The 101,721-nt window shown below is 38.5% G+C and overlaps 2 protein-coding genes across 3 annotated transcripts; one reads left to right on the forward strand and one right to left on the reverse strand.

Moving 5' to 3' along the window:
* Positions 1 to 10,954: 10,954 nt before the first annotated feature.
* LOC127662136 (phosphatidate phosphatase LPIN1-like) lies at positions 10,955 to 42,906 on the forward strand. The gene is made up of 21 exons (XM_052153173.1): positions 10,955 to 11,088; positions 12,780 to 12,980; positions 13,925 to 14,020; positions 21,486 to 21,787; positions 25,828 to 25,923; positions 26,138 to 26,236; positions 29,376 to 29,505; positions 29,957 to 30,248; positions 30,884 to 30,977; positions 31,147 to 31,328; positions 31,426 to 31,519; positions 32,909 to 32,978; positions 33,870 to 33,962; positions 34,135 to 34,196; positions 34,310 to 34,448; positions 36,329 to 36,477; positions 36,747 to 36,833; positions 36,933 to 37,085; positions 38,956 to 39,070; positions 39,151 to 39,254; positions 39,821 to 42,906. Exons 2-21 carry the CDS (start codon positions 12,789 to 12,791, stop codon positions 39,978 to 39,980), a joined length of 2,709 nt encoding a protein of 902 aa, XP_052009133.1. The 5' UTR covers positions 10,955 to 11,088; positions 12,780 to 12,788; the 3' UTR covers positions 39,981 to 42,906.
* Positions 42,907 to 45,707: 2,801 nt separating this feature from the next.
* LOC127662135 (intersectin-2-like) lies at positions 45,708 to 99,960 on the reverse strand. Of its 2 annotated transcripts, XM_052153171.1 has the most exons (39): positions 99,772 to 99,960; positions 81,712 to 81,787; positions 80,877 to 80,969; positions 80,506 to 80,569; positions 80,212 to 80,405; positions 76,031 to 76,225; positions 75,006 to 75,102; positions 74,750 to 74,892; positions 73,657 to 73,720; positions 73,058 to 73,195; positions 72,800 to 72,900; positions 71,386 to 71,648; positions 70,757 to 70,906; positions 70,249 to 70,389; positions 69,958 to 70,045; positions 69,615 to 69,754; positions 67,920 to 68,056; positions 66,722 to 67,545; positions 66,466 to 66,590; positions 63,547 to 63,704; positions 62,792 to 62,888; positions 62,504 to 62,700; positions 61,961 to 62,007; positions 61,142 to 61,308; positions 60,990 to 61,035; positions 60,728 to 60,849; positions 59,476 to 59,572; positions 59,198 to 59,392; positions 56,587 to 56,708; positions 55,297 to 55,403; positions 55,007 to 55,184; positions 54,114 to 54,212; positions 53,856 to 54,023; positions 53,384 to 53,596; positions 53,138 to 53,259; positions 52,808 to 52,887; positions 52,535 to 52,618; positions 52,280 to 52,453; positions 45,708 to 48,823 (listed from the first exon to the last, which is right to left on the reverse strand). In XM_052153171.1, exons 2-39 carry the CDS (start codon positions 81,716 to 81,718, stop codon positions 48,666 to 48,668), a joined length of 5,595 nt encoding a protein of 1,864 aa, XP_052009131.1. In that variant the 5' UTR covers positions 81,719 to 81,787; positions 99,772 to 99,960; the 3' UTR covers positions 45,708 to 48,665. The 2 variants fall into 2 exon arrangements, with proteins under 2 accessions (XP_052009131.1, XP_052009132.1); XM_052153172.1 differs by lacking the exons at positions 62,504 to 62,700; positions 62,792 to 62,888 and having other exon boundaries at positions 80,239 to 80,405.
* Positions 99,961 to 101,721: the final 1,761 nt, after the last annotated feature.

Here is a 101,721-nt window from a genome sequence, read left to right on the forward strand (position 1 = left end):
TTTACCAAATATCAGCCATTACTTAAAAGTAAAAGCTTTTGGCCTTTCATATAATGTAGATATAATTATAATGTGTAAATGTGACAAAAATTATTTGTCAAATGGCCAAAAGAGGGCAGTAAATGTCATAATCACAGCCTAGTGTGAGTAAACCTAGTGTGAGTTAAGTGTTTATTAGCGTTATTGTTAATATAATAAATATCACAAGTTCACAAACATCTGTTTTTATTTATTTTTTATTTTTTATTAATTCCTTCAAAGCATTAATAGAAACAGTAAAATTCAGAGACACGTTTTAATGGCAATACAACTGGCGAGTTCAACATGATGGGTGTTTTAGGTACCTGCTAGGCCAGGGGTTCTCAACAGGGTGTTCATAGGGTGCCAGGTGGCGCTGAGAGCAAATTAATAGAGAAGGGGGCATTAGGTTACAAATGGGGGCATTTAGCAGTCATAATCATCAAATCTATCCTCAAGTTCCTCTTTGCATTAAAACTTTTATCCAGACCATATATCAGTTGGTTCTTAATTATACAGGTTGGTAAACATTTGTACCGCGGTTCATCTGATTTTGAAATCTAGCGAAGCATCTGAAGTATCTGGTTTAGCAGCGTCAAATGCAGAGGCACAACCTTGGCTTTTGCACCTGTATGTCTCTGTAGATGGATGCGCCTCAATGGACAGAGCAGCGCAAGCGCAAAGAAGGTGCATTTTTACTCGCAGACCAGTCTCAAGATCCTAAATGTGCAGCTCAAAGAAAATCATTGAGAAACAAGGCACGAGAAGCGAAACCATTTAATTTTGGCACATAATTCTACATCACCACCCTTGAATTTACTATAGTAACACTAACTGTACTTTAGGCAGAAATAGATTGATAATAAATATGATCATATTACACTTCAGCTCTATTACATTTGTCATAGGCTACATTAGGGGAGAAAGGGAATATATTACATTTTTGTTGCAACTAATAAATATTTATATTTTGTATCTATTTTTTTTTTACATGTGTTTAGAGTAGGTCTACTGTTTATAATAACAAAAATGCCATAGTTTGTTTTATAGGGCAGCTGGGGTAAGGGAATGAAGTAGGGGGGCATTCATGAAAAAAAAGATTGAGAACATCAGTTAAGAACTTGTTTACCATTTATTATTCTACTATTCTACTAATGACGGGCATCAAAATGTTTACAGTATCACAGCATGTGGCATGATTATATAGATCCTGGTGTAAGGATCACCCACAAACACGACTGCAGCCTCAAGCAATTCAGTTCAAAACTATGTCCACGTCACTTTCACCCACACATATCTTTCAATAGTAGCCTACATCTGAACTGAAGGATCATTCAAAATACTTTTATTCAGGTATATGACCAAATTTCAGACGGGCCAATCGCATTTTAAAAAAAGCAACAAAGTATGCAAATATTGGATAGTCACAGTTAGAGAGTCACAGCAACAGTGGAATAAGGCCACTCCTGAAATCTCATTTGACATGATCTGGCTGGTCCCTGGAAAGCTAATATGTATATGTAAATGTATTCTATTAAAAGACTCACAGTTGTTGCAAATTAATGTGATTTAATCTCTTTTACTTCACAGTAAAATAAATATTTCACCCCAAAATTTCAAATTCCCTCATCACATACTATACCAAGCCATCCCAGATGTGTATTTAATTTCATCTGTAGAACACAAACAAAGATTTTTATAAGAATATCTCAACTCTGTAGGTTCATGCAATGCAAGTGAATGGTGACCAAAACTTGGCAAGGCAGCATAAAAGTGATGCATATGTAGACCTTTCTTTTTATAAATTCTCCTCCCTGCCCAGTAGGTGGCGCTATGCACAAAGAATGGAAATCACAAAAAACAAGAAGAAGAATGTGGAAGTGGAAGTAAAAGCAGAGCTTTATAGTAAGAAAAAAAAAAGGACTTAAATATTGATGTTTCTCACCCACCCCTGTCAAATCGCTTCTGAAAAAACATGGATTTGACCACTGTAGTCATAAGGATTACTTTATGCTACATTTATGTGATTTTGAACAAGTTTTGTTCACCATTCAATTGCACTGAATATACCAACAGAGCTGAGTTATTCTTCTAAAAATCATAATTTGTGTTCAGCAGAAGAAATTATACACATCTGATACAGCATGAGGGTCAGAAAATGATGAGAGAACAGCTATTACAGTTTTAATTCTATGCCTTGTTACATTTTAGTCATTCATGTTTTGTTTCTCTATGTAATTGCTTTGGCAATACACAATTATTTTGGCAATTTGAATCGAATTTAATTAAATTCAGTTTTAATTAAAAACAACTGGTGAACTACTCCTTTGAAGTCTTCTTACATATTGTGACTTTCTGCTGTATATTGCATACTGTAAAAAGATTTTTAGATTAAAATGTTTTTTTTTTCAGTACATGCTGACAGAGACAGAGGGGCTACAGGTTAATAGTGGAAATACCAGAATGCAAGGATGCATTCACTGAGTTAACCCTTGTGCTTGTTTTAGGTCAGAAATGACCGGCCCACTCAGATTGTTTTATAAATCTCTCAGATTGCACATATTAAGATATTGCATTAGATCTTTTTACCGACTTCTCTCGTTTTTTTTTTTTTTTAGTAATATGTCAGGTTGTGTACTCCTTTTTTTTTACGTGTTTAAAAAAGATATTTTTGTATTGATAAAAGGATTCATTGATAATAACTACGTAATAAACGAATAACCACTTGCTTGATATGAACATAATAGTTGTTGTTTTAAAGCCTGGACTTTACAATGCATATAGCAGATCCTACCAATTCTTAAATAATGCTTTTAATTTGTTGACAAATTAGAACCGTTTCATTCTCATCATTTTCAAATTTGTTATCACAACAATTACATTCAGATTTGGTAAAACCATAATGTGGTATCTATCGTTGGAAAGTCGCAATAAGCAAATTTGTCTCACTCAGAGGCCAAATTGAAATATTAGTGTATGCAATTCCCACAAACACATAAATATCATAAACAGAATTAACTTTTTGTCATGTTTTGCTTATTACTTCCCGAAACATACATATAACATAGACAATGACATACCGTAATTTACAGCAGACTATCCCGATTCAAACAAGCCCAAACGCAACATGATATGATAAGTAGATCTTGAAATATTCCTCAAAGATTGTACATGGAAAGAAGTGGTTTACGAGAACTTTTTTTAGGTTACAAACTGGTAATTACAAGGGTATTAATTCTATAAATGTGGTTTATGAGGACATTTCTAATGTTTTCATAATTCAAATCACTTAAGAAACATACTAAACAATGTTTTATTGAAAATGTAAAAATGCAGAAAGTTTTTGGTGAGTGTTAGGTTTAGGGGTTGGGTTAGGGGATAGAATCTATAGTTTGTACAGTATAAAAAAATAATTATGTTTATGGAGAGTCCTCATAATGATGTACCAACTGGTTTGTGTGTGTGTGTGTGTGTGTGTGTGTGTGTGTTGTGTGTGTGTGTGTGTGTGTGTGTGTGTGAGCATGTATTTATCACTTTGTGGGGACCAAATGTCCCCATAAGGATAGTAAAACCCAAAATTTTTGACCTTGTGGGGACATTTTGTCGGTCCCCATGAGGAAAACAGCTTATAAATCATACTAAATTATGTTTTTTGAAAATGTAAAAATGCAGAAAGTTTTCTGTGAGGGTTAGGTTTAGGGGTTGTGTTAGGTTTAGGGGATAGAATATAAAGTTTGTACAGTATAAAAACCATTATGTCTATGGAAAGTCCCCATAAAACATGGAAACACAACATGTGTGTGTGTGTGTGTGTGTGTGTGTGTGTGTGTGTGTGTGTGTGTGTGTGTGTGTGTGTGTGTCCGAGGATGTGCAAAGATACATCAAAATATGTGCTCATATAAAGGTTTGGGATGCTCCGAAACACTTAATATTTCTGTATTTTGTAGTCTAATCCATTAATTTCCAATGACTGGTCATGTTTGACCAAACACAAGAAAATGTAAAGAAAATGATTTTGTGCATTTTCAGATACTATATGTGAACAAAGTCGAGGAATATTAATCCAATTGGATTAAGTGGAAAAAAAAAATGCAAATGTAAAAGCCACCCGGATCAACATAACCGGAATACAGCATAAGGGTTAAGATAGAAACTGCAGGTTAACTTTATGGTTGAAATTTGTAGGAACTATATGTAGTGAATTACAGAGCAAACAAATTATATATACATTGTGTCAAAACATGCATTTGCTGGAATTTGAACCTGAGACCTTGGCAATGCTAGCACCATGTTCTACTACTGTAGATGTGCTACCAGAACACCAAGCTTGCTGTTAGTGTTTTGCACTTGCCTGCAACACTGAAATAAATCAATTTCTCATTAACATCACTTAATTTGGTTGGTTGTCCATGTGCATGAGGGAAGGGCTGGTTTAGAGATTGAGGCGTCATGTGTGTTTCTGTGTAGATGTTTTTTTTTGTACATATATTTGCTAACTGACAGAAAGCTGCAGTCAAATCAAGTGTGGCTCTCGGTGAGGGCTTGGGCCTGGCTGATTGAAGTTTGTCAAGCCAGTCCCTCTCAAGTTTCGTATGTGGACACCATTCCAAGAACACACTTTTAAAATTAGTATGAAAATACCTTTGAGCCCAGTTTATAGTAGTTTTAGATCACATTAATGAGCATTCAGCTCCTGATGGATAATGCAACCATGAGAGCTGAGGATCAAGTGGAAGGATACAATGAAAGATTCAGCCCAAATGAGACAAGTTGGACATGGGTAATGCACCATAATTTGTCATAATAAACATCCATTTGAGACTTAATGGTCAAATGGGTAGGACTACAACTTGCCGTACCAGTTGAACATTTATTATATGATGACATGTATTAATTAGTCTGCAAAAAATTAGTTGGCTTTAGTGCCTGATGTACAGAGTGTCACATGTCCATGTGATGTATGAGTCACTGGCATGACTAGGTGAGAGTCATTTGGCAGGGACATAATAGGCGTGTGTCTTAGCTGCTTCTAGAGCCTGTGCTCTGTGACCTAGAACAAAAGAGCATTGAGTGTGTCTTTGTATCAGGTTTCATGGGCATTTCCAAATAGACCAACTAAACTTATGGTAAACCCTTGAGCTGTCATTCCTAAAGATGGTATCTGTACAATGTTATTACATCCAGATAGAGTTGATTGATGTCATGAGTTTGGATAGTCAGAAGATCATTAAACCAGAGTATTTTTGATGAAAGTTAAGGCCATGTATTTAAAGGTCAGACATAAAACAGTCATAGGTGTGCAATAGGAGTCAATTAATTGTGTGTGCTCGAAGTTGTTATATTATAAATGCTGCAGCCTTAGAACAGCCCATTATTGCTTCAGAAGTAATTAGCATTTAAAGTGAGTCATATTTTAAGAACACACCTCTCTTCCCAAAGCTGCATGATTTCAGGTATAATTTATGTCTATAGCACAGGATGAGATGGGCACCAAAGCTTGGAAAATCCATAAATTTAATCAGACTAATCTCATCTGAAATTGCCGACAGGATGACAAAAAATATTCGGCTAAAATCGTTGGTGCAGTCCAAATTTCCGAACTGGTCCCCAGTGGCTGAAGTTGGAAGTACATTTGATCAGTGGAACTACAGTTAATTGGCACAATGCACTGCACATGACATAAGAAAACATTATCTGAATTAAACATTTGAAAATGAATTACCGGTACATGAATATATTCCATCCTAACCCTAAATTAGACCAAACCATAACAGTTCATAGACAAAAACTGTGCTCTTTCACTTCTTTAAAGTTGTCACAGCGCAGCCGATTTTTGGGGCATGAACATTCAGCGCATAGCCTAGTGGTGCTTGTCCGAGTCTGAATTTGGGTGGAAAACAATTCAGAACTAACTCGCTGATTTCCGGCAAAATCATGTTGCCTTAATAATAACCACTAATTATGACTTATAATTACAGTCTGATTACTTAGAACTCAAAAGAAGTTCAATTGACTGTAAAGATGCAACACAACATATGCAGGTTTAGAACAATATTATGGATATTTGCAAAATAAGGCAGTAAACAAGCCTAAACAATAATCTATGCACTATACTGCTTAGAAATTTCCTTCAATCGAACCCATTTTTGGGATCTGCATGGTCAGCATTACTAAGTCACGAAAGAAAGACTGATGTTATACTGATGCTAATGCATATAATGCTGCCCCATTGCTGCAGAGTCCTTCTGTGCTGAGATGAGGAAAACAGTTCTGCTGTTTTATTTAAAAAAAAAAAAAAAAAAGGGTCTTTAGCTTGATTGACTGTAAACAGTCATCAGCATGATCTTCCAGCCAAGCCTGTTCTTCCATTTTCAGAGCACTGGTGTTCTCTGTGTGGTGTGAGTAGTTTAAGAGAGAATTACTGGTCAGTAAAATCAAATATGTATTCCTCATTTTTAAACAGTGTTTTTATTTTTCAATTGTCATGGTGGCGTAAAAGCTGTGGTTGGCGGGTGATCAACAGGTAGGTTGAATTATGAATAAGATCTGAAAGTGTCACAGAATTCAGGGAAAAAACAATGCTTAATACAAATAAGAAGCATATGATTGTGCATAGTTAGGATAGCAAAATTAACAGGCTCATCAGCAATTACAAAGAAGCACAAACACTTTCAATATCATTTGTTGTTGATGTTAAAGGCAACGCATCCAATCTCTATGGTATTTTAGGTGCAAATTTATCTGCCACTTGTAAGAAACTAGGCAAATGAGGCATATGCCAACATGAACAGGTTTTGTGGCATGTCCTTATACTTAAAAACCATGAAATATCTTTGCAAGGTAAAAGAAAATACAACCCAGACTACATTAAATATGGATTCAATGAGGATAAATTGTTTGTGTGGACCACAATGTGCTTTGTGCGGTAAATCATTAGCTAACAAGAGCATTAAACTGTCTAATTTCAAGAAACAACATTTTATGCATTTACAACATTGTCAAATTTACTATCCAGCCTATGTCATGTTGATATTTGTTCAAATATTGGCATGTCATGTTAAAATGTTACCTTTTTTGGGGGGCATACAAAGTTCAATTCCAATGTTTGATAAGGAGAATTTTTGTTCACTTTTGTATGATAAACCATTTTGGTATATTGGGTTACATCTTGTCCTATGTAAAATCTGGTTCCTAGGGCAAAACCAGTTGACAACCACTGGTTTAATGAATTTGACACAACATGTTCACGCACTCTGATATACAATATTGTTAGATAATAGAATACTTTCAAACACACTTCCTAAACATGCTTACAGCCCAATCCCTCACACTAACTGAACAGGATCTCATTATTGCCTAAGGTACATGCTGTACTGTTCTGAGATGTCAAAAATACAATGGAGTAATCCAGAAAAACAGAGGCCCCACTGCACTGAAGAGTCCAAGTGTCACTCTTCCCTCCTACAATAGTAAGGTCAGCAATTTAGACAACACATGAGCTCACATGTCTTCTGCCACTGCCCCCTCTTGCCTCTGATTGGTGGAGAAAGCCAATCCCTGGTGACTCCCCCTTCCTCCACGTAAATATGTGCGTTTTCTTGGGAATGTATTTCCAGGAGTCACATGATTTGCTTACTGACTGATATGTAAAGAGCTACAGTATATTCGAGTCACATGCTTAGATTACTGACTGGAATGCAGCAGCCATACGGACATGTATGCTTTATGGTAGATAAAATAATATTTACAGATAAATAACGCATTGACATATTTTAGCTATTCTTTGCCAAAGCAGATTTTTAGAGAAATCAAGATATCATGGTGTGTTTCATACAAACACAACTGCCATGATTACTTACTTTCTTGTTCAACGTGTTAGTAAAGTTGATTAAATGTCTTTATATTATTTTATGCATTGTAACGGTAACCACACAGAATAGAAAAAGATTCACTCAGACCCCCGACCCACTAAATCACAATCTCTGATTCCTGGAAACCCCACCAGTGTTTCTGGAATGTACTCAAGTGTGCTGGTGTATCCTGTGGAGAAATCAACAAATCATGATGAAATGAGAGTATGATGTGCAATCAGAAAGCTGGGCAGTCCTTGCAAAGTTTAATTTGGGGCAAATTTTCTTAGGTTGTTCAATTCCCCAGTAGTCCGTTTTCAACATATAAACCCTCTCGCCCGTCCACCAACACAAGCATATAAGACACAAACACACACACACACACACACACGTCAGTGTGGCTATCCTTATGAGGACTCTCCACAGACATAATTATTTTTATACTGTATGAACAATAGATTATATCCCCTAACTCTAAACCTCACAAAAAACTTTATGAATTTTTACATTAAAAAAACCAACATTGTTTAGTATGTTTTTAAGCATTTTGCCACATTTAGAGCATAATACCCTTGTAATTACCAGTTTGTAACCTAAAGAAATGTCCTTGTAAACCACCCAAACCTGTACACATGCACACACTAAACAAACACAAGGTCTGAAATTCATCTTTAAGGACACAAGGGTTACCAAAGTACAGTGCACTACAATAACTGATATGTCAGAATATGAGGAATGTTTGCTTTTACTAGCATTTACAAATTCTATCTAATTTACATCATCCAGATATACACCGATCAGCCACAACATTAAAATCACCTGCCAAATATTGTGTAGTTCCCCCTCCTGCCACCAAAACAGCACCAACCGGCATCTCAGAATAGCATTGAGATGATATTCTTCTCACCCCAATTGTACAGAGTGGTTATCTGAGTTACTATAGACTTTGTCAGTTCGAACCATTCTAGCCATTCTCTGTTGATTTTTCATCAACAAGGCATTTCCATCCACATAACTGTTTATTGATCTTGCTGGACATCCTCCAAGTAATGCATTACAATAATCTAGTCTTGAGGTCATGAACGCATTAATTCATTTTTCGGCATCAGCAACAGAGAGCATGTGCTGTAATTTAGCAATATTTCTTAGGTGGAAGAATGCTGTTCTACAAACAATGCAGTTTAAGTCTAGACTAAAGACTCATCTATTTAGCCAGGCATACACCTAATTTATCCTCAAACCCACAATTAGGTTGCTTTAGTTAAATCTGCCAGAACCAGAAACATTGATCATGATTTATAACTCTGCAATAAACTGAATGGCATCTATGCTTTTATTATTTTATTTGTCTCAACCTCGGGACTCCTATCCTGAGGTCACCAGAACCGGCTGGATCCAGCTCCATTCCTGCTTCGTGTTGGACTCCACTGCTACGTGTCGCTAAATGATGATTCAGCCAAACATTACTTCAGTCTATTATGATGGACTTCAGTGGATGCACTGATGCCAACTCCAACCATAAGACATGAGATACTTCATATGCCATTGTAAGAACCTTGGATTTATGATGGACCACACCGAACCTCACCGAAATTACCGGCTGATCTCTACCTGCATCACCTCGGTCTATTGATGGACTACACTCTTGAAATGGAATACATAGACTATCAATTTCCAACAAAAGCCTTCATCAGCCAACTAACAAGGACAATTGCATCTATGTGAAGTTCTGCAATTAATCCAGGATGGATAATCTTACAGTTCAAACAAAATCGATGTTTAAACACTGACCCTTAACACTTACTTAGTTTAATCATTTTAAACCATGACTTTAACTATACTTAAGTAATATTTACATTATATTCATGATGTTAGCCAGAGGGGAACTGGCCCTCACAGTGAGTCTGATTTCTCCCAAGGTTATTTTTCTCCATTAATCAACATCTTATGGAGTTTTTTGTTCCTTTCCAGAGTCGCTTTCAGCTTGCTCACTGGGGTTATTAATACAATTATTATGTAATTACTTACTTTTAAACATGATTAACAATCTTATTTTATCTAATTACACAATGATGATTCACATCATTCTTTTGGGTGATGCACAGGCTTTGTTAGGCAGGCGTTAAAACATACCTTGACATTTTTAAAGCATGTGATGTTAGTATAATAAAGACCAAATGTAGGACACCAAATGTCCCCATAAGGATAGTAAAATCCAAAATGTTTGACATTGTGGGGACAATTTGACCATCCCCATGAGGAAAACAGTTTATAAATCATACTAAATTGTGTTTTTTGACAATGTAAAAATGCAGATTTTTAGTTTTTTTGTGAGGGTTAGGTTAGGGGATATAATATAAAGTTTGTACAGTATAACGCGCGTGCACGCTTGTGTGTGTGTGTGTGTGTGATCTAATTAGCATTACAAGGCATAGTTATTATTATTATTTAGACCAGTGGTTTAGTGGTTTAAACTCACTTCAATCACTGAACCACTGTAATTTCACAATCAGGAAGTAGGCTAATAATATATTATATATATATTTTTTTTTTTTCATTAAGTAGCCTACCTGTATGTTAATAAATGTAGTCTGCAACCGATTTTGGCTTGAGGTCTAGATAGCTAATATTAGCTTTGTAGTTTGTACAAACTTTGTAGTTAGTCACACAACTAAATGTTTTATTGGTCGACGGGATGCCGTCAGGGTTTCATACGCAACACTGAAGGCGTCTTTCGTTTGAAGTGTACAAATGTCCATTCACACCGAATGCGTATTTCTAACCCCTTGCACTATTTCTTTCTTTTTTATGTAAATATGCGCTAGAAGGCAGTCTTTAACCATTGCGCCGTGTCCCGCTGTCATTTTCAACGTCACGTTCACGAGCGCCACTTTTTTCGAGAAACCTGCGTTCAGTTCTCTTCATGGTGGCCCTGCTTCTATCTTTTTCAGCGCAATAACACGTTCGGTCTGAACGGCCCCCAAGCTTGTAAAGGGTTAATTGTGATGTCAGCTGCAGAGGCAGGACTGCTGCTCTCTGCAAGCAGTTTCCACCCTGCTTTATATACAGTAGCAACACAGTCGCCTGAACTGACAGAGTAAACGGGAGATGCTAAATTACTAGAGACAAGACCAGCCAACATCAATTCAGCAGCACATATATGAGGATCGACAAATGCTCTTCAATGAGATGACACGCTAACGGGTCTGCCACATCCCATGTATGTATTACGTTAAATTCCATCGCTCTCTGGACTCACATTTGCATCCTGTTTATTTGCATGCATCAAAATGCATTAGTATGGGTTAGTAAATTTTACATGCACAGTGCCGGGCTCTTTTTTATCGTGCAGTGGAAGATTATTTACAACTTAATTCGCTGGGTCTCACTACCAAAATAACTGACAGAAATGATCTGTGATCTATGTTTTCAGTAGCAATCCTAGACATTGTAGCAGAACTGGATTTGATCTCACCCAGCGTCATTACCAAAACTGGAGAGACCGCTGTTTATCTATTCTGTTTGCATATTTATGTATTAAAAGCTGATGTGAAATCTATTTGAATTATTAAACAATTATATGTACAGTCATTTACATATTACAGTAATTACCTATTAATTATTACTGATTCAGTATAAAAATCTGTAAACTGCTTATTCACATCATTATGCATTATTAAGTGTAAAAATATATTTCCTTTATGATTGATTGTCACACTTTCACTGAAAACATTGTTTTCCATGACCCTATCTGTTTTAGCATTTGATGAATGGGCGAATTATGCATTAAATGTCCTTCTATTGATAAATGACTTGCCATGCTGTACTCTAGATGCTGCACCACTGTACATTTGGATGCTTGCACTATTATTGGCATCAGTATAACAGCAGAACCATCAGTCATCTAAGTTCCATGTGACTATGTATGACCATGTAAATTTAATACATAAGTTTATAATTAAGGCCCTTTTGTCATTAACTTTATATAAAACACAATAGGAAGTCATGTTTTTTTAAGATGCTGTTGATTTGAGTCCAGGTTACAACCCAGGCCACAGTGGTCACCTTAAAGGGCAACAATTATGCCCTTTAATACTACTATATTATCACAAGATGTAATTTAAACCTTTGGTATCCCCAGAATGTGTCTGTGAAGTTTCAACTCAAAATACCCTACAGGTAATTTATTACACCATGTAGAAAATGCCAATTTTTGGGTGGGAATAAAAACAGATTAAAAATCTGTTTTTGTGTCTTTAAACGCAAATGAGCTGGTGCTCCCCGCCCGGTATCCAGAATAGGGCGGAGTTTTGACATCTCTGCTTCAGATAACTAGACATCATAACAATATGACTGACAGCGAAAATAGTGGTGTTCAGCCCTACTGTATATGTTTGAGCTGGAGTCAGACACTGATGAGGGAGAGACTTCCGCCAGAAGTAACAACTTTGAGAATGATCCAGGAAGTTTACGAATGGTTATTTGGTGCATTAATTTATTTGTTGTAGAGTTTTTTCAGCAGTTTTGCAATGATAGATGAGCAACACACACACACACACACAAATAATGTTACAACGTTCGCTATGTGCTATAACGAAACAACACACACAAACAAACATGTTGAACATGTTGTGTAATGTTCACTTATTAATTGGTGTACAGGTGCGGCAGTGTCCGCCAACAGTCATGGGCAGGGCCTTTTGTACAGAATCTGCGAACGGCTTGTTCTGAGACAATTAATCTTGTGATTAATGGGGATTAAAAAAAAGGACTGGTGGATTTTTATCATTATAGGGTGGTTGTGCACACACACTACCAACACACATTTATGTTCAAACACCATGTAAAAGTGAATTTTGCAAAATAGGTCCCCTTTAAAACTGAAATAAAGCTGATATCTTTTTATTTCAGAGTCAGACCATGAACTATGTGGGTCAGCTGGCCGGTCAGGTGTTCGTGCAGGTGAAGGAGCTGTACAGAGGCCTGAACCCTGCTACCCTGTCTGGCTGTATTGATGTTATTGTGGTGCGTCAGCCCAATGGCACACTGCAGTGCTCACCTTTTCACGTCCGCTTTGGCAAGATGGGAGTGCTGCGCTCCCGGGAGAAAGTGGTAAGTGCTAGTGTAGGTATGTTTTTTGGGGGTGGCAAAGTATTGCATGCATTTTGCATAATTTTGCAGCTTACCAATTCACTGGACTTGTTGTAAGTGTTCTCCAATCCCAACTTAATGTGGATAGACAACTATAAAGTAAGCCATTCGTAGGTTGATACTGTGACTATGTGGAGCTATCAGAACATTGTGATGTTTGCTTGAGCATCCCAACCAGCCCGACACAGTAACACTGGCTCAACCAATGTCATGATTTTGGTGTGGGTTTATCTGTTTTTAAGACCAGTGGCAGTTGTTTGGGAAACCTATTTAAAGCCATTCATTATTTTTGCAATTATGTTTGGTGACACTTGTGGTGCAGAAATTACACACTTCACCTTTATGGAAATGGCAAATCATATTCAACACTGGAAACAAGTGATGAGAAAATTAAGCTTTCTGATGAATCAAGGCTTTCAATGCAAATGCATTGAAATTGGGTTCATTACTCAAGCTTCTGTACACGGTTCAATTTACTGCCAAAAAAGAGAAATGCACCTAGTAAGCCACTGTGGCTGACAACGTTTGAAGCAATAAAATGTGGTATCAATGCTATTATGTAGTTTTCGTGTTTTATTCACTAAAGGAAGTGTTTTTAAATGAATATGTAATAACCAAGTGAAGGCTCAAGCCCTGTTATTTTATGTTATGTAATGTGTTAAAAAATATAGAAGAAAATATGAGTAAATAATTAATTGATTATTAATGTGTAGATTGGAAAGGAGAAATGCTTGTAGACTGGGGAGTTACATTTTATTAAGAGGAGAGTGAAAAGTGCTAATATTTGCGTCAAACTTGAACTGGGATTTGAACTTTTTTTTTAACTAGATACCGAAGCAGTCATATGGTTTTCAGCCGATAACCATATGACAACAGACAACATTCCTTCTTCCCTCTCTCTTCAGGTTGACATTGAGATAAATGGGGAGCAGGTCAGTTTACACATGAAACTGGGTGAAAATGGAGAGGCGTTCTTTGTAAAAGAAACAGAAAATGATGAGGTGAGTAGTGGCATCCTGTAACAAACTATAAATAAATTAAATAAATTAAAATAAATTTAGCAACTGAAGTTAATTGTTCACTGAGGAACGTAAGACGAGGTATGGAAGTCTCCTTATAAGTACCATAGCTTGAAATATGAACTTGTTTACTGAAAACAATCACACTGTACACAATCTGTGACAGAAAAAAATAAAAATTTAAAGGGCAAAGTAAGGCCGGTTGAGGAGAAAGCCCTTAAATACAGCCCGGCTGCTGAGATAAGAAAAGCACTACCCTCATAATCCTGGCTAAGTTTACAAACCTTCCTCATTACGTTCAGACCGCAGACCGCATGCTTATCAGGGCCGTGAATGCCTGAGATTAGGATCTTCTGGGGTACATTGCATTTGGTAATTGCTAGAATCGTTGCCCTGGTTAGCACTCACGTGGAATGTTCTGGCACTTGAAGGATTGTGACAGTGGCTGACAAGTGTGTGACCCTTGCCCTGAACTCCCTCTCACAGAACAGAAAGTAACTGTCCTGCTATTGTCATAGATGCATTAGTGAAGTCCTCACAAAATTCAATTACATGTAACCCTTGAAATAATGTTGCATTCTTTAAAAAACCTTTTAAAAGGAAAACTCTGATAATTGTGCATTGTCAACTTAAGTACTTAAGATGTAAGACACAGCCTTATCATGAACCTTAAAGAATATTTTCATTGTGTTTAAAATGACATAAAACTACAGCAGAGGTGCAGCTACCCATTTAAGGGGGATGTATGCAATTGTTGATTTGGCACCCAGCATGTTATGTATGTTAAGTTGCATATGTTGCATTCCCTGTTTTTGCGCCACTGAACTATACTTTATAACAATATTATGAGCTTTCCTAATTATGTAATTCGCCATGCGTCAGTTCAGCGTCAGTTTGCGCAAACCTGCTTAGACGTTTTTGCCTCATTTGAATAAATAAAGCCAGTAGCAAGCAGAGACCTTTCACTACCTTACAAGAACAGGAAAATGTCATTGCTACACTCTAGCATAAAGTAATTTATATATAAGTTATTCGTTGATGAATGCAAGTCTTACAGTTCTGGAGAAAGACACTTAAGGGCTTAACATTTAGGTTGACCTGCTGGCCCATGGCAAGTGTGAGAGAGTTTTGGGCCAGTTGATGAAACTGTTACTTGCTCACTCTAGCCAGTGCTATGTTAAATTAGTTGTATATATGTTGTTATGTCTTGCAAATGTACACATTTGGTTTTCTGTTATGTATAGTTGTTGTTGAAATTCTTCTGAATTAAAATGGTTACCAAGATAGCGTTTTCTAGCTGGCAGATGAGGTTTTATCGAAATTGTGAGAATGACTTCGAAGTCTTTTGGAATTTCTATTGGAAATTATTTGGAAAATAAAACATTGAAATGGAAAATATAAATATTTCTGGCACATTTAATATATTCTTAAAAATAAACTGTATCGTGTTTTTGTGGTGGGCCAGTGAAATGTTGGCAAGACATCTCAAAATCTAAACTAAAATGGAAAAATCTTTACTGTTGAGCCCTGCATTAAAGGCATAAGATGTTTTAGGATATGTTGCTCCTGAGATGTAAGATCACTTGATTAATTTGTGACAGTTTTTGAATATTTCTTTTTAATATCCTAATTAATTGATTTGTTTCTAACCCTGTGTGTTTTTTATGTTTGGAGCTACCGGAATGTACTTACACATTTACTTACAAAACTAGTACTTTGTACAAATTTGTACTTTTTGAACAAATTTGATTTCCTTGTCATGTCACAGAGCACTAAAAAACCCATTTAATTATAGTGTATTTCTTATAGCATCTTTTTTTTTGTAAAATGCATTGATCTTGGAATTGCTTACTGCCAGTACAAGAAATTAAACCAATCATTTTAGCCACACATAAAATGTCTCTACTATCTGGCAGATACAGCTCTAAGCTCTGTAATCGTCAATCTAAACATGGCCCATGTTTGTAAGCCAATCTGAAAGCTGTGTGTGTTGTGGAGAGTGAGCTTTCTGTTACCCTCAACCAATTGTGTTAGTTTAGGGGGATTCTACCTGTTGGAATGGCAATGGAAGACAGGGAGTTTTTCGGAAACCTGTTTGAAAACATTCATTATTTTTGCAATTCCATTTGGTACTGCTAGTGGCGCAAAAATATGTTTAAATGGCCGTTGACAGCAAATGCATTTCTGCCTCTGTCTTTGCTGTTTTTTTTTGTAATAGTTTTTCTATGTAAACAAGTGCCAGATCGACATCTTTAACCTTGCTGTTATTTCAGCGTGAGTGAGCAGCATAAGTGCTGTGTTTGACGGCATGTAAATTTAAAGAAACTTCACCTTTTAAAAATGCGTCTCGACGGCATTGTTCTATTCGTTGCAAGGTGTTTTTTTTACCAAAAAATGTGCTTGGCCATCAATTTTGTAGAACATCTGGATTTAAATGCATTCTGTAGAATTCTGGAGATTTTCCAAAAAGTGCAGAAAATGTCAGAAATGTCGGCAGATTCTGTTTGGCCTGGTCTAAACTTAAACATCATCTTTTTGTCTTTTCTTTTTTTTTTTAGATGAATTTAATCCTGACATAACTTTTGCTCTATTACCTCTAATAAGAAGTTACAGTGTGTTCATGTAAAAGGGCTGTAGTTCCTGTATTAATTTTTGTTATTATCTTTTTACTGTAGTCATGTGTTGTGATTGTTTCTGCTGTGAACATTTATTTTTGTTTTGGTGATGATGCTTAGCAGAGTTTGTGTTGATAATTGTCTGTCTGCTGGCATGGGAGAGATAAATGTCTCATGTGCTGGCAGTCTGGTTCTCAAAGGCACAGTGGTGATGTGGCCGAGCAACATCTGTGGAGAGCAAGGCCGAGAGAGGAAGAATGGTAAGGATTGACACCTGTGGTAAATTATCTCTAACAGCTGTTTGTGTTTGCAGTGAGAGCTGGGAGGGATGAAAGGGCAGTCCGAACCACCAGAGGAGAGAAAGACGCACGCAGCAGCCCAGTGTCTGTGTGTGTGTTTATTAGTGTGCTGAAAAGCAATTAATTGTGCGTTACAAAAAGTGTGTAAAATAAAGATTTACATGGAGTTTTTATCTGGCCCCCACTTCCTCCTTCAAGACTAAGCAAGAAACCTCGTCACAGTGGAATTTGGAGGTAGAACCGCCGTCGTGGAGTCCTCGTTGCTGGCTGAAGTAATCAAGACCTACGCCGGCATCCAGCAAGCCCAACATCAGGCTCTGCTTGAGCTATGTGTGGAACAGTAGCAACGGTTACAGGCACTGTTCCAGGCTCAAGCAGAGGACCGGCAGGTGCTACGGAGCTTGGTACACCAGGAGGGGTCTTCAGCGTGACCCCCCCCCCCCCATGTTCGTGCCCGTCACGCTGACCAAGATGGGACCACAGGACAACCTTGATATTTTTATCGAGCTTTTAACGGCCGAAGTTTGGAAGTGGCCGAGCACCCAGTGGGCAGTCTGCCTACTGCCGCTGTTGTCCGTGGCTCAACAACTTCCTGCGGTCAACCTCCTGGTGTACGAGGACTTGAGGATGGCCATGCTGCAACGGGTCGGCTGCAGCCCAGAACAACATCGGCAACACTACCGCTCAAGGACTCTTGGCAAGCATGGCCGCCCATTTGCATTCGCCCAACAGTTCTGTGACATCTGCCGAATGTGGTTGCAGGCTGAAGAATGCAGCGCTGAGGAAGTGTTCAATCTGGTGGTACTGGAACAGTTCATCGCCCAGCTACCGAAAGGAATGGCAGAGTGGGTCCAGTGCCACAGCCCGGCGTCGCTGGATGAGGCAGTCTAGCTGGCTGAGGACCATATGTCGACATATTTGGGGGCCAGTGAGCCCTCTTCCTCACTCTCTCTCTATCTCTCTCTCCTCCCTCCCTCTCTCCTTCCCCTCATCCTGTTTCCTGGAAACTGGGAATTCCTACACCAAAACTGGTTCACTGGTCCCGTAGGCCATCTCGCTCTGCCCCACAGGCTGGTGAATCCACTGCCGTGGGTGTGGGTGTGACACTTGGGCCAGTCTGCTGGAGCTGCGTGGAGCCTGGGCATTTCCAGGACTGATGGCCCATGATAGAGATGGAGACATTTGTCCAGGTCCCCAATGCGCCACAGGCCACCCCTGATCAAGTAGGAGCCTTAGTGGATTCAGGTTGTAATTAAACTGAAAGCTTGGTTCAATCCGAGGCTTTGGATAGAAGCCAGTGGGTGAAGGTAAGGTGTGTGCATGGGGATATCCAAAATTACCCTTTAGTGACAGTCTCCATTCAATTTCTGGAAAAAAAATATATTATTTCGAGGCTGCCCACCTCACCCATCCACCAATCTTGGGAAAAATTGGCCGGCATTTACTACCTTATAAAGGGGAATGTGTGTGGATGGGTTCTGCAACAAAGCATACTGGTGTATGCTGTATGACTCGCTGGCTGGGGAGGTGGAGCCAGAGCTGTCTACACCAGCTCCACGTCAGGAGGACATAAGTGAGGGGGAAGTCTCAGCTTCCCCAACCCTTAGAGGATTCCCTGCTGGGGATTTCCCTTTGGAGCAGATGCGAGACCAAGTGAAAGTGATTGATGGTCAACACTTCCAGCCAGATATTGCACTCGCATATCCGTACTTTTAAATTATTAAGGATCTGTTGTATCGAGTGAAGCAGGATGCTCAGACAACTGAGGATACAACCAATTGTTAGTACCAAAAAGCCGTCAGGAAATGTTATTCCAGATGTCTCATTATAATCTGATAGCAGGCCACTTAGGGCAGGAAAAAAAAGTAAACCGTCTGATAGTCCATTTCTATTGGCCGGGCATTCACTGGGATGTTCGCAGGTGTTGTGTGGCATGCCATGATTGTCAGTTGGTGAATCCCATGGCCACCCAAAAGTGTCATTGCTCCCCCTTCCATTGATCGAGGTCCACTTCGAAAGAATTGGCATGGACCTTGTTGGGCCATTAGAGCGTACGGCACACAGGCATCACTTTGTGTTGGTTCTGGTGGACTACACAATGCGATATCTGGAAGCAGTACCTCTGCACAACATCTCAGCACGTAGTGTTAGGGAGGCACTCTTCAGAATAATCTCCTGAGTGGGGATTCCGAAAGAAATCCTCAATGATAAGGGCACGATGTTTATGTCACGTAGACTACGTGAACTGTACGAATGATTGGGGATTAAATGAATTCTGACCAGCGTTTAACACCCCCAAATGGACAGCTTGGTCAAACAACTTATTCAGACACTTAATCAAAGAATATGATTAGCAAATTTGGGCACAAAGACGCTTGAAATTGGGAGAAGTGGCTTGAGCCCCTATTATTTGCAGTACGTGAGGTCCCTCAAGACTCCACAGGGTTTTCCCCATTTGAATTGTTGCATGGGCGTTGATCTTGCAGCGTGCTTGACATCCTATGGGAAAATTGGGAGGATGGACCATCAAACAGCAAAAAAGAAATTCAAACTTTCTTGACCTGAGCGCAAAACTCCACACATTGGGGCAATTAACACAGTAGAATTTGCTCCAGGCACAAGAACATCAAAGCCGGCTGTATAATAGGGGTACTCAGATATGGGAATACACCGGGAGATAAAGTCCTTGTATTACGCACCACATTGAGCTCTAAATTACTCACCAAGTGGCAAGGGCCATTTGAGGTCACACGTCGAGTCAGGGAAATCGATTATGAGGTTAAACAAACAGCTAGAGGTGGAGCACATCAGATTTACTAACTCAATCTCCTAAAACCGTGGAGAGAGGCAACCCTGAGACTTTGGCGATGGTGGTTCTGGAGAGGGAGGATCTCGGACCGGAGGTGAATTAAAAGCCACCGATCAAGTCACCCCGGTCACTTGTTGAGACCACCTCTCACCGCCACAAGTTACAGAGGTTACCAGGTTGCAAAGAGAATTCTCTGACGTGCACTCACCTCTTCCTGATCGTACAAATCTCATAGAGCACTGTGTCGAAACGACTCTAGGGGTAGTGGTACGCAGTCGTCCTTACCGATTACCCAAACACAAAAAAAAGTGGTTCGGGAACAATTAAAGGCCATACTAGATATAGGGGTAATAGAAGAATCACACAGTGTCTGGGCCAGCGCGGTGGTGTTGGTTCTGAAGAGTGACGGCTCGGTACAGTTCATTATGTTTATTATAGGAAAATCAATACGGTTTCTAAATTTTATGCATACCCAATGGATTTATTAACTGTTTTATCGGTTAGGCACGGCTCACTTTTATTCAACACTGGATTTAATGAAAAGATGGCATTTTCCAAGCTGTTCCTTTACACCAATTCGAGACTTGCTTAACGAGTAGTTACCGAAAAATATGTTACATTTTTTTTTAAATATTTAAAAATACAATCACGTGTAATTAACAGTAAACATTTATATTATGTTTAACAAGGGAGTACATGTACTTTTTATGGTAAATTATTGTTAAAATTACAGTAAAAAAACTGGGTTTTCCCAGTTGGGTGTTCCCAGGATCCCCTTCGTGACCCATTACATTTTAATATCAGTTATGCACTTTGGGGTGTTATATTTGATATAGTTTAGTTTATGTTTATTGCATAATTTTAATTTCATGTGTTATCCTGATGGTGTAAAGTGTTTGTGTGCGTGACACTGAGCACTGTCTCTACATGTTTATTGGTAAATTTCTCCTGGAAGTGCCACTATTGATGAACTTCATGTCATCATGTGCCCTTCTGTAATTACTTCGGCGATTAACAATAAAGTGAAAAGCAGATTTTTACAGTTTCAGAAGGTTAATATATTAAGTTTATCATTTAATAATATAAAAGATGGTACTGCACCATAAAATATACTGTAAAAACAACAGTTTTAAACTAACATTTTCAGGTTGTTTACATTTTTACTGTATTTTTTACATAATTATTCTGGCAAAAACAACAGGATTTTTTTTACAGTGCAACAGACGAGTGATGTAAACAACTGAACATTCTGTGTCATTTGATATATATTTGCTTCTCTGTCTTTTGCCAACAGCCATGCACTCTTATTAAGCCATGGATCGAGGACAATTGAGTGCTGTTGTGCACGTGCATGTGTTTAGTTGTAATGCAGAGATCTGTCACATGGCATCAAGGTCACAGTGTTGTGCAGCCAAGCAGACACAGTGAAAACAAATCTATGGCTACAGTCTGCAGCTGTGTTTTTATGAATTTGTTTTGCATTGTTTGCTTACTACACACGCTATTATTATGAGATCTAGAAATATTGAGGATCTGATATAAGATCAAGAACTCAATTAGAGAATTTAATGGAATTGTTCACCCAAAAATAAAAAATCTGTCATCATTGTCATCAAAGGGCTGAATTATCCCTTTAATATTTTTGCATGTTTTTTTCTTCAAAGTCACATTCATTCTCCAAAAACTCTCTAAAGCATATATAATTATTACTGCTCTCTCTACAGGAGATGGTGCCATCCCACCTGGCTACATCGCCCATCATTTCAGAAGGTTCAGCTCTAATGGAGGCCCTGATGGGAAAAGGCATGTCCCATCTGTCTGAGTCTGGAACCGGAACCGCCATTCAAACCCTGGGCCCCACACAGGTCTCTGGAGACAGTTCAATAATGAAGAAGAGGAGAAAGAGGAGGAGAAAATCTAAAGTGGACAGCATGAAACAAGAGGATATTGGAGACTTCTCTGAAGATGAGGACATGTTTCCCATCGATATGAGTTCTGATGAAGAAACACAGGCTACAAGCATTAGGTCAGAAACAAACAGTAGAATAATTTACCTTTTCCGCAAAACAGATTTATAATCTGATTATGGCTGCACAATTAATAAACAAGATTACATTGTGCATTCCATTTACAGTAGGTCTACTCCTGGTATGTGAAACATGTTTTTTGCGGGGGTTGAGCATTGTAACCAATCACACTGTCATTAAGATGCATTTTATAGCCGAATAGTATCAGTATATTCATAAACTGGATTGCATTTACACCTTGTAATCTCCATTGTGCTGACTGGACAGATATCCAATCATCGCACTTATTGGTGCAAAATGGAAAATTACATGTACATATTGCAAACTGTATGAAAAAAATGCATTAGCATTTACAACATCATCGAATGTGGTCAAAATCTGTCCTTAACCACCTCCAAATGTGGTCCAATCAATATCCGAATTCAGTGTGTCTGAATTTAATCAGCTTTCAATCAGTATGTTTACACTGTAAAACACTGTAAAAGTTCAATTTCAGTCAGACTAAAGCAATAATTTGTATTTTTAAAATGTCATGTAAACGCTTTATTCTGATTTTTGCAAAAATGGACCAAGAGTCTTTCAGAATGCAATTGTAGCTTGGCTTTGTCCAGCATGTGTACACCTTAATCAGATCACAACTAGGCTTAGCTTTTTTTACATGACATGTATTTAACACTTCCTCAGCTGACATCCTTCCATCAAATATTGGATTAAGCATTGTGTCATGTATTCATGAACAAACAGAGGAAGACTGTAGCTTGACTATGCAAAAACCCACTGTAGCTCAATTATAACTGCACATGTAAATGCACTGTATGTAGTCGTGTTTTCAAATTCTGATCCAAGCATCGAAAAACACGTTAATACTAGATGTAAAGAGGGACAAATAGCTCAACTAAATTCAACTACAGTAAACTACAGTATGATTCCTCACTGTTGATCATGATTTCTTATACTAAATATATAGCATATGTAAACAGATTTAGGGTAAATGAGGGCAGTGGAATTGCCAAATCCCACTGTGAGTTTGGCTTGGCTGGATATACAGAGTAGAGGTCGATCGATTAATCGGCCGGCCGATTAATCGGCCGATTTGTTTTTGCATTTTTTTACATAATCGGCATCGGCCAATATCCACGCATATCAAGCCGATTATTAGGCAGGCGCATCTGTGGGCAGCCTAGTGTTGTTGTGGAACATGTGTTCGACGCACGCTGCCCCTAGAGTCATTTTCCAGCAGAGTGAACAGACCTCATCCAGTGCCTAAGGAAGGAGCTAAGTTCCTTGGAGAAAACAGTAAGGGTTAAATTTGTATAACTTCTTTAGATTTAATTAAAAACTTTTGATACGTTACTGCCAACTTAAAGAAAAAACGTGACCTTCGGCTACTTTGGATATTGATAGCGTAGTTGAAGTTGCATTATCACCGCAGAAGGGTTGCTATCATTACATGTCACAATAAGCAAGCAAGAATTTTGCAATTACAGACAGTGAATCTGAGACTTTTATTTGTTCTGTTTGTGTGTCTTATATTTGAGAGGGTTGTCACTCAATGCAGATAAATAAGTAATAAAAATATACCAACGCACTATAGGCTATTGAAGGACTGGCTTTGGTAAGCACGGACGTTATCGGTTCTGCTGTCGGTACTGGAGAAATTACGAAAATACATTTATTATTGCTATAAAGAGAAAGTTATTTTATCTCGCCAGCCATTTCTATGTATAATAATATGAAACCATTTGTCTGTGATGCAATTTAGCTATTCGCAGTCAGAGAGAGAGAGAGAGAGAGAGATCTCGCTCACGCGGTGCCACAGCGAGCACAAAATGAGCCCAACACGAGCCCAGCATAATGAGTGACAAAACTAAACATTCAAACATAGCCTGGTTTAGATCTGTGATTATTAGTCTGATTTTATTTTAGATTTCGCCTTCCAAAGATTATAAAAATAATATTTATACATAAGCCGCATTCTGTCTAGCACAACTTCCTTCCCTTCACAGCGGTGCACTGACATTTCTCCCTAAAACTCAAACTTAACGTCAGTATCAGCACGATCGGTGATTGTTGTAAAATGCAGTCTAGCTACTGTTGCTAAATTGCGGAACGCGTTTAATAATAAAAAGAGCGCAAGAGATACCGTTCCCAAGGCGGCGCGCGCGCTCCGAAACACACCGCAAAGAGACAAGCAAACTATAGGCTACTTTGGGTTTCATGCGTCTAAACGATCAACTATACACAAAAATATGTCAAAACGACCGGCTTGGAGATTCACTTAAACACAGTTTATGTCTTAAATGGACGTAGTTATGGAAATAGTTGGGGAGAAAATATGCTGCATCAGGAGCTTATTAGATCTGAACTCGGTCTTAAAGGGGAAGCTGTCTATTAAACATGTGACGGTTGAGGCATTACTGCGAATCAAACAACAAAAGGCAAAGAGAAAATCACTTACAGCTCTTGAATGAATAACTTCTGCATTAATAAGCATTAATCTATCTATGATAAACTATGCAGTGTTATTTTACAATTGATTACTTTATTAGATTTCTTTTTAGACCACACCTGAACAGTAATGTTAGTAGACCTTCCTGAAATAAAATTTTATATATATATATATATATATATATATATATATATATATATATATAACAAAAAATAACCGTTAAGAATACAGTTGAAGTACCGGATCGATAAGCAGTATCGGTGAGATAGTAATACCATTAAAAGCTTAACGATACCCACCCCTAGTTATGCCTGTGCTTCTCTTGGATGCTCTGAATATTGGATTACGTGTCTGGATTGCCCCTTAATTAAAGCTGCATTTGGATCTCAACCTTCGTGTCTTGGAGCAGTTCGTAACACCTGCTTTGTTTATTTAATATATTTGTTATACATTATTTATACAATATGTTTTTACATTATACATTTTTAATTTAAGTGTACAAGTGCAGATTGGTCAAGTGTTCAATAAATGTATTTGTTGAGAAATGTTGTCTATCTTAAGTAATTATGTGTGTTACATTTTATCTTTCAAATAAAAGGTTCAAATAAGAGGTTAAAAACAAGCACATATTGGCCAAATATCGGCCAAAATAAATCGGCAGCATTAATCGGCCATCGGCCTACCCGGATTTCAAAAGATCGGCATCGGCCTGAAAAAACCAATATCGGTCGACCTCTAATACAGAGCTCAACTTATTTCCTGTTGGACTGAAGCAAACACTGTGGGATAGGGGCCATCACATGCAACATTTAAGACAAAAACAGATTGCTCTTGTAATGCAGAAAGATACCCTCCTTCTCTTTACTTCTCTGAAAATGCATTCAATGCATTATATAAAAGTGATTGCAGTGGCATACTTTGTTTCCAGTTTGCTGGAATGATTCCAGTTGCAGCAGCCTTGTGATGTGGGCTTGTTGTTCACTCATTGAATAAGTTCTGCAATGGAGAGAGAGAGAGGCGGAGTGGAGAAAAAGAGATCTGCACAGCCCCTCTAATGTTTTTCCACGAAATCCTTGAATCTGTGCCAAGTTTTGCTCCAGCTCCAGGGGAATCCTTTGTAATGCTGGGCAATCTAGTATGATCCCCACATATCCAAGAAAATTAATGATTTGCAATATAAACCACTTTACCAACAAAAATATCCTTTTCCCTACTTTCGATCTGGATAAGCAAGTTAAAAGGTCACTCTTGCAGTGCACTGCATGTTTTGCATTTCCAAGAATCTGTTTCCCAGGTACCAGTAATACATTTAAAAAGTGACTGTAAAGGCCAATGGGAAAACTGTCCAAAAAGATTTAACTGGAATGTGAGTTCTAGAATGTGTTTTTCTGTAAAACTACAGTTGGAAAAGAATCTTTAAGAAACCCCCAGAATGTGCTCTGTTTTCCTGGAAGAATGAGCTTGTTAAAGACGAGATTATCCTTGGTTATATCGATGCTTCTGGAATATATAGTTTACTTAAAATGCATAGTCTTTCATAATCTTCTGTATTGCATGTACATATGGTTATATTTGTGAATATGTTTACAGAGCCATGTCGCATGAGTTGTTTGCTGAGCAGGTGAAAGGAAGCTCCACAACCACCACATACACACAGTCTGAAAGAAATTGGACCTGTGTTAAGAGGTATGCAACCATTGTTTGACAGAAAGTTGAAAGTTGTCATAATTATGTTTTTTTTTTTTGTTTTGTTTTTTTACCAGAAATAACAGGAAGACCTTTTTAAAAAGTAACTTATTTCTTCCAAATACTGCCCCCCTATTCCACTAAAAAAGATAGGTTCTGTTTGAGACTAAAATAATGGACATTTGAATCTAAAGCTTTGTTTAATGACCCATAGCACTGGGTTGGCGAAGACATGCTCCTTACCCATTCCCACCAGTGCAGGATTATCCATCTCCTGTCCCCATCAGATAACCATGTTCCAGTCAACACACAGGTAATTACTGCATTCATCATTGCTACACCTATGCTCTTCAAAACCTTTTCTTGAAATATTACAAGCTATGTGTATTTTTTTTAAAAATGTAATTTAATTTGTAGCAAAAGTACAAGGCTTAATTTAAGATTTTAAAAAGCCTTACATCCCAGATAGCAAGTTGACGTTGATTCAATGTTGATTTTTCATCCGAATCATCAGTTTTGTTGAGATCGAAATTTCAGTGTTAAAAGTTTGTTGGATCAATAATTACATTTTGATGAAAGCCAACAGCATAAGTTGGTGGCAGTTAGAACTAATATACATTTCTAATTGATGACTATGAGGTCCTGTATGCTTCTCAATAACCTAATGTTTCCGAAATCACGTTCTGTCACAGTATGTACTATATTTGATGAAGGATGCACTTCTCAGCCAGTAAAATAGTATGTTCTTTAGGTATGCATGTGAGTTGCATGAATAGATTCCGGACATACATTATCTGAAGACGTGGGGATTGACCCGTGACCTGAATAGATAATATAAGAACAACGACCGTGAATCTGCTCTGATTTTGTTAAACAAGCACCATTTCAGCACAAAGAACAAGGGTCTGGGGGTCCGGCTCCCATTTAATTTGGGCGGTACAATCCCCGTTCTGCTCCTGGACATGCGAGGCCACCAGTGTGTACACACGAAGATATAGAAGCCCACATCCCAAGAAGAGATAGAGATATATACAGTATATATCACTTACAGTTGAGAAGAGCTATCTGACTCACAGTTCACCATTCTTTTAAATCCGAGGGATTATAAAATCGTAAATTGTCCAGTGGGTGCACGCTTCAGAATCTTCAGAACAGTAAGACATCCAGGTATTTCACCCCTACAATTTTAAGAATACTGAGGATTCGGACATACTACTCCATTGGCATACTATGTTTGGCATACTATAGTGTGTAGTAGGGAAGTATGGGATACTTGGATGCAGCATAAATGATGCTTTCGCGTTAGTGAGAAAACTTAGGTGCATCCTACAAAGAAGTCTTGTTTGTTGAAACACCTAACACACTTACATGAATTCTCAAGCAACAACTGTGGTGTTATTATTTCTCTGTCCCACTGTTTTGCTGGCTTGTTTTTATTTTCTGTTACTAACAGTAATTAAGTATATTAATTTAAAAAGTGCTAAAAGTCTTTGAAGAAACATTTTCACTCTCTTGAAATGTGCATCTTGTTTAATAAAGATCAGTTAATAATTATGGCAGATACCTTAAAGCACAGTGGTAGTATTCTGTGCATTACTGATTGATAGCACTTAGAAGTGACACTTGAGTAAGCAAGGATGCTATTTTATACATCAAGTGCTTTGATTTAATTCTTTGATTCTGCACTTGCAGAGCATCCTTGTTTTCATTCCTTGCATCGTCAGAGGGAGTTACGAAAAGAAAAAAAAAATATATATATATATATATAGAGAGAGAGAGAGAGAGAAAAGAAAAGACAAAGACAAAGAAAAAAAAAGGATGCACAATTAAAGAAATGAGAAGCACCCCATGATGGAGTGACATTGAATACACATTGATCTGTAGTCGACCATATGATCATCTGGGATATAGAAAGGACCAACCAGGACATCACATCCTTGCAGTTTTATCAGGTAAGGAAAGGATTAAAAGTGTATTACAATTTATTTATTTTTACATTTGTTTATGCCCAGCACTGTGTGAATTAATGTTAAATACCAGAATTATGTGGTGGCTTGGTGTTGCTAGGTGAGCAAGCCAACTTTAAGAGAATTCCAGCATTCCTTTTCTCATTATTTTCTACCAAAAGAACTTCATGCTGGGCTGCAACTAACGATTATTTTGTTAATCGACTAATCTAGTAATTAATATAATTAATAATCAACTATTGAGTGATTAATGCAACTTTTAATCAACAGCTCTTACAAAAAACTCTTACTATTACAAGACAAACTGAACAACATGTACTGCATGTAACAATCAAATGTTTAAAACGAATTAATAGAATGAGGCTGAAAATAAATTACTAATAACAGTTGTAGCCTCGTCGTATTGGTCTGTTCCCACAAAATGCGCATTATGGATTTTTTATTTTATTTTGACAAACCCAGTTCAGATCATGGTGTCTCTACTAACGAGTTAACTCAAGTGTTTGATAAGGGAGAAATCCAAAATGTGCAGACTAGACTAGATTACATGATCATTTTTTCAAAACATGAAACTGCAGGACTGTACAAACAAATTTTCCACAATTAAGATTATTATTCTGTTCCATTGGTTTATACTGTTTTTGATCTGTTCTGTTTTAGATGCAAGTGAGAGTGGGACCAGTTCCTCCGGTGCCTCCAGCTACAACCCCTTTTTTTAAATTATAATCTTTTACTATTATTACTTTTGTGAAGATAAATAAACTCTAGAAACTATATGAAAGTTGTTTTTATTTATATAATAGTTTTTCAGCAAATTTCTTGAATCTTTTTTACATTTTTTAACATTGTTTCAATAAAAATAATGTAGTATTAACATCAGATTCTAACATGGATTAAATTACGTTTATTATTAGTTATTTATTTATATGTTATTTAAACAAAAGTGATATAGAATCAACATCAGATTATAACATGGATTAAATTACGTTTATTATTAGTTATTTATTTCAATGTTATTTAGACAAAAGTGATGTAGAATCAACATCACATTTGAACAGTGATTCAATTATGTAAATACTGATTATTTGTAGGAATTTCAATGTTGTTTTAATATTAACGCAGGGTGCAAAAGTGATGTGGAATCAACATCAGAATGCAACGTTGATTCAACAAGGTTAACATTGAATTTTTGTTGAAATTGTATAGTTGTTTCAACAAATATGATGTTGAGTAAACACCAGATAACATCTAACATTGATTCAATGCCAACATTCTTACAATCCTTGTTTGCTATCTGGGATCTCAAAGAACTAACCAATTTTCAAATATTTTCCAATTTAATGACAAGCTATTTACCAAGACGGATAAGGAATGAAAAGTTGAAAAATACATTAATAAATTTTATTTTTTAACAGCCACATACATCCTATCCTAATATTAATTCAAATATTTCTCAATTTCTCCTTCTCTCTTTCCTCCCTAAAGCAGTCCAAATGACTCCTTGCCCTCAACACCTAAGAGTGACTCGGAGCTACTGGCCGGTCAGAGGGCTGAAGGGAAATCAGACAACCCTAAGATGCTATGGACATGGGGAGAGCTGCCTCATGCTGCCAAGGTACAGTAATCACCAGCCAGGTCAGAAAAGCACCATGCTCAGTGTATCGCATAAAAAGGGGATTTTTTTTTTTACGTATAAAAAAAGCTAGACAATGTGCAACAGAATGGAACATATTGCAGATGTGTTTTTACAAGTTTTTAATTTGTCTCTGCTCCTCAAAAACATGGCACTAATGGCATGAGATGCTGAAAAGTGCGGGACACATGGCTCCTGTCAAAGAAGTTAGTTTAATAGGTTTAAATAGAAAAACAATAAAACAAAAACAATCCAGTGCAGTCAGATACAAGAACGTGTCATATGTGAATGGCCCCTAACAAATCTGAAATAGTTCAATCTATTACAAAAGAAAGAGAGCTGTCTTGATTTGTAATGAAAAATCCATGAGTTATAAGCCAAGAACCCAATTATTTTTATAGAAATATCACCCCAGGTCTTTTTCATTCCTCAGCCTTCATTCCTGCAACCCATGTCAGAGCCCATGCTGGTAACTCCAGGGTCAATCCCACCATCTGCCAGCACACACTTTAGAGCCATCACTAGAGGTGGGATGGTGGAGTGTCAGGACAGTGATCTCCATTTTTATGTGCCAGATCTCAGGGCTGGAGAGAGGGCATCTGCACCTGCTGTAGAAGTGGAGGCTATCAGTGCAGCCGCTCATATAATCCCAGAACTAGAGGAGGGCTGCCACGGTCCTGGAGCTCATGCCATTAGCAACACTGACTCTCCATCCAAGAGGAAAGGTAGAGAGTAATGGTTTTGTTGCTTTTAATGTAAACAAGGTTGTCATTTAAACAGAAAGAAAGTTTAGAAAATTTAATGCTACCGTGTCACACAATATAACACAAAAATTATAAGTAACACTTTACAATAAGGTTCCATTTGTTAACATTAGTTAATGCATTAGGCACGATGAACAATGAAAATTATATTTTTTACAGCATGTATTAATCTTAGTTCATGTTAGTGAATACAAATACAATTGTTAATTGTTAGTTCATGTTACTGTAGTTTATTGTGCATTATCTAATGTTAACAAATATAGCTTTTGATTTTAAAACATGTATTATTATATGTCAAAATTAATATTATCCAAGATTACTACATTTTGTTAACCAAAACCATCTCCTGCATTATGCATGGACTGAATTTATAGTGTTGCTTAAACATATTTCATGTATATTTAACATTTGTATATTTAAAACTTCAGAATTAGAACATACAATATAATGCACAGTCGAACTTCATGTTAAAATGTTTCATGCTAATTGTTATTGTTATGTTTATAGATTAACAATATATAGTATACATGTATTTTTTTAAATGTTCACTACTTTTTTGTACTACATTTTGAGTATTAATAAAAATTAATTCCAAGACAAAAGGAGCCAGCATCTTGGATCAGATGGGATATACCTGGATGACATCATAGAGTTGGAACCTGAGGTGGCAGCCCTGTACTTTCCAAAGAGGTAAATTGCACTGCTTAAAAGTTTAACTTTTCGTGAACAACACTCTGAACAACATCTTTCTTTCTTGCTCATAAAATTTAATTTTAGTCCTCTAGCCATTCACTTAATTCATTTTTTTACCAAGCTGTAGTGATTGTAGTTTAAAATGTAGTTTTTTCAATTTGTTCAGTGAGGAAGCAACTGCATTGAGCAGCGGGATAGATCCGAGGAGTGCCAATCAATCCCCTCAGTCAGTGGGCAGCAGTGGAATAGACAGCGGAGTGGACAGCTTTTCAGATCAGTTAGGAGACTTGCCTAATATTGCCATCTCTCTGTGCGGAGGACTGTCAGAAAACAGGGAGATCACTAGAGGTAAAATAGTATGTGATGTATTGTTTATTTTGTTGTATTATTGTTACGTTTTTTGTGACTTTAAGTCATTAAAGTCTTAACAATATTTATTTCACAGAGGAATTTGAGGAACGAGCAATATCCTATCAGGAGTTTGCAGATAATCCATCTATTATTGATGATCCCAACCTGGTTGTAAAGATTGGACCCAAGTATGTGATGAACGTCCCATAATACAAATGGCATATTATTCACTAAATCATTTTCAAAGAAGCCCAAGTTTAGAATTTTAATATTTAGAAATAATGTAATTCTTAAAGGGATAGTTCACACAAAAATGAAAATTCTCTCATCATTTACACACATTCATGTCATCCCAGATATTTAGAAGAATATCTCTGCTCTGAAGGTCAATACAATGCAAGTAAATGATGGCCAGGCCTTTGAAGCTCCAAAAAGGAAATACAGTAAGCATTAGGGTAATCCATAAACCTCCAGTGGTTAAATCAATGTCTTCTGGACTGTTCCTGTTGGGTTTGGGTGAGAACAGACCAAAATAGAACTCCTGTTTCACTGTATATCTTGCCATTGCATACTCTAGAAACAATCACGATTTCAAGCTCGACTACACTTCTCAGCGCTTGACGCATGCGAAGAGTGTTAAATTAGCGCAAGATGTACAGTGAAAAAGGAGTTATATTTTGGTCTGTTCTCACCCAAAAACAACTGGAGCACTTCAGAAGACCTTGATATAACCATTGGAGTTTGATGGCTTAAGTTAATGCTGGCCATCAGGAGAACCGGGACTTTTCCCGAAGGTCCGGTTGTGAAACAGGGCCGAATGGGCCGTGAGAAGCTGAAAATGGCCACAAAATGGCAATATGATGAAGGTTTTGGCCCAGTTTCCATGTACAATCCCAGGCCGATTTCTCTTCCCAGTTTGTCCCTGGTTGACTTGATCTGATTTTTGGAGCCTCAAAATCCTGGCCACCATTCATTTGCACTGAATGGACCAACAGAACTGAGATATTCTTCTAAAAATCTTCATTTGTGTTCTGCAGAAGAACAAAAGTCATGCACATCTTAGATGGCATGAGGGTGAGTAAATGATGAGTACATTTTCACTTTTGGGGAACTAACCCTTTAAGCCATCTTTACACCGCAAAGGTAGCTCAGAATCTGCATCTGAAGTGGCATTTAGTTGTATTTATATAGACTGTTTAATGCTGCTTAGAGAAGGCATAAATGCCTTTACTACATGAATGCATGAATCAAAATATGATGTTACTTTTAAATATGGAAATACATTTAGAAATATATGCTCTGTTATGACAACAACAAAGTTCAAGGCTGCTCTGATGCTGCATTTCATTACATAGAACCAAAGCAGCATCAGAACTGCCTTTGATACGAGGGTCTGAGGTGGGTCAGTGCAGGCTTAATTTAGTCTGGCTTTTGCATCTTTACACAGAATTTTGAGCAGGCTTAACTTGGCTGTGTAAAGACACCTTTACAAATGGTAATTAATACATATGATTAGGTAAATAATGTGTTATTAATAAAGATGGTTGGTGTTGGTGCTTCACATTTTTTCCATCAAGGTATTATAACTGGACCACAGCTGCTCCTATTGTACTGGCAATGCAGGTTTTCCAGAAGCCCTTGCCAAAGGTAAGGACTTTTTAAACAACAAAAATACATATAGGTCTTAAGTTATTAAACCATCATTGATATTGTGACATCATAAATATTAAAAAGCATATACATTGGTTGCTCAGTGATGTATCTAATAAACCAATGTAAAAAAAAAAAAACATAAATACAAAGATTTGTGAATTTAAGACTTTTCCATGAGGTGACTTCTGTGGTTCTGTCAGTAAACAGCATTTTGTACTGTGCAATGTTATCATGCGTATCAATCATGTGACCCCTGCTGGTGGGTTAAAACACAGCACATTTTCACCTTGAAACAGCATTGTCCAACATGATCAAATTAATAAAAATCACTATTGCACATAAACTGTTCTTCAAATCATGCATAAGCCACATCCCCAGTATTTACACTGTATCATCCAATGAATGTGTCTCTATGTTGGACACTGTATTGTTATTACCATATTAAAATAATAGTTTTAGGTAAATTATGAAATACATCTAAGTGGTAGAAGATGCTGTTTTGTTTCTGCATCATTTGTCTTCTACCAGCGAGTGTTTCATGGCTTTTACAGTCCTTTTGTGTACTGCACCCCAGCTCTCATGACACTCTGGGGAATTTAAATTTTTCTCTTCCCTCCCGTTTTCTCTTCTTGTTTTTTTAATTGCTCTCCCCTCATCCCATCCCATTGTGCGCCATTGCGCTAAGTATTCCTTTCTGAGTTACGTCTACTCTGCTCTTGGTTTCTTCACATACTGTTTTCCTAGCATGTTCGGCTCTAGTCCTGTACGTCTTTGTGTTTTTCTCTTGATTTATCAGCTGCATGACTCTGCATGCGTTCAGTCACAGTCATCCTATCATTTAGTTTTAGAGTTTTGAGTATCAGGGGCTCTGTGCGTTTGCTCCAGGCCACGGTGGAGAACATTATGAAGGAGAAGATGGCCAAGAAAGGAGGACGCTGGTGGTTTTCATGGAGGGGCAGGAATAGCAGCTCCAAGTCGGTATGTTTGCTTTGTTACATTGTGAATCCTTGTGAATTTATTTATAGATAACATTTTTGATTTAGCCACAGACTCTGTTTGCTTACAGCGTATTTATATGCAAACATTTACAATAGTGCTTTATGTACATAAGCATGCAAATCAAGTTGCTGAGTTAGTTTTACTGCAACAGGAATCAGCATCAGACCAGATTGAGAGTGGAGAGCAGGTTATAAGAACAGACTCTATTGGCAGGTAAAAAAAATCAAACCCAGTGTAACAGATTTTCATTGTTCTTGTAAAGAATGTAGATGTACGAGTATCCAGTATTTTGTTTAAATGTGGATTGGCTGGTGGTATTTTAACAGTTTCAAGAATGAATCATCATCCAGTGAAGATGACTGTGGAGCTTCTAAGCAGAATCCTGTGAGCAACCAGCCTGAAGCTCTTCTCAGCTCTGGTGGCCACTACTACAGGAAGACTCTACGTTTGTCATCAGAACAGCTAGTGAGAATCTCAGTTTTCCATACAACCAGTGGTCGATTTGTAAAACAATATCAAGAGGAATGGTTGGGTTACATAAAAGGTGTAATACTTCAGCTTCGAAAGTTCACTACTGTTTTATATTAGAAATGTTACTGCATTATGAATGTTTATTTCAGAACGGTGCACATTTAGAGAAATATTCATGGGTTCACTTTTTCTTATCCCCTTTTCTCTCAATATGGAATGCCCAATTATTTCCACTACTTAGTAGGTCCTCGTGGTGACACGTTACTCACCTCAATCCGGGTGGCGGAGGACAAGTCTCAGTTGCCTCCGAATCTGAGACAGTCAATCCGCACATCTTATCACGTGGCTCTTTGTGCATGACACCGTGGAGACTCCCAGCATGTGGAGGCTCATGCGCCCACGCGCCGCACGCACGCGAGCGAGAACCACTAAGTGCGACCACGAGGAGGTTACCCCATGTGACTCTACCCTCCCAAGCAAATAGACCAATTTGGTTGCTTAGGAGACTTGGCTGGAGTCCTATTCTCATTTGATTATTTTTTGGGGGAACCAATTCCTAACATTCTAGGAATATCTTTTTAGATCAATTATTTTTATAATGATAAACATACGTTCCCATAATGTTGCAGGGAGGTTTTAGTGTGTCAACCTAAAAATAACTTATACAGAACGTTGTCTAGTGGTTGTTTTCAGATTTTAAATTTATATAAAATAAACTAAACTTCCCATCCCATATCTTAAACAATAGTCACAGCAATATCTTACCTTCAGTTTTCTTCTTTTTTTTAAGAATGTCATACTGTTCTGAACTGTTCTCTTGGCCATTTTTTGAAGGTGTGTTTTGAAAACTTCAGCGCCTTTTCACAGTGACGAGGGAGCTTGCATGCTCATGGTTGCTAGATTGTGCAAATTAAGCATAACATTGGCAGAATATCCATCTCAAACATTTATTTTTTTTAATCCCCTTTTTAAATTGATTTAATACACAATAATTCATACAGCTCGTGTCGAGTATGTGATATGAACGTAGTGCCCTGATCAGTGAGGATTTCTTTCGGAATCCCCACTCAGGAGATTATTATGAATAGTGCCTCCGCAACACTAGGTCCTCGTGGTGGCACAGTTATTCACCTCAATTAGGGTGGCAGAGGATAAGTCCCAGTTGCCTCTCTTTCTGAGACAGTCAATCCGCACATCTTATCCGATATATAATGGCTTGCTGTGCATGATACCGCAGAGACTCACAGCATGTGGAGGCTCATGCTACTCTCCGTGATCCATGCACATCTTACCACGCACCCCACTGAGAGCGAGAACCACAAGTCACGACCACGAGGAGATTACCCCATGTGACACTATCCTCCCTAGCAACTGGGCCAATTTGGTTGCTTAGGAGACCTGGCTGAATTCACTCAGCACAACCTGGATTCGAACTCGCAACTCCATGAGTGGTAGTCAGCGTCAATACTCACTGAGCTACCCATGCCCCCCATCTCGAACATGCCTGAATCTACACAGCTCTTGGGAATATTCAATTCTGATCGGCTAATCACCCAAGTCTGTTATTTATAATACATAGAGAATTAAAATATTGTATTTGCATGATTCTAAATGATACATGACACAATTGTTTCAAAGGGGATGTATGGGTGGATGGTGGATTTACAAGGGGGATACTTTTTTAGTTTCTTTAAACAAGAGGGATGGAGCCCTGCATACAACCCAAACTACAGATCAGTGTTTATGATCACTATGCTAAAGATAATTACTTTCAAAGGTTGAAATGTTTGTTTTAAACACTGTTTTGTAACAAGCTTGATTAGTCAATCTATCAATGAGAATCACATGCTAGAACCATGTTATTCTATTCTCAGGCCAGTCTGAATCTAAAAGATGGCCCTAATGATGTGGTCTTCAGTGTCACCACCCAGTATCAGGGCACCTGCCGCTGTGAGGGCACCATTTATTTGTGGAGCTGGGATGACAAGATAGTGATTTCCGACATTGATGGCACCATCACAAGGTGAGACTACACTACAAGAGGCCATTCAGTCTGAACGTGTTCTTACGTTTACAAAAGCTAGACGAGGCATGAGGAATATAACTAAACACAGTTGTCGAGATGCAAGTATAAAAGTAATTTTTAACTTGACAAGCTGTCAAAATAAATTTGAGGCTACTGCCGCGACACAACTGTCAAATATGTTGAAAAAACTTAAAAAAGATATTGAATGAAGTTACGTTGAAAGCACACAGCTAGGAAGTCTAAATCGTTACTTCTATCTCTGTCAGATCTGACACCCTGGGACACATTTTGCCAACTCTGGGCAAAGACTGGACTCATCAGGGCATTGCCCGACTCTACCACAGAGTCAGCCAGTAAGTCACATACAACACACAGAACAAATCATATTTGTTAAATGCAAGCATTTTTTAGACCATTTTAAAATACCTAATATTTAATTTATTGTCCAACAGGAATGGCTACAAGTTTATGTACTGTTCAGCACGGGCAATAGGGATGGCTGATATGACAAGGGGTTATTTGCACTGGGTTAATGAAAGAGGCACCATGCTACCTATGGGACCTGTACTGCTAAGTCCCAGCAGTCTGTTCTCTGCATTTCACAGGTTTGAACACACTCATGTCCAAAGAGGTTTACAATACAGATGTCCAAAAAGACTTACATAAAACACAATACAGGTTTCCCACAGTCACGGAAAATGTCTCGGTTATGTAAAGTTACCTCGGTTCCCTGAGACAAATGGAACAAGACATGCGTGCTAACGCATATGGGGAGTTGTCCTTTCACATGACCTAGTTGAAATCTCTCTTCAGTAACGTTAGTATTGTAATATTGGCTATGGTGTCTGAGCCCTGTCTGTTTAGGGGCAATGCTGTCCACTATAAAAGCAGGTGCACAAATACCATTCCTCTGAATTTTCTGACTGAGGGACAAGGAGCACGTCGCACGCACCTCAGAAGAACTCGAGTCTTGTAGGGTGGCCAGCATTCGCAATGTCTCGTTCCCTTCGTCTCAGGGAAACAAGGTTACATACATAACCGAGACATTCGCATTGTGTGCTAACGCATATGGGGAACAGACTCTCATCACACCGCACTACACAACATAACCTTCCAGAGAGGAAACATGACACACAATCCCACGGTAGGACGACCGACATGAGTATGCCACAAGTGAGTGACCCTCATGTTGGGAGCAATCAGAATAAATATATGAACTATAGTCATATAGTATGAAATAACCCCTTCACAAACCCAATCGGGGACTTTATTTATAATGAAAGTGCTTGTGACTTTATGGTAAATTACAACGGCCTGAATGCAGTCGGTTGTGTAAACTGATGGGGAGCCCGTACTTAAGGGGAGGGGCTTAAGTATATATTTGGCAAACAAAATAGCAAGCGAGAGGATGTTACATCTAGGTTGTAAAACCTTGCGAATGTGTTTTGAGAAGACCATCCTGGTGTAAAGACACGCCGTTTGTCCATGCCCATGAGGAGGCCATGCCTTTGGTTGAGTGTGCTTTAACACATAAATTGAGCCCCTCAATCTCCATGCAATGTGTCTATGCCAAGCTCTGGCCCTCCACAGGAACGCACGGCCTTGTCTCGTTTGGCGGTTCTGACGACGATGTCATGTCTCTCGCTGCATCAGGCGGGGAGGGGGTGGTAGCATCATCCACTGACCACAAACTTTGAAATTCATCCTGCTCAACCTTATATATATATATATATATATATATATATATATATATATATATATACATACATACACACACACACACACACACACACACACACATTTATTTACATTTCACACAATATACAATTGCTTTGTAAGGATGTTTGTGCACCTTCTATTATAGCAGACAGCTTTGCGCCTATAAGGGCAGGGCTCAAACACCATAGCCAATATTAGAATAATGGCATTATTTTAGAGAGGTTTCAACTAGGTTGTGTGGAAGGACACTCCCCATATGCATTAGCATGCAATGTCAAGTGTACTGAGTCATAAAGGAACCTGGAAATATCAAGGAATTTTAACTTTGTGTTTTAGAAAATACATAGAAATTATTTAAATCCTGTTGATTTTAATTTGTATTTCTTCTTCTTTTTTTTTTTTTTTGTCAAAGTTTTATTTCTTTTGTGAATATATATTTTTTTAGTTATGCTCCCTAAAATCTTTCATTGGATAGATAATGCTGTTGAGTAGAATAGTAGTGATTAGTGATGAGTGAATAGTTCTATGAAATTAATTTAGCTTGATTTAAATCAGTCTGAATCAAAATCAATTAAAAAAATATATCCTTATCCAGGGGAATGGGATTTTGCAGAGATTATAATAAAATAAATAAAAACATTTAATTAATTAAAAAGTATGGAAACCCTGACAATAGTCCTAAAAGTAATGTTACATACTTTCAAATAAATAGTGTAAATGCCATGTGGTGAGTGTTTTTTTCCTATACAACTTCAGGGAGGTCATTGAGAAGAAGCCAGAGAAGTTTAAAATCGAATGTCTGACGGACATTAAAAACTTGTTCCATCCAAACACAGAGCCCTTCTATGCTGCTTTTGGAAACAGGGCAACAGTAAGTACTAGCAGCAATAATTGCTAATATTATCTTTTTCCAATACATGCATATCTCTAATGAACCGTTTTCTTCTTCAGGATGTTTATTCATATAAAGAGGTGGGAGTGCCTTTGAACAGAATATTTACTGTAAATCCTAAGGGAGAGCTCATTCAAGAACATGCGAGGACCAACATATCATCGTAAGTGATCGCAATATGAAACAGCATTCGCAACCCATTTTACTGCCTATATGTAACAGATGTAATGTTTGAGTGCAACAGGATATTTAACAGGAAAAAAGCGAAGGGCGGGACATGATTATATGTTGATAATTGCTTGATTGATGACGGCAACGGAAAATACGTTTATGAACGAAGCCATTATTACATTTTGATAAAAGATTAGAAACTTTTTTCTTCTTTGGGATAATGTGCACTGATAAATCGTACACAATAAGACCAGGAATGTGTATTAAGAAAGTAAAGAGTGTCAACTTTCAGTTCATGTTTACTTTAAAAGTTGAAAAGTTTTCATTTGCTTGCCAAGACAAGCAATTTACTGCACATTAGGTAGGTTGGGGCAGGTCCCCTGGAACAATATGGGATTATGTGTACTATGTTGATCTTTCCAGCTCAAACATGTGTCCTATGTCCAACTTGCCTAAAGCAACCTTTGTTACCTGCCCAAAATGTGGAAACTCCCTGATTTGGTGTTTGAACAATTTGACAGTAATTAAGTGGTCTGAACATTCTGTTATGTTTGACAGGTATGGTCGCCTGTGTGAGGTTGTGGACCATGTCTTCCCTCCTTTGATCAGAGGAAACACCACCGACTTACCCTGTTCAGACACTTTCAGTCAGTTTACTTTCTGGAGAGAGAAGTTACCGGAAGTTGACAAGCAGGATCAACAAACTAAAAGCAGCTGAAAGACATATTCACAAAAGCTAACATGTCTAGGTATTCCTCACCTACAATCTCAGCTCAAATGCTGCACTGCCATAAGGGATTCCTTTACGCACAAGCAACATAGCACTTTACAGACTGCATGCTGCCCTTCACCTGTTCCTACATTATCATTTTAGTGTGCTAATGTTTTGTTTTACTGACAAAAGCCTGAATTTATTAGCATATAATATGCAGCTCATTTTAGGGATTTGTTTTATTTTTATGACTACAATTATTTTAAAGTGTCAAATGCATTATTCATTACCAAGACAATTACATTATGCTGTCATATAATATTGTGTTCTTCAGCAGTTATCACGAAGCAAGAAATTTGAAAGCTTCAAAACGTTAATTTAAAAATATATACAAATTAAAAAAATAATACTTCAAAAACAACTCAGATGTAGGTATAAAGCCAACACTAGCATTTCTCAGGTGTTACAGACTTGTAGTCAGATAGTCTTTTGAAACTTAAAGTGACCTTTCATAACATCAAAGTTTTAACTGTCAGTTTAAATGTTTCTTTGACATCTAAATTACTTTACTAGTCTTTCCATTTCCTTAAGAACAAAACACAACTAAGGTGAGTGGATATTACTTAATTGTGAAATATCTTTGACAACTTTTTTACCATGTAGACAGCACTTTACATTTTGCCCAATGCTTATTTGATTAATGCTTATTATTATTACATGGAAACTTTGCATTCCTTAGTTTATTTGTGTGCATTTTATGTAAGATACAAAACACTGACCAGCATAATTTACATTTATTCATTTGGAAGATGCTTTTATCCGAAGCGACTTACAAAAGAGGAAAACAGAACTGTGCAACAAGAATTCTTATTTTTTAGTGACTGGTTAAGTGCTCGTGGAAAAGATGTGTTTTAAGTCGGGGTTTTTTTAAGACAGAGAGTGAGTCAGCTTCACGGATGGAGTTGTCGGAAGGTCATATACTATTAATCATGCAAAAACTGATTTTGTCATACATCATAGTCAGCCATACAGCATGTTCAAGACAAACAAAAACATAACAAAATAGCAATGCAAAGAACACTCAGGTCATGAAGTATTCACTACCTGTATTATTTCCTTCATATTCATATCATATTTATCATAAAAATCATTTTTATAAAAACACATCATACAATATTTTCTATACATTGTATTATAATCTGAAATAAGCATTATTAGACAAAGTCCTCAAGTGAATGTTATGTTAAGCAGAAGGATGTTCATTTCAAGAAATAATCTCTCTTTTTCCAACACAACACATCTCCCCAATAGTGCGTATTGATTCAATTGTGTCTGATTAAAGGGTGAAATGGATAGTGTTTTAAAGCACTGTATATTGGAATATATTAATGTATGTCTTTAGTGAATGAATAAGTGTTTTGTGTGATATGAATAGAAATTGAAAACATGCTCTCGCTATGTGTTGCTCCTATGACTTTATTTAACAAACTAAGTGACACTTAGTATATTCTACTGTGGTTTTCCATGGTTAACAAGGAGCACATTAAACAAGCACTGATGTGGATGCCTAAATGATGAAGGGCCTTGTTGTTAAGGCAGTCCTCTCTAGGGACTAGCCGATTTCAAAAGAACTGTGTATTTTAGCATAAATCGTGTCATTTTTCTGCAAAGAAAATATAGTGTATGTGGTATAGATGTGTGCAATGTGAAAATGCAATTTGTACTGATCTCTGATTTGTTTGGTGGTTAGTGATACAGATCTCTTTTCACATTATAATGACAGAGGACTGCTTCAAACTTACAACACTGTGAATGATCAGATCAAACGTTCTAGCTATTGTCTTACACTATTAGCCTCTTATCCAGTTCATTAAAATGTCTTATTCTATGAAAGCTAATACAAGAATGTGGTACTCATCCTAAGGGATCTCAACAGGTTTCCAGCTAAAATGTTCAGTTACAAAAACGTTTGTTTTGTTTGCAGTCTATATGGAGTTTCTATATTCTTTCTGTGAAAGATTTTGTTGCCTAAGTTGACTTTGGCAGTTGAGTTTGTGTTTCATTATGTTCATTGCAGAGATGTAAAAACTACTCTTGTGTGTATATTTAAAAATGCCAAATATCTGTAAAATGACAATCATTTTCTGCCTGTGTCACTAAGGGTTCACATGTCCACACTAAAGTGCGCATTCCCACATATCAATACTGTCCAAACAGTGCCAAATACCTCCCCAGTTCAGGCTGGACGTCCCAAAAATATAGATCGTGTGCCTTTTGTCATGTATGCACCACTACACACAAGCACTGTTCCCACAGTTATAAACACTTCCCCAGTAAAAACGGGAAATACTATAAATGTAGCGTGCGTGCCTGCTGTACTGCACGCACCCCTACACACAAACACTGTATGCATAGCCAAGAAATCCCCACCGCGAGCGGAAGATTTTATGGAAGTGGTGCGCGTGCCTACTACAGTATATGCACCCCCACCCATAAGCGCTGCCCATACAGTTCCAAACAGCTCTCTATCTCATGCCGCAAGCATCACAGATGCAATGCGCGAGCCAAGAAACTCCCCGCTAAATGCGGGAAGCTTTATGAATGTGGCGCGCGTGCCTATTACAATATATGCACCCCCACCACAAAACTCTGTTCATACAGTTTCAAGCATCTCTCCGACTCATGCTGCGAGCATCTCGGAGATAGCGCGCGTGCCTGTACTCTCACACGCACCCCTGCACTCGGCACTCAACAATCCCGAGGATTGGTTTCTATCAGTGGATTTGAAAGACGCTTACTTTCACATTCCGATAGCGCCTCATCACAGGCCTTTTCTGAGATTCGCCTTCGAGGGACAGTCATACCAGTACACAGTACTACCATTCGGCCTATCATTGGCCCCCCGTACATTCACGAAATGTATGGACGCCGCACTTTCCCCTGAGACAGCGGGGAGTGCGAATACTGAATTACCTCGACGATTGGCTAATCATAGCACAATCAGAGGATCAGTTAACGACACACAGATCTTGGATTATCAGCCATCTAGAATGCCTGGGTCTGAGAATCAATTTTGCAAAGAGCGTGCTATCCCCAGCCAGAATATCTCTTTTCTGGGAATAGTGCTAGACTCAGTGCAGATGACAGCGCCTCTCATCAGAGCGTGCGCTCTCTATTCGACGCCTTGCAACATCATTCAGAACGGCGCCGACGCCCGGCCAAACGATTTCAAAGAATGCTCGGTCTCATGGCCTCGGCATCAGCTGTACTCCAGCTAGGATTGTTGCACATGCGTCCTCTCCAGCGCTGGCTCAAGAGCCGTGGTCCCCACTCACGCCGTGGCGCTCGGGCCACTTTTTGATCAGAGCGAATCATGGCTGTATAAAAGCCCTGACGCCCTGGAAAGCCATCAACTGGTATCAAACTGGCGTGAGTTTGGGCGTGAATACACGGAGAAAAATTATCACGACAGATGCCTCCAAAATAGGATGGGGGGCCCTTTACGAGGGCAGGCCTGTCTCCGGCTTTTGGTCAAACCCGGAAAAGCGCCTACACATAAACTGTCTGGAAATGAAAGCGGTCGCCTTGGCTCTCAGAGCCCTGCTTCCGTACCTAAAAAACGAACACGTCCTGGTCCGAACAGACAACATGACGGTAGTTTCGTATATAAATCGCCAGGGTGGACTCAGGTCGAGCTCCCTGCACTCTATAGCCAGGGAGCTCATCCTATGGTCACAGCACCACCTGCGCTCGCTAAGAGCAGCGCATGTGCCAGGGGGCGGACATGCTGTCCAGAGACAAGGTTCTCCCAGGGGAATGGTCTCTCCACCCCCTGACGGTTCAGTGGTTATGGCAAACCCTTGGCGAGGCAGAGGTCGACCTCTTCGCCTCCAGGGAAAATGCGCACTGCCCCCTTTTCTTTTCAAAAAGGCCCAGGTCTGGCCGAGCCGCCCCTTGTATGCTTTTCCCCCGATCGCGATGCTACCTCAGGTCATCAGTCGGATCAGGGAAGTGAAATGTGCAGTGCTCCTGGTAGCCCCACTCTGGAAAAACCAGACGTGGTTTCCAGAACTGATGCAGATGATGCAATCTGCCCCATGGCCGATTCCGTTGAGGCTAGACCTCCTCAGGCAGGCCAACGGGATGATTTTTCATCCCCGCCCCGATCTGTGGGCCCTCCATGCATGGCCCCTCAACGGGTTCCCGAGAACCTCCCCAGTGGAGTTTTGAGAACCATCACTGAGGCGCGAGCGCCTCTACGAGGTGCTTATATGCCCAAAAGTGGAAAGTGTTCAGCGACTGGTGTGATACCAAGAGCTTGAACCCCAAATCGTGCGAGATACCAAGTGTACTCGCCTTTTTGCAGGAGCTGCTGTAGGCGGGCCGCACACCCTCCACGCTCAAAGTCTATGTGGCTGCCATAGCGGCGTCACACAATCCTGATAAAGGACATTCATTAGGGAAAAACGATCTAATCATTCGTTTCCTAAGAGGCGCTAGGAGGATGAACCCTCCTCGCCCCCCCTCGGTGCCGATCTGGGACCTGGCCACGGTCCTGGACACACTCAAGGGTGCCCCGTTCGAACCTATCCGAACCGTGCACTTTAAACAGCTCTCGCTCAAAACCGCGCTCTTGCTGGCACTCGCTTCAGTCAAGAGAGTGGGCGACCTGCACGCGCTGTCATCGAGCGCTGCTTGCCTGGAATTTGGACCTAACGACTGCAGAGTTGTCCTTGGGCCAAAGCACGGGTATATTCCTAAAGTGCTCTCTACACCCTTCAGAGTACAGGTGATATCTCTGGCAGCGCTATCGTCCCCAGCAGACAAAAGCGACGCTAATTTACTCTGCCCGGTCAGGGCCCTCAGAGTATATTTTTGGAACGTTCTGCCCTGTTCAGACAGACGTAACAATTATTCGTATGCTTTGGCAGCCGCACTAAAGGTCTTGCAGTTTCAAAGCAAAGAATATCGCGCTGGATAGTGGATGCTATAGCGCTGGCTTATGAAGCCAAGGGCCTTCAATGCCCCTTAGGCGTCAGAGCTCACTCTACGAGGAGCATGGCCTCCTCGTGGGCGTGGTCGAGTGGGATACCCATTGAAGATATTTGTGCGGCGGCAGGCTGGGCCTCGCCTTCGACATTTATCAGGATTTATAACCTACAGGTCCCCTCATTACATTCCAACATTCAGCCTGACTATAGAATGGAATAGAGTATGTATATGCTGGGCATTGTCTCATCCCTTATAAGGTCCGTCTCTGACCGACTTAGAGGATTTTTTATGCGTACCAGTACATAGAAAACTCAGTACATAAGACATGTGCTTGTGTTTGTACAATGAGCGCCCCACCTTGGGGCAAAGGCCCTCTGTGTTATCACATTATATAGCTCGCCGTTGGCCGGCTCGTGGAATAATCACTTTGCTTTAAGGCTCAGGCATCTGCCTCTGGCTTTATAGAGCGAAGTCAGCACGCACGGCGTTTTGCAGGGTGTTTCCATAGCGTAAGCTACTTACGCAATAGGAGAGAGCTCTCGATAGGGAACGACTCGGTTACTAACGTAACCTCGGTTCCCTGAGAGGAGGGAACGAGTATTGCGTAAGCTGCCGTGCTTGTGCTTGGTCAGTTCGCTTCAGTCGATTGAACCTAAAGAAACTCGCATGACGGGGTGCCCATTATATAGCCTGGCTATGCTAATTTCGGCGGGCTCTGAGTGCGCTGAACGCCGATGGTCGCGCGTTCAGAGTCGCCCCGTCATTGGTTCGAGCAGTTGCCGCAGCACAGCCAATGACCGAGCTGCCTCGCTCATTACTGTCTGCTGTGCAGCTGCAATGCGTTTTACATAAAGACTTCAATATTTCTCGAGAAACTGAGTTTTCCCATAGCGTAAGCTACTTACGCAATACTCGTTCCCTCCTCTCAGGGAACCGAGGTTACGTTAGTAACCGAGTCGACTTTTGTTTTAGGTTCTAAATTACACAAGTTTGCACAAAAGTCGATGCAGGAACAATTTGTTTTACTTTTGTCAGATTTGATATGAACTAGAGTTAGCATTAAAAGCATAGAACAATATTTAGCTTTCTTGTATTTTAACTGCTGATGAAAAACAATCTCACATCATCCAATGTGAACTGATAGTTCTTGCAAATTTGTAAACCTTGTTTAAGAAATTGACATTTAATTTGAGTTTTATAGTAGGCCTACAAGTACATTCAAAGTACATTATTTGAGCAATGTTTCTTTTTATTTAACAACATTTAAACAATACATTTAATAAGGGATTTATTTATTTTTTTACTATCAATACAATGTATAACGTTGGTGTTTTACTGAACGCGTGTCGCTTTATTTTAGGGACATTATGCTAACAGCCCACAAGATGGCGGTATTGAGTTGCTTTTCATTCAAGGACCAGTGAAATTATTTTGTCACCGGAATATGGCTTTTCTTCAAAAGAATCTGTGAAACCAAAGATACATTTTTTTTTTTTTTTAATTTTTTAGACGAGTCTAGAATATTGAATGGTCAAATAATGCATTGCTTGCTTGTAACAAAGTGAACACAATGAAAATAATACAGTTTCAGGGAACATCTTACAAAATATACAATTGATATTTATGTATATTTACATTACTATTCCAACCAATTGATGTTTCCACAGAATCAAAAGAGAGCACACTGATATCCAACACTAATTCAAAGCAGCTTGTGAGTTCCAGAAGGAATTCTGAGCTGGATATTTTAAGTATAATTAGGTTATAATATTAAACATTTAATTGTTAAAACATAAATTAGATCAATGTCAACAGGATTCATTTCCTATGATGGTGATTTGTACAATTAACAGTAAAAACCAAAATAAAAACCTTTCAAACCATACAAGTAATCTATAAATTATTGACTGAATTATGTCCCATCCCATGTGACTTGTCTAGCACATGAGGGGATTTTTGTGTTTTGCTGCTGCTGAGAAAGCTTCCAGTTTCTTGTTCATAGTGCCACGCCGGTGTTTTAAAATTGTTCTTTCTTCATAGTTGTAAAACAGCACCTTCATCACGTGACCACATATTCATGATGTATGCAGAATAACTCTATGACACAGGAAGTGGGATGACACTTTGGTCTAACAATTCATGAATGGCACGTTTTTATAGGTGTTTAGGTCACCATTATATGTTCAAATAAAGCTTGTTACAGGCCAAAATATGGAGGCCTGTACATGTAATCGCATGTTCAGACGCTTACACACCTTACGCCTAAAAACAATAGAAAGGTGCAATCATATTTTTGAGCCCAAAGGGACACCACAGTAAAAAGGTATGAGCAACCAGTACAACATCAGCTGAACACATTCACAAGCGCTCACATTTGAAGTGTGCAGCTCATGCAAACCATCAAGTTATTCCATAAAATCACAGCCTTTGCCATTTAATAATAATTTGTACATCAGATGGTATTGGTTTTTGGTATCTGAACATTTTTACAAGTACTTCAGCACAGTATCAGACCTGATTTCTGTACCAGTATCGGTATCAGGACATCCCTAATTTGCATCTGAAACCTAATTTTCATCTATTTTTTTTTTTTACAATCCAATATTAGAAGCATTTGAAGAACATTAAATGCATTACTACATTTATATTTAAAACAAAAACAAATACAACCTAAAAACAAACTCAGCGACTCATTCTCTTGTGTAAATGTCTATTCTTCACCAGCTCTGCAAAAAAGATACAATATTAAGACTTTATCTGAATGCTTCATGGCAATCCAGATATACTGGGCAGCGTAAAATGTGCAGATAGTCCAAGTTACATAAATTAACATAAATAACACACAGTCAAGCACACAAAATCAACAGTGATGACAATTTTAACAAATCACTCCTGGTGAATCACCTCATTTGTACCTTTGTAAATAAAACTAGCAGTAAGCTCTGCAGAAATAAGATAATTTGTGTTACACAGACTAAAAGAACTTCAAAAGATATTTAATTTAATTCTGCAAAGGTGAAGTTAATGGAAGAATTGGCAGGTAAGGCAGACGGGATAATTTATAAAAAACTGTCAAAGATCTTCAAGTTCAAAGGAGTTTATCAACTTCATCCCTAGGCAAGTTCTGATTAAAGGGATAATTCACCCAAAAATGACAATTCTGTGATCTGAACTCATGTTGTTCTAAACCCAACCGATATTCTTCTGACAAACACAAAAGGAGAGATTAGGCAGCATGTTAGACTCAATCACTATTTATGATATTAAATCTTGTGAATGGCGACAGATCATGTCATTCTGTCAATTATCTTTTGATTTCCACAGAAGGAAGTCATAAGGGTTTGGAACAACATGAGGTCAAATAAATGATGACAAAAGTTGAATTCTTGGAAAAATTATCCCTTTAACAAAAATCGCTTTCAGCACAGCGATAAAATACAGTATAGTTGAACGAAAAGAAAAAGTCCAGAGACATCTGTATATCCAGTGGTAAATTATTTAGGCAAGAAAACCTCAAATTCCCCCAAATTCTCCCTTTTCCGCCCAATGTCATGTAATCAAAAAGCAAAACGTGTCATAAATGTGAATGCTATCTCATCTTTCGAACTGTCACACATTCATTAGTATGTTCCACAGTTGCTGGGAGCATTTTAAGGCTAGGGCAAGTATGGAAGAACTTGAGAGTTAGTGGTTAAGTTCTCATTTGTGGCCTTTGTGGTCAAACAGCTGCAGGTCAAGCTGAACCCAAACTTCCCCGGTGGGAACTTCATGAAGCAGCAGCCTCCTGGTTGACGGACCTTTATTTTCAATCTCTTTCTTAATGGTGGCCACAGGAACTTCCGTGCGACCCAAGAAGCCTATAAAGGGAAAGAGAGAGAGTCGATTTTATCCATGTACTTTGTACAATGTACATTTATTGCTTTGTTTAATACTATTAACTTTAATTTTCGAGTTCTCCATGTCTCTCAGATGGTATAAAATTAATTAAAAACAAAATCTTTTTTACACATTTGGCCATCAAGTTTATTCAAGAAATATGCAAGAATGAATAACGTTCTGCAAGAACGAATAAGATTTTAAATGTATAGTTCACCCAAAAATGAAAATTCTCTCATTATTTACTCTCATTATTTACCCTCAAAAATCGAATAGAAAAATATCTTCGCTCAGAAGGTCCTTAAAATGCAAGTGAATGGAGATTTCTCTTTTGAAGCTCCAAAAATCACAGACAGTTAGCATAAACGTCATCCATACGACACCTGCTGTTAAATTAATGTCTTCTAAAGTGATACACTTTTGGTGCGACAAATATTTAGGTACTTTTTAACAATAATCAAATGCTGGTAAGCTTCACGAGAGGGTGGAGTCCAAGCAGTGTCTCGTGTAATGTATTCACGCTGCAATGATACAGACGTAATCTCACTTTCTCCACTCGATTGAGACATCAAGGATAAGCACACAAACGTACCATTGTGAGTAAAGAAACAGATAAATACAGATCAAAACCAACCAAGCTACTGTACAGTGTTCCTCCTACTCACTGGTAAACAGCGCTGCTCTTCCGCTGTGACACACATACCTCAATTCTCACGTGTTTCAAATGTCAAAGCGATTATGTCACACGTGCGTAAAGCTGCAAAATGGAAGCGTGATTTAGAGTTTAAAAAAGTACATAAATATTTCTCTTTCACACCAAAAGTGATCGTGTCGCTTTAGAAGACATTCATTTAACAGCTGATGTTGTATGGATGACGTTAATGCTGACTTGCACTTTCATGTCCTACTGAGCGGAGATATTTTTCTTCAAATTTGTTCTGGTGAAAAAAAAAGTCATACACACCTGGTATATCATGAGAGTGCGTAAACGATAAGAGCATTTTCACGTTGGTGTAAACCATCCCTTTAATGACATGTCAGCTAACTATTTGAATTGGGTTCTGTATACTGTACAGTTGATCAAAGCACATTTACATGCACGTTCATACACAGATTATGCTTAAGCTGAGAACTTGGTCATAAACAGCATAACAACAAACCCATCGACAGGGGTAGATTTTTGCCCATTACGCCAATTTCCCTTTGCATGTAAACACTTTAGCCAGCGTTCTTACCGGCTTGTCCAATGTGTGCCCGTGTTGTGCACATGTCTCCTCGTGGTTTTATGTCAAAAGCTGAGAATAACATGATTATTTCAAATGTCATGTATACACAAATTTCTTGTCTGATCTTTTAAATAATCTGATTTTTGTGAGTAATCGACGCATTGGTGTGCATATAAATGGCCTCAGTGATTTGATACGAGAGTGTATGATGAAATGACTGAAATGGAAGTAATTATTCAGAGTAATTTAATTCCTTCAGAAGACTTGGAATATGACATGTCGCAAGGGCTTCTGTTAAGGCACTGTTGGGTTTTCAGGCTTTAAAGTGAGATTCTATCAACTGCTATTGTATGGCAATCAGCACTAGCGTCAATCTTTAAAAAATATTTTATGTTCCGCAGAAGAAAGGAAGTTCTATGGATTTGGAATCACATGAGAGTGAGTAAATAATAGCAGATTTTCATTTTTGGGTGAACTACTCTTAAGGGAGTTTTACGCACTCTTTTTTTTTGTTTAATACCTAAAACATTTCTTACCTGTGGTAAAATCACTGTAACGCACAGACTCTCATAGCTTATTGCATTTACAGTTGAAGTCAGAAGTTTACATACACGTTAGCCAAATATATTTAAACTCAGTTTTTCACGATTCCTGACAGAAAACATTGTAGAAAACATTCCCTGTCTTTGGTCAGTTAAGATCACTACTTTATTTTAAGAATGTGAAATGTCCGAATAATAGTAGAGAATGATTTATTTAATGCTTTTATTTCCTTCATCATATTCCCAGTGGGTCAGACATTTCCATAAACTTTGTTAGTATTTGGTAGCATTGCCTTTAAAATATTTAACTTGGGTCAAACATTTTGGGTAGCCATTCACAAGCTTTTCACAATAAGTTGCTGGAATGTTGGTCCATTCCTCCAGACAGAACCGGTGAAACCGAGTTAGGTTTGTAGGTCTCTGTAGTCACATGTTTTTTCAGTTCTGCCCACAAATTTTCTATCAGAAAATGAGGACAAGGCTTTGTGATGGCCACTCCAATAACTGGACTTTATTGTTCTTAAGCCATTTTGCTAAAACTTTGAAGGTATGCTTGGAGTCATTTGGAAGACCCATTTGTGACAGAGCTTTAAATTCCTGGCTGATATCTTGAGATGTTGCTTCAATATATATATACATAACTTTCTTTCCGCATGATGCCATCTATTTTGTGAAGTGCACCAGTCCTTCCTGCAGCAAAGCATCCCCACAGCATGATGCTGCCACCCTCATGCTTCACAGTTGGGATGGTGTTCTTTGGCTTGCAAACCTCACCCTTTTTCCTCCAAACATAACGATGCTCATTATGGCCAAACAGTTTGATTTTTGTTTCATCAAACCAGAGGAAATTTCACCAAAAAGCTGTTACAAACTGTAGTCTGGCTTTTTTATGGCAGTTTTGGAGCAGTGGCTTCTTCCTTGCTGAGCAGCCTTTCAGATAATGTCAATATAGGGCTTGTTTTACTGTGTATATTAATAATTGTCTACCTGTTTCCTCCAGCATCTTCACAAGGTCCTTTGCTGTGGTTCTGGTTAAATTGCACTTTTCACATCAAATTACATTCATCTCTAGGTGACAGAATGCATCTCCCGAGTGGTATGATGGCTGCGTGGTCCCATGGTGTTAACACTTGTGTACTATTGTTTGTACAGATGAACATGATACCTTCAGGCATTTGGAAATTGCTCCCAAGGATGAACCAGATTTGTGGAGGTCCACAATTTTTTTTCTGAGGTCTTGGCCGATTTGTTTTGATTTTCCCATGATGTCAAGCAAAGACGCACTGAATTTGAAGGTCGGCCTTAAAATGCATTCACAGGAACACCTCTAATTCAGTACACAGAATCAGAATCTAATTGCTAATTGTCTAAAGGCTTGACATCAATTTCTGGATTTTTCCAAGCTGCTTAAAGGCACAGTTATCTTAGTGTATGTAAACTTCTGACCCAATGGCATTGTGATTTAGTCAATTAAAAGTGAAACAATCTGTCTGCAGACAATTATTGGAAAAATTACTTGTGTCATGCACAAAGTAGATGTCCAAAACTATATTTTGCCAATATTAAATGTGGAGTGGTTAAAAACTTAGTTTTAATGACTTCAACTTAAGTGTATGTAAACTTCTGACTTCAACTGTATATACTCCCAAAATGTTATTGGTATACTGACCATCGGGGAAAAATTGCTCCCGCTCACAAATGGTAATGCAGAGGATATCTTGATACACGTCCTTTATGTGGAACTGACAATTAAAGTTCCATTTGGGGTTGATTGTGTCATTGATGGTTCGAGAGGTGTAGCACTGAGAGCCCATGGTCACTTCACAGTATGGATTACACTTTCCTAAAGAAAGTATACATTTTAATCATACTAGAAACATGAATGGAATATTTTTATGTATTTATTTTTATCAAAATCACTCACCATTTGGTTTGGAGGACTTTAGCTCTGTTGCCTCCAAGATGGTGACAAGCAGACGACCAGTAGAATTTGCCTTCAATGAACGAGCTACACAATGGAGCAGAAAAGACAAATTAGACAAACAGTTACAATATTTGTACATAAATGTTTTTAAACAGCATGTCAAGACACTGTACAAAGTACTTTTCAGGAGTCTAAATCAAGTCCATTTATAAGAAATTAATTAGAATTACATAGGGAAGGTGTCAGTAATATTTAGTGGCAGAAAGGAATTACATAGATAATTTCTGTCCCCCTTCTTCTCCTTCAGTAAGAATTCTTCTGATGCTGCTTTGATCTTCTGAACCCATGCAGTCCTAGCAGGACATCAGACACACGTTAAACATTTTGTTACAGAATGAAACCTGTATTTGTAAAAGTATAGAACATTTAAATATGATGCAATTCCACTTGCAGTGGTATTTCAGCAGCATGAAAAGCTACTGTTGTGTCCCTTACATTACAATGTGGTGAAAACATTCCATTAACGGTTCAGATAACATCCAGTGTGTCTAGTAAACAGTCCCCTACTGATAAAGTTGATAAAGAATGACAGCTGAAACTGACCTCTCGTTAATGTTCAGAGTTTTGAGGGTGTAGACACGATCTATGTGGGAAATGTGGAAGACGGGCTCATCACTGGACGGGTCGGACGGAAGCTTCACCAGAACTTCATTAAGAAACACAGGCTGGAAACAAAACAAATGCATCATTATACAATTTCCTATACTGAGAATTTGGTAGTTATAGCAAAGGTTTAACATAACCAGAATTAATACTCTATATGCTGAATAGAGAGGTGTGGAACTCTACCGTCTTGTACATCTTGTATTGAGTATTGGACTTGGGGCTGAAGAGCTTGTCTGTTCCAGAGGAGGTGAACTGCCTGATAGCTTGGGTGAACAGCAAAAAGTCATTGAACAGAAAAGTGTACAACTCCTTATTGCTCTTGGTCTTTAACAGCTTCCCACTGTGTAGCAGTTTACGAGGACCCATGCAGTTGGTCATAGAGTTGAAGACCAGATTCTAGACAAGTGAAAAAGAGTAATTAGCCTATTTTTACCTTTACAGTATTACTGATATGTGAAGGTAAATGCCACTGATGACAAACATCAGACAATCATTCAAGTACAAAATGATTTTTTTTAATAAAAGAAACCAATCAGCCATCTCTGAATCTAATGTTTTATATACTGATGAAAGCATATGATTGAACCCGTGAAGCATATTTTGAACAGTGAATTTCATGAGTGTCACATAACTCCAGAGACAAGTAATTTCTTACATCAGAGATGCCTTCACACTGCACATGGGATTGGATCCACTCCAGTCGGTCGGAGTTCTCCTTCTCCCTGACACCCTCATTCACCTGAGAGCACAGCAGCTCTGCCTTCTCCAAAGCCTCTTTCAGCTGAACATGATCCACATGACTCTCTGGAGTACTTTCCAGGATCTGGACACAAACAGGTTAACCGCTCACTGGTAAATGCAAACTTGTAATTCAGAAAGTAAGTCAATCATCCAGTTTTTTTACAACACTCACATTTTTAATATGAAGAGGGTAGCGGGTGATCCTTTGCATAGGCTTAAGTAAAAAGCTGGACAAAGGCATTCCTTTACAGCGGTAGTCTGTGGCAATTTTCTGAAAAGATGTTCAGTAGACAGATACATTTTTTTTATAAAGCATAACATTTCGATCATAAATTGAAAAGAATGAATTCTGGAAGCAAAATGTCAGAGGATATGCCAAAGTTATCTAAATTAAGCAAAATGTTCAGGACAGAGTTCATTTTAAAGGTGCACTTCATTTATTTATTTTCCATATTAAAAAGTGTTACCCCTTGATAAAATTAACAGTACAGTGTTTACATTTAAAAATCAAGTACACTCACATGTGTGAGTGATGATATTTTGCATGGAAATGGGCTGCCTAATGGGGGCCGACATGTTAAAATGAATTTACCAGCGGAATACGAACGGTTAGGGCTCCAGGATTATGACAAATATAATAACTGTCAATTATTTCCCTTGACATTGTAATTGCGATTAAATTCGATTAACAATTTACATTAAAATACTTATTTTGCCTGGGGCACCTGCATGCCATATTCTTTAGGCTACACATCTAAAACAAGATGAGAACCATTTCTGAATTACATAATTACTATTATTATGCATTCGTAAATCAAGACAATGCCTAAGCAGTCTACTTCCCATTGGCCCCCTTGACCAAATGAGTAAAAAATTGAATGGCCATGTCTGCTGCAAAAAACATGCATCTTTTCTCGGTGACCTGCTGTTATTGTTCTTTTTTTATTCACAGAATAAATTAATCATGACTGAATGTGCATTTCCACTGCCATATTGGACAGGGCATGATGAACAAATTCTGAGTGCACCTTTAATTTTTTTGTTACTGGGTGTATGTGCTGCTACCTTAAGAAAGGTTTTGAAGTCTGGCTCCTGATCGGTTCTTTGCTGCAACAGTGCGGCGGCATTCAGCTGGCAGCTACAGAATTCGACGTAGGCCAGCATGTGTGAGAGCTCAGAGGCCAGGATGTCCCCAATCATGTGAACAGGCATTTTCTCTCCCTTCTTTCTTGCCTTCAGGGCTCTGAGAACACACGCATCATCCATGAGTTTGTTGCAGTTACACGTGTGTGAGCATTCTTAATTAGCTGTGCCCACTGGAAAATATAAATATTTTCAATATAAACTTAATGTACTTCAGCATCTTGGCATTGCACTGGATAAGATCCCTCCAGTTGGCAAATATCATATTCATTTCAGCGTCAGTGAGACGACCTGACTCAGACATGGGCTTTTGAAAGACCTTAAAGGAGACAACAATAAAGTAAATCAGAACAATTTATTATTTTTATCAAATATGGTCAAAAACAGTTGAACGTGATGAGCTTCAATATCTACTGTTCTCCAAATAGTTTGTTGTTGTTGTTTTGAAATCAATGTTAAGGTAATATAAATGACCTCATTATAACTGAGTGACTCACACACGTTGAAAAGGTGTACAATTGTTGAAAAGCATCAAATAGTGACCAGCACCTAAAGCATACACTTATAATAAATATACATGCATTACCTTTTAACTTACATTTACGTTTTTTCATTTGGCAGACGCTTTTATCCAAAGCGACTTACAAAAGAGGAAAACATAAGCGAATCATCTTAAGGAGTCAGTAGTACGAAAAGTGCCATACTACAAAGTTTCTCTATCATCAGAATAGTATACAAAACAGATTTAAGTGCAACAAGAATTGGAAATAATATATATATATATATTTTTTTTAAGTGACCGGTTAAGTGCGTTTGGAAAATATGTTTTTAGCCGTTTTTTGAAGATAGAGAGTGAGTTAGCTTCCCGGATTGAGTTGGGAAGGTCATTCCACCACCGTGGTATAATGAAACTGAAAGTCCAGGAAAGTGTTTTTGTGCCTCTTTGTTTTGGTGTGACAAGGCGACGTTCCTTAGCCAACCGCAGGCTTCTGGTGGGAACGTAGCTCTGCATAAATGTTTTTAGGTATGCAGGACTTAACTTAAAAACTTAATGAAAATAAATAAATAAAAAAATACAAATTTACATGGACATTACACATGGATCCCACACTTTTCATGTCAAGTCATTTGAAATACTGTATAAGGATTTAAAAAATCATTTTAGAGATTGCACTCATGAGGAGCAATTACTAGCCAATCAAATATTTTAGAGTTGAGCATAACTACAGTATAAAAATGTATATTCACAATAGGAACTCCCATGACTTTAAGATTAAACAAATTTCCATGACTTTTCCAGGAATGGAAATTTCTATTTAAAAAGTCCCTGATATATCCAGGTTTTCCATGACAGTGGGAAAACTAATAATAATTGTCAATTACCAATTAAACTATATATGCATATTTTACAAATACTTGCTTGTTTTTGCTCCTTTGTAAGTTGCTTTGGATAAAAGCATCTGCTAAATGGATAAATGTATATGGGAACTGTGCTTGTGTACCTCCAGGACCAGCTGTAGATCATCCATGTATTTCTCCTCTGTCTCAATGAGCTCATGGATGTAACCTTGCCGTTTTCTCTCCTGAGGGATCATTGTATCCAGAGTGTTTAAATCAGCACACCCTACAAGAAGATGGTACAGGTGATCTCACTCATCCACATGAAGCTCATAAACACAAAAAACCCACTTTAAACAAACAGCTTCATGGCTCAATGTGATCCCTCATTTTCACACCTGCACTTCTGTCCATCAACAATCTTACTCCAAACACACTCAAGCACATTCAAAACCAAGCAGGGCAATGTCAGTCACAGTGTGTTGACGGCACTCCAAAAACGCTACACGTGAAGCCTTACCTGCTGATGGCCTGCCCGTTTGACCATCCTGGGATCCAGAGTCTTTCGTGGTGTCTTCTATGTCCAGATCCCATAGCCGTAAAAATAGCAGTTTACCCCCAGAATGATTGCTCATTTTCGAGTTGTGCCTCGAAAACTGTGTCCGCTCATTTACTTTGATGTGCACTGCAAGTGTGCTAGCAGGTATTCAATCTGTTATCATCCATAACACGGCAACAGGATAACAGTAACTAGATGACAGTAGATTAGCTAGAATAGACATTTTATATATGGGACACTACAGCACAACAAATGTTCTACCTTAACTTAAGTTGTGCAATCATAACAACTATAATTACTTTAACAATAATGATCACAGTTTTACAAATCACTATTTTATTGTATCTTATAAAATGTGGACTTTTTTGCGCAGTGGGTTTTGTAATTATATATCTGAAACTATGTTTTTATATTGTGTTTTAACATTGGCACAGTTGCATTAAAAAATTCAAAACTGAGCTGAAGTTTATTTCAAAAGACTTTAATGTCTCAGTTTCTTCCAACAAATATATAATGAAGGTACAAGATTCAAAGTATTTGAGATAATTTAAGGATTATTAACAACATCCAACAAAATTATATTAAAGCAAACATTCATCCAAAACTTCAACAACTATTTGCATAGTTTCCAATATAATATTAACAAATCTGTTAATACAGAAGCAAGTCATGCAAAAACATGGCATAAAACACAGTCAATATGTAACAATACCACCTACGGCAAAAGATTTGAGTTTAAAATAGCACCACTTCAGCTTAAGAAAGTCATAAACTATATTTCTACATACACCACTGGTAAAACAAGTGGTCTGTACTTTTCTTGTTGATGTTACATTTTTATTCAAATTGAAACTACTGAACAAAGAAGCTGAATACAATCAAATATAAATGGTGGCAAAAACACCAGAATTAGAGTGCAATTAAAAACCATCAAAGATTTGGGGTGAAACTGCCTCAATCTAAATTAAAATCATTTGCTCTTTAAAAAGGTCAAAAGTGCTTTTAACAGCCACTTACTTTTAAGTTGCATTATGGTCTTCATGTCTGTAAAGAGAATCAACTTTCTAATTGTGATGGCCTACACTACCTTTCTGAAGCAGTTTCACACTTAGTAAGCACAGATTAGCACATCCTTTTAAATGACATAAATGAGGGACAACTGTTTTACTGAAGTCTCAACTTCCCAAAATGACCATATCAAAGATGTTATCCTTAATTAAGCATCTTTCAGCAAGTGAAACTCTAAGACAGGGCCCAAATGGAACACCGCAGAAAGACTCACATTCCCCCTGCAATAATTAGTCAAAGAAGGGAAGTTAACCTGAAAATGAAATCATGACTTACTACAGTGGAATACAAAATGATTTGTTAGGCACAATGTTACAATTCACTTTTAAAAAAGATGCAACGAAAGTAAATGGTGACTGAGGCCAACATTCTGGCTAACATCAGAAAGCAAGTCATGTGGGTTTGAAACAACTTGAGACGAAGTGATGACAGAATTCATTTTTGGGTGAACTATCTCATATATCTAGATTACCAGTCAACTAAAGTAAAAAGTTGTTGTAGTTTAAAACAAATGGAAAAAAAGCATTAATTGGTAAGGTGCGTTTGAGGAAGGGGATTGGGTAAATAAATGCTAGTTTCAGCTGTACTTCCCCCTGTGAGAGGGGGATAGTGGGTCTCTCATGGGTTGAAGGGAAGAGAAACAAAAATGAGAGAACGAGAGCAGAAGGGAAGATGTGAAAGTAAAGAATGTGTGGCTAAACATGGAGGAAGTCTAAAATTCTACTGAAAAAAAGATGTAAAATTTCCTTTACATTAAAACCCCCAAAATATAAAAAAGGGCACCATAAACCAATAATTAATATTGATAATTACACTTAAATATTTAAAACTGGATATAAAACATTCCTTTAATAATGAAATTGTAATGCACTAGGTCATAAATACATAAACCCTTGTCAAATACTACAGTAAATTGACAACAAAAGAATACATGCCCATAAACACCTTGTTAAGTACTGTTAAATGTAACAAATGATTTCTAGAATAATGTGTAACTATGTTAACTTTCATAATAAACTTTTTCTTTGTTAGAAGCCAAACAAAGACTCTCATATGGCAAACTGTACTGTTGCAAAGGCAAATCAAAAACTTGGACAGAAAATAGCAGGAATAGATACATGTAGGTCTGTTCGTGGGGCTTTACTTACACTGTTGACTGGGGTCAGAATCTGAGGTGGTCATTTTCACATAGTTGGTCGGGATTAATCCCGTGACCCCATTGAATTCTCCTTTCCACCAATCAGGATTACTTTTGTCCAGCACATTGATAATTTGACTCTTGGAGAAGCTCAGCTCATCCTCATTCGCTGCGGTGTAGTCGTATATAGCGATGACTTGGCAGACTAGGGTGAGGAAGGACGGAGAAACCAATGAGGATAGATTAACAGAAAAACAATAAACCCTAGGTGTGTGTTCGGTATCTTACTGGCCACAGGTGCAGGTGTGGATTTGCCACTGTTTGAGCCTAAGAGCTTGACGTGTGATGCAGGGAACCAGCCCTTCTGACGCTTCTTCCCCCTCGCCTGAAGAAATACAAAATTAAAAAAAAACTTTGGAACTAATTGTAAGTAATTTTTCAGTGAAAAGACGCATTTTCAGTGAACCAATCACATGTGGTCAGCTGAGACACATTCCTGTTTCCACCTGGTATTACCACGTGTCTCCTGTGACCACTTGTGTTTGGATTTCGAGGGTAGGTTCTATGATTTCATGATGACATACAACAATCACAAAGTCAATGTGTTAATGCATAATAATAAACCCCAAAAATTCATAGAAGAACAGGCACACTGGTTCTCCCAGATGCAACATTTCAAACAAATTCTCATTTATTTTTGTATTAACCTGAGCTTTGTGTACGTGTCCTCTGTGCATAATCTCTGCATGTTGACATCAGACACACCGAAGACATTCCGTTCTTGTATATCCATTTTCAGGACATCTCATGGTCAATTTGCAATATCATATAGAGGACCGTCTCTTTGGAACTGTTTGGTTCTGTACTTAAAGAATTTCACCCTTTGTTAAAAAATATAAATGCTCAAAATGTTTCTTGTTTTGCAATAACTATCAATATCAAAGCTAAATTCTTTGTTTGATTTGTATGATTTCTTTTTATTTCTTTCCTTGTTCCCTTTAACCTTTCTTTAATCTTTTTGTCTTTTATTTTCCTTAATGTTTTTATAAATAAATACAGAATTTAACTGATTTCATTCAAACTTGTGTCAAAAGTACTTTGTAAAAGCCCTTTTGGTCTTTTATTTTTTTACTTTCCCAGCACTAATATTGTTTTAGTTTTGTATTTTCTTTAAATCTGCTTCTATTTCATTTTGTTGTAAACAAAAAAAAAAAAGAAAAAAGAAAAAAAGAATTCAATTCACTTTCCGATCAAACGGTCATTTCCCTTTAAAGCCACACAATACATGGCAATGTTTGTACTGAGAGAAGTTCATTAACAAAAACCATGCAAGTTCTTATGTGAACATGAATCGCATGGATAATTACAGTACATTTTGGAGTCTTTTTTAAGCTTTAAAATGAGTCTATCCCTATCAACTGGTATTGTATTGAAAAAACAGACTGGAATATTCATTCAAATGTTTCCTTTTGTGCTCAGCATAAGAATGAAAGTCATATGGGTTTGGAATGACATGAGGGTCTTTTAACTGCACACGTACCTGAAGTTCACCAAGCCACCAGCCGGAGGGGTTCTTGTTGAGGATGAGGATGAGTTGGCCTGGAGCCAGATTCAACTGCTCTGTGCCTGCAGCTGTGTACGCAGTGCTCACCTGGGCAACTTCTACAAATCAGATAGCATGCGTATAATATGAAACTTGACATAAGGGTTGAGATATTAGTAATGAAATGCATGCAAACTGAATTGATGTATTTTTAAAATTATTTAATTATGTCACAAAGCTTCATGACACTTTTCCTTACCTGGCTTCTTCCCAGGCGTTCCAGGTTTGCCAGAGAGACTTGAAGTCTAATGAGAAAAAAATAAAATCTCACAAATGGAAACAACAAAGACAATATATACACGTGTCTGTATCCATTAATTTAATATATTTATGAATTTGTATATTTATTACATCAGTCTCCTTTGACTTGACATAATTGGAGGGGAAGACTCCTGATCTGTCTCCTATGCTGCCTCTCCACCACTCCCCCCCTCTCTCAGTCACCAGGATGGTGTCTCCCTCAGTGAAGGTCAGGTCTCCAGGCTCTGGGCTCTCATAAGTGTAGAGTGCCACATACTCTAGTGAACGACACACATTACAGAGGTATTAACTGAAGGACGATTCTGATGTCCAGATATTATTCTGTGAGTTACATCACTAACAAACAGTTGATTTCCCAAAGATACTGGAAAATAATCTTTGGTTAGCCACGAGGAAGACAATTTTAAATGCACACTTTAAAACTTAAGTACATAATTTCAGTAATTCCAAAAGGAACTGCAAAAATAAAGTTTTCAAAGTAGCTTTCCAAATACACCCCTTGTCTGCTGTTGTCTGAACTGCCAGATAGTCCAACCCCCAACTCACGCCATTGGTTGAGTAACTTGGTTGGGGCAGGTCTAAATGGGTCACTCTAAACAAACCCATGAATTTTAAAGTGAAACCCCAGAGACAAAGCGTAACCAGTTTTTGAGAATATTAACCTCTGAATGACATACTAGTAATTGTTTCTGCATATTAATCTGGGATAGAAGGACGTATTTTAACACTGAAAAAGTTACATACTTCAGCTTTAAGCAATTATATAAAGGACACAAAAGTCTCTCAAATGTTGTACAGATGCAGTATTACACCAAAGATATAATTTCTTAAATGCAAAGGGAATTTTTGTTTAAATTTTATTCAAGTTTCCTAGTAAAAAAAAAAAAAAGAGAATCAATTTTCTCTTACCTTCATAGTTGGATCCATCTGTTGCTGAATCCGATCCATCAGCAGAACTATGGGGGGGGGGGGGAAATAAGCATGTCAAGCATCAAAACAAGATGACTGAATAATGTAATGTTTCCAACAAAAAATATTGTAGCAAGTTTACAGCCAGTGCAACAATGGCTTCAAAATAAGAAAACAGCAGTTAAAAAGACAACAAATAAAGCAGTTGTGCCAAATTATAATGAAAATCCTGAACAGAGAAGGTAAAGCAACATCTGAATTAGTAATAACGATAATAATACATTTATTTTATATAGACCATTTCTTCAATCTCAAGGTCGCTTTACAGGAGACAGATGTCTTTTGGGGAATGCTGGCACCTTCACGTTTTAGAATGCAAAGAATCGCTTTTTAGTTTGAAAATACCATTTCACATTACTTTCCACAGACAAAGTGCATGTAACACACACAGCTCCAAACTATAATTATTAGGTCACAGCAAAAAAAAGGTTATCTCAGCCACTTATTGTGTTTTTTTCTCTACTGCATGGAGTGTGCATTTACTATGTTTTTGTGTCACTGCTACTCAGCGCTGTGACATAGGATTTGGGGAACCACCCCTGAACCCCATTGAGTTCTCCCAGCCACCAGTTCTCCTGCTGCTCCACAACTGTGATGACATCATCTTTGGAGAAGTTGAGATGATTGTCTGTCTTTGCAGTCCAAGAGCACAAAGCTTGTGCTTGCACATTCCCCACCACCTGAGACACAACATACAGTAACATTGTTGCATTTGAATAAAAGGAATAACTTGGTTATTAAAAGCCCAAGCTCTTTAGGATTCTTGCATACCTGACTATGGTTGGAAGAGGTGGAGCTTGTGGCATGAGTGGGGGTGAAGGCAGAGCTCAGTCGTGATCCACTTGGCAGAGAGGCGTCACTCAGTTTGCTGGTGAAGAAGGGTTTTTAGAATATTCCACATATTCTACTGTCACGCAGGACAAAGATCTTAAAATGATACAATGCATCTCTATGAACTTTTTTACCTGTTCACTCAAAGTCTGGAATATCGCAATATTCTTTTTGTTTTATCATCACTATCCAATCTATATTCTAGTGTACTCCTAACAGAGGACAAAATAAACCTTCAGCTGATACATACAGTAGTTTTAAAATATCTCTTCCAAAAAAACTAAACAGACCAAACATGATATCATTAATTGTTCAGCTGGTGAAAAATACATTGTCATACGAACAACATCAGATTTAGTATAAATAAGTTTTATGTAAAAACTGTTTGCGAGTATTTTGTACTTTAGTGTTGTTTAGTTTTATTAGACTTTGTGTGAACAGAGCTTTCACAAAGAACATGTCATTTATTTCCTACGAAAGAAAACCTTTGTAGCCTATGAATACATTAGGTGATAATTGTAGGTGCAGTGTTCTGAGTTTGACAGGACACAGGCAGTCTGTAGCTGTGAATGTTCTCATTGAGGGTTCTGTAACCACATGCACTTTGTCTGTGAGTGTTCATTAAGGAAATGTGTGTAAAATTGATTGTGAAACAGGCATGAATTAAAAATTTGAATTCAGTTTGGAGACTGCACCTGGTGGAAATGGAAACCTGTGGCTTTAGGGCTTGTTTGGCTGTAGGCACAACCTCAGATTTGGCCTGCTTCTCTACATAGCTCTCGGGTAACCAGCCCATCTTCCCCTGCCGACAGCCGTACAGCCAGCCCTGCTCTCTCTCTATGCTCTCATCCACCTAAACAAACACACATCCAGCTGAGCAAACTACAAAAAGTACAGTGTGAAAAATGGAGCCATATCACAACATATTCATAATGGACCCACACAAGCATGTTACATTCCCACTGATGTAGACAGGGCAGGAAAGTTTGGCTGATAAATTAATGCTATAACTAATATATATATATATATATATATATATATATATATATATATATATATATATATATATATATATTATTATTATTATTTTACTTTTAAAGTTCTGATTGTCATTAAATAATGCCAAAATGAGAACAATCTTATTAAATGGTACTTAATATTGGAATCAGTAAGGACTTAGCTGGCTCTTACTCATCCCATCAGTCCCAGAAGTCCTTGTAGTGTTGGACTCTATACTGACACTAGTTGTCCTGGATACTGGAAGTTTGTTTACGAAGTGCTGCCACTTTACACCAAAATTATTTGTTTATCTTCTGTTTTGTTACTTTCAGTCAGTGTTTTTCTCTGTCTCATACTACATATAGTACATCCCTATTATGGGCATTCTTTTTTCCTTTTCTTTTTTCTCCTCAATTTGGAATGCCCAATTCTCAATGCGCTCCAAGTCCTTATGGTGACGTAGTGACATGCCTCAAGCCGGGTGGCAGAGGACGAATCTCAGTTGCCTCCGTGTCGGAGACGATCAATCTGCGCATCTTATCACGTGGCTTGTTGAGCGCGTTACCGCGGAGACGTAGCGCGTGTGGAGGCTTCACGCTATTCTCCACGCCATCCACGCACAACTCAACATGCGCCCCACCGAGAGTGAGAACAACACATTACAGTGACCACGAGGAGGTTACCCCATGTGACTCTACCCTCCCTAGCAACCGGACCAATTTAGTTGCTTAAGAGTCCTGGCTGAAGTCACTCAGCACACCCTGGATTCGAACTCACGACTCAAGGGGTGGTGGTCAGCACCAATACTCGCTGAGCTACCCAGGCCCCTATTATGGGCATTTTTGGATTTAATCCAAACAGTTTTCCACATTTTTCTACACTGGACTGTGACCGGGCAGCGGACAGCGACTTGCACGCTCTCTCGGCTGAACACAACCGTATGCTTGCGCTTGTGTCGCACTGCATCCATGACCCGTGAGAGCTGCAATTAGTAGCGGTTTATTTCTTCACTCCAAAAGGGACCTCTTGTTTGGACATTTTATCTTTACACTTGCACTAATTCTGTTTAGACTGTCTGGAGAATCAGACCCCTGCTAAAGAAAATCATCACCACCTCTGGACTGTACTCTTAACTTGTGCTCGGTTTTCATTTAATGGAAGAATATTGTGTTTGTTGTTTTATTGTTTAGTTTGCTTGTTTACCCTCATGCGACCCCACGTCCACCTGCTTGAACGTTGTATTTTGGCTTAGCTATATGCAACACAATTTAAACTGACTGAATATGGTTCACAAGACTAAACCAGGGGTGGGGAATCATTTTGGTGCAGGGGCTATATCGGACTTTAAGTAATACATTGTATTACAACACTGTAGATACAACATTTGAGATATAAAGTTCTCAAATAGTTGTGTACTCAATTTTCTGAAGTGTATATGTGATGGATGGGACTATTCTGCATTTGCCTAAAGTATTGTATTGCTCTACAAAAGGTATTTAGAAAAATAATAATAAAGGCTGAGATTAATTAGAAATGATACATTTTACCTTCTTTACTTCCCTGGTAATTTATTTCACAATCTAACACTCTCTACATCAGGGGTCTGTTTTACAAATTTTTTTTATAATAATAATAAAAAAAACTTAATAGAAAATTGTAGTACTTTTAATGTTTGTCACAAAGTAGGCCAGTTTAAACATTAAAAACATTAACCCGTTTACACACTAAAAGGGTCATGATGCAGGTCTCGTCAATGGTTTGGCTTTCCATTCAGCACACAACTAAATAAAACAGGCTTCAGGAGTATGATAAATTATTACTGCAAGCGTTAGATTAACATACAGGTGTGAGAGGACTTATATGTAAAAAAAAAAATACATATTTGTCCATCGCTCACACGTCAGTGATTACCCCTCCGTGTGTCAATGATGCGGAGATCTTTGTTTATATTTTATGAAAGTTCATTACTGAGAAGGTTTGCTCACAAACTTAGTAGCACCAAACAGCACAAGCAGCCTCGAGAATGGACATGGAGAGTCGCTAAGTTTGTTCAAAGGGGAATGCGAGAGCTAGAAAGAGCGCACTTGCTTGCACTGATTCCTGATTGCACAAAATAAGTATAACATTAGGTGTAATATTCCAAACTTGCTTTTATTAAGATTTAAAGTATAAATCTATAACAGGGGGGATTTTAATCTCTTATCAGGCAACAATGAGCATGTTAAACGCTTGAGGAGGTGCGTTAGGTTAAGATAACCGAAATATCCAATGAAAAAAATGCTTTTAGGATCAATGAGCTGCAGGCCAGATTAAACCATGTGGAGGGCCGTATCCGGCCCACGGGCCGTAAATTGCCCATGTGTGCTCTAGACTGTCATTTAAGAGTAAAACTTCTGAGACACCGAGTCACATGACACAACAGCATGGCATCGACTTCCGTGAAGTGCTGCTAGTTAACAAGAGCGCATCTGGTCAGAAACCTCTAAAAAAAATTTCACTGAAACCTGTTTGGGTGTAAAGAGTAGTGTCAATCATTTCATTTGGGGTTAAAAATGACCTCGACATGCTATTGACAGGGTTTTTTTTTTTTTTTGATCCACCAAAAGAAAACTGACCTCAATCAAGTCATCAGCTTCAAAGGAGAGCTCATCTTCGTTTCTGGCTGTGAATGTATAGAGGGCTTTAAATGTGGTAAGTGCTGCTGATCTTCTGTGCTTTGTGCCAAGTGGCTGCCTGTTTCCTGAAATCACAAGCACAATCAGGTAAACAGCAAGAAAATTCCAATCATGTCAGAGATGACTGGACAAGCCATGCCAGCTCATTTAAAAAAAAAAAAAAAAAAAAATCTTGGCAAACTTTTTCTTTCTTTACCTTTCCTCTCCTCCAGGCCACGCAGAAGAGCAGCAACAATTTCTGATTTAACAGTGTTCTTCTTGTTCTGTTGATCATCTTTGAGCCTCGCGGCTGCAGCCTCCACCTCCAGCTGTTTCCTCTTCCTCTCCTCATCCTGTTTCCTTAGCTCCTCCACTCGACGCCTTCTTTCCTCCTCTTCCTGCCTTTTCCTCTCCTCCTCCTCCTTTCTCCTTCTCTCCTCCTCTAGTCTCTTTGTCTCTTCAGCGTCTCTCTTGGCTGCCTCCTGGGCACGTTGTCGCCTAATTTCCTCCTCCTCCCGCTCCCTTCTCCTGTCCTCTTCTCGTCTATCCTCCTCTTTCCTCTTCCGCTCCTCCTCTGCTCTTCTCCGCTCCTCCTCTGCTCTTCTCCGCTCCTCACGCTTTCTCTCCTCCTCTAATCTCATCTCCTCCTGTCGCCTTCTCTCCTCCTCCAGTTTCCTCCTTTCCTCCTCCAGTTTCCTCCTCTCTTCTTCCAATTTCCTCCTTTCTTCATCTCGTCGTCTGCGTTCCTCCTCCTCCTCCTGCCTTCTTTTCTCCTCAAGTCTCCTTCTCTCTTGCTCTCTCTTTTCTTCATCATCTCGCCTTCTCTGCTCCTCCTCCTCTCTGCGTTTCCTCTCCTCCTCCTCTCGGGCTTTGCGCTCTCGCTCCACTTGTTCTTTAGCAGCCTGTAAACGGTCTTGTCTCTCCCTCTCCTCCTCTTCATGAAGTTTGGCCTCTCTCTCCTCTTGTATTTTCCTCTGTTTCTCCTCTTCATCTCGCCGCAATTTCTCCTGCCACTGCCGTTCTTTCTCCAGTTTGATGCGCCTGAATTGGGAAGCAATCAGTAATGAAAACTTGTCCAAAGAGACTTTAGCGCATGGAATTCAACAGAAGTAGCTTTTACAGGAACATTATCTCCCAATCCCCACTGCTAATATACTGTACACTCAATGCTCTTTTCCATTTGTAAATATGCTTATACCGCCCCCAGATTCATTTAAATGGTCTATTTTTTTAAAACTGACATTGATTCGATGAGCAGCATGCCAAAAGTTTAACTATTTGTATCTAAATATCGCGACTTAAAAATGCAATGCTCAGGTCTTAATGCTGAAAAACAGCAAACTGGCCAAAGGCATCCTGCATACTTTTGAAGTACTGCACTGGATTTGAGTATCTTGTAAATAACAACTTCTTACTTCTGCTCTTCCTCTTCTCTCCTCTTCTTTTCGAGTTCTTCCTGCTTGCGTTTCTTAAGCTCTCGAATTTTGTCTTCCTTAATGGTGCAGAGTTTTTCCAAAGCAGACTGTTGCATCCTCTGGCTCTCTCTGAGATCCTGATAAACAAACCACAAGATTATGATCAAAAAATTGAACTCAGGATATCCTAAATTTAAACACAATGTTCTGTAACTCATGCAAATGAGACCCAAAAAGACCTTCAAGGAATATTCAAAGTCGCTTTGCTGTTGTTTACCAGACATTCAATTTCAACTCATCCCTCAATTTGTAGATATGATTGTTAAATCAATTTTACAATGGAAGTCGAGCAGCAGGCAAGCGTGCAGCACTGCGAATAACTGTTCAAACTATCATTTGTAAGTATAACTGAAAATATCAAACTATCATTTGTAAGCATGCAATATAAATGAGAAGAGACGCTGGCACACTGCTAAATGTTCCAATTTAATGACAGCGTTTTGACAAAATTTGGGTCTTCGTCAGGTCAAACACACAGATTATCTAAATATAATCAGTTAAAAAATATTATAAAAAAAAAATAATCAGTGTGTTTCACCTGACGAAAATCTAATTTGGGTCGAAACTTTGTCAGTCAATTGGAACATTTACAGTGTGCCAGCATATCTTCTCATTATTATGAACTTCAACTTGTAGCTGTGCATCTGCATTCTTTTTAGATGTGTGCATACTACCTCTAAACTAAGTATCCCATAACACTTGTTAGAATTAAACTGTTGTGTTTTATTCACCTAACAACCATGCCTGTGAAAAGTTATAAAAGTTATATCTCAATGAAAGAAACATGGAAAGGATTGTCTGTAAAGCAATGCCGACATGCAGCAAACTCAGTCACATTGAATTGCGTCAGTTAAGCATAACCAGAAGTTATTTACCAAGAAATATATTCACACTGCTAAAAAGATCATTTAAAATAATTCATGCAAAGGCAATCACAAAAATATAGACTTCACATTTCTGCTTTTAAACTGCCCAACCCACCTGCTAGGCTTCCATTGTAAATGTATTGCTGTAAACACATTTCCTTACTGTTCTTACAAACTGAGGGATGAGATCAACAACTTGCCACAGATGTGGTACATAAGGCTCAAAATAACTTGAAATATTCTTAAAATCCACACTTCATTAATTGTGCAGTAAAGAACCTTTAGTAGTGATATGAGAGTAAAGCTGAGAGAGTGAGAATGAACAAGGAGTAGGGAAAAACAGATATGCAACCTTCAGAAGGTAGAAGAGATTGCTGAGGCAACTCAGTAAAGAAAGCAGGCCTTTAAGCATGCAGTCATCCATTTCCTCAAACTGCAGCGAAAGCCAGGGAGAGACAGACAAGTAGACAGACAGACAGAAAAGCTCTACAGCTAGTGATGAAGACACAGGGACAAAAGCATAGGGGTTATTCGCATTAGTGTTATCAGTAACAATCTATATGCAGTTAGCACTAATTGGATAAGACAAAGATTTGCTACAAAAGAAATGCGGTGAAATTATTTAAAATGCTTTATTTTCATAGTTCAAATATCTTGTGGTTAAATATGCATCTTGCAAAGATTAACTAGTCTAGCTGAACCTCAGTGTCATTTTTTTATTGGTGTGCATGAATTTATTAGTGATGGTTGAATTATATGAATGCTTTACCTGGATTTCTTTCTTATATTGGTCCATATCTGCTAGTTTCGCTGCAGTCTCTGTCTCTAAAGCATTTAGCTGTTCTTTAAGCATTCGACAGGCAAGATTCTTCTCTTCCATATTCCTCTGTAAAGTGGTTATGGTCACAGCTACCCCAGGAAAAAACAGCAAAAACATCCCCTTGCTCATGCATTCATAATAAGGAGTATGATGTTTATTTTTTCACAATACATCCAAAGCACATCGTGCATGCATCCACAAATTCAGATGCTTAATTATCACAAATAAATAAATCTTTAGCAAAGCAATGCATGAACAGGCACTAAGGGCAAATAAACGATTGATATCTTACAAGGGAGGTTGTTCAGACTCAGATTGCTGAGTCTCTCATTGAGTTTGGCCTGCTCTGTGGTTGACTGTCCCAACTTTCTCTTAAACTCCTGCAAAAGCCAAATACATAAAAATATTTTTTTTGTAGCTGGATACAGTTATCACATCTATGCTCTTGTTAGGAAGGGCTTGCTAAATGTAAAATTGAGTTTTACTCCTCAAGGCTAAATAGAACATTACTTGCTTAAATTTTCAGTCTCTAATTTTTTCTTTGTGAAGTATGTGCATGTAGTTATGGGTATGATGGTCAGACCTCTAACTGCTTCTGCAGTGAGTTGATTTCTGTGATGCAGGTGTCTCTTTTCTGGTTGATCATTTCCAGGTCATTTTTATGGATTCTCTTTTTGCCTTGAGCATCTCGGAGCTTGTCAGAGATTTGTTTCTGCTTGTTCCCCTAAAAGACAGAGAGAAAAAACAGCTATCAATCATTCTGTCCATAAAATAGTGAGAGTTGTTTCTTTAGTTGTATGGTACATAGAAAATATATTTTCAGTAGTTAAATTGTTACACTGTAACATTTTGTACTATATTTCGTACTACATGTGTTGAAAATGGCTAATCAATTCAAATTAAGTAGAATATTATTATTTTACAATGGATATTATGAAGAAAAACTCTTGCACAGTTAAATCTGTAAACGTGCGTAACATTGCAATTTTGTGAACAAAATATTTTCAATTCCAAATGAACTGGAATATGTGATGAGTCTATATGGCAATCTAATGGTTAAAAATATTATGCCATCTTCACTAAAGCCTCACCACAGCTTCCAATTCCATCTCCAGACTTCTCTTCTTAGCTCGGAGCTTGATGATCTCCTCCTGCTCATCACTCTTCTGGTTCTGAAGCTCATGTTTTCTCCTCCTCTCCCATTCAAGCTGTTGCTGGCGCTCCAGCTCCTTCTTGGCTGTCTGAGGAGCATCATAGCACTCAATGGTTAGTACAGTTAGCAATGGTAAGCCTTCATGCTTTTTTTTCAACACAACATGTTTTTTTCATAAATTTTTTAGCTGCAATTAACAATTTCGAGATTGTGAATTGCAGAATTGTAGGTCTCAAAAGTTGTGGTCAAACACAAAAGGGTTTTTTAATGGCCAATGCAGATACCCTCAAAGCAGTGTGGTCGACTGCTAATGTAATGGTAATACGTTTAATACAATTTCTAAAATATAAAATTCTTGACTTTTAAGCAGGCACAGTTATCAGGTAAGAAACAGTTATCACTGTTAAAAAAAGGTAATATTTTGGCCAATTACTCAACCTGTCAAAAATAAACCACCTTACCGCCAGTTTTAAGATCACAGCAAAACATTTGGGGAAGTATGACATTTTGGCTGGAATGTTACAAATGATCAGTGTCAACCTCATCTACGTTTGTTGACATCCTCACCTCTTTTCTCTCCAGCTCTCGGAGTCTCTCCTCCTCTCTTTGTCTCTCCAGCTCTCTCTGTCGCTCTAGTCTCTGCTCCTCCTCACGCTTTCTCTTTAGCTCCAGCTCTTGTGCCTCCCTCTCTCTCCTCTCCTGCTCCTCTCTGGCCTTCTGTGATCTCCTCTCCTCCTCCCTACGCTGCTGCTCCTGCAGGGCTTGTCGACGCTTCTCCAGCTCAGCATTTCCCAGCTCCATATTCTGTTTAAACCTATCCTCAAAAGTTACTGGATAGACAGACACATATTCAAAGCAAAAATGTTAGAGATGCACAACCAATCAAAAGTTTCGATACACAACACATTATTATTACTAACTTGCACATTTTAGAATAACAGTAAAGTCATAAAAACTATGAAATAACATAAATGAAAATATGGGAATTACTTAGTGAAGAGAAATCAAAAACTCACTACTATTCATTAAAGTAGACACTCTTTGCCTAGATTACAACAGTGTTCTCCCAACTAAGGTACATGAGGTACTAACCTGGAATGCTTTTTAAACAATATAATAGGTGTGGGTGAGAAACAAAACAATATTTAAGCCCTTTTTTACTCTAAATCTCCACTTTAACTTTCACTTTCAGATGAAAAATTGAAAGTGGAGATTCAGAGTAAAAAAAGGTCTTAAATTCTGTTTCTCACCCACACCTATTATATCACTTCTGAAGATATAGATTTAAGGACTGGAATCTTATGGATTACTTTTATGTTTCCTTTGTGATTTTTGGAGCTACAAAATGTCTGATCATCATTCACTTTCATTGTATGGACCAATATAGCAGAGATATTCTTCTAAAAATCTTTGTTTGTGTTCTGCTGAAGAAAGAAAATCATACACATCTGGGATGGCATGAGGGTGAGTAAATGATGAGAATTTTCATTTTTGGGTGAACTATATTTTGAAGGATAAAAAAAACATACTGTTTGATTCCCATTTGATGGTCACTTGCTGGTTGAACTTCCCAAATTTAGTTTTGTAAATAAATTCATATTGTGCCAAAAAACTACTTCAAGCATTTAGCCCTTAGATTAAAAGTTTTTTAAGATTAAGAGAAACAAAAATTCAGTCAGGTGTGTCCAACGAGTAATGCATATGGTATTTAAAACTTCCAAACAATGCCATTACAGTTAATAAAGATGAACACTTGTAAGAGCAAAACTATGTGATGACACATCTTAATGGTGAATAATGTCTCGACAATATGTCAGTGTGTGTTTGTATTAATTGTAAACATTATACTAGCTCAGTGGCCCTAAATAGTATGCAGCCATGGTCTGGTTGATGAGCTGTGTTGGGGTGGGACACATTTTTGTAAAAAAAGTGAGTCACAGATGTTTGTACTGTGCATGACAGGTATGGTGTAAAGCCGTACAATTGTTCCTTGATTTCTGCGGAGGCTCAGCTTCATAGAGATCCTCAGCCAGGCCTGCATAGATAGGAGTGGTTCCATTTAAAGAATCACCCATCTTCCCCCTAAAGATTCATAAATGGAAAAAAGGGCATTCGTAAACTAACTTTTAAGTAATTCAGAAAACTTTTTTTCATGACATCACTACAAAAAACAACCAATGTTTTGTATTTGATTTGAAGTTTTCAAGCAGAGACCAGGTTATATACCAGTCAATGGTACCTTAGTGTTGGGGGCACCAAATCTGAAGGGAGCACCAGAGGCAGCGGCTGTCCCATTTTAGCCATGTCTACGAGGTGCATGGCAAGAATAAACTCATCAGCACTCAGTTTGCCATCCTTATTCACATCAGCCAGATTCCTGACAAAAGCATACAAAACAGCTCACAGTAGCACTACTGGTTGTGCTATAAGTAATAAATTTTTTACAATTTGATATAGAGTGGGGTCCAAATGTCTGAGACCACATAAATAAATAAATGTAAACATGGATTTTCTTGCTTCTATTGATGCACACAAGATGTTCTTGATAACATTCACAAATCATGCTGTGAGAACATGGATCATCAGGTTTTGCACAATTCAATTAATGTGCATTGTTCACTCAAACTGTCATGCAAAAAAAGTTATTTCTAAAAAAAGAAAAACCTTGTCTTTTGAACCCCAAAGTGATTTCTTGATAATTTTAGGCCTGTCATAACTTAGTAAATCATATGCATACATTCTTTAAAAACAATCAGCAAATCTGATACAAACTGAAAACTCCTGGAGTATGATATTTGTTTCTAAATATGCTTCATGCAAATATTCAGGGACACCTACCAGATGGTAGCAAGCTGGGTCTGAGTAAGCAATGTTGTAGCCATTGCATTTCTCACTTGAAGGCCTAGAGAAGTAAAATAAAAATTAAAAGAAATATATGGATCCTGAAGACCAGATTCATAAGCACATACAGTATCTCCCTACAGTGTTCTTAAATTCAAAAATCCTTTTCTATGTGCAGCATTAACCAGCTTGGTGATACTTTTTCTGTACTAACACAACTGGTTTGGCTGGAACTGGTCTGTACTCACAATGTCAGTGCCAATTATAGAATTTGCAGACACTAGAAAAATGTCAACACATTACGACACTTTGAAACCACTCGCAAAGAAGAACAAACAACAGTCTCATATTAATGGTGAACAAACAGCTGTACAGACTTTCACAAAATAATCTAAACCTGTAAACTCCATGCCACAATATCTCTTTACCCACTTCCTCATTCTGTAGTAGATGTGTCTTTGTCATGATGCAAGTGATATCAGTCAAGTTCTATGCAGAATCATTCCTTTAGGGATGAGCCTAATGGGCGTGGACTACCATCTTGCTGCACTACTAGCCTTCAGCTAAAGATCCAAAATAAACTCGAAGCTTATGACTTAAAAGGAGGATCACAGTTATCATGGTGTCATTTTGAAAATGTTGTCCTCAGGCAGAGATACCAAATCATTTTATTAATAGTTTCTATCCACAACAGGCAACTATCCATTTACCAGCCAAGCACACTGACTACAATTCATTGCCCTGTGCACACCATAGAACCCAGTTGCGCGCACTACACAACAAAGGGGCATCAAATACAAGATCAATCTCCTCCTCTGAAGCAACGATCCCGAAAGTCTCACACAAACTCACGCACATAACAACGCAAGAGTTGATTCTTGAGATGTCAACAAACAGTTGAAACAATAAATTCACACACACCTCCACAAAAACTCTTTGTAACAGCCTTGCAACATTGTAAAACTTATTAGATTAGTGTCTGACAAATCATCGACTTAAAACATCAAAGGAGACAAGCTTGAGTCTTACAGTGTGTGTTTGGCTTATTTGCCTGTTAATGGTTTAAATCCACAACAATTGTTTTAAGTACCTGTTAGATAACTACTCATCTGCTTGTCTAGGATGTTAAATTGCTGCCTGTATTTGAGTCGTGATGCCTGTGGCACTGCCCAATCAGAGGGGCCAGCCTTAGGAGAGTTGCTGGCCAAAGAGAGGGTGGGGGAGGAGCTTGAACTGAAGACAAGACAAGCACATTGGTCAGTCACTTTTATGTGTGGCATTTACATTCAACTGATTTATTACATACATTAAACTGTATATGTGGAGGTATAGCAGAGGTTTCTGACCTGCTCGAGCCCAGGTCCAGTAGGGATGGGGTCTTGTTGATGGGAGTGGCAGAGAGGCCAAGTGGAGAAGAGGAAAATGAACTTGACAGCGGGAGAGCTGCAGAAAAACACAAACAAACACAACTGAAAAAATAATAAGTGTAGAAAGTGACACACTTTGAAGACTTCCAGAACAGAGTGTACAGCATATTTTGTGAACAAACCCATTATAAGCAGCAGTGGCAACTGTTTTGGATCACCGGTCCTACTCTTGAGATAGTTTTTACAAAAAGATCTGCTCATTATAACGACATACAGCTCACTCCTAAAAGTACAAGCTGAGCTAGTCCTGACACAAGAAGCAGCAGAGGCAGGAAGAACTAACGAGATCAGTATAATTTCACCTCATGCACTGTGCACTCACAGGAGGCTCTTGGCTTTTCACCACATGCAGAACTACACAACATATTTGTGCATCTATACAATTACACTATGTAGCATTCTCTGGAATCTAGGACACCAGAATTCATTCTGAAAATGTATTTCATTGAATCTGTGAGAAGTCACATCATCAAAAAAAACAGATGCTATTTAAAGTTTAAGTTGTCATTCACACAGGATGCATTTTTTGCAACCACTGTCGATTTTCAAATTTGTTTTTGTGTAAGCATGTGCTAGAAGGATGCATTTGACCATTGCATCATGTCTCGCTGGTTTTTTTTTTTTTTTTCAGGGTTTTGCACATGAGCACCTTACTTTTAAGATGATGAAATCAAACTACAAATGGCTTACTTACGGCTGTCATCTAAGCTGGGATAAGAGAAAATATTTTAACATTGAAAAAAATAAACAAAAAAACAATACATTAGCTTTAAATCATCTAAATCATTAAACTAAAATTTGAAGGAAGGTTACATCTGTAATGTCTTTCTACTGTATATACAATAAATACACTTCAGCACTAAAATGAAAAGGAAATGAGAATGGTGAGACAAATAAATTAGTGAAGCTTCATTGGCATTTGTGGATGTGTTGGCATCTCTTACTTGAGGTGAAAGAGATGGGGTTCGGCTGTAGGATGGCAATAGGTCCATTAGGCAGAGCTGGAGTACTGATGGTGGGCATCACTGACAGCCCAGACATCCCTGTGCCCATCATGGGTGTCAGGCCCGGCATGGTGCTCATGTGGGTAAGAATGGGCACATTGGGCATCATGGGTACATTTGGCATTGTTACCATTCCTGCAAAGGCACAAAGACAACTTTAATGGACATTTGTGGATAATTTGACAACAGAGCCTCTGAGAATATAAAAATTGAGTGCTGGAGAGGTTTTACAAATATTGAATTCAGGGGCAACTTACTAATAGGGATATTTCACACAAAAATTACGATTAATCGTTTACCCTCATGTTGTTCTAAACCTGTCTGACATAATTTATTTTGTGGAACACAAGGGTGGTGAGTAGATGATGACAGAACTTTAAATCTTTAGTTATCTTATCAATTCCTCACCCTCAAACCATACCAGATAAGTATGACTTTCTTTCTTCTGCAGAACACAAATGATGATTTTTAGAAGAATATTTCTGCTCTTTAGGTACATACAATGCAAGTGAATGATTACCAAAGATTGAATATCCAAATTTAACATAAAGACAGCATAAAAGTAATACATACAACTCCAGTGGTTAAATCTATATCTTCAGAAGCAATATGATAGATGTGGGTGATAATGTAATTTCTGCGACTAGCGCAGAAAAAATAAACATTGTTTTTAAAACAGCTTTCTGAATATGCCCATTGCCTGCAGTTGTTCAAACAGTCAGATAGCCCCACCCCCAACTCATGCCATTAAGTGCACAGGCAGAGAAAGCAGAGGTAGGCAGGTACATAGCTAGACAGGCAGGTAAGGTCATCAATCATTGCATTTGGGCCAAATGATTGGATGGGCTTTTTACAGACCTGTGACTGCCACAGACAATGGATTGTTTTTTTTTTTGTATCAGAGCACCTAATTTATTGATTTCTGTCAGGATGCAAAGAGTCTTTCAACCAGTATAACAAAAATGCTTCTGGAATAAATTGCATACTCTAGCTTTAAGTCCTTTTTTTCTATAAATCTTCACCTTTGACCAGCACCAACTAGTAGGTGGCAATAAGCACAAAGAAAGCAATAGCCAAAAACAAAAGAGGAAGAATGTGGAAGTGAAAGTGAAGATTTATAGTAATAAAATGACTTAAATATTGACCTGTTTCACACCCACACTATATATTGCTTCAGAAGACATACAGTTGAAGTCAAAGGTTTATATACACTTAGGTCGAAGTCATTAAAACTATTTTAAACATGTCAAAGATTTCATATTAGCAAACTATAGTTTTGGCAAGTCGTTTAGGACATCTACTTTGTGCATGACACAAGCAATTATTTACAGACAGATTGTTTCACTTTTAATTGACTATATCACAATTCCAGTGGGTCAGAAGTTCAAATACACTAGTTAACTGTGCCTTTAAGCAGCTTGGAAAATTCCAGAAAATTATGTTAAACATTTAGGCAATTAGCATCTGATAGGAGGTGTACTGAACTGGAGGTGTACCTGTGGAAGTATTTTAAGGCCTACCTTCAAACTCAGTGCCAAAGAAATCAGCCTCAGAAAAAAAACCTCTCATGAAATTCTTGACCTCCAAAAGTATGGTTCATACTTGGGAGCAATTTTCAAATGCCTGAAGGTACCACATTCATCCGTACAAACAATAGTATGCAAGTATAAACACAATGGGACCACACAGCCATCATACCGCTCAGGTAGGAGACAAATTCAGTCTTCTAGAGTTATGCAATTTGGTGTGAAAAGTGCAAATCAATCCCAGAACAACAGAAAAGGACCTTGTGAGATTCTGGAGGAAACAGGTAGACAATTATTAATATACACAGTAAAACAAGCCCTATATTGACATTATCTGAAAGGCTGCTCAGCAAGGAAGAAGCCACTGCTTCAAAAACACCATAAAAAGCCAGACTACAGTTTTACAAGTTCACATGGTGACAAATATCTTACTTTTTGGTAAAATGTCCTCTGGTCTGATGAAATAAATATGTAACTGTTTGGCCATAATGATCATTGTTATGTTTGGAGGAAAAAGGTGAGGCTTGCAAGCCAAAGAACACCATCCCAACAGCGAAAAATGGGAGTGGTACTTCACAAAATAGATGGCATCATAAAGAAGGAAAATTATGTGGATATATTGAAGCAACATCTTAAGACATCAGCCAGGAAGTCAAAGCTCATCACAGGGCCTGGGTAGCTCAGCGAGAGAAGACGCTGTCTGCCACTCCTGGAGTCGCAAGTTTGAATCCAGGGCATGCGGAGTGACTCCAGCCAGGTTTCCTATGCAACCAAATTGGCCCGGTTGCTAGGGAGGTTAGAGTCACATAGGGTAACCTCTTCGGTCACTATAATGTGGCTCCTGCTCTTGATGGGGCACGTGGGGAGTTGTGTGTGGATGCCATGGGGAATAGCGTGAAGCTTCCACACGCGCTATGTCAGATGCACTGATTGACTGTCTCAGACGTGGAGGCAACTAAGATTCGTCCTCCGCCATCTGGATTGAGGCAAGTCACTACGCACCATGAGGACTTACAGCGCATTGGGATTTAGGTATTCCAAATTGGGGAGAAGATTAGAAAAAAGGAAAACAAATTCAAGGTATTGGCGTGGCCATCACAAAGCCCTGACCTCAATCTGATAGAACATTTGTGGGCAGAACTGAAAAAGCATGTGTAAGCAAGGAGGCCTACAAACCTGACTCCGTTTCATCAGTTCTGTCTGGAGGAATGGACCAAAATTCCAGCAACTTATTGTGAGAAGCTTGTGGAAGGCTCCCCAAAATGTTTGACCCAAGAATTTTAAGGCAATGTTACCAAATACTAACAAAGTTAGTCTGACCCACTGGGAATATGATGAAAAAAAGCTGAAATAAATAATTCTCTCTACTATTATTCTGACATTTCACATTCTTAAAATAAATTAGTGATCTTAACTGACCTAAGACAGGGAATGTTTTTTACAATTAAATGTCAGGAATTGTGAAAAACTGAGTTTAAATGTATTTGGCTAAGGTGTAAGCAAACTTTTGACTTAAAATGTAGATTTAACCACTGGAGTTGCATTAATTACTTTTATGCTGTCTTTATGTGAATTTTGGAGATTCAAACTTCTGGTTACCATCCACTTGCATTGTATGGACCAATAGAGCTGAGATATTCTTCTAAAAATCTGCTTAAGAAGAAAGTCATACACATCTGGGATGGCATGAGAGTGAGTAAATGATGAGAGAATTTTCATTTTTGGTTGAACTATCCCTTTAATAAGACCTTTCTCTGTTGCACACATTAAAGGTCATGGTTATTGCCATCTGTTCCACATTAAAATTAAACTGCAGCGCGTGGCAGTCAAGCTGTGCACCTGCTGCCAACCTACATAACCAGGGTGTGGCTCAATGTGTATTGAGGTTTTCCCAGCAAATGAGGAAGTATCTTAAAGGGCAACATTCTACACTTTTGAAGCATTTGTTTTTCCCTAAAGCACACATTTGAATGTTAGCCAGGTTTCTTCATAATTCAGTTTTACATTATACATTTTCTACCCTCTCTGACCTGTAGCATAGAACATGTTGGTTTTGCTACTGTACTTTTAAGACATAAACTAACTTCTACATATATGACCTCTGTTATGATTGGCTACCCTCCACCTTACAATGCAGCACACTCTCATGCAACAGAACAGGCCAAGTTGCTGAACAATGAATATTGATGCGTGAAAAGCATTGACATGACTGTGGGAAGTCATCTGTTCATGTGCTTATGGTTCAAAAATCAATACAGTGGTGGTTTTTAAATGACACATTTTTGCAGCAGAGTTTCTAGAAATGGTCTAAGAGGACTGTAGTGGTAGCTTTACGTTGTGAACATTAATGTGTACTACATAGTAGATCAATATCTTATTTCAAAAGAGCAAGTTAAATCCTGTTTTTCATGATCATGTCCCCTTTAACATAGCAAAATATGCATTCCATTTTGTGATACTAGTGATCATCAGTAAAAAGTAAATTATCACATTTGTTCACCCTACATAATTCACCTGTAAATACAATTAGATAGAAATTAACATTTTGTCACAATGCAAAAGCAACCCTGTGTGATAATACCCAAAGTTTTTTACTTGTTACTGTGCAGGCTGGCTGTATACCGAGAGGTGCTGCTGGCATAGTGGGAGCTGGCACAGGTGGCTGCTTCATAATGATGGGCAGAGATGTAGGAAGAATCTGTCCCTGCAGTTTCATCTTGATCAGCTTCATGGCTATAGAAAACTCCAGCCGGTCCATCTTACCATCTTTATTCATATCAGCCAGAGCCCTACCCCACATACAAACAAACAAACAAGCCATTAGAGCAAGACTTCTCCATCTAGATATCAGTTTTATGTTTTACAGTTTGTGCATCATCTGGTTCTCACCAGATCGCAGCTAGCACCGGCCGGGGGAGCCCAGACTGCATGAAGAAGTTTCGTGCATTCTCTCCTATCCAAAGAATAAGAGAGAGAATGAAACTTGGACATTAAAGAGTGAATTGGACATTAAAAAGCACTCAGTCCTCAGAGTGAAATTTATTCCCCCACAAAAGTGCTAATTTATGTACACACATTACTGTAAACATCACAAAACATTAACGCCTATGAAAGAGGCAATTATAGTGTTCTCTATTTGTTTGGTCATGTTTTTACACAAAAGGGAAATTGAATAGGTGAGGAATGATGAAAAGGTCTTAAGACAAGATCCATTTTACCTACAAGCATTTGTCTACAAGCAAGTGTTCCCTAGTACATACCTGTAACAAAACCCTGCACTGGGGAGAGGGTGTCAAACTTCTGATCATGTTTGTCCCTCTCCTCTGGGGTTATAGCCCAAATACTCAAACCACCTTAAAAAGGAAAGGGGGGCAGAAAGAGAACAAGGGATTAGAAAGAGAAAAGGGAATTACAATAATGAGGCAAATCAGAACCGCCTTGATGTAAATAACAGATTCAGCTTTTCACTTTAGATTATGCACACTTGTATCATCCCATTCATTAATCAAAACTATTAATCTAGACTGCTCAAAGCAACACTGGGCAGAATATACTTCCAGGTTCAATGCATAAATTGACTGCAATGCCAGTAGTTTAGAAGAGTATAATAATTAACAATCAATCAAACTTTAAAACAACTATTTAAAAATTCAGAACACGTAAAGTCCCTTAAACCAATTATAGCTTGGTTTCCACCCACCATTCAACTGTAAGCATATAAACACTGAGAAATGCAATGCAAAATATCTATCGAATTAAAGTCAGTTATGGTCAACTAAATCAATAAAGAGTGACATGTCGGTGTGACAAATTAGCTGCTGACAGCCAGAAATCAAGAGCAGACGGCACAGCCATTGGTGTGTGAACATGCTGCAGTGTGTGAGAGAGCAGTTTAGCTCCAGCTATACCAATGCACACTCGGAGATGATAAATAGGAAAAATGTTCTACTGCCATTATGAGGCTAAAGGTCCTCTATGTATGCACACACAAGTCTTTCGGTTTGGACACGTGTGCGTACACACACACACACACACACACACACACACACACACACACACACACACACACACACAAATATAAAGCAGAGCTCTTACCATTCATGGCTGCAGGTGGCAGGGATATGAGGAGAGCGGTCTTGATCCCCTCGTCTCAGCTGGCTTGATCAGTCATCTGCACCACACACACACACAAAAGGAGAAATGTCCACCCATTAATAATGCAGGCAGGGAAGTGCAGGGCTGCAGCTATCTCATCCTGCATTCTCACAGCAAAAGAGAGAGAGAGGAAGGAGCGAGGGAAATCCAAATTCCCCATACAAATGTTTTCAATGGAATAATCCTCTATGTACAATATCTTCTATAAACAAATAAGCTTTTATTACAAAGTTATGACTGATTGCATCTCTTTCCTTCTCCTAATGACATTAGAAACTGATTTCAAAGCATTCACTAAGACCTCAGCTTTGAAAAAAAATAAAAATCCAAACTAGAGCCAGAGAGGCTGTACAAATCTTATTAAACCATATAAATCATAATTTATAATTTCTCATAGAGGGGCCACTGTTTCTTATATAGGGGATTTCTCAGGCTACATCCACATTAATCTGTAATGAGTTTTCAAAAGTCATTGTTTCCCAAAGAAATGTGGTAATCGAGAACAATTTAAAAATGTAGCAATATCAATGCATTTTCAAAATAAACCTGATTAATGTGGACATGGCATGAGAGACGAATAATCAAGAAATCACAAGAATTATTCAGGTTATAGCAAAGAAACTCAAGGAAAGGATTACTGAATACATGCTGTAAAATGTAATTTGTAACGTATTCCGTTAGATTACTCAAGGTCAGTAACGTATTCTAAATAACTGGATTACATTTTCAGCACTGGTAGATTTTTTCACTAGTTTTGACTATAAAAACTCTGCCAGTACAGTAGACAAACTACACATGTTAAAAATGCATTCTCTGAAAACCCTAAAAATCTTATGCAGTGTTGTTTCTAAAACAAGATCAAATTTATCTTGTTTTAAGGATTTTTAGATATTTTTTACAAGAATACGAAATTTGCCCTAATATCAAAAGGTCTTACTAGAAAAAAGAAATTATTATCTAACGTGAATTTTCTTGATAAAAAAATATGATCTTGCGTAAAATGGATAGAAATAGCATTTTAGCTTAGCGTAAAGCTGACAATTTTCACAAGGTTTATTTCTATTTCTTCTGGTCAAAACTTCTCTGTCTGCTCGTATGAATGTAACACATCATAAGAAAGTATTTCACCACTGTTCAAAAGCACTTTGGATTGCATAATTTACATATATAAATGTTTTCCATCTGAAAGGACTAAATATTAAATAAAACAAATGACAATAAAATGCAAAGTAATCTCTTCAGTAATCAAAATACTTTTTGAATGTAACTGTATTCTAATTTCCAATGATTTAAATTGTAACTGTAGTGGAATACAGTTATTTATATTTAGTATTTTAAATATGTAATCCTGTTACATGTATTTTGTTACTCCCCTACCCTGGCTATATGCGGTGCATAAAGGTGACAGTTCAAAACAATATATCTAATCACCATACAGACAAGTTACATACAGGAGGTTTTTGCACGAACTTTGCACAAGTTCGTTTGTACATATTGAACATATTTTTTTGAAAAGATTCAACTCAATATGTTGCCAAAGTCCGCCATGACAGTTGTTGATTGAAAATCAGCTCTAGCACCCCTTGCGGCAATGCTGAGAATACAGTGCGTACTTGCGTTGTGTTATGAATTGAGCGCTGACACATTTTAAAATGCAACGACGCGTGAGAAACTCTGGGCTCCAGGCTTAAACAGCTCGCTGTGCAGCTGGATCCTGGACTTCTTGTCAGGCAGACACCAGGTGGTAAGAATGGACAGCAACATCTCATCACAGACCCTCAACACTGGAGCCACACAGGGCTGTGTTCTCAGCCCACTCCTGTATTCATTGTACACACATGACTGTGTGGCGACACATAGCTCCAAAGCCATCATTACGTTTTCGGATGACACGACTGTGGTAGATCTGATCACTGACAATGATGAAACGCTGGTGTCAGGAGCACAACCTCTCCCTCAATGTCAGTACGACCAAGGAGCTTGCAGTGTCCACATCACTGAGGAACTCACATGGTCCGCCCACACTGAGGCCATTGTGAAGAAGGCTCACCAGTGAATCTTCTTCCTGAGATGGCGGAGGAAGTTTGGAATGAACTACCACATCCTCACATGGTTCTATACCAGCACTGTAGAGAGCATCCTGACTGGCTGCATCTCTGCCTGGTACGGCAACAGCATTGCCATCAACCACAAAGCCCTGCAAAGGGTGGTGTGAACTGCCAGACACATCATCAGGGGTAAGCTTCCCTCCCTCCAGGACATCTATACCAGGCGGTGTGTGAAAAAAGCTTGGAGGATCTTCAGAGACTCCAGCCACCCGAGCCATGGGCTGCTCTCACTGCTACCATCAGGTAGGCAACATCGCAGCATCAGGACACGCAGCAGCCGACTTCATGACAGCTTCTTCCCCCAAGTAATCAGACTTTTGAACTCTCGATCGATCACAATACATATATCTGCACCGCATTTTATTAGCCTAAGACTGGACTCACATTTTATACTTCTTTTAATAACACACTGGCAACTGACTATCAACCAAAATTGTTGTATACTGTCTTCTTATTTTGTATATTATAATTGTTTTTGTATACAGTCTTCTTATTTTGTGTATACTGTATATTATTAGGTGTATACTGTGTTATGTGTAAATCAGATGTTTATTGTAATTGTCATACTGCTAGTTTGCTTGGAACCGCACCAAAGACTTTCACCCACTGTTGCACTTGTGTATATGGTTGAGTAACTATAAAAGGAATTTGATTTAAAAAGTAATTTACTGCTATTAATGAGTGATGTCACCAAAATCACCCATGATGCAATGCATAATATTACAGTTAAATATTGTTCCCTTTACAAAAGGCTTCACTTTGATGTTGCGCTGCTAAGCGCTATGGGGAACAGCTTTCGCTGTGAGCCGAGCTGAAATAATGTGTGGAACACGTCAATGAACATTGACCGGAACTTATAGCCTCGGTTGATGTAATCATTAGATACACCTGAGGCCAGGCTATAAATGTATACGTCACCAGGTGTCGTCAGAAACTCTTTTTTCTGTGTGTTTCACACACCCTGTCAAAACTTTCTTTCCTCTGTTAGGAGATAGAATCAGTTAGGCAGTGTGCAGTGAATGTTGTTCTATTTTTCTCTTCTGTTTAGAAAATATTATATATATATTTAAAAAAAAAAAAAGAGAGAATGACTGAAAGCAAACGGTGCGTGTTCCTCTCTTCTCGCTCTATAGCTGAAGACTGCACACATCAGTTTTTGCTGTTTGTTTGGGAGCACGCTGCTCTCGCGTTGCAGCAGGGCGGGTGCGAGCACTGCGATTTGCTTTAACAGGCAGTGTGCGTCGTGCTCGCCTCGCTTGCTTCCGGGAGTCAGCACTCACGAAAAGATCGTTCGTGGGGCTCGTGCATGGATTTGGCTGAGGAGCAAGAGACGGGTTGATCCCTTTCTCACTCTCTCCCCAAACCCAGCTGGTCCTTCACATGATCTCGGCTGCGTCCGACGCTTCTTCGGATCATGAGGTGGATCGCAATTCTCTTCCCACCTCCGAGCTTTCGTCCGCGATAAAAAAATATACGGAGGAATTGCTCGATGTTGTTACTCGTGCGGTTGCCAGATTGGACTGGCCACGCAAAAAGAGACACCAAACGCTCCAAATTAGGGGATAGATTTTATCTTCCAGTCTAAGAAAGGGAACGCCTCATGGGTCCCTTCCTTTCTTTGATAACCTCCATGAAGAGCTTTTCTCTCATGGAGAACCCCTAAAAAAAAAAAAAATAAATAAATAAATAAATAAATAAATATATATATATATATATATATATATATATATATATATATATATATATATATATATATATATATATATATATATATATATATATTTTCTTCCCGTGTTCACATACCCTCGACGCCATTATATTCGACTATCGTGGGTGCTGAGGCACGGGGTATTCAGTGATGCCGCCGGTCGAAGAGACGCTTGAGGGCTATCTCTCGCCGGCTCGGCATCGCCACTTAAGAAGCCCTCTCTCGCTCAAAGCCTTGTAGGACAACCTCCACTTTAGTGGGAAGGGCTTATCAAGCAGCAGGTCAGGCTGGTGCTGCTCTGCACACTATGCTGTTTTTCAGGCGTACCAGGCTGACCTCCTGGACGACCTGAGTGTGGGTTCTGCGCTTGACAAGCAAGCCTCAGACCCACCTCGGTCCTGACTGAAGGGAGGCTCAAAAGCAAAGCGTGGCGAGTCGTGCTCCTCCTCCCAGGGATTGGGGACAGTCTCGCCGCCTCGCCAGCCTCAAGCAAGACCTCAGGACTATAAATTCTAGTAAGAGAAAACCCTGATGGTCTTGCGCCTAGATTAGGGGTAGCTCCCTCGGGACGGGCGCTGCTTCACTTCACCCCTCCCAGTACCCCTCGAGCCCCTCCATTCCCGCCACCTCTTGGTGTTTCGGGTTGCAGAGGCTTCGTCAAAATCGGGTGTTTTCGCTGTTCCTGCATTTTATTCAGGACGTGAAACACCGACAACCCCTCAACAGGAAGTGTTAAAATATAATACCCATCTCAGAGATCCTGGCAGCGTGGAAACTTCTGCCGGATATATTCTTTTCTGTGGGTCTTATAAGGGCGCCAGGATTTAATTCTCTCGCGCTTTTCCGTGTTTCAACGGCGTGTTCTCACTACCAGTAACCGGATTTCTTTTTGTAAAAACAAAAAAAACTCAATCTCCTGGTTAAAAGGGGCCATGGTATGTGTTCCCCTTCCAGAGAGAGAGAGTTAGGTTATTACACTAAATACTTCCCGCTTCCCATGGAGGGTGAGGGGTGGCGTCTGGCTTAGATCTTAAAGCTTGAACTACCCGTGGGTGTTCAAGTCCAAGATGATGCCTGTCAAGACGGTCGTGTCTCAAGCCCTACAACTCGCTTGGCTGGTCACCATCGATCTTATGACGCACTTCTATACTTCATTTAGAAGTTCTGCCACAACATGGAAAGTTCCTGAGGTTCACTTCGGGGCTAAGTCTTCCAGGGTCAGGTTCTTTCACTCAGCCTAGCCCTTTTACCCGGCCATTCACAATGCATGATGTAGCGCTGGCTCCTTGCGACTCGGGGCATCTGCATTCTGAATTACGTAGATCGACTGGCTGAACCTAGCGCAGTTCCAGGAACTGGCAGTTCAGCACAGGGACATCGCCTTAGCTCATCTGTTTCTCTGGGATTGAGGCTCAACGCCAAGAAAAGCGCCCTCTCTCCCACTCAGAACACTGTCTATCGGGCATCGTATGGAGTTCAATCTCAACGCGGGCACAACTGTCTCCCGCTAGGATTGAGTCCATTCAGATCACCCTGAGCAAAGTCAGGCTAGGTCAAGGTTGCACTGTTATCAGTACCAACGATTTCCAGGTCTCAGGGCTTAACGCGCCCACGGTGATCCCTCTGGACCTTCTGCTCATGAGACCGCTTTTGTTGTGGCCAAAAGCCAGGGATTTCTTCCAAGGGCCAAAACCCCTGGGCTAAATAGGGTTACGCGCCTCAGGCTTCGCTCCCTTCCTATGTGGTTCAGACCCCGGTTTTCTGCCTTGGGTCCCACTCTAGGTGCGCCTTGTTGTCGCAGACTGCTAATCGACAGACGCCTCCCTGATGGGCGGGGTAGCGGCCTTAAGTGGTCGCCCAGCTTAAGGGGATAGGAGGGTCATCAGCTCGGTTGTCACAGTCTCTGTCTCGGGTTGATGGCTGTATTTCTGGCCCTGAAATACCTCCTCCTGAGGCTGCCATGTCTTGGTGCGGGTGGACAATACAGCGGTAGCCTCTTACATAAATCTTCAAGGAGACCCACGTTCTTGTCAGCTGTATTTCTGACACGCCGGATTCTCCTTAGGGCCCAGGGTAAGTTCCTGTCACTCAGGTCAGTTATATCCCTGGATGCCCGTGATACTGGAGCAGATTTACGGTCCAGACAGGAAATACCAACGGGGAGTTAAGAACTCCACCCTAAGGTAGTAGTTGCCCAGAGTTCGCCAGCAAGGGTTTTTGCCTCTTACTGATAGCACCGGCTGGCCAAACAGGGCTTGGTTCTCGGAGCTAATCTCTTCCTCGACGGCTCAGCCTTGGGCGATTCGAACAGGAAGGATCTTCTATCTCAGGCACAGGGCAATATTTCATCCCTGCCCCAAATTGTGGAGTCTTTCATGTTTGGCCCCTAAGGGTACCAACTGAGGGACACAGGGCTCTCTCCTGAGGTTATCGAGACCTTTTTAAATGCCGGGCTTTTTCCACTTGGAACAAGTTTGGGTGAGATCTTAGGGCAGAAGAGGACCTCTTCGCCTCTATGAATAGCGCAATGTCTCCTCTACTTCTCCCTGAAATCACCCAGCCCCCTTGGGTCTGGACGTTAAGACACATACATGACCCAGAATGCGTCTGTATGTGTTTCTCTCCCGGTTTCTCTGCTCCCGGAGTCTTGGCAATGTTCACCAGCAAGGGTCTTGCCTCCTAATAATGAGCTGCGCTGGCCGAACAGGATATGTTTCTCGGAGTTAATTCCTCTCCTCGACGGCTCGCCTTGGGCGATTCCAAACAGGGAGGACCTTCTCATCCTTGAGGTCACAGAGAGCATTTCAAGTGCTAGGGCTCCCTCCACTTGGAACTGATCTGGGTAGATTTTACAGGGCAGAAGAGGACCTCTTCGCCTCTGTTGATAGCGCAATGTCTCCTCTACTTCTCCCCGAGTCGCCCAGTCCCCCCCCTCCCCCTCGGGAGGGGCTGAACGTAGAAACGCAAATGCGCCTGCATGCGTTTCCTTCTGCTAAAGTTCTTATTACAGAACCAGCTAACTGCCAGTTTGCTTCAGTTCTGGATTTTCTGTAGAAAGAACTGTCAGCGGGCACTTGCCTCGCCACTGCCAGGCTGTATTTGGCCACTGCGGTTTGCCACGGCTTGGTGGGCGGGTGCCCTCAAAGAGGCATCCTCATTATTGCCCGGCCTCACGAGGCGCGCAGTCAAGCTTCGCCAGTAGGTTTCAGGGTGCACTCTACCAGAGGGCACTCCTCCTCTAAAACCTTGGCTAGAGGTCTCCCTCTGCAGCAAGTTTGTGATGCGCAGGTTGTCCTCTCCGCACACATTCATTAGATTTTTATAGTTTGGATGTTTTGCCACTCGGGCTCTTATGCCCTTGAGCTCGACATCTCAAGCTCATGTCTGGACAAGTTTGTGATGCGGCAGGCTGATCCTCTCCGCCACATTCATCAGTTTTCATGACAAGTTTGTGTTGCGATAGGGTTCTCTTCGCACACATTCATCGAACTTTATGGGCTAGATGCTTTGCTACTCCGGACTCTTATGTCCTTGAGTCGACATCTCAGCCCATGCCTAAACAAGTTTGTGATGCGCAGGTTGTCCTCGCCGCACACATTCATTGGACTTTTTAGTTTGGATGTTCTGCACTCCGGGCCCTCATGCCCTTGAGTCGACATCTCAGCTCATGCCTGAACAAGTTTGTGATGCGGCAGGCTGGTCCTCTCCACACACATTCATCAAAATTGAATGGTTTAGATGTTTATGCTACTCTGGGCTCTTATGCCCTTGAGTCGACATCTCAAGCTCATGTCTGAGACCTCTCGCGTTTTTGTGAGTACACTGCACAACCGTAGGGGTCCGGACAGCCCCAAGTGCGGCGGCGTGGGTATTGCGTTCCCCGTAGCGCTTAGCAGCCCAACATCAAAGTGAAGCCTTTTGTAAAGGGAACGTCTCGGGTTACATGTGTAACCCTTGTTCCCTGAAAAAGGCGTAATGAGGCACTGGGACGTCCCAGGACTGCTCTTCAAAAAGAAGTATCTGACGACACCTGGTGATGTATACATTTATAGCCTGGCCTCAGGTGCATCTAATGATTACATCAACCGAGGCTATAAATTCCGGTCAATGTTCATTGACGTGTTCCACACATTATTTCAGCTCGGCTCACAGCGAAAGCTGTTCCCCGTAGCGCTTAGCAGCGCAACATCTCGTTCCGCCTTTTTCAGGGAACAAGGGTTACCCGAGACGTATTATTATATTATAGAAATTTACTGGTCATTTTACACTTATTTACCCTATAAATTACAATAAGGGTTAACCGGGTAAAGACTGTTGTGTTTGAAAATCCCAGGAGATACGTGTCAGGAGCTACAGTTAATGTTCACATCAACCATCAGAATGGGGAACAAATGGGATCTCAGTGAATTGGACAGTGGCATGATAGTTGAAGCCAGATGGGCTGGTTTGAGAATTTCTGTAATTGCTGATCTCCTGGGATTTTCCACGCACAACTGTCTCTAGAATTTACTCAGAATGGTACCAAAAACAAAAAACATTCAGTGAGCGGAAGTTCTGAAGATGGAAACGCCTTGTTGATGAGAGAGGACAGAGAATGTCAGCAGGACAAAGTCTACGGTCACTTGGATAACCACTCTGTACCATTGTGGTGAGAAGAATAGATGAAGGTTGGCACTGTTTTGGAAGCACGAGTGGGACCTACACAATATTCGTTTTAATGGTTTTGGCTGATCGGTGTATCTTGTATCAAAGAATCAAATATTTGGAGTCTGTCTGTATTGTGTTGAGAACATTCTGGTTCATGCATGAAAACAATTAGCCTGCTATTATTTCGAGAAAAAAAAAAGATTTGTTGTCCATGTACTAAGCACCTCTGGCTGGCTGAAATAATCTTACAAAAGACATAACAGACACTCATAATAACAACACTAATTTATTACAGCTGTCAGATCTGATCTTCAGAACCTATTGCTGATAGCAGTAAAGAAAACACTGAGAAAGTTGTTGACAGAAAGTGATGTGTAGCAGTAAAGTTGCAGGCCTATGAGAGCAGTTCTTTACAGAAAGAGAATGCTGTCAGACAAGACAACCTTCCAAAAGACTGCCTGAATGTGGGATGCCTGTCATCTGTGTCATATAAATCTCTTCTCTCTAACCTGCTGGCAGTGATTCAGTGATTCTTTTTTTGTATTTATTTTCACAAGACACATTTTTGCGGTTATAATAAAGACAAACAAGAAAGTTTTCAATTTGACTATTTCATAACACAGATTTCAGTGATATCGATGTAAATTATATAAATTAATGTGTTTATGTATTCAAATAACTCTCATCTAAATTTCACACTCCTAGTTGAATTTTACTCAACTTTATTTCAATTAGAAACTAGTAAAATATTTCTCATTTACTGTACATATATTTTTCTCAGATACACAAGTACAAATAGGCCACCCAAACCACTCAAATCCACGACCGTATTCCTGAGAGCTTCAAAACACCAATGGTATTTTATTGTTGCTTTGCATGACATGCAGCTGGGTAAAATATTGCTTCGAATGGCCTGTGGTGAATGGCCAACACCCAGCTAGATCAAAATAGAGCAGTGTATCAACTCCACATAAATCGAGACACAAAAATCTCTCCATCATACATTTTTATTCACATGTCTGTGAACAATTTTATTAACTGGTGCTGCAGGTCTGATGAAATACTGAAGCGAAGACCAAGCACAGACCTAGCACAATCAAACACCATAGTTCTGTGGTTCTACCTTCACCCACTTCATATTAATGAGGTGTGTGACACAAAAGTTGCAAAGATAGACAGTGAGGTCATAACTGGGCTGTCCCGCCACCACCTGCCTCCACCCTGTGTGATTTAACAACCACAAAAGGAATGAAGGGAGTGAGAGGAAAGTAAAAATGAAACAGGACGTAGAGCGGACATAAACAAAATTGTATGAATGCTTTGGAGCCGTGACCGTGTGGTCAGAGAGGACGTTAAGCCACATTAAGACCAACAAACCCTTTCTGTGTGTCAGACCTTTCACTTTTGTGTTTGCCACTGAATTCTCAATTAATGAAAGCACTGATTGTAGAGGAGAGCGCAGTGCCTTTTAGGGCTGCTCCGATACCAACATTTTGACTTTGGAACGATACCAGCACTGGTTCCTTGGCATCGATACTAAAATCAACAACTAAAAAGCCTCAGATTTTGTATGAAATTACACAGAAAATTACTTGATTAAATGAACTGCATAAAGTCTCACAGGTTATAATTATGCGTGTTTTTTGGATTCCGTGTTAAATGTTTTAGTTATATGTTATGATCATATGGTGTTGAATCAAATTGATACATACAGCTTTACTCAAATAAAAATATAATAATTGTATTATTTATTTTATACAAACAATTTCAATTTTATTTTTGCCAAAATTAAAACAATGGGGAAAAAAAAAAATATTACCTGTGGCACAAGGCTGCTATGGCTACATCACAACATGCGGATAATACACTTTTCAAGCGTTTGTGATATTTCTTACAGATAATAATAATTAATATTATTATACAACCATTTAATATTATATAATTTTTATTAAGAGTATTATTGCATTTTTTTACTATTACATTTTATACAGTAGATATATTTCTCAGTCTTCAATTTTGCGTATCCAGTTGAATATAGCTTTTATTTTTGACAGATTAGTTATATAAAGTTTCCCATTAATGCTGGGATACATCTGTCAAGACTCAGGAGCTGAAATCTCCATGCTGTACCGGAGGAATTCATTGAAGTGTTAATAGCAGTTTATACTATAAACCCTGCATGAAAATTAAGCACCAGTAATGCGTCTTTTGTAGGAGCATGCGTGCACGCATGTGTGAGTGTAAAGCAGATGACAGAGCGGCAACTCTTGTTCATTCTGTAGTGTGCACCACATGTGACTGTATATTATTTGATTAAATTACATCCATCTCCTGTTTAATGATCACACTCGTCCATATCCAGAGGTTTCTTTGTATTTTTTATTCAAACGGTCATTGATTTCATCACAAAACTGTCACATCTCATATCATTTTGATTATGACAGCATACTGTAATATGGTACCAAAATTAGCCAAAAAAAGATGATACCATACTGTTAAACATTTTTTGGTATCACTGTGCAACACTAGTGCCTTGATCATGAAATAAAATTAATAAAAAACATTTCTGCCAATCCTACAGGAGATGATGATTGCTACAGATTTAATTCCCCTAAACACGCCATTCATATACAGGCTATACATTTCCTATTAATTTATTATGTTTTAGAAAACATGATTATGTGTATACTTTGAACTAGGGATGCACAGATCCGATACTGACGGTTTTAGATGGATCGGGTATCAGTACAAGTCCGATCAAAATCAAAATCTGTGTGTTAGTCATGTTCGTTACTGTCAAGCTCCAAAAATGACATAAAAGAACCATAAAACACCATTGAAGTAGTTCATATGACTCGTGCATTAGATTCAAAGCCACTCGAAGATGTGCAATAGCTCTGTGAATCACAAAAGGCTGTGTTTTACAAGTAAATATATAGTATGCATCTGCAGCGCGTTATTGAATGGTGCTGCTCTGTTGACAACATTTGAGCGCTACTCACAAACTACATCTCAGATTTAGATGCTCAATAGTTCGGTTCACTTATAATATGCATTTAACCAGAATTTGAATAAGAAGCGAATTAAACTACTGTGCTAACATACAGACACAATTATAGGACTTCCTGTAGAGTTTACAATTTCAAAATAAAAGCCAGAGGGTTTTAAAGTTAAAGGTGCACGATTTAAATATATTACAATAGTAATATATTTAAATCTAAAGTCAACAACAACAACGTTTAATAATGTATTATTATTATAATTTTTTTTTACAAATTATAACAATATATGTTTATTGGGTTCCAAAAAATAACTGAGTCAAAAGTGAACTGATATCTTACAACTAAATCGAAAAGAAAAAAAAAAAGAGAGAATTCTGGACCCTTTCAAGTCTAGATACAAGTTGAAACTACTACTGAACACTTAGACTGGAATTACTGTTAATTTTGCTGCAGCCTTATCCAGTAGACTAGTTAACAATAAAGTTTTTTTTTAATAGTTTGGGCATTTCTATTGAATAATGTGTAGTTAAAGGTTTGTGTTTCTTTACATTTAATTAGCATCACTCAGTGAGGTATAGATATTCTAAACTGATTTAAAAAAAACAACACTGGTATTGGATCGGTATCACCCAACACTGAGATTTCAGATATCGGAACTGGATCGGAAGAGAAAAAGTGGTATCGGTGCATCCCTAATGTGAACCATTTAGTTATATTAGATAAGATTTAGGTGACTCATCTATAGATAAGCAACTTAATATTTACCACCAAAATATGTTGTCCATGTAACTGAACGACATCCACATTTTGAGATTTCTTTGAATAACTAGCCAGAGCTTTTCTACATTGAGACCTGTCTCCCTGAAGAAGAAAAAAAAAACTTTGAGGCTGTATCTCTAGGCAGCCATGCAGGTCACGTCAGTGAAGCCTGAACAAACATTAAGACAGCTGTCAAGACAGTATACACACTCTACAAAAACATCAGCTAAAACATCAATGTACCCCCTTAAATATATCACACATCTCCAGATGCATCTTTTCCACTTGGAATAGTTCACTAAAAAAAATGTAAAAAAATCTCTTATTTACTCACCCTCATGCCAACCCAGATATGGACTTTCTTTCTTCGGCAGAACTCAAACAAAACAATTTTGAAGAATATCTCAGATCTGTAGGTCCATACAATGCAAGTGAATGTTGACCAGAACTTTGAAGCTCCAAAACTCCCATTAAGGCAGAATAAAAGTAATCCAAAAGGAATCTAGTGGTTAAATACAAGTCTATAAAAGTGATATTACATGTGTTGGTGAGAAACAAATGAGTATTTATGTCCTTTTCTACTATAAATCTCCACTTTCTTCTTCACTCCCACATTCTTCTTTAGTTTTTTGGGCAATTTGCATTCTTTTTGCATATTAGGGCTGACAAATGGGCAGAGAAAATAAATCTGAAGTAAAAAAATAAATATTTTTCAACGTTGAAAACAAATGTTTATATATGCTTAAATATGTGGGCCCCACAGCTTATAAAAGGCCCCCTCAACAGGGCCCTGTGAATATGAGGGCCCCCAGAACACTTATAGGGCCCTTTTGCCTTCCTATTTAATTCAATTTGTGTATTATAATTTATACATGACTTTCTAAAGCCTTTACATCATCATCACAATGTGTAGGAGATGTCTACTTTTTCCTGGTGAAAGTTTTCATGCTAAACTGGAAGTAGAAGATCTTGTTATATAATTTTCCAAAATAGCTAGTAGCTACCATCATGTTTTGATGCACTCATCTTTTTTATGTGAAATCTTTGTTGATTTTGATAAAGTAAAATTAACAAAAACAATTATTTTGTTACCGATATTTCAAAATGAGTATTGATTGAATTCAAGCAACATGTGCTTAAAATGTCATTATTTTGTATAAAAATAAGTTTCAACAGGCTTTAAAAAAATAAAAACATTTTCATATGGTTAAACATTATTTTATTCAAAAACGTTTATTATACTATTCATTGCTATAACTGCATGTTTGCCCTACATTACAAAAAATGACTGGGCTTAGCTGGTTGGGAAAAATAAAATATTGATATTTTTCTGTGTTGTTCAAAAGTACTGATTAAACTAGATATGTAAAGATAGTCTAGACAAACTTGTGAACATTTTAAATAGTTTTAAATGCTTGAAGTTAGACAATTTTACAGGTTTAACAGTAAAAAAGAAAAGAAAGAAAGAAGAGAGCATCTTAAAGCAGATTAAAGTGCTTGTGTGTAAGTTTGTAAAGCTGAAGTTTGAATCAGGAACGTTCCAAAACAGACTCGTTGCTCATATAAATATTCTGTCAGTGTTATGTAATCTAGGGAATTTTTGGACACATTGAAAAGGCTTAAATGATGCATTAGCAGGGCTTTTTGATTGAAGTAGTATAATGGTAGCAAAGCTGTAGGGTCGTTCCAAACTGAATTTCTCAAAAAATTAACTAAATGACCACTATTTTTGAGCCCCGCACCTTTCAGCCCTTCAAAGCTCTCATAATTGATGGTAAAGTCTTTGAATAAAATAGGGTGTAGGGATGATCACTGAATGAAATGCACCCCATCATTCAGATGAGTTGAAATGATATAACAATACAAGCCAGAACTGCCTGAACTTTTTGCCTAATTTCACCAGACCCTTGCATGGATACTGTAGGAGCCTTCTGTATTTGTTAAATTCATCAATATTTAAAGTGTTTGATGAAGTTTAAATATTTCATAATTAATATGACCCCTGTAAATATATGCATTTTGTATGCATAATTTGTAGTATTCACATTGAGTTTACATAATGTATAACAAATGTTAAAATGGTACTGTCTCTTTAAGAATCTATTCTTAAAGAGACAGTGGCTGTTCAGCAAAGGTGTTTCGGTTGACCACATTGTGTTTGAATTAATATGACTGTAAATAACAGAAAAGGTATTAAAAGAGACAAATAAATGAAAATAGATTGCGTAGCTCTCAACTTAAAAAGATAATTAGGGGGTGGCTAAAAGATAATTGGCCCTGGGGCCCTTGCTAGTCATAATCCACCCCTGAAACTACCCCAGTCTAAAGCTATAAAAACAGTGATATACCTCAGTGTTTTTTTTATTCATTACAATTTATGTATGATAGCAATATTCCCAGATACCAGTGGTATTCTGTTGAACTCGATGGTGAAGCAGCTCAGACTACGAGCACAGGCCAGGGGCGGTTCAAACAGATGGAACGCAACAGAATGTAACCGAAAGCGAGGATCTTGAGACACACATTTCCAAGGTGAACTCCTTTCGAGACAAAGCATTTAAAAATTGAAATGCTTAATCTGAAAATCACTTGTGATAGAGCAAGACGCAATGGTACCTCCACCAACTGTAAGGGGCTGTTCACACCGAACGCTTTTGCAACCATCCATTTGTTTTTGTACGTAAACATGTGCTAGATGAATGTCTTTGTTTCGCTTTGGTTTTGTTTATTCAGAGTCTCGTGCAGAAGTGCTGTTTTTTTTTAGATGTTGTGTTTAATTAAAAATACATTTAAAAAGCATCTCAAGACACTTACTTTCTGTTAAACTGTACAGCAGAAGCCAAAAGTATTGGCAGTGACATACATTTTGTGTTTCGTAAAGTTTTCTGCTTCAATTGTTGTGGTGTTGAGTCACATTGTTTCTAGATTATTGTGCAGAGTGATCAGATGCATTTTAAATAATTGCAAAAAGCTTCATTGGCCAAAAACTCTCTCAAAAACCCAAATTTCACCGTTTTTTGTCCCTGGCACAAATTGACCAGCTAACATAATTTCACTAATCATATCAACAGCACCTGGGAATTATGAACGAATACTAGTCAGGTGAAATCACTATCATTCTGATTGGATTATAAGAGCAGACAGATTGCTATAAACGGAGGAAAGAAGTGCTTCCAATCATTGTGTTCTTGGTAGCAATGGTTACCTCTAAAGAAAGATGTGCAGCCATCATCGCTTTGCATCAAAAAGGCCTCAGATGCAAGGAAATTGCTGCAAAGAATATTGCACCTGAAAGAACCATTTACTAGATCATGAAGAACTTCAAGGAGAGAAGTTCAACTGCAGTGAAGAAGGCTTCAGGATGTCTCAGAGTGTCCAGCAAGCACCAGGACCGTCTCCTCCTGAGCAGTCAGCTACGGAATCGTGTCACCACCAGTGCAGAGCTTGCTCAATATTGGCAGCAGGTTGGTGTGAGTGCATGTGAGGCGAAGACTTTTGGACAATAGCCTGGTGTCAAGAGGGGAAGCAAAGAAACCACTTCTCTCCAAGAAAAACATCAAGGACAGACTGAAATTCTGCAGGAAGTACAAGGATTGGACAGCAGAAGACTGACACAAAGTTATTTTCTCTGATGAAGCCCCCTTCTGACTGTTTGGGACATCAGTCAAATAGATAGCAAAATAGATAGTCCGGAGAAGAAAAGGAGAACGCTACCATGAGTTCAGTGTCGTGTCATCAGTGAAGCATCCTGATACCATCCATGTGTGGGGTTGCTTTTCATCCAAGGGAGTGGGCTCTCTCACAATGCTGCCCAAAAACACTGACATGAATAAAGAATGGTATCAAAATGTCCTGCAAGAGCAACTTCTCCCAACGATCCAGGAGCAATTTGGTGATGATCCATACATTTTCCAGCATGATGGAGCACCATGTCACAAGGCAAGAGTGATAATGAAGTGGCTCAGAGATCATTACATTGAAATTTTGGATCCATGGCTAGGCAACTCCCTGGATCTTAATCCCATAGAAAACCTGTGGTCAATCCTCAAAAGGCAAGTGGACAAGCAGAAGCCGACAAATTGTGATCAACTACGAGCACTAATAAGGCAAGGTTATGAGGTTATGAAGAACAAGGGCCAACACTGTAAATATTGACTCTTTGCATATATTGAATGTTTTTGGCAATAAACGCCTTTAAAACTTATGAAATACTTATGATTGTTTTCCAGTATACCATAGAAACATGTGAAAAAAATAATCTACAAATACTGTAGCAGCAAAATTTATGTCACTGCCAATACTATTTGATGTAAAAAATAGGCTATTTAATGCACTGTGTGTAGCCTTTTTTTTTTAGCGCAAGAATGCGATCAAACTGTAGCCATCGTCAGGGCTTGGCACACATCCGAAATTCAAATTTTAGCATTCAAATTTGATTTTATATCTTCTTAAATTTGGTTGGGGCTGGTCAAAGGTGGTGACTAATCATAAAAAGGACTTAAATATTGATCCTTTTTTCTTTCCATCTCCTATCATATCACTTCTGAAGATATGGATTCAATCTCTGGAGTCTTATAGATCGCTTTTAAACTGACTGATTTTTTATAGTTCTGGCCACCATTCACCTGCATTGTATGGACCAACACAGCTAAGACATTCTTCTAAAAATCTTAATGTGTTCTGCAGAGGAAACAAGTCATAGACATCTGGGATGGCATGAGGGTGAGTAAATAATGGGAACACTTTCATTTTGGGGTGAACTACTGCATTAATGTAGCAATTCAAATCAAGTGCTTTGCTCTCTTTTTCCTATTCCTGGCTATGAAGAAAACAGATTTGATCTTTGACAAGCATTCATTAACCTGAAAATAGGAAAGTCATTATGCTTTGACAAATCATTCTCCTTGACTGGCCCAAAATCTCCAAGGACAAGAAAGATAAGACTCTAGAGTGGATTTGCCTAATATAATCTTACATCATATTTCCCCCCACCCAGAACAGGGACATAGCAGCTTACTATTGTCATTGCATTTTGGCCTGAGTGAGGTCAGGTACATTCAAATCAAACTGATTTTTCAAAGGGATATCCATTCTATAGTATTGAGATGCAGACGGCAGAAAAACAATGAAAGGACATGAAACTTAACAGATTCATGGATGCCAGAGACATTACACACATTGATGCACAAAGATACAGTCTAGGTAGGGAACTCACTAGTTTTTGAGACCCATCTTTCACAACAATCATCTATTAGACAATGTTCTGTTCATATTCCAGTCTTAACCTTTCGCCAATGTGAATGACTTCAGCATTATAATAACCAACATAAAAGCGGACAAAACTCAATTTAACATGTTCTGTTCAGCTGGCATCAGACATACACTGTTTTTAACACTTCAATTCTGTAGGTGAAAGGCAGACAGACGAGTTTGCGACTGGCCCTGCCGGTTTTACTGAAGAAAACATTTTTGAAAGCGCATTGAAATAGTTCTTTAACACGAAATGTGGCATATGTTTAACAATGAGGTCTTAAAAATTGCAACGTGGAGCTCTTAAAAACTTTGAAGTGTGCGAAACGGGACACTTTTTTAACTATTGACACCACGGTTACTGCAGGAACCTAGTGATAACGAGTTTATGTTTAACACTGTATGTATCATGTATTGTATATATAATATGTAATATAATATGAATGACTATAGCTGACATTTAAATATCCTTAAAGCACATAACAAAATGAAAAGACATTTGAGAAGAATTATAGGAGGTACTCACTTTACACAACTTTGGAGAAATTGGCATTATTGACTTTGCGAAATCTCCTGGGAAGGAAACATATCCTTTTTCATTGTCCTGAGAGTTTCAGAATGTCTTGTATGTATTTCAGCAGTGCGTTTATGAGAATATTTGACATCCTGTTGCTATCCGGGCGCTGTCAGACAAACAACATGGCTGACGAGTGGGACGCTGAGCACAGGTCAGCCTTTAAGAACTGATGGGAGGGGCTGGGTGCCTTTTAATGTAATGCTGTTTAGCTGACACACTGCTGCCCTCTATCTGTTGAAAAGACTTCACAATCACATGTCGGGGGCCTGTGGGGTCCATGTACGAATATGAGATAGAAAACGCAACGTGAAAGCATTTTCGTTAAAGGAAATAACATAATTGGGGGACAATAAACTTAAACGAAACTAAAATACATTTTCATGACTCCAAAACTAACTAAAGAAATTACCTTGAATTAATTTTAGTAGGCCTATTTTTTTAAAAGTATATTCTAAAAAAATATAAACCCAACTTCATCAGAACGAAAATGCAATGTTGTTAAACACATGTAAATAATATCAGTTAACATTCACTTCCGTAGCTCCAAAAGTAAAACTAAAATAAATCCTAAATGTACTGTAAAAAAACACTGAAAATAAACTAAATCATTATAAGTGCCACAGAGTGAAAACTAAAAATCTAATATATATATATATATATATATATATATATATATATATATATATTGAAAATAAAATAGAAATAAAAACTTAATTACAATTGTAATAACCTTATTAATAAAAGCCCTGCTTGCCTAGTTGCATGTGCATTTGCTGACAAAAAAGATAAACAGAAATATGTCCAAAAGACTCAACTACTCAAACAAAAATGAAGTTGATAGGAAATTACGAAAATAAATGTAAATTTACATCTTGTCATATTTGCATTCCATCAGTATTATCTAAACTAACACATGCACAAACATAATTTAATTTCAGTATAGGCCTAGGCAGTGCTGGGTGTATTTCTTGTGAAATGTAATAAGGAACTGATTATAAATTACATGACAAAAAAAATCCAATCAGTAATGTAATCTTGCAGATTACATTTCTGGGATAATATTATCAGATCACTTTTGGATTACTTTCAGATTACTACCAAGATAACTCTTTTATTTTATGGCAGTTGCATTTCTTATCAGAGTTTCTAGAAATATGGACAGGTTACCAGGGCATGTTGCACAAACGTGGTCATGCAATAACAAAATGTGGTAAGAGATCCATGAATTTAAAATCCACTAAGAGTGAAAATTCTAATAATAATTCAAATGTGTTCATCAGGATTTAAGAAAGTAAAAAAAAAATAAATAAAAAAAAAACAATAATTCCTTCAAACGCTTCTTTAAATTTGACATTGAATCCTTTAGACAGGATATACAATATTGGAAGGCAAATACTCAAATACTGTTTGCACAGTGATGTTTTTGCACTCTGCTTTAAAAGTGAAATGATCTCTGTACATCCAGTTGTCAAATGCTGATTTAGACCGCTCTATCTTCACCTGGCTAATGATGAGTATCAGGTCTGTGTGCAATCTGACAATCCTCCCCCTCCCCCCAAAACACTTGAAGAGTTCCAGAACGCATGGGCGCCTGCACGATTTATTCAGAGGGTACGCAAAGAAATCTGCCTAAGTGAACTTTATGTACGGGGATCCGGGGGCATGCTCCCCTGGTAATTATTAAATTATTTATTTATAATTTTTTTTGCAAAAACAACACCAAAGCATTAGATTCTGGTGACTTTATCTCGAGTATAAATATAACTACTGGCTAATGCATTTCTTCCAATAACCGTTCAGAACAAACGCATTCTCGCGCTATAAAAAACAAAAAGCTCCACAACGAATAGAACAGAACGCAAGTGTCTCAAGGCGTGTTTTTAATCAGTTGAAGAAGTT

Source organism: Xyrauchen texanus, chromosome 22, assembly GCF_025860055.1.
Source record: "Xyrauchen texanus isolate HMW12.3.18 chromosome 22, RBS_HiC_50CHRs, whole genome shotgun sequence".
NCBI lineage: Eukaryota > Metazoa > Chordata > Actinopteri > Cypriniformes > Catostomidae > Xyrauchen > Xyrauchen texanus.

Coding starts and splice junctions, on each gene's coding strand:
- LOC127662136 (XM_052153173.1), top strand. CDS start 12,789: ATGAACTATGTGGGTCAGCTGGCCGGTCAGGTGTTCGTGCAGGTGAAG. Junction 36,834..36,932: donor CTCTACCACAGAGTCAGCCA/GTAAGTCACATA, acceptor ATTGTCCAACAG/GAATGGCTACAAGTTTATGT. Junction 39,071..39,150: donor CTTTTGGAAACAGGGCAACA/GTAAGTACTAGC, acceptor TTTCTTCTTCAG/GATGTTTATTCATATAAAGA.
- LOC127662135 (XM_052153171.1), bottom strand. Junction 70,907..71,385: donor GAGAGCTGGAGAGAAAAGAG/GTGAGGATGTCA, acceptor GATGCTCCTCAG/ACAGCCAAGAAGGAGCTGGA. Junction 54,024..54,113: donor ACCCTCTTCATATTAAAAAT/GTGAGTGTTGTA, acceptor GTTTGTGTCCAG/ATCCTGGAAAGTACTCCAGA.